General features: G+C 41.4%; 3 protein-coding genes across 7 annotated transcripts in view; 1 reads left to right on the forward strand and 2 right to left on the reverse strand.

Annotated features, from left to right (window-relative positions):
* Positions 1 to 2,071, reverse strand: part of ZNF239 (zinc finger protein 239) — a 16,137-nt gene extending 14,066 nt beyond the window's left edge. Inside the window, 2 exon segments of the mRNA XM_073793328.1 lie at positions 1,125 to 1,165; positions 2,056 to 2,071. The gene's annotated coding sequence lies outside the window, so the exon portion shown is untranslated.
* Positions 2,072 to 8,200: 6,129 nt separating this feature from the next.
* On the forward strand, positions 8,201 to 26,900 carry ZNF485 (zinc finger protein 485). Its single transcript, XM_073793748.1, is given in 11 exon segments — positions 8,201 to 8,350; positions 16,074 to 16,160; positions 18,362 to 18,488; positions 18,966 to 19,005; positions 19,007 to 19,056; positions 23,833 to 23,969; positions 23,971 to 24,165; positions 24,167 to 24,248; positions 24,251 to 24,504; positions 24,506 to 24,587; positions 24,590 to 26,900. Coding segments are annotated over 11 exon segments (1,545 nt in total). The 3' UTR covers positions 24,931 to 26,900.
* A 24,069-nt stretch (positions 26,901 to 50,969) lies between these two features.
* Positions 50,970 to 55,777, reverse strand: ZNF32 (zinc finger protein 32). 5 transcript variants are annotated; one of them, XM_019934453.3, is made up of 3 exons: positions 55,654 to 55,777; positions 53,155 to 53,294; positions 50,970 to 51,951 (listed from the first exon to the last, which is right to left on the reverse strand). In XM_019934453.3, the coding sequence occupies exons 2-3, from the start codon at positions 53,222 to 53,224 to the stop codon at positions 51,158 to 51,160; spliced, it is 864 nt and encodes a 287-aa protein (XP_019790012.1). In that variant the 5' UTR covers positions 53,225 to 53,294; positions 55,654 to 55,777; the 3' UTR covers positions 50,970 to 51,157. The 5 variants fall into 5 exon arrangements, with proteins under 5 accessions (XP_019790012.1, XP_019789873.1, XP_073649432.1 ...); XM_019934314.3 differs by lacking the exon at positions 55,654 to 55,777 and adding an exon at positions 54,658 to 55,634; XM_073793331.1 differs by lacking the exon at positions 55,654 to 55,777 and adding an exon at positions 54,579 to 55,634 and having other exon boundaries at positions 53,155 to 53,290.
* Positions 55,778 to 144,179: the final 88,402 nt, after the last annotated feature.

Genomic DNA, 144,179 nt, shown 5'->3' on the forward strand with positions numbered 1-144,179 from the left:
TTCTCAATTATTTTCAAGGCACAGAGATGTCATGCTTTCAGTACCTTGAAGCAGCTTACTGTCCTCTAAACAAACCAATTTTTATAAGAGCTCATGCTGTTTTCCTATGGATGTGAGGATTGTTTTTGCCAAGCCTGTAGAGAAGTATTTCACAATAAATGCAATAAATCTTTGGATGTACAAAAGGTCAAAGGGATAAAAAAGTGAAATTCTCCTTTTAGTATGTCTAGGGGAATGGTGCCTAGGAACCTTTAATTCTTAAAAGAACACCACAGATAATTCTGATGCACAGCCTGGTTGAGGAGCATTTCTGGGAGTGATATGGTAATTACGGTGTTGTTATGTAACAAATTTTCTCATGTCTGTAACTCATTCAGGTTTAATAAATGATTATTGGTAATGTGCATACCTTTTTTCATATACATCACCTGCTCATGAAGAAAAGCACCGTAGTTTTTTTTTTTTTTTTTATCGGTACGCGAGCCTCTCACTGTTGTGGCCTCTCCCGTTGCGGAGCACAGGCTCCGGACGCACAGGATCCGCGGCATGTGGGATCTTCCTGGACCAGGGCACGAACCCGTGTCCCCTGCATTGGCAGGCGGACTCTCAACCACTGCGCCACCAGGGAAGCCCAGCACTGTAGTTTATAATTCTATTTGTTTTCCTGAGACCACTTGGCACTGGACTGAGCATGTAACAGCTTTGAATGACTTTCAATGTGCGTGAAATGCCTGGCAGGAAAAGACATGCTTTGAGAGACAGGACCAGACAAAGATGCTGTGTGGAGTCTTTCAATAAAAGAGCATAGCCCAGTGCTCTGGGGAGTGGGCCAAATTCATGGAAGTAGAGTGGTACACTGAAAACTGAGGTGGAATTTAAAGTCAGCAGATTATCTGTGCAGACTCTAGTGACATCATTTGATAGATATATGCTCTTAGTATCTTAATGTTCCTACACCCATATTTATAAAATAATGTATGTCTCACGCTGAAGTCGGACAATAAATAAAAAAACCACACAACCAAGACAGGACCTGACACCAGATACGCACTCAATTAATGCTGATGTCCTTCCCAAGAAAGAAAGGTTATTTACATTCTCAGAAAAGAGAAACCCCAACTCACCTGGAACTTGGTCATTTCCTCCTCTCAAGAAGGATAGATTCCTGGAAAAGTAGAGTTAGAGAAAGCGAAAAAACCATGAAAATCAAGTCCACCTTGCAGGACATAGACTAAGCAGTCCAGCAAGACTGTAGGAAAAAAGTTAATCAGCTCCTGCTACCTTCACACACCCTCTCCTGGGGTGCCTTTCCTGTCTTTCCAAGCTGCACCTCCCTCGCATCTCTCCACTAGGCTTGGGACCAAACAGGCCAAGCCTCCCCCGCAAACCCATGAGGGTAAGAAACTCCCACTGGCCCCAGCAGCTCTAAGATGTGCCCGTTTCCCCAGGCTTTGCGATTTTTGCCCTAACGCTCTAGTTAGAACAGTAGGAGCTCTCCGGTAGGATGTGTGTGTCGCCTCTCGGCAGAGATTTCGGCTGCCCGAGACGCCTGAAGGCCTGACTCGTTTCTGGGGTGCGGGGGCTCTGACGCAATCTCTTTTCAGCGAGGACAGGCCTGTGGGGACGGAAACTTCGGTCTCTCACAGGAGCCCCTCTCGGTCCCCTAACGTCCACCGAAATCCTCCTTCGAATAAGGCCAGTCACCGGCGCGGAAAAGGCCGGTGCGGCCAACTGCGAGGCTCCCAGGCCGGCCTAGGCCGGAGCTCAGGCAGGCGAGAGGAGGGCCTCTCGGAGCCGCGGCCGGCTTAGCGCTAGGGGCCGCCTGGTCTCAGGTGACCGCGGCCAGAACCGGCGAACGCAGCGGCTGCCGCGGCGAGCGGACACACGTGCGGCCCGTGCTCGCACCTCCGCCAAGATGCGCGCCCTCCCCCGGCCGCCCGCCAGGTTTCCGGGCCCCTTTGGCCCAGCGCCTCCCCCGCGGCACTCCCACAACTCGACAGCCAGACGCTTCTCTGCAGGCCGCGCGGATTGCGCGAGCGGCCATACCGCCCTCACCTCCCACGTGGAATCCGACACCTGGAAGCACAGGATTCGCTATACGGCCCCGCTCCGTCGCCTACAGCCCCGAACTACAAGTCCCAGAAAGCAGCGGGTGGGCCGCGCCCACTTCCGGCGTTGACCCTGAGGCTTCGCGAGGCGCTGAGCCGAAGAGTAGGGTTCCGTCCAACGCCGAGTGCTTTTCTCAGTTTGTGAGGCCTGCGACTAGGTCCTTCAGGTTGTTCTCCTGGTTTTTATTGCAAACGCGTAAGAATTATATTAGAAATGCCCATTAAAATGTTTTTCGTTTTGGTAAAGTGCTCCTGGGGGAAAAGAACGTAAATATCACGCGTAATTTCGCATTACCTTAAAAAATATTTTGGAGTGAGTGTCCCCTTCTCACCTCTGAAGTTCATTTGGCAAACATTATTTGAGGTCCTGCTATGTTCCAAGAACTGTTCAAGACACTTAAACAAAAAAAAAAATCACTGTGGATGTTAAATTCTAGTGGCATTTCCCACTAGAGCAATACGTAATTATGATAAAAGGTATAGTGTGTTATAAGGTTATGTGTTATGGAAAAAGTGGAGTTGGGTCAGGGCATTGAGGGTGATGGTGCTGGGGTGTGTAGGTTGGGATATGCTTTGCAATTTTATTTTTATTTCTTTTTGGCTGTGTTGGGTCTTCGTTGCTGACCGCGGGCTTTCTGTAGTTGCAGTGAGCAGGGGCTACTCTTTATTGTGGTGCGTGCGCTTCTCATTGTGGTGGCTTCTCTTGTTGCAGAACACGGGCTCTAGGCACGCGAGCTTCAGTAGTTGTGGCACGCAGGCTCAGTAGTTGTGGCTCGCTGGCTCTAGAGCGCGGGCTCAGCAGTTGTGGCGCATGGGCTAGTTGCTCCACAGCATGTGGGATCTTCCTGGACCAGGGCTCGAACCCGTGTTCCCTGCATTGGCAGGTGTATTCTTAACCATTGCGCCACGAGGGAAGTCGTTGCCTTGCAGTTTTAAACAGGGGATATTGAAACAAAGACTGAGGAGATGAGGGAATCAGTCCTGTGACACTCAGCAGTCAGAACTGTTTCTTAAACATACACAGACATAACTGTTTATACAAACAGATACACTTTTTAAACAAAAACGGGGTCATGCTGTGTATATACAGGCCTGCAGTTTGCTTTTTAAATTTTGATAGTACTGTGTATCACTGATTTACATAGAAACCTTGCTCACCGAGACCCTTTTAGTTGCTAATGCCTTTAAGGGAGTGGCACCAAAATTCTCCCCAGTGGCTTTTCCATTCACCCTTCACTGAGTAACACAGGGCCACTAGGTCTTTCCAGAATACTTTCCCTGCAGATTTATCCTGGGGGTGAAAGAGCTGTTACCTAGACCTCTCCTCTGTATCTTTCCCCTTCTTGGTGTATTAGTTTCCAACTGCTACTGTAATAAATTACCACAAACTTAGTGACATACAACAAACACAAATTTATTCCCTTACAGTTCTGGAGATCAGAAGTCTGAAATCAGTTTCATTGGGCTAAAGTCAAGATGTGGGCACCGCTGGTTCCTTTTTGAGGCTCTAGAGGAGGATCTGTTTCCTTGCCTTTTCCAAGGTACGTTCACAACCTGTATTCCTTGGCTTGTGGCCTCTTCCTCCATCTTCAAAGCCCATGACTCCAATCTCTGCTTCCCTCATCACATTACCTTTTCTGGCACTGACTTTTCCTGTGTCCCTCTATTAAGGACTAATGCAATTACATCAGGCCCACCTGGTTAATCCAAGATAATCTCTCAACATCATGACCTTTATTTTAATCACATTTGCAAAGTTCCTTTTGCCCTATAAGGTAATATTCACAGTTTCTGGGGATTGGGACATGGACATTTTTGGGGGGCCTAAGACATATCTCTGAGGCTCCTCTGCCTTTTGTCTGGGGAATGCAAACTGTCTCGCCAGGACCTACTGCTTCTCTATCCATTGATTCTATCACTCTTGCTCTGACTCTCACCCCTTCATGTTCTCGCTTCCCACCTCACCCAGTTTAGAGGTAGTGGCCTATCGTTATGATCAGTCTCTTGACCCTAACTTACTTGGTTTTATTCTCCTGATCACACACCAAATCTAGTTGAATCCAACTCCCTGCCTGTTCCACACCTGTACCTGTGTAGCAGGTGTGGCCTGAGAAAAACACATGGCTCTGATGATTGGTCTCACTTTCAATTTATGACTGCTAAGGTCAAGTGGGCCCTTAATGCTGCCCAACTATCCTATTACATTTTCTTAGTCCATCCATTCTCCTAAATGACTATCTCACAGTTTCTCCTGTTTCTTCAAGCCTCCAGCAACTCCTTCCATCTTGCTCATAGCTGATGACTTTTGCTTTCTATGATAAAAGAGAGCTTTCATACCTTTACATAAGCGCATCTGCCCACCTCTCTGCATTGGAGTCTGTATGCTCTACTTTCTATTCTGAATGAACAGCCCCAGTTTCTATTTAAGAAAACTCTCCATTTGTGCCCTGAATCTTATCCCCTTCTCACACATCAGGGCATTCCTATCTCTCTTCTCTATTATCAATTTTCATTCTATAAAACCCTGGGAGGTCTTCGTTTGGGGCCTACATCTTCTACATGTTAAGGTCTTGGGATCTGGTGGCACACTAGTCAGGGAGCACCTGAGTCTTTAGGTCTTATCTGGGGAGCCCTTGGGAGACACACAGAAAGAAAGGTGGAGGCACTTCCATTTCCTCCTGGATGACCTGCTCTGGGCTCATGGCCCAAAGTTCATCCTTGCCTATGAACAGTACTGTGGAGTAGGGTTCTTCCTCACTATTCTTAAAATGAAGTCACAGAGGATGAGAGAGAGAGGCAGTGACTTGCCTGAGATCCTGCTTCTGGTAAATGGCAGAGCCAGGATCCAAACTCAGCACCTTGGGTATTGAACTGGGGTCACTTTCACTATAGCACATCTGTCTCTTCATCTTTTCAAGGTAATCACAATTGGAACAGGTCAGGTTAGAGATGAGGAAAGGAGTTTCTGTTGGCCCCCTTGGGCCCTGCCTCCCAGTCCAGCCTACTAGGGATCACTCTGACACAGAAATGTACCTGACCAAGCTGGTTGGTGGCAGATTCAATTCTGGCCATAGTGGACTTCTAGGAAAGCTGGAGAAACCATAGTTGGAACTGGAAAAAGGAGTCCAGGGCTCCTATGTAGATTTGAGCCCTTTCCGCAACCAGGCTGGCTTCTGACTGGAGCAGGGGCACACAGCTCCCTCCTTCCAGATCTCTGTGAGTTCTAAGAATGTCTCCAGCTCTATTACACATACTGTTGCCAAAATGTCCTCAAAAGCCATGGAAATGGAGAGGGTGATAAGCAGGGTCTCATCCAGCTGTCTTCACTTTTCAGACTGAGGATTGAGGCCCAGAGAAAAGAAGAGAATTGTTCAGGTGCACCCAGGCAAGCAGGAGGGGAGGGAGGAGGGAAGTTAATCTTGCCCAGTAATGAAGGGCTCTTGGTGCTACCCTGCTAGGGGTTCAGGAAAGATGGCCTCAGGGCTGTAGAAACTCATCATTATAGTTCACATGCTGCTAGGAGCAACTCAGCATCATTCCTGCACTTACTCATTCAAAACCACTCAGTGAGTATATTCTTTCTACCTTGTCACATGAAATGATGTTTCTCTGCAGGGCTCCACTAGCACTGGGGATGAGGAGGGTTTCAGTGGTTTTCAGTGTTATGAATCCTCTCTTCTCCCCCATCCTCTTTCTCCCTTATTGTGTGCTGTTGCTGCGCTTCTCACCTTTATTTACACTCCACATGTTGACTTTCTGAAAGATGTTGGGTATAGCCAACTAAGGACTCTAATGAGTAGATAACAACTTAAAGGTTGTCCCCTCAATCCAAGGTTAAATGTATCGTAGGATATCCCTAAAGATCTAGAAATCTTTAAACCAAAAAATTGTGGCTTTTTAGATGTTGTATTAGGATAATAGAGATGTTTTAAAACAAAGATCTGTATGGAGTGAAGAGGGTTGGGTTGCCAGATTGAGCAAATGAAAATACAGTATGCCCAGCTAAATTTGAATTTCAGATAAACAATGAATAGTTTTTAAGAAAATATGTGTCCCCTGCAATGTTTTTCTGAAATTCAGATGTTACTGGGCATGCTACATTTTATCTGGCAACCCTAGAGGAGGGGTATGCTTCCAAGAACTCCTTGAAAGACTCTAAGTGGGTAATTGATCTCTTGTAGGCTAACCCAAAAGATGTGCTAAGCCCTGCCTTCAACTCAGTCACCTGCCTCAGAGAAAGAGGCTCTGCAGCTAGCTGCCCAAAACCTTTCAACAGGGAGAGTCCTAACCAGCCCCTTCTGGCTCATCCTGTCCTCTGTCCTCTGTCTTTCCATCATCTTCAGTGAAAACTTCCACCTTCTCCATTTCAGAAGCCAAAGCAGAGCAGCTAAAGGCAGGGGCTGTGGATGAGACAGTCTGGGTTTAAATACAGGTTCTGCCAACAGAAAACTGCACCCTTGTGAACAAATGTATCAGTCACTAAGCCCTGAATCCCTCCTCCATAAAATGAGGCTTACGATACTTTCCCCTTTGAGGCTTACGATACTCTCCCCTTTCAGGCTGTGGTGAGGACTGCATAAAATAATGTGTGAATGGTGCTTATCACCGTGCTGGGCAGTATAAGTTAGCCGTACCATTCTCATTATTGACGTTCGGGTGGCAGCGGTCATTAGGGGCATGCCCTTGGAGACCGAGGCACCATGGAGGATGTTTTGCACCTGCTCCAGGTGTGTCTGCCCTTGCTGTCTGCGGCGTCCCTCTCCTTGAATCTCTGACTTTTCATTTCCGTTATCCCGGTTAATTCTCACAACAGCCCTGGGAAGTAAGCAAGCAGAGATTATTAACTGTTTTGCATGTGAGCAAACTGAGACTACATTTTTTAGCCTCTCTAAACCTTCCTCATCCGCTAAAACAAACAAACAAAAACAACAACAACAAAAAATGGGGAGTAGGGAAAGATCCTTATGGCAGCAGAGTTTTTTAAAATCTTATTTTATTGAAGTATAGTTAATTTACAAAGTTTTGTTAATTTCTGCTGTACAGCAAAGTGATTCAGTTATACATATGTAAACATATATATATACATTCTTTTTCATATTCTTTTCTATTATGGTTTATCACAGGATACTGAATATAGTTCCCTGTGCTATACAGTAGGACCTTGTTGTTTTTCCATTCTATATATAATAGTTTGCATCTGCTAATCCCAAACTCCCAATCCATCCCTCCTCCACCCTGCATCCCCCTTGGCAAACACGAATCTGTTCTCTATGTCTGTGAGTCTGTTTTTGCTTTGTAGATATGTTCATGTGTGTTATATTTTAGATTCCACATGTAAGTGATATCATATGGTATTTGTCTTTCTGACTTACTTCACCTAGTAGGATAATCTCTGGGTTCATCCATGTTGCTGGCAGCAGAGTTTTTGAATCTCCTCAAGTCACTCATAAAAATGGGCTGAGTCACCAGTATAGCAGAGGAACATCCCACTGGACAATATCTTTAACAAAACCAGAGTCAGGGTCTCCCCTCAAATTCCAGAATGGGTCAGGTCAAACCACCACTAGGTTTCAGCAGCTGTGCTGAGATAGTGAGGGTCGTGGAACCCAGAACCTCAAAACTGCCAACAGATAGCCTAGCTTCCCATTCTGAGTGGAATCATCAGCAAGAAGCTGAGAACACTGTTGAAACATGGCTAAGGTTCCACAAGCTCCTCCACAAGCTCCGGTTTGTGGACGAATCCACAAAACTGCAGGAAACTGAAGAAACCAGGGCTCTCTGGAGAAATGGCTGTTTCATGGCAAAGCATAGCTTTATCCTGAGACAACTTGTCTTTCAGAGAGTGAGGAAGTGTGAAAGATGACTACTATCATGTCATAAGGACCCAGGGCCAACCTGAAATGCTCCCCTATCTGATTCAAACAAACCAGGTAGAAAAATGTGTCAGGCACTTAGGGAGATTTGAATATGGGCTGGATATTAGATATTAAAGAATTTGTGGGGAAAATGACCAACCAAATGAGAATAAACAAAGGCTGTTTATTCAGAGCTTGCTAATGGCAAGGGAGCTAATGGCAAGGGAGTCAGCCACCATGATTTGCATTTTGGCAGAGACTCGAAGGCAGGCAGCTGAGTCGGAAGGCTTTAGAATGGAAAAGAGGGAAATGGCTTCAGGTACACCCTGTTCGCAGGTTGTTGGCGAAAGGAAACTAGAGGGGGCTGACTTCAAGAGGGCATCTTATGTGATTGGTTGGGGAGTATATTTGGTTTTCTCTGGTTGGTCCTAAGTTGGAAGTGGGTACAAAAATTAGGGATACTCACAGTTATTAATCAAGACCAGACATTTTGGGGGGTGATTGATAGTTTGGCTTCCTAGACTGATTGTGCTAGAGATGGTGACCTGACTTCTTACAAGTCTGACTTACAGCAGGCTGATTTCGTGGGCTACTTACTGTAGGTAATGGGTTGGTTTTCTGGGCTGGTTGCTGCAGATTGTTTTTTTTTTTTTTTTCTTCTGGTACGCGGGCCTCTCACTGTTGTGGCCTCTCCCGTTGCGGAGCACAGGCTCCGGATGCACAGGCTCAGCGGCCATGGCTCACAGGCCCAGCCGCTCCGCGGCATGTGGGATGCTCCCGGACCGGGGCACGAACCCGTGTCCCCTGCATCGGCAGGCAGACTCTCAACCACTGCGCCACCAGGGAAGCCCTGCAGATTGTTTTTTATGTGGTCTTGCTGTTGTCCATTTGCATATTCAGTCTCTCAAAGTATTTATTTTTTTACAGTGTGACAATGGTACAATGTAAAAAATAAAATAAAATGCCCTGAGTCAGGTATATACCTCATTAAATAAGCCAGAAAACCAGGACTTCACCAGCGGTCCAGTGGTTAAGACTCTGCACTTCCACTGCAGGGGGGGTGCGGCTTCGATCCCTAGTTGGGGAACTAAGATCCCATGTGCTGCGTGGCATGTCCAAAAAAAAAAAAAAAAAATCCAGAATACCAAAAGGGAGGGGAGATTGATAGATAAAAGAAAATGGGCACGGGACTTCCCTGGTGGCTCAGTGGTTAAGAATCTGCCTGCCAATGCAGGGGAACGGGTTCGATCCCTGGTCTGGGAAGATCCCACATGCTGCGGAGCAGCTAAGCCCGTGTGCCACAACTACTGAGCCTGCACTCTAGAGCCTGTGAGCCACAACTACTGAGCCCGCATGCCACAACTACTGAAGCCCATGCGCCTAGAGCCGTGTTCTGCAACAAGAGAAGCCGCCGCAATAAGAAGCCCGCACACCACAACAAAGAGTAGCCCCCGCTAGCTGCAACTAGAGAAAGCCCGTGTGCAGCAACAAAGACCCAAAGCAGCCAAAAATAAAATAAATAAAATTTTAAAAAAAGAAAAAAAAAAATGGGCATAATCTTGATATTTGTTGAATCTGGGTTATGGATACCTAGAAGCTTGTTGTATTATTCTATGTTGTGTATATTTTGAAATTTATTTAATTTTTAAATTAAAAAAAGATTTTAAACTTTTTAAAATTAATTTCTATTGGAGTATGGTTGCTTTACAATGTTGTGTTAGCCTCCACTGCACAACGAAATGAATCAGCCATACACATACAGAAATCCCCTCCCTTTTGGACTTGCCTCCCATTTAGGTCACCACAGTGCATTAGGTAGAGTTCCCTGTGCTATATAGTATGTTCCCATCAGTTGTCTATTTTATACATAGTATCAATAATGTATATGTGTCAATCCCAGTCTCCCAATTCCTCCTGCCCCACCCCTTTCCCCTTGGTATCCATACATTTGTTCTCTATGTCTGTGTCTCTATTTCTGCTTTGCAGATAAGATCATCTATACCATTTTTCTAGAGTCCAGTATATGCGTTATTATACGATATTTGCTTTTCTCTTTCTGACTTCACTCTGTATGATACTCTCTAGGTCCATCCATGTCTTTACAAATGACCCAATTTCATTCCTTTTTATGGCTGAGTAATATTCCATTGTATATATGTACCACATCTTTATCCATTCCTCTGTTGACGGACATTTAGGTTGCTTACATGTCCTGGCTGTTATAAATAGTGTTGCTATGCATATTGGGGTGCATGTGGTTTTTTGAATTATGGTTTTCTCTGGGTATATGCCCAGTAGTGGGATTGTTGGGTTATATGGTAGTTGTATTTTTAGTTTTTTAAGGAACATCCATACTGTTTCCCATAGTGGCTGTATCAATTTACATTCTCACCAACAGTGCAGGAGGGTTCCCTTTTCTCTGCACCCTCTCCAGCATTTATTGTTTGTAGATTTTTTTTTAAAATATAAATTTATTTATTTATTTTTGGCTGCATTGGGTCTTTGTTGCTGTGCGCAGGCTTTCTCTAGTTGTGGCGAGCAGGGGCTACGCTTCATTGCGGTGTGTGGGCTTCTCATTGCGGCGGCTTCTCTTGTTGCGGAGCACAGGCTCTAGCCGCACGGGCTTCAGTAGCTGTGGCTCAAAGGCTCTAGAGCACCGGCTCAGTAGTTGTGGCGCATGGGCTTAGTTGCTCTGTGGCATGTGGGATCTTACTGGACCAGGGCTCGAACCCGGGTCTCCTGCATTGGCAGGCGGATTCTTAACCACTGCGCCATCAGGGAAGCCCCTGTTTGTAGATTTTTTGATGATGGCCAGCCATTCTGACCGGTGTGAGGTGATACCTCATTATAGTTTTGATTTGCATTTCTCTAATGATTAGTGATGTTGAACATCTTTTCATGTGTTTGTTGGCCATCTGTATGTCTTCTTTGGAGAAATGTCTGTTTAGGTCTTCTGCCCAGTTTTTGATTGGGTTGTTTGTTTTTTTGATATTGAGCTGCATGAGCTGCTTGTATATTTTGGAGATTGATCCTTTGTCAGTTGTTTCGCTTGCAAATATTCTCTCCCATTCTGAGGGTTGTCTTTTTGTCTTGTTTATGGTTTCCTTTGCTGTGCAAAAGCTTTTAAGTTTCATTAGGTCCCATTTGTTTATTTCTGTTTTTATTTTCATTACTCTAAGAGGTGGGTCAAAAAGATGTTGCTGTGATTTATGTCAAAGAGTGTTCTGCCTATGGTTTCCTCTAAGAGTTTTATAGTGTCTGGCCTTACATTTAGGTCTTTAATCCATTTTGAGTTTATTTTTGTGTAAGGTGTTAGGGAGTGTTCTAATTTTGTCCTTTTACATGTAGCTGTCCAGTTTTCCCAGAATACCAAAAGGGAGGGGAGATTGATAGATAAAAGAAAATGGGCAGGATCTTGATATTTATTGAATCTAGGTTATGGATACCTAGTGGCTCGTATTATTCTATGTTGTGTATAATTTGAAATTTCTCTAACAAAAAGTTTTTGCTATTGAGGATAGTAATAGTACCTACCTCATAGGGTTGCTTTGAGGATTAAAAGAGATAATTCAAATAGAAGGTTTATCACAGGACTTTGCATAGGTTGAGTCATATCTTGCAGGAGATCTTTGCTGAGTACTTTTCTGGCATTTCTCATTATTATGTGAGGTAGTATGTGGGATTAAACTATACAGGCTGTCTTGGAAACTGATTTTTTCACTCAACAATATTTTGTCAGCACATTTATGTAACATATGTCTATATCTATGTTGATATTTTTTTAGAGTTTTTTTTTTTTTTTTTTTTTTTTGCGGTACGCAGGCCTCTCACTGTTGTGGCCTCTCCCACCGCGGAGCACAGGCTCCAGACGCGCAGGCTCAGCGGCCATGGCTCACAGGCCTAGCCGCTCCACGGCACGTGGGATCCTCCCGGACCGGGGCACGAACCCGCGTCCCCTGCATCGGCAGGCGGACTCTCAACCACTGCGCCACCAGGGAAGCCCTATGTTGATATTTTTAATGGTTGCCTAGTATTTTGTCATATGGATTTACTATAATATATTTAACCACTCCTTATTAATAGTAAGAGTGTTGAACTTTATCTGAGCCCTTTGCTTCTAGAAAACAGCACAGGTTAAGAAATCCCCACAACTTTTGTTTAGGAGACTGTATAGTGTGACATAAGATAATGATGGCATTTCAATTTAGTGGAGGAACAAAAAGACTTTTCAATGAATGGTGCTGAAAAGTTATCTATCCATTTGAGACAAACTTAGATACTATCTCATAAGATGTGAACTGTAAAGAATACATTACACAGTATTAAAGGCAAAACATTAAGGAACAAAACACAAAACTAAATTTTATGAGTTGAATTGTGTTCCCACCCGCCTTCATACGTTGACGTTCTAACCCCCAGTACTCCAAAATGTGACCTTATTTGAAATCGGGTTGTTGCAGATGTAATCAAGTTAAGATGAGGTTGTTAGGTTGGGCTCTAATCCAATATAACTAGTTGTCCTTATAAGAGGAAGTACCACATAAAGACAGAGACACACAGGGAGAATATAAGCCAAGGATTGATGGCAACCGCCAGAACCTAGGAAGAGTCAAGGAAGGATTCTACCCAAAGTCTGAGGAGGAACCAACCCTGCTGACACGTTGGTTTTGTACTTCTGGCCTCCAAAAGTGTGACAAAATTAATTTCTATTGTTTAAGTTTGTGGCACTTTGTTACAGCAGCCCTAGGAAACTAATATAATTACTATCTAATTTTACAACATTTCATTACTCCCAAAAGAAGCTCCATACCCAGCAATAGTATCTCTCCATTCCTCCTTTCCTCCATCTGCTAGCAACCATTTATCTATTTTTGTCTCTATGGAATTTGACATTTTGGACATTTCAGATAAGTCGAATCATACAGTATGTTATATTTTGTGACTGTCTTCTTTCACTTAGGATTATATTTTCAAAGTTCATTGATTATGTAGCATGTATCGGTACTTCATTAACTTTATTGCCAAATATTATTCCATTGTTTGGATATACCATATTTTGTTTATCCATTCACCGGTTGTTGTACATTTGTGTTATTTCCAGTTTTAGCTCTAATGAATAACACTGCTATGTACACTTATATACAAATTTTTGTGTGGATGTATATTTTCATTGTTCTTTGTTAGGTATCTAGGAATGGAATCACGGAGTGATATGGTAACTCCATATTTATCATTTTGAGGAACTGCCAGGCATTTTCCAAAGTGACTGCACTATTTTATGATCCTACTAACAACCAATGAGGATTCTGAATTCTCCACATTCTGATGGCTTCTTATTTCAGTTGAAATAAGAGCCAGTGTCTTTATAGTGGACTGAAAGGACCAACCTTGTATTAAGCAGAGTTCTCTAGAGAAATAGAACCAGTAGTGTGTGTATTTAATTAATTAATTGGCTCCTGTGGTTATGGAGACTTAGAAGTCCAATGATATGATGTCTGCAAGCTGGAGAACTAGGAAAGCCAGTGGTGTAGTTCAGTCTGTATCTGATGGCCTGAGAATTAGGGGAGCCAATGGCATAACTCCCAGTTGGAGGTCGAAGGCCTGAGAAGGGAGGAATGATATGCTGACGTAAGTCCCAGCATCTGAAGGTCTGAGGGCAGGAGAAGATGGATGTCTTAGCTCAAGTGGAGAGACCAAATTTGAAGGTCTGAGGGCAGGAGAAGATAGATGTCTTAGCTCAAGTGGGGAGACCAATCTCCCTTCCTCTGCTTTTTAAATTCTATTCAGACTCTCAGTAGATTGGATGTTGCCCACCCACATTGAGGAGAGCAGTCTGCTTTACTCAGTTCACCATTCATATATTAATCTCTTCTGGAAACACCCTCACAGGTGGGCCCAGAAATAATATTTTATAAGCTATCTGGGCATCCCTTAGCTCAGTCAAGGTGACACATGAAATTAGTCATCACAAACATGATCTGGTTTTTTCTTATGTCTTTAGTATTCCAACCTCATTGACCTGTTTCTGTTCCTCAAATAAACCAAGCACGCTCTCTGTAGTGGCTTTGCATCTACTGTTTCCTCTGCCTGGACCAGACTTCCCACAGATACACTCCTTCTTGTTACCTTACTTCCTTCGGACTCTGCTTGTATGATCTCTTATCAAAGAGGGCAGTTCATACAGCTCTGTATTGAATAAGAATCCTCCTCCCATCTCCTTACCTTGCTTTTGTTTAATCTCTCTCTTCCTGCCCCCTATTTGAATGTAAGGTCTTTGAGGGGAGGAACATTATTTTTTCACTGTGTTAAAGAGAAATTATTCTGACACTTGTTGAAACCTGCAAAGAGGACTTTATTCAAGCCTACTGCAGTAGGGAGAGAGCTTGAACTTACCCCCAGTACAACAGGGACAAGTGGGGATTTATAGCCAACTGGCAGGGTGAGGGAGTAAATGGAAAATTACTAAGAAATTGGTTAGGTATCAAGGGGAGGTAGAAAGGAACTTGATTAGATACCAAGGGTGGGAGAATTCTTGATGAACTGGCTTCGCAGGATTCTTTACTAAAATTGGATTCAGCAGGCCAAAGACAAGGTCTAGAGGAGAAGAGGATTCACAGGATCCTGACTAAAGTTTGGTGAAGGAGGGAGTCCTGACAACTGCTTTATCCTTAGCATCTAGAAAAGTGAGTGGCACATACTGGGGCATTGGTTAATCATTGTTAGGTTGGTGAATAAATGCTCCATTCAGAGGAATTTTCTTTTAAATGAAAAGTCCTAATTGAATGAAAGATATATTTTTCCTTCCTAAGCTGTCAAACTGCTGGATTTTATAAGTAGAATTTTTTTTTTTTTTTTTTTTTTTTTGGTGGTACGCGGGCCTCTCACTGTTGTGGCCTCTCCCGTTGCGGAGCACAGGCTCCGGATGCACAGGCTCAGCGGCCATGGCTCACGGGCCCAGCCGCTCTGCGGCATATGTGATATTCCCGGACCGGGGCAAGAACCCGTGTTCGCTGCATCGGCAGGTGGACGCTCAACCACTGCGCCACCAGGGAAGCCCATAAGTAGAATTTTTTAATAATACATTTGTTAAAACGGATTCAATCTTGTTCCATCTTCTGTGTCAGTTAATGGTGAGAAACTAATTTTTAATGTTCTGGGTGCTATACTTTTCTAACATGCTTTTTCTTTGTTTGATATTAAAACTGGATTACTTGGAAACAAACAAATGAACAAACCATAAATAGCTCCTCCAAAGTAACCTAAAACATGTTTTTCAGATCCAAACCAGTTTCTAGCAGTGGGTGCAAATCTTGGCTGAATATTAAAATCGTTTGGGAGCTCTGGGTGTGGTCCGATGCCAGGACCACACCCAGAGCATTAACGCAAAATCTGTGGAGTTGGGACCAAGGCGCAATTAATTTTTCAGTCTCTCCAGGTGATGCCAACGTGCGCAAATAGGATGAAGAATCTAAGACGCCGGACTGTATCCAAGACTACATTTCCCAGAGGCCTCCGCGGCCACTTCCGTTTCCGGCCCTGCCCGCTTCCGTTTGAGTAGAGCGCGGCACCGGCGTGCTCGGCGTGCACCTGTGTCTCTTCTGTGAGGAGAACAGTGAGGGTGGTCACGGCTCCTCAGCGTGCGCAGCTTTCTGGCCCAACCCTCCCAGCTAGGTCGTAAACGGCTGCCGCCGGACTGGGGCACAAAGACCTGGTGAGCTCCTCCTTTCCCCGAGGGGCAAGTTGAGGAAAGAGCGGGCTAGGAGGGGCGGGCAGATGTGAGCGGGGCCCCAACCGCAGGAGCCGTGCTGTCCCAGAAGGTTTAAAGGCTTGCGCTGAGACCCAGGGATTGAGTCTCCGACGAGACTTTCCACATGTGTTGGCGAAGGTGCCTGACAGACTCACTGTCAGAGCTTGGCCTGGAGCTTGCTGCAAGGCCGGACTCCAGGCAGGCGTTCCTTGCCCTTTCTTCCTGCGCTTAGCCACCTTCACCTCTCGACCTTTGTGGGGAGTAGGGAGGGTGGCGGACTGTTCTCGTTCAGTGTGCAGAGAGCGAGTTCTAGCTAGTACCGAACATGGAGGGACTTCCTCATATTTCCTTTCTTCTTCCCAGGTTGGCGTAGTCAAGATTCTTTGTCCTTGCCTGGGAGAACAGTTCAGGGGACAGACGGCCCCAAGACTACCAAGAACCCAGATCCAGGTAAGTTTGATTTTTCCTTTTCCTGAGAAATCTCTGTTGTTTCAAAATGAAGTTGGGTTTATGCCTCTTGCTTGGAAAATGCTCTGACCAGTGTATGGACCAAGCTGCCTGAGCCAATCCTGGAGTGGTGTAGCTCTACAGAGACGGGACCCCTCTCCCCACTGTCATCCCTTCATGTCCTTCTCTGTACCCATTACAGAGTCATTCACCAAGTAGATTGTTGGTACCCATGCTTTCTAGAGTGCTAGAAAGTGAAACATACTTTGTAATAAGGTACAGCTGTTACCTCAAAGACATTGCTAACTCAGAGATAATGGATAAACAGACACGTAGCATAAAAAGACGTAACAGGCTTTACGTTAATCATGAATGATACACATGACACAGCCATGGTAGTGCTCTCTTGACCTTCAGGGGTCAGAGGAGTCTTTAGGGTGGGGTGGTGGTAGTGGTGGTGATCTTTATGGTTCTTACTGAAGAATAAATGAAATTTGCATATTTGGAGAGTTTGGGGTGACTAGGGGAAGGCGCCGCAACATGAGTGAAGCCGTTACATCTGAACCATGAATGAGCTAGCCCCAGAGAAAGTTGGAAACGTTCAGTGTCTAGAATGCCAGGTTGGAATTTGCCTTAATCCTGGAGAAAACTGGGTTTTGAAGGACTTTGAGAAGTTGACAGGAGGTAATGAACATTTTGAAGGAAGTAGTAAATAGTTGAGTATTTATTATGCAAACTAAGAGTAACAAAAATTTTTAAAAATTAAGGATTACGCATCTTCCTATCACCCTAGCGAATCAAATTATTTCATTTGAAACACCTTTGCATGTGTATTTTTTTAGACTTACCCATTTTTTCCTTTTAATATGCCATAGCTATTTCTTCTAGTTTGCTCCATAGTTTCATTACCACTTTTTATAGCTCCTTTTTAATATTGTGTACTCAACCAGCCTGTGACCTTGAGCAAGTTTTTTCAACTCTCTGAGCCTTAGTATTCTTAGCTGTAAAATAGATATACTTTATGTAAGGCCACCTGGCCCGAGGCAGGGGAACGAAATCAGACTCACAGGTTGCATCAGACTGAAACTTTCCGGACCACCCAGTTCCAGGAACTGACCTGGGAACTTTCCACCCGGCCCAGCCTTCCCCCCTTTCGAGGGGCGGGACTAACGGTGCACGATGCCGGAAGAGACCACCAAATAAGGAATAACCTGCGCCCTCCCAGATTCACAACACCCCTTTCCCTTCTTCCCCTATAAATTCTGCCCAAACCCTCTCCCAGGCGCGACTTCTCTGGCCCCTTTCTCTCGGACCAGTGAACCTCACCCGGGAGCGTTCCCAAATAAAGCTTGCTTAAGCTCTCCTCCGTTTCTTGGTGCCGTTCCTTACACTTTGTACATTTCTGGTGGAAATACAGAGAGATGTTGTATGTCTTAGGGCTCAGCACTGTGCCTGGTACATATTAGGTTGTTATTGCTATGAATGGCAATTAACAAATACATATTTATCGCTGTAAATTCTAGGATAAAGCCGGTATCATTTTGCATGTCTTTCAGTGTTTCTATTCATTTGTTGAATGACACATCCTTGAACATGCCCATGTGTCAGGCAGTGTTTTAGGCTGGGGAGACAGCAGTGACCCAAGTGGTCCCTGCCCTCCTGGAGCTCTCATTATAGAGTGTACTGACCATAAATCTAAACCTCTCCTGCCTGGCAGTGAGAAACCCTGTGAAAAAAAAAAAAATAAAGTGGGTCATGGGATAGCAAGTAGTAGAAGATGGGAGAAGATTAAAGAAGAACTTTCTGACGAAGTGACATTTAAGCAATTTCACTTCATCCCTACTAAGTGAGGGATGAGCAAATACCAGGCCTGGTGGAACGACCATGATAGGCGTATTGGAAGAACATGAGGAGGGCAGTGTGATTGAAGTATGAGGGGTCACGAAGCACTTCACTTTGCAGCTCTTATCTTTTAATATTTCGTTCCTCTGAAGCAAGTCTGCTTTCCGAGGATGTCATATACGTTCCTCGCTGGTCCTTTCGTTAACTATGTCCCACTTTTCTCCTCATAAACAATCTGAACTATCAGAAGCTGACTTTGAATGTCTTGCCTTCCTTCTCCAGTGAGGCCTTCCTGGCTCCCTACCTCAGGGGCAGGGGAGTCAACGGTTCCTGGGTGAACGGAATTGGGTTTGATTTTGCAGGGATCACTGACATTTGGGGATGTGGCTGTGGCCTTTACCCAGATTGAAGGGAGACACCCGGATGCTGCTCAGCGGGCCCTGTACAGGGATGTGATACTGGAGAACTATGGGAATCTGGTGTTTGTGGGTAAGGATTTTTTTCTCTTTAACTCAAAATTGGTCTGCTGGGCAACTGTGCATTTTCACAGGGTTAATGATTTGGGGGTATTTAAACTCTTAAAACAGGAGGTTTTTGTTTGTTTGTTTGTTTTTACCGTGGGCTTAGAGGCTGGAGTTCATGCTCCTTTCACTCAGAAAGGTCAGAGCCGTACAGAGTTTAAAATGGGCAGCTTTGTGTGCAGTCTAGCCCAGTTCTCTAAATTTTGCATGTCACCATTCATCTGCCACCAACAATAGGAGTTTCCTGTCCTCAAAGAGGCCTGGTTTTCTAACTGACTTCCACTCCTTCATTTCTATGACTGTGATTTGGATGTCCTTGATACCACCCTCTAGGCCTTCCTGACATATCCATGCTCTGTGTAGACCCCCAAGTTGAGACTGAGATTTGGGATAACTCCTTGTGCTCATAACCACAGTCATGTTCCTTTTCTTTCTCTGTGAACAGGGCTTCTCTCTTTCAAACCCAAGCTAATAACCCAGTTGGATGGAAGAGCCATGGATGGAAGTATAAGGGGTTCCATCAGGTACTTATACAGGTGAGTGAGTCCAGAGCTCAGCACACAGAACAGTGAGGAGGGAGTTCTTGGTCAGAAGGCTCATCTTAGAGAGTCCACATCCATGCAGAAGGGCTGTGGCAGTTGACACTAGTTGCCTCTTTTTAACGTCATCCTCTTGTCAAATGACTTGCCATTTTTCTCATTCTTTCTACTCCTGCTCCTTTCACAAGGGCCTCCGGCCTCTGACTTCACACCCTGAAATCAGTCTCTTTATGTGTTGTTTCCCTCCCCATTTTCAGGCACTTGTCAGGCTACACTTTGTTTCTACCTTCTGTCCATTCTCAGTGTCTTCCAAATTCTCCTATGGTTAGCTAGACGAATGGCTATTTAACCCTTTCTAGTTTTAATATCCATATCCCTGATCATACAGTGGGGCAGTGGCAGATTCCAGTTATAAGCATGTTTTCCTATCAGGTGATTACTATTTTTGGCAAAGAAACTGATAGGGAAGCACTTTCTTCCCTTTCCCTCTGGTCTTCTTTTATTTCTTTTCTCTGTTATCATTTGCTCTTGGTTCTCATTTTTTTCTGTGTATACTTTGCATAAATTTATGTATGTCACTTTCTCCATGTCATCGTTCAGTTCTGAATCTTTAAACATTGATATTTCTGTCACCTAAAATGTGTATCCTTCTTTTAAAACGTGAATTGTCATTTTTCCTGTATCATCTTCAGGGAAACTTTTATAATTGTGTTTCATGGAAAATAACAGTGATGCATAATCTTGCTTAAACTGTTTTTTTTCCCTTTAGACCTCTAAACTATTCTTTTTTAAAATTGAAATATAATAGACATATAACATTATATTAGTTTCAGTTGTACAATGTAATGATTTAATATTTGTATATATTGGGAAATGATCACTATAATATGTCTAGTTAACATCTGTCACCATACATAGTTACAAAAATTATTTTTCTTGTGATGAGAAGTTGTAAGGTTTACTGTCTTAGCAACTTACAGATATGCACTACAGTGTTATTAACTAGAGTTGCCATGCTGTACATTACATTGCCATGACTTGTGTGTCATGGCACACAAGTGTGTGTGTGTGTGTGTGTTTTAATGCTTTTCAGTAATTCCATTTGTTTTTACTATGTTGAACATTTCCCCCCTAAATGCTTGTGTAGATTCTTTATAGAGTAACTCAGTCTTCCTTATTCTTTAATCTTTCTGTTTAAATTTTGGTATTGGGTTGGGATAGATATATGTTATTATACAAGGAAGTATTTAATCCATGTCTTTTATTAAGAAATATTCTTTTAAATTCAGCATAGATATTGAATTTTATCAAATGCCTTTTCAACATATATGGAGATGACATCTGTCTTTTCCCTTTTGGTTGTTAATATGGTACATTTTATTCTTAATTATCTTAATGACTTGGCATTCTTAGTAGAACCCCACTTGGTCGTGGCATATTACATTATTCTTTTAACATGTCAGTAGATGATACTCTTTGCTAATGTTTTATTTAAGTTTTTGCATTGATACTTACAAGAAATTTGTTTATATTTTTCTTTTTCATTGGGCCATTTTCATTGAGTTTTGATTTAAATTTTGTAATAATTTTTGTGAAAATTTTTGATCCTTCCTATTTTCATTCTTTGTTATAATTTAATTCACATGATAACTGGTTCCCTGAAGGTTTGGGTGTTTATTTTTGTTTTGTTTTGTTTTTCTTGTTTTTTTTTTAAACTTGTTTTTTGTGGTAGGGAGCAGGGGAGAGGAGTTGGGGGGTAATTCTTTAGCAGTATTCTCTCTTATATAGTAACTTGGCCAACTAGATTTTTGCTGTCTCTTGAAACAGTTTTGGTAATTTACATTTTCCTAAAAAATATCCAGTAATTAAAGTTCTCAAATTTATCTGCATAGTATTGAACAAAGTAGACTTTTATGATTCTACATATATCCTTTACATTTATGGTTACTTTTATCCTATATATTCATGGTTACTTTCTTATGATTTACATTATTTATTTGTTTTTTTTTCCATTTCCCCCCCTTCATTAGCTTGTTTTACTTTTTATAGACTCTTAGATGTATTTACTAGTGTTACTGTTTTCTGTTTTTTAATCTTTAACTCCTTTTTCTTTTTTTTCCCTTAGGTTTATTTACTTTTTCTAACCTTTTATAGTTGATTAATTAATTAATTCATTGAATTTTCTTCTTATTTATGTAATATTTAAAGCTGTAAACTTCTGTTTGTTCAGTGTTTTGGTTGTATTGTAGTTTTTATTGTCATAATTTTTTAGATATTTTGCAATTTGCATTTTGATTTCTCTGATCAAAATATTAAGAGAGTCATAAGCTAACCTTCCTTTTTCTTTCTTGAAACGTTTTTAAAATTTAACACATATATAGAAGAGTAGATTTTATATATATATATGGTCTAAATTGGTATTTTTGAAATGAATATTCATGTAACCTGCACTCAGCTCAAGAAAGAGAACACTAAATCATACCTGATCCCTTCCAATCATTAGCCACACTCTCCTTCTCCCCCTGAACTAACACTATTTATTTTGGCCTGTTTGTTTAACTTTATATGAATGGAACTGTATATTTTTTTGATGTGGCTTTTTATGCATAACATTTTGTGAGATTCATTAATTTTCATGCATTGTCCTTCCTGTGGATCATTAGAATGCATGTTTAAACATAATTGCTAGGCCCCACCCTGAGCACGTTTTATTCATTAGGTCTGAAATGTGGACTGAAAATCTCTACAAGTTCTTAGGTGATGCTGATGCTGTTGTTACTGATCTGGAGACCAGGCTTTTAAAACTACTGCAATAGAGTATTTCATTATCTCATATTTTGGATGGATATTTGGGATGTTTCTAGCTTTTGAGAATTACAAATGGTATGAACGTTTCATATATGTTATTGCTTGGTTCATATGTGGATACATTTCTTTTGGGGTGGGATTTCTAGTTTATAGCATATGCATATATTCAACTTTAGTACATAATGCCAAATAGTTTTTCAAAGTTTTGTACCTATTTATATTTCCATCATCAGTGTGTGAGAGTACTCACTGTTCCATATCCTTGTCAACACTTAATATTGTCAGTCCTTTGAAGTTAATTGTTCTTTGGGTGTATCGTGTATCTCATAGTGTCTTTCTTTTTTTTTAGAATTTTATTTTACTTTTATTTATTTATTTATTTATTTATGGCTGTGTTGGGTCTTTGTTGCTGCACACGGGCTTTCTCTAGTTGTGGAGAGTGGGGGCTACTCTTTGTTGCGGTGCGTGGGCTTCTCATTGTGGTGGCTTCTCTTGTTGCAGAGCATGGGCTCTAGGCGCGCAGGCTTTAGTAGTTGTGGCTCGCAGGCTTAGTAGTTGTGGTGCACGGGCTTAGTTGCTTCACAGCATGTGGGATCTTCCCAGACCCGGGCTTGAACTTGTGTCCCCTGCATTGACAGGCAGATTCTTAACCAATGTGCTACCAGGGAAGTCCCTCATTTTGTCTTAATATCCATATCCCTGATATCTAATGAGGTGGAGGACATTTCAAATGTTTATTGGCCATTATATGTCATCTTTTATGGAGTGTCTATTAAAAAAAACCTCTTTGTTGATTATATATGTTGTATATGTTGTATATATGTTGTATATGTTGTATATATGTATATGTTGTATATGTTATATATATGCTTTTCACTAACAGTGGCCTTTTGATGAATAGGGGTTTTAATTTTAATGAGCTCTATTTTATTAATCTTTTCCTTTCTTGTCATTGTGTTTTGTGTGCTGTTTAATAAATCTTTCCTTTCCTCAAGTTTATAAAGATACTCTTCTGTGTTAACTTTTAGAAGCTTTATTGATTGTCTTTTACATTTAGATTTGCCATCCTGTTAGAATTGATTTTTGTGCATGGTATGAGATAGGGTTCATGTTTACTCCTCCCTCCCCCCAATATGCCAGTGTAGTCTCCTTTTCACTGCTGCTCTGCAAAGTTACCTTTGTCACAGAACATGAATCCATAAGAGTGCCTTTCTCTTCATATGACTGATTTGCTTCCACTTACCTTTACAATCAGAATCTTGAAATTTTCTCTAGCTTAATCATTACACATTAAATACATATCCCATCAAAGGCCATTTGAAGGATCTGGGCTGTTTATTACCAGACTTCACCTCCAATTTTGCATTTAAAAAATAAGTCTTAGCTCTAGTATCTGATGAATGGAATTTCTCTTCAGGCTAATAAATATAAATGTATATAAAAATAAAAATATATGTGTATGTGTGTGTGTGTATATCTTTATCTCTGAGCCATTAAATGTTGGTTCTCTGCTAAATTCTCACAGAGGAATGTTATTCTCAAATTCTTGGAGATGTACAGTGTTATATTACAATGTTCTCAAATGTACCTCCCTATAGGAGTCTGTCCTAGTAATCCTGGCTTGCTTTGTGATACTTGGTTTTCTCCCCAAAGTTGTGTTTATCCTCAAATTTTTATCTTTTTTTCTTTTCTGGTGTTGCCTGTGTTACCTTCCTAACTTACCAACTTATTAGATGCTCCTTGCATTCTTTAAACACAATATTTATAACTTCTGTTTCCTTAGATCCTATTTACTTCTCCCATCTTTAGTCTTGCCATCTTTTCTTAGCAAGAATCACAAGTGGGATGAATTAATTTTACATAACCTTTAGTTGTATAGAATAGAATGTTATTCTTATTCATGTGCAGCTCTCATTTTCAGTATTTCAACATAGAGAACATTTGAATTAAAAAAATTTTTTTCAGTTCAGGAGTACATATTTGAAACAAAGATGTCAGCCCTGCAGCAAAATACTTCTGAGAGATCTGATTTGGGAGAACAAACAAAAAGTGTCATGATGGAAAGAGGCCTGGATTGGGAAGGCAGAAGTTGCATAGAGAAGACACTATAAATGCAAGGAATGTGGGAAAGTCTTCAAATATAATTCCTCCTTTATTAGCCACCAGAGAAATCGTACTGCTGAGAAACCCCATAAATGTAAAGAATGTGGGATAGCCTTTATGAGCAGCTCATCCCTTTTAAATCATCATAAAATTTACATAGGCAAGAAATGTTTCAGATGTGTTAAATGTGGAAAATTTTCTCAAGAAGCAGTCAACATTTGTTAATCGTCAGAAAATTCATTCTAGAGAGAAACTCCATAAATGCAATGAATGTGGAAAATTTTCAGAAATAATTCTGTTCTTTTAAGTCACCAGAGACTTCATACTGGTTAGAAACCCTACAAATGTAATGACTGTGGGAAAGCCTTTGCTCAGAATTCAGGCCTTGCTCATTATGTGAAAATACATAGTGGAGAGAAGCCATTTAAATGTAATGAATGTGGGAAAACTTTCAGGGATAACTCAGCTGTCTTGTAACATCAGAGAATACATACTGGTGAGAAACAGTATCAGTGTAATGAATGTGGAAAATGCTTTATTTAGGAAAAGCTCAAGTCATGTTAGTCATCAAAGAATGCATACAGGAGAGAAACCTTATCTCTGTAGTAAATGTGGAAAATCAGGTATAGCTCATCCTTTGCTGGACATCAGAAAACTCATAGTGGAAATAAACCCCATCAATAAACCCCATTACATCAATGTAATGACCGTGGGAAAGCCTTTAGCAAGAGCTCAGCCCTTACTGAACATCAGAGAATTCTTACTGGAGAAAAGCCCTATTGCTGTAAGAAATGTGGGAAATCCTTCAGGCATAGCTCTGGCCTTGCTGAACATCAGCAAATCCATACAGGAGAAAAACCTTATGAATGTAATGAATGTGGGAAGGCTTTTCCTTAGAATTCAAGCCTCAAACAACATAAGAAAATTCATAACAAAGAAAGAGCCATCAAATGTAGTTAGTTTGGTAAATCATGCAGAGATAGTTTATTCCTTTTTGACCATCAAGGAGGAGACATTCAATAAATTATACACTTAATGAATATATTCTGTGACCCTCTATCCTGGAAAACTTCTCACTTGTGAGGATGTTCATTGTAGTATGGTTTGTACTAGCGAAATATTTGAAGAACTTAAATGCAGCAAGAACCTAAATGCTACTATGTAGCAAGTGAAAAGAATGAGGTAGAGCTCTATATACAACCATAGCTATATCTCCATGATACCTTGATAAGGTAAAAAAGCAAATTGCAAAGAATTAATATTGTAAAAATGGCCATACTACCCAAAGCAATCTACAGATTTAATGTGATCTCTATCAGATTACCCATGACATTTTTCACAGAGCTAGAACAGATAATCCTAAAATTTACAGGGAACCACAAAAGACCCAGAATTGTGAAAGCAATCCTGAGAAAAAAGAACAAAGCTAGAGGCCTAACTCTCCCAGACTTCAGACATTACTACAAAGCTACAGTAATCAAAACAGCATTGTATTGGCACAAAAACAGACACGTAGCTCAATGGAACAGAATAGAGAGCCCAGAAATAAACCCAAACACCTATGGGCAATTAATCTTCGACAAAGGAGGTGAGAATATACAATGGAGAAAAGATAGTCTCTTCAGCAAGTGGTGTTGGGAAAGCTGGACAGCTGCATGTAATAAATCAATGAAGTTAGAACATGCCCTCACACCGTACACAAAAATAAATTCAAAATGGCTTAAAGACTTAAATGTAAGGCACCATATAACTCCTAGAAGAGAGCATAGGCAAAACATTCTCTGACATAAAGTCATAGCAGTGTTTTCTTAGGTCAGTCTCCCGAGGAAAAAGAAATAAAAGCAAAAACAAACAAATGGGACCTAATCAAACTTTGCATAGCAAAGGAAACCATAAACGAAACAAAAAGACAACCTGTGGACCAGGAGAAAATATTTGCAAACAATGTGACTGAGAAGGGCTTAATTTCCATAATATACAAATGGCTCATACAGCTCAATTAAAAAGAATAAAAATGAAATCCCAATCAAAAAATGGGCAGAAAACCTAAATAGACATTTCTCCAGAGAAGATGTTCAGATGGCCAATAGGCACATGAAAAGATGCTCAGGATTGCTAATTATTAGAGAAATGCAAATCAAAACTGCAATGAGGTATCTCCTCACACCGGTCAGAGTGGCCATGATCAAGAAGTCTACAATAAATGCTAGAGAGGGTGTGGAGAAAAGGGAACCCTCCTACACTGTTGGTGGGAAGGTAAATTGATACAGTCACTATGGAGAGCAGTATGGAGGCTCCTTAAAAACTAAAAACAGATACCATATGATCCAGCAGTCCCTAATTTAAAAAGATACATGCACCCTAATGTTCATTGCAGCATTATTTACAATAGCCAAGACATGGAAGCCACTTGTGTCCACTGACAGATGAATGGATAAAGAAGAGGTGGTATATAGATACACATATATATGATGGAATATTACCCAGCCATAAAAAAGAATGAAATAATGCCATTTACAGCAACATGGATGGACCTAGAGATTATCATATTTAGTGAAGTAAGAGAAAGACAAATATATGATATCACTTATTTGTGGAATCTAAAAGAATGATACAAATGAACTTATTTACAAAGCAGAAACAGACTCACAGGCATAGGAAACAAACCTATGGTTACCAAAGGGGATAGCTGAGGTGGGGATGGGGGGGAAATAAATTGGGAATTTGGGATTAGCAGGTACACACTACTATATATAAAATAGATAAAACAACAAGGATCTACTGTACAGCACAGTGAACTGTATTCAATATCTTGTAATAACTTATAATGGAAAAGAATCTGAAGAAGAATATGTATTTATATGATGACTGAATCACATTGTTGTACACCTGAAACTAACAATGTTGTAAATAAACTTTAAAAAAAGCAAGTTGCTTTTATATATTATGGTCTTATTTATATTTTAAAAAATGAAGCTATTTTTTGTTAATATATACATGTGTGCACATGCGTGCGCTCACGTGCTCACACACACACACACACACACACATATATATATATATAGAAAGAGATCGGGAAAAATAAAGGCCAAAACAGTTGTTATCTTTGAGAAGACTGTGATATTGATTTGATGAAGTGAAATTTTGACTTTGGCTGTGTTTTTTGAAATATTTAATCAAGCATACATTCATGTATCTTCTATCATTTAACATAGTTGTCTTTCTAAATCAGAAACTTCAGAATCCATAAAAAACACATAAGTATTAAAAAAATTTGTATGACCAGTGGCTTCACAGTGTTAAAATACAAAGAACCAGACTTGGAGACAATATTACCACCATTGTATGTAACAAATAATACTTAGAATATCTAAAGAGTTCTTAAAAATCCATAAGAAAAATATAAAAACCTCAGGGGAGAAGTTGTGTGGAGTATGATTGTACAGTTGTCAAAAACAACCCCCAAATGGTCAAATTTAAAAAGAGATGACTGGCTTTAGAGAGATGTGAATTAAAATGATCACATTTTTTTTTTGCCTATTGGGCAAAAATTAATAAGATATTTGGTGCTTCTTTAAAAAAATTTTTTTTTGGCTGTGTTGGGTCTTTGTTGTAGCATGTGGGATCTTTCATTGTGGCGTGTGGGTGTCTCTCTAGTTGTGGAGTGCAGGTTTTCTCTCTCTAGTTGTGGTCCACGGGCTCCAGAGTGCATGGGCTCTATAATTTGCATCACATGGGCTCTCTAGAGGCATGGCCTCAGTAACCCCATGGCATGTGGACTTAGTTTCCCAGCCAGGCATTGAACCCTCATTGGAAGGCAGATTCTCCACCAGGGAAGTCCCTTTGGTGCTTTTGAAGGTGCAAGAAAATAGGCACACTTAACATGTTGAAAGAATTCTGAATTAACAGTGTGATGGTGAGAAGCATAAATTTTACTATATCCACCAAGTTTTAAAAAGCTTTTACTTTTTGACCTAACATTTCTATTTCTAAAATTGTATAAATAGTAAAATGGTCTTTAGATAATTATAGTAATGAAAAGTTGAAGTCACTGAAGTGTCTTATCACCAGGGCAATGTTTGAAATACAGCCTATACATTCTTTGGGCTGTCATGCAGTCATTTAATTAATCAATTAACATTTAATGAGTTAAACTTTATGAACCGACAGGGAAAGACGTTTAAGACATTAAGTGGGGGAAAGAAAGCCAAATCGTTCAATAATGGTACCCCTTTTATATTGTTTACACATTACTTGGATCTTTTACAATAAAAATATATCACTGGTAGTTTAAAATATAAAATAAAGCAATATTATAGAGGAATAGAAAAGAACGGAACTAAACATTCAACTCAAGAACCTAGAAAAGGGCCAAAATAAATCGGAAGAAGCACAGTTGGGCATATGTGCATTATTGTTAGTGTGAAAACTGGTTAATCTTTGGATACCAGTTTCACAATATGAATGAAAGTCTACTAAATATATATTCTCATTGACCCAGAAAAACCACTCTCAAACTATTTAAGGAAATAATTAGATTAACTTAAAGAGATTGTATTGCTCATCATAGCATTGTTTGTAATAAAATCCTGGAAAGAGATGGAAAAAACAGCCAAGTAGGGAAATGTTTATAGGATTTTCATAGCCTGGTATCCTAGTTACTATTGATGCATAATAACCCCAAACTTAGTTATCATTTTGTTAGGCCCATAGATTTTGTGGATCAAGAACTCAGAAAGGTCGTTTCCCAGCGGTCCAGTGATTAAGACTCTGCCTTCCAATGTACGATTTTATCCCTGGTTGGGGAATTAAGATCCCACATTCTGCATGGTGTGTGTGTGTATGTGTGCAGGGGAAAGAATTCAGAAAGAGTATAGCAGGAACAACTTTATAACTCTATGATTGTGTCTCTGCTGGGAATTGACAGTTGGTGGAATAATCTGAAGCAGCCACAGCACAGTAGCCTGAAGTGGCTATTGAGCAGCTGAAAAGAGGCTAGTCTGAATTGAGAAGTGCTGTAACTGTAAAACATATATCAGATTTCAAAGACTTAGTATGACAAAGAGAAACTAATATCTCAATTTTTAAATGATTGATTACATGTCAAATTTATTCATATAAATATATATATTTATATATATTTTGGATATGTTGGGTTAAATATATTTACATTACTTAAATTGATTTTAATGTGGCTGCTAGAAAATTTAAAGTTACACCTGTGACCCATTTGGGGTTCACATAATATTTTTAATTGGTTGATAGTGATATCAAGACGTTTTCACAAATTTGGTGGTAGATGCTATTGGCTGGGATCTCAGCTAAGGCTGTTTGCAGGAATGCCTACACATGGTCTTTTCATGTGGCTGCTTGAGCTTCCTCACGGCATGGTGGCCAAGATTCCAAGAGAGTATTCCAAGGGAATCAGGCAGAGAACCAATATTATCTGTTGTGAACTAACCTTGAAATAACTGTTACTTCCTCTGTAGTCAAACTGACCCAAATTCAAAGGGGGAGGGAACACAAACCACACTTCGTCATGGGAGGAGTGTTAGAATCACATTGCAAGAAGAGCACGTTAGAAGAGAGACATTGTGCCCATATTGGAAAATACAGTTAACCACTGGAATATGATACAGCCAGTAAAAAAGATGGAGTAGATATGTTGAGTGAAAAAAAGTAGATTACAGAATAGTATCTAAAAGCTGTGTGACAGCAATTAGGAACATAAGCTTTGAAGTCAGGGTGCAAAATGTAGCTCACTTCTGTTTACTTTGTAAGACCATTTCAAGTTATGTAGCCTATCAAAGTATCTACCTTGTGTAGGTAAAACAAAAGAAAACAAAACACCTTTCTTGGCTTAGCTTAAAGGAGAAACTTTTAAAATGCTTAACTGAATGCCAGGTTCATAGTAAGCCTAAGGTAAATGTTAGCTGGTACCATGTTAGGGATAATTATTGTCTTTTTTTGTTTTTTTGGTGTGTGTGTGTGTGTGTATATATATATTTATATAAATATAAATATACATACATATATTCACACATACATATATGTATGTATAACGTGTGTGCATATGAATATGTAAAATGTATCTGACTGAGTTGGTTAAAAGTTTCAGAAGAGCATGCTCTACCATTACCTACATCATGTACACAGTTCAGTGGAAGCAAGTGGTCAAGCACCATGAACATAGCCTGGGTACTGGCTTGTCTTCTTGAGGTAACCTAATTTAGCATATGAAAAATAATAAAATCTTACAAAATGGTAATAGTAATTATTGGATTTTTAAAATCTGGATTTTTCAAAGGTTTTTCTATTTTAAAAGTGTGGCATTTATCCAAATTAAGACAAGACAGGACAATAAAATAAAACTGACCAATATTTCTCATGAGCATAGAAGCAAACTATTCTCAAATATTAGCAAATCAAATCCAGAGGAATATAGAAAGAACAATACACTGTGACCAAGTGGGGTTTATCTGAAGAATTTAAGGCTGGTTCCAGATTTGAAAATCAGACAATGTAATCTACATTAAAGAAGATTAAAGGTTGAAGAAGAAGAAACACGTGATCACACCAATTGATGCAGAAAAAGCACTTGACAATATAACATCCAGTCATAACAAAAGTTTTCAGAAAACTCGGAAGAGAAGGGAACTGTCTCAAGGTAATAAAGGGCAACTACAAACTCCCTAGAGTTGGCATCATACTTAATGGTGAAAGAATTAATTCTTTCCTTCTAAGATTGAAACAAGGTAAGGATGTCTGCTCTCACCACAGGTAATCAACATAGTACTGGCAGTTTTAACCAGTCCAAAAAAGCAAGAAAAGGAAATTGGAAAGGAAGGAATGTAACTGTCCCTATTTGCAGGTGATATGATTGAATATGTAGAAAATCCTAAGGAATCTACAAAAACAAAAGAAAAAACCAAAATAATTGCTAGAAATTAATAAGTGAGTTTAACAAGGTTATAGGATACAAAGTCAACACACAAAGATCATCTCAGTTTCTGTATACTAGCAATATGTAGTTGAAAGCTGAACTTAAAATACAATATACAACAGCTTTAAAAAATTCTTAAGTATAGGGAGGGGATATCTGTACGTGTATGGCTGATTCATTTTGTTGTGTAGTTCAGGCTAACCCGACATTGTAAAGCAACCATACTCCAATAAAAATTAATAAAAAATTCTTAAGTATAAATCTAAAAAAGATGTACAGGGTCTGTACACTGAGAACTACAAAATGCTGATGAAAGAAATGAAAGAAGACCTAAATAAATGGTCGTGGATGGGAACAGTCAACATACTCAAGATGTCAGTCTTCAGAAACTGTCTTCAAACTGTCAAGATGTCTTCAGAAACTGATCTATAGGTTTAACAAAATACAAAAAAAAAAAAGTTCTAGCAGGCTTGTTTTGTAGATGTAGATAAGTTGATCCTAAAATTTACATGAAAGGGCAAAGTAACTAAGAATAGTTAAAACAGTTTTCAAAAAAAAAAGAACAAGAAGAAGAAACTTGGAGTACTTACATTATACAACTTAAGAGTTACTCTAAAGATGCAGTAATTAAGACTGTGTGGTGAAGACACAGAAACAGAGATCAGTGGAACAGAGAACCTAGAAATAGATCCACACAAATACAGCCGATTTCTTTCTTTCTTTTTCTTTTTTTTTTTTGCGGTACACGGGCCTCTCACTGTTGTGGCCTCTCCCGTTGCGGAGCACAGGCTCCGGACGCGCAGGCTCAGCAGCCATGGCTCACGGGCCCAGCCGCTCCGTGGCATGTGGGATCTTCCCGAACCGGAGCACGAACCCGTGTCCCCTGCATCGGCAGGCGGACTCTCAACCACTGTGCCACCAGGGAAGCCCCGATTAATTTCTTTTTTACAAAGGTGCGAAAGCAATTCATTACAGAAAGCATAGCCCTTTCAATAATAGATATTGGAGCCGTTGGACATTTCATTAAAAAAAAAATCCTTGACCTAAACCTCACATCTTAAACATAAATTAGAAAGGATTATGGATCTGAATGTAAAGCACAAAACTATAAAACTTCTGGAAGTATAGGAGAAAATCTTCATGATTTTGGGTTAGGTAAAGACTTCTTAGACATGACACCAAAAGCACAATCCATGCAAGAAAAATTTTATAAATTGCACTTCATCCAAGTTAACAACTTTTGCTCTAGACAAGAAAAATGAAAAGACAACCTACAGATGGGAGAAGATCACATATCTGCTAAAGGTCTTATATGCAGAATATAAAATGAATTTTAAAGCTGAAGAAAACAAAGTAATTCCCTGGGGGTCCAGTGGTTAGGACCCTGTGCTTTCACTGCCAAACAGCACAGGTTCAATTCCTGGTCGAGGAACCTTAAGATCCTGCAAGCTGCGTGGCATGGCCAAAAAAAAAAAAAAAAAACCCAAACCGAAACCAAAACAGAAACCCCCCCAAACAAACAAAAAACCCCAAACTGAACAAAACAAAATGAAACCCAAGCAACCCAATTTAAAAATGGGTAAAAGATGTTCATACAGAGGAGCTTTTACCAAAGAGAATATAAAGATAGTAAGCATGTACATGAAAAGTTGTTCAATGTTATTAGCCATTAGGGAAATGGAAATTAAAATAACGAAAGCGCTACACAATTAGTAGAACAACCAAAATAAAAAATATGCTAATGATACCAGGTGCTGATGAGAATACAGAGAAACCGCAACTCTCTTATGGTGCTGATAGGAATGCAGGATGATATGGTCACTCTGGAAAATGATTTGTCAATTAGTCAGAAAGAGAAAAACAGATATTGTATATTAACACATATATGTGGAATCTGAAAAATTTGGTATAGACAATCTTATTTACAAAGCAGAAATAGAGACACAGACGTAGAGAACGTAGGTCTGGATACCAAGGGGGATAAAAGGGGGTGGAATGAATGGGGAGATTGGGATTGACATATATACACTATTGATACTATGTATAAAATAGATAACTAATGAGAACCTACTGTATAGCATAGGGAACTCTAGTCAGTGCTCTGTGGTGACCTAAATGAGAAGGAAGTCCAAAAAAGAGGGCATGTATGTATACGTATAGCTGATTGACTTTGCTGTACAGTATAAACTAACACAATATTGTAAGGAAACTATACTCCAATAAAAATGTAACATATAAAAATTTTTCTTATAAAGTTAAGCATGGCAACCCCAGTCCTATGTATCTGCCTTAGAAAAAAGAAATTTATACTTACATAAAAACCTGTGCAACAGTATTAGCAGCTTTACTTATAGTAGTAAAAAAACTGGAAACAATCCAGATGTCCTTCAACAGGTGAATTATAAACTGGTAAATCCATGCAATATGAAAGTACATTAAAAAGGAAGAAACTAGGGGACTTCCCTGCTGGTGTGGTGCTTGAGACTCCCCACTCCCAATGCAGGGGGCCTGGGTTTGATCCCTGGTCAGGGAACTAGATCCCACATGCATGCTGCAACTAAGAGTTTGCATGCCACAACTAATACCTGGCACAACCAAATAAATATTAGAAAATAAATAAAAAGGAAGGAACTGTTGATCCACACAGCAGCTTGGGAGAATCTCGAAGGCATTATATTGGATGAAAGAAGCCACTGTGGAAAGGTTATATACTGCATGATTCCATTTATATGACATTCTCAAAAAAGCAAACTATAGGAATGAAGAACAGATCAGCAGTTTCTAGGGATTATTGGTGGAGAGATAAGGTGACTGTCATGGGAGTTCAGTGGAAATGTCCTGATTAGAAATATAATCTTGAGATACCTCATTATAGAGTTGAGATATAGATATATATATATATATATGTATGTATTTTTTTTTGCACATGGCTTGCCATGGTTGCAGATCCTGAATTACAATTCTTTTTTTCTAATAAATAAGGTTTTTCTATATTTTTTTATACAGCAGGTTCTTATTAGTCATCAATTTTATCCACATCGGTGTATACATGTCAATCCCAATCGTCCAATTCATCACACCACCACCCACACCCCCCCGCGGCTTTCCCCCCTTGGTGTCCATACATTTGTTCTCTACATCTGGGTCTCAATTTCTGCCCTGCAGACTTGTTCATCTGTACCATTTTTCTAGGTTCCACATATATGCGTTAATATACGATATTTGTTTTTCTCTTTCTGACTTACTTCACTCTCTATGACAGTCTCTAGATTCATCCACGTCTCAACAAATGACCCAATTTTGTTCCTTTTTATAGCTGAGTAATATTCCATTGTATATATGTACCACATCTTCTTTATCCATTCGTCTGTCTGTCGACAGGCCTTTAGGTTGCTTCCATGACCTGGCTACTATAAATAGTGCTGCAGTGAACATTGGGGTACATGTGTCTTTTTGAATTGTAGTTTTCTCTGGGTATATGCCCAGTAATGGGATTGCTGGATCATATGGTAATTCTATTTTTAGTTTTTTAAGGAACCTCCATACTGTTCTCCATAGTGGCTGTATCAGTTTACATTCCCACCAACAGTGCAAGAGGGTTCACTTTTCTCCACACCCTCTCCAACATTTGTTTGTAGAGTTTCTGATGAAGCCCATTCTAACTGGTGTGAGGTGATACCTCATTGTAGTTTTGACTTGCATTTCTCTAATAATTAGTGATGTTGAGCATCTTTTCATGTGTTTGTTGGCCATCTGTGTGTCTTCTTTGGAGAAATGTCTATTTAAGTCTTCCACCCATTTTTTGATTGTGTTGTTTGTTTTTTTTGATATTGAGCTGCATGAGCTGCTTGTATATTTTGGAGATTAATCCTGTGTGCATTGCTTTGTTTGCAAATATTTTCTCCCATTCTGACGGTTGTTTTTTTGTCTTGTTTATGGTTTCCTTTGCTGTGCAAAAGCTTTTAAGTTTCATTAGGTCCCATTTATTTTTATTTCCATTACCCTAGGAGGTGGGTCAAAAAAGATGTTGCTGTGATTTCTGTCAAAGAGCTTTCTTTCTATGTTTTCCTCTAAGAGTTTTATAGTATCTGGTCTTACATTTACGTCTTTAATTCATTTTGAGTTCATTTTTGTGTATGGTGTTAGGGAGTGTTCTAATTTCATTCTTTTACATGTAGTTGTCCAATTTTCCCAGCACCACTTATTGAAGAGACTGCCTTTTCTCCATTGATCATAGGTGCGTGGGCTTATCTCTGGGCTTTCTATCCTGTACCATTGATCTATATTTCTTTTTTTGTATCAGTACCATACTGTCTTGATTGCTGTAGCTTTGTGGTATAGTCTGAAGTTGGGGAGGCTGGTTCCTCCAGCTCCATTTTTCTTTCTCAAGATTGCTTTGGCTGTTCGGGGTCTTTTGTGTTTCCATACAAATTGTAAAATTTTTTGTTCTAATTTTGTGAAAAATGCCATTGGTAATTTGATAGGGACTGCATTGAATCTGTAGATTGCTTTGGGTAGTATAGTCATTTTCACAGTATTGACTATTCCATTCCAAGAACATGGTATATCTCTAAATCTGTTTGTGTCATCTTTGATTTCTTTCATCAGTGTTGTATAGTTTTCTGTGTACAGGTCTTTTGCCTCCTTAGGCAGATTTATTCATAGGTATTTTATTCTTTTTGTTGCAATGGATAATGGGACTGTTTCCTTAATTTCTGTTTCTGATCTATTGTTGTTAGTGTGTAGGAACGGAAGAGATTTCTTTTCTTTAATATTTATTTATTTATTTTTGGCTGTGTCGGGTCTTAGTTGCAGTGTGCAGGCTCTTTATTGTGGCACACGGGCTCTTTGTTGCAGTGTGCAGGCTTCTTTCTTGTGGTGCACAGGCTCCAGAGCACATGGGTTCAGTAATTTACAGCACACGGGCTCTCTAATTGAGGCACTCTGGCTCAGTAGTTGCAGCGTGCAGGCTTAGGTGCCCTGTGGCATGTGGGATCTTAGTTCCCCAACCAGGGATTGAACCCATGTCCCCTGCATTGGATGGTGGATTCTTAACCGCTGGACTCCCCAGGGAGGTCCCAGTGCAAGAGATTTCTGGGTATTAATTTTGTACCCTGCAACTTTACCAACTTCATTGATTAGCTCTAGTAGTTTTTTGGTGTCATCTTTAGTATTTTCTATGTATAGTGTCATGTCATCTGCAAACAGTGACAGTTTTACTTCTTTTCCAATTTGTATTCTTTTTATTTCTTTTTCTTCTCTGATTGCCATGGCTAGGACTTCCAAAACTACGTTGAATAATAGTGGCAAGAGTGGACATCCTTGTCTTGTTCCTGATCTTAGTGGAAATGCTTTAACTTTTTCACTGAGAATTGAGAATGATGTTTGCTGTGGGTTTGTCATATATGGCCTTTATTATGTTGAGGTAGGTTCCCTTTATGCCCCCTTTCTGGAGAGTTTTTATCATAAATGGGTGTTGAAGTTTGTCAAAAGCTTTTTCTGCATCTATTGAGATGATCATATGGTTTTTATTTTTTATATTTATTTTTTTTAATATTTTATTTTTTATTTGGCTGCTTGGGGTTTTAGTTGGGGCATATGGGATTTAGTTCCCTGACCAGGGATCAAACCTGGGCCCCCTGCATTGGGAGTGTGGAGTCTTAACCACTGGACCACCAGGGAAGTCCCGATTTTTAGTTTTTAATTTGTTAATATGGTATATCACATTGATTGATTAGCGTATATTGAAGAACCCTTGTATCCCTGGGATCAATCCCACATGATCATGGTGTATGATCCGTGTGTTGGATTCTGTTTGCTAGTATTTTGTTGAGGATTTTTGAGTCTATGTTCATCAGTGATAATGGTCAGAAATTTTCTTTTTTTGGTGATATCTTTGTCTGGTTTTGGTATCAGGGTGATGGTGGCCTCATAGAACGAGTTTGGGAGTGTTCCACCATCTGAAATTTTTTGGAAGCGTTTGAGAAGGATGGGTGTTAGCTCTTCTCTAGATGTTTGATAGAATTTGCCTCTGGGGCTTCCCTGGTGGTGCAATGGTTAAGAGTCTGCCTGCCAATGCAGGGAAAATGGGTTCGAGCCCTGGTCTGGGAAGATCTCACATTCCGCGGATCAGCTAAGCCCATGCGCCACAACTACTAACCCTGTGCTCTAGAGTGAGCTACAACTACTGATCCCGTGTGCCACAACTACTGAAGCCCGCGTGCCTAGAGCCTGTGCTCCGTAACAAGAGAAGCCACCACAGTGAGAAGCCCGCACGCCGCAATGAAGAGTAGCCCCTGCTTGCCTCAACTAGAGAAAGCCTGCACACAGCAACGAAGACTCAATGCAGCCCCAAAAAATGAATGAATAAAATAAATTTTAAAAAAAAGAATTCACCTCTGAAGCCATCTGGTCCTGGACTTTTGTTTGTTGGAAGAATTTTAATTTCAGTTTCAATTTCATTACTTGTGAGTGGACTGCTTATATTTTCTATTTCTTCCTGGTTCAGTCTTGGACGGTTGTACCTTTGCAAGAATTTGTCCATTTCTTCCACGTTGTGCATTTTATTGGCATATAGTTGCTTGTAGTAGCCTCTTATGATGCTTTGTATTTCTGTGGTGTCAGTTGTAATTTCTCCTTTTTCATTTCTAATTTTACCGATTTCAGTTCTCTCCCTTTTTTTTCTTGATGAGTCTGGCTAAAGGTTTATCAATTTTGTTTATCTTCTCAAAGAACCAACTTTTAGTTTTATTGATCTTTGCTGTTGTTTTCTTCGTTTGTAGTTCATTTATTTCTGCTCTGATCTTTATGATTTCTTTCCTTCTACTAACTTTGGGGTTTCTTTGTTCTTTCTCTAGTTGCTTTAGGTGTAAGGTTAGATTTTTTATTTGAGATTTTTTTTGTTTCTTGAGGTGAGATTGAATTGCCCTAAACTTCCCTCTTAGAACTGCTTTTGCTGTGTCCCATAGGTTTTGGGTCATCGTGTTTTCATTGTCATTTGTTTCTACGTATTTTTTATTTCCTCTGATTTCTTCAGTGATCTCTTGGTTATTTAGCACAGCACTGTTTAGCCTCCATGTGTTTGTGTTTTTACAGGTTTTTTTTTTCCTGTAATTGATTTCAAATCTCAAAGCATTGTGGTCGGAAAAGATGGTTGATATGATTTCACTTTTCTTAAATTTTCCAGTGCTTGATTTGTGACCCAAAATGTGATCTATCTTGGAGATAGTTCTGTGTGCACTTGAGAAGAAAGTGTATTCTGCCACTTTCAGGTGGAATGTCCTATTAATATCAATTAAGTCTATGTGGCCTATTGTCTCATTTAAAGCTTGTATTTCCTTATTTATTTTCTGTCTTGATGATCTGTCCATTGGTGTAAGTGGGGTGTTAATCCCTCCCCCACTATTATTGTGTTACTGTTGATTTCCCCTTTTATGCCTGCTAGCGTTTGCCTTATATATTGAGGTACTCCTATGTTGGGTGCCTGAGTATTTATAATAGTTATATCTTCTTTTTTGGATTGATCCCTTGATCATTATGTAGTGTCCTTGTCTCCTGTAACATTCTTTATTTTAAAGTCTATTTTATCTGATATGAGTATTGCTACTCCAGCTTTCTTTTGATTTCCATTTGTATGGAATATCTTTTTCCATCTCCTCACTTTCAGTCTGTATGTGTCCCTAAGTCTGAAGTGGGTCTCTTGTAGACAGCATATATATGGGTCTTGTTTTTGTATCCATTCAGCCAGTCTGTGTCTTTTGCCTGGAGCATTTAATCTATTTATGTTCAAGGAGATTATCGATATGTATGTTCCTGTTACCATTTTCATAATTGTTTTAGGTTTGTTTTTTTGGGTCTTTTTCTTCTCTTGTGTTTCCTGCCTAGAGAAGTTCCTTTAGCATTTGTTGTAAGGCTGAGTTGGTGGTGCTGAATTCTCTTAGCTTTTGCTTGTCTGTATTTCTTCGTCAAGTCTGAATGAGATCCTTACTGGATAGAGTAATCTTGGTTGTAGGTTTTTCCCTTTCATCACTTTAAATATATCCTGCACTCCCTTCTGTCCTGCAGAGTTTCTGCTTAAAGATCAGCTGTTAAACTTATGGGGATTCCCTTGTATCTTATTTGTCACTTTTTCCTTGCTGCTTTTAATATTTTTCCTTTGAATTTAAATTTGTTAGTTTGATTAATATGTGTCTTGGTGTGTTTCTCCTAGGGTTTATCCTGTATGGGACTCCGCGATTCCTGGACTTGGGTGGCTGTTTCCTTTCCCATGATAGGGAAGTTTTTGACTATAATCTCTTCAAATATTTTTTCAGGTCCTTTCTCTTTCTTTTCTTTTGTGACCCCTATAATTTGAACGTTTGTAAGTTTAGTGTTGTCCCAGAGGTCTCTGGGACTGTCCTCAATTCTTTTCATTCTTTTTTCTTAATTCTGCTCCTCGGCAGTTATTTCCACCATTCTGTCTTCCAGCTCACTTATTCGTTCTTCTGCCTCAGTTAGTCTGGTATTGATTACTTCTAGAGTATTTTTCATTCAGTTTTTGTGTTGTTCATTAGTGTTTGTTCTTTAGTTCTTCTAGGTCTTTCTCAAACATTTCTTGTATTTTCTCCCTCCGTGCCTCCATTTTATTTCTGAGATTTTGGATCATCTTTACTATCATTACTCTGAATTCGTTTTCAGGTAGGTTGCCTATTTCTTCTTCATTTCTTTGGCCTTATAGGTTTTTACCTTGTGCCTTCATCTGTAACATTTTTTTGTCATCTTAGTTTTTTTTTTTAATGGATGGGTCTGTGTTCCTGTCTTAGAGGTTGTTTGGCCTGAGGCATCCAGCACCGGAGTTTGCAGGCAGTTAGGTAAACCTGGGTCTTGGTGCTGAGATGAGGACCCCTGGGAGACCTCACTCCGATTAATATTCCCTGGGGTCTGAGATTCTCTGTTAGCCCAGCGGTTTGGACGCAACACTTCCACCACAGGAGCTCAGACTTGACCCCTGGCCTGGGAGCCAAGATCCTGCAAGCCACATGGTGTGGAAAAAAAAGGGAGGGAACAAACAAAAAGGAGCAGAATAATAACAAAGAATAAAAAGTAAAGTTAGAAATACAAAATATTTATGAGAAAAAGTAAAAATATAAATGAAATAACAAGGTAAAACTGAACCACAACAGCAAAAAAAAATGAAAGGCAGAAGAGGCCTTGGCTGTGGGGGGCGGAGCTTAGGCAGGGTGGGTAGGGCCTAGGCTTGGTGCTGCCAGAAGGTGCTGGGAAATGCTGGCCCGTTCCAGATCCTCCTATCCCCCGAGGGTCTCTCTTCATTCCCGCTGATCTTTTCACCATGGGTGGGCCCCTCCCTAGCGTGGGAATGCCTCCTCTCCCCCAGCCGCCCCTCAAGGGCACCCATCCTGTCTGGCCTCCATTTCCTCTTCCCCCTTCCTCCCCCCACGTCCTAGTTGATCACTTGGGGGTTCCTCCTGTCCCTTTATGTGTCTAAGGGCCCCCACCAGCGCCTGGTAGGTGCCCTAGTTGTGTAGAAACATTTTGATTGATCATTATGATAAGTTTAATTATCATCTGTAGGTATACAAGTTTATACAATATTATTGACTATATTCCCTGTGCTGTACATTACATTCCCATGGCTTATTTATTTTATAACTGGAAGTTTGTACCCCTCAATCCCCTTCATCTATTTTGCTCACTCCCCAATTTCCTCCCCTCTGGCAACCACAAGTTTTTTTTTTTGTTTGTTTCTGTTTTGTTTTGTTTGTTCATTTATTTTGTGTTTTAGATGCCATATATACGTGAAATCATTTGGTAATTTTTTTTTCTATCTGACTTGTTTTATTTAGCATAATACTCTTTAGGTTCATCCATGTTGTCACAAATGTCAAGTTGTGTTTCTTTTTTATGGCTGAATAATATTCCATTGTGTATATGTGTGTGTGTATCACATCTTCTTTATCCATCCACTTTATCCGTCCATCTATTAATGGACACTTAAGTTGTTTCCATATTTTGGCTATTTTAAATACTGCTGCAATGAACATAGGAATGCATATATCTTTTCAAGTAAGTGTTTTTGTTTTTCTTGGTTAAATATCCAGAAGTGGAGTTACCTGGTTGTACGGTAATTCTATTTATATTTTCTTCACACTTTGGCATCTTTTAGTACCCAGTTCTTACTCATATTTACCTGATTTTCTCGAGAAAAAATATATTTCTCTTAGGTAATATTTGTTTATAACACTGTATATTTCATGTATACAACATTACATTTCCACACCTGTATACATTGCAGCATGCTCACCACCAAAAATTTAGTTTCCATCTGTCATCATCAAGTTGCCCCTCCCTTACCCATTTAGCCCTCTCCTCCCATTCCTTCCCCTCTGATAACCACTACTTTGTTCTTGGCATCTATATGTTTGTTTTTGTTTGGTTTGGTTTGTTCGTTTTGTTTGTTTGTTCATTTTCTACATTCCATAATATGAGTGAAATTATACAGTGTTTGTCTTACTCCATCTGGCTTATTTCACCTAGCATAATACTCTCAAGGTCCATCCATGTTGCAAATCGCAAGATTTCATCTTTTTTTAAATGACTGAATAGTATTCCATTGTTTATATATACCACATCTTCATCCATTCATCTGTTGATGGAACTTAGGTTTTTACCATATCTTGGCTATTGTAATATAATGCTGTGATGAACATAGGGGTGCATATATCTTTTTGAATTAGTGTTTTCATATTCTTTGGATGAATAAACAAATGTGGAATAGCTGGATCATATGGTAGTTCCATTCTTATTTTTTTGAGGAATCTCCATACTGTTTTCCATAGTGGTTGCACCAATTTACATTCCCACCAAACAATGTATGTATGAGGGTTCCCTTTTCTCCACATGCTTGCCAACACTTGTTATTTCCTGCCTTTTTGATAATAGCCATTCTAAGAGGCATGAAGTGATATCTCATTGTGGTTTTGATTTGCATTTCCCTGATGATTAGTGATGTTGAACACCTTTTCATGTTCCAGCTGGCCATCTTTATGTCTTCTGGAAAAATGTGTATTCAGATCCTTTGCCCATTTTTATTGTTTTTTTTTTGTTTTTTTTTTGTTTATTTTGCTGTGCACGGGCCTCTCACTGTTGTGGCCTCTCCTGTTGCAGAGCACAGGATCCGGACGTGCAGGCTCAGCGGCCATGGCTCACAGGCCTAGCTGCTCCGCGGCATGTGGGATCTTCCCAGACTGGGTCATGAACCCGCGTCCCCTGCATCGGCAGGGGGACTCTTAACCACTGTGCCACCAGGGAAGCCCCCTTTGCCCATTTTTAAGTTGGATTTTTTTTTTTTTTGCTGTTGAGTTTTAAGAGTTCTTTTATTTATTTATTTATTTTTAAGAGTTCTTTATATATTTTGGATGTTAACCCCTTATCAGATAAATAGTTTGAAAATATTTTTTCCTGTTCAGTAGGTTGACTTTTCACTTTGTTGATGGGTTCCTTTGCTCTGCAGAAACTTTTTATTTTGATGTAGTCCCACTTGTTTATTTTTGCTTTCGTTGCCTTTGTTTTTGGTGTCAGATCCAAAAAAATCATCCCCAGGACCAATGTCAGGAGCTTACCACCTATGTTTTCTTCTAGGAATTTTATAATTTCAGGTCTTAAGTTCAATTCTTTCATCTATTTTGAATTAAATTTTTGTGAGTGGTATAATCTAGTGGTCCAGTTTTATTGTTTTGCATGTGGTTGTCCAGTTTGCCAGCAGCATTTATTGAATAGACTTTCTTATCCCCATTGTATGTTATTCCTGGCTCCTTTGTCATAAATTAGTTGACCACATGTGTGGATTTATTTCTGGATTCTCTATTCTGTTCCATTGATTGATGTGTCTGTTTTTATTGTATAGTATTTTTTATCTATATCATTGATTACTATAGCTTTAAAATATAGTTTGAAATCAGAGAATGTGGTGCCTCTAGCTTTGGTGTTCTTCTCAAGATTGCTTTGGCCAATTGGGGTCTTTTGTGGTTCAATATAGATTTTAGGATTGTTTGTACTATTTTTGTGAAAAATGCCATTGGAATTTTGATAGGGATTGCATTGAATCTGTACATTGCTTGGGGTAACATGGCTCTTTTAACAATATTAATTCTTCCAATCTATGAGCATGATGTATTTTTTTATTTATTTGTGTTGTCTTCAGTTTCATTCATCAAAGTGTTATAGTTTTCATGGTATAGTTTTTTCACCTCCTTGGTTAAATTTATTCCTGGGTATTTTGTTTTATGCAATTGTAAATGGGTATTTTCTTAATTTTTCTGATAGTTTATTATTAGTGTACAGAAGTGCAACAGAGTTTTTGTATATTGATTTTGTATCTTGCAACTTTACTGAATTTTTAAAGTAATTCTAACGTGTTTTTTGGTGGAGTATTTAGGGTTTTCTACATATAATATTATGTCATCTGTAAGTAGTTACAGTTTTCTTCCTTCCTTTCACATTTAGATGCCTATTATTTATTTTTCTTGCCTAATTTCTCTGGCTAGGACTTCCAAGATGTTAAATAAAGGTGGTGAGAGTGAGCACCCTTGTCTTGTTCTTGATTTTAGAGGAAAAGCTTTCAGTTCTTCACCATTGAGTATGATGTTAACTGTGGACGTTCATATATGGTCTTTATTATGCTGAACTCTGTTCCCTCTATACCCACTTCGTAGAGTTTTTATCATAAAAGGATGTTGAATTTTGTCAAATGCTTTTTCTGCATCTATTGAGATGATCCTATAATTTTTATGTTTTATTTGTCATATGATTAATGATGTTCATTTCACTCGGTAGATGTTGTTTAATCAAGACATATTTGTGAATTTTCCAGTTTTATTTTTGTAACTAATTTTTTTGTTTGTTTTTGTTTCATACCATTGTGATTGGAAAAGATGCTTGACATTTCTTTTACAATTTATTAGGACTTGTTCTGTGGTCTAACATGTGATCTGTCCTGGAGAGTGTTTCATGTGCGTTTGAGAAGAATGTGTATTTCGCTGCTGTTGGATGGCATGTTCTATATATGTCTGTTAAGTTCATTTGGTCTAATGTGTCATTAAAGGCTGATGCTTCCTTATTGATTTTCTGTCTGGATGACCTATCCATTGATGATGGTGGGATATTAAAACCTCCTACTTTTATTGTACTGCTGTTTCTTTCTCCTTTTAGATCAGTTAATATTTGCTACATATTTTAGGTGCTCCTATGTTGGGTACATAAATATTTACAGATGTTATATTGTCTTCTGAATTGATCCCTTTACCACTATGTAATGCCCTCCTTTGTCTCTTATTACAGTCAAGTCTGTTTTGTGTTATATAATATAGCTACCTCGGCTTTCTTTTGGTTTCTATTTGCATGGAATATCTTTTTCTATCCTTTGATCTTCAGTGTGATGTGAGTTTCTTGTTGGCAGTATATCATAGGTCTTTTTTAAAAAATATCCATTGAGTCACTCTATGTCTTTTCATTGGCAAATTTAGTCCATTTACGTTTAAAGTAATTAATGATAAGTATGTACTTACTGCCATTTTGTTAATTATTTTCCGGCTGTTTTGTAATTTTTTTTTCTTCTTCTCTTGCTCTCTTCCTTTGTGATTTGATTATTTTCTTTAGTGGTATGTTTAGATTCCTTTCATTTATCTTTTGTGTACTACTATACGTTTTTGTTTTGTGGTTACCATGAGGCTTATATATAACAACTTTTATTTATAACAGTCTATTCTAAGTTGATAACAATTTGTGTTTGAATGCATTCTAAAGCTCTGCATTTTTACTCTCCCCAGTCCCATTTTGTTTTTGATATCATATTTAAATTTTTAAATCTTGTATATTTCTTAACTAATTGTTGTAGTTATAGTTATTTTTGCTACTTTTGTCTTTTAACCTTTATACTAGCTTTCTAAGTGATTAATGGACAGCATTTGATTATTCTACATTTTACTATATATTTACCTTTATCATTGAGATTTATACTTTCATATGTTTTCCTGTACTAATTTAGCACCCTTTCTTTTTAGCTTAAAGAAGTCCCTTTAACATTTCTTGTAAGGCCAGTTTAGTGGTTATGCACTCCTTTAGCTTTTGCTTGTCTGGAAAACTCTATCTCTCCTCAGTTCTGAAAGACAACATTGCAAATTAGGGTATCCTTAGTTGGCAGTTTCTTTTCCAGACTTTAAATATATTATGCCATTCCCTTCTGCCTTCAAAGTCTCTGCTGAAAAATCTGCTCATAGTATTATGGGAGTTCCTTTGTATGTACCAAGTCATTTTGTTCTTGCTGCTTTTAAGATTCTCTCCTTGTTTTTAACTTTTTTTTTTTTTTTTGTGGTACACGGGCCTCTCACTGTTGTGGCCTCTCCCGTTGTGGAGCACAGGCTCCGGATGCGCAGGCTTAGTGGCCATGGCTCATGGGCCCAGCCGCTCTGCGGCATGTGGGATCTTCCCAGACCGGGGCACGAATCTGTGTCCCCTGAATCGGCAGGTGGACTCAACCACTGCGCCACCAGGGAAGCCTCTGTCTTTAACTTTTGACATTTAAATTTTAATGTATCTTTGTGTGTGTCTCTTTTGGTGCATCTTATTTGGAACTCTCTGGACTTCCTGAATATGGATATCTGTTCCTTCCTTAGGTTAGGAATGTGTTCAGCCATTGTATCTTCAAATAAGTTTTCTGCTCCTTTCTTTCTCTCTTCTTCTTCAAGGACTCCTACAGTATGAATGTTGGTTCACTTGATGTTGTCTCATAAGTCCCTTAAGCTATCTTCCCTTTTATTCATTCTTTTTTCTTTTCCTGCTCTGATTGGGTGAGTGCATTGTCCTGTCTTCAAGTTCACTGATCCTTTCTTCTGCTTCACTTAGTCTGCTGTTGAACCCCTCTAGTGTATTTTTTAGTTCAATTACTGTATTCTTTAGCTCTGTAACTTCTATTTGATACTTTCTTATATATTTTTTTACCTCTCTGTTGAAATTGTCACTGTGTTTATCCGTTCTTCTTTCAAGTTCAGTGAACATCTTTATATCCTTAAGATCATTATTTTGATCTCTTAATTAGGTAAATCCCTTGTCTCCATTTCATTAAGGACTTTTTCTGAAGTTTTATCTTTTTTTTTCATTTGGAACATATTCCTCTCTTTCTTCATTTTCCTTGAGTGTCTGTGTTACTTTCTATGTATTAGATAAAACAGCTATCTCTCCCAGTCTTGAAGGTCTTGTGTAGTAGGTGCATTTTATTGTTCAACCCTGCCTTAGCTATTGGTTTTTTCTCCAACTTTTGTGATTCTCTAAGCAGACTTTACTTTCAGTGGCTCTCAGTAGTAGAGGATGTGACATTACCTGTCAGTATTCCAAAGGAGAGGATCTCAGTTAGCTCCTACATGCAAGCTGATTAGAAGTTAGACTCTCAGACAGCAGCCTTTAAAGTATACAACTATATACAGTCTTTTGGGACTGCCTGCCCATTATAGCCAGGCAATTTAGAGTTGTCCCCTTTGCAACAGTCTCAAAAGTTGGAGTGCTAGATGAATGTACAAGTTCCTTTCTGGGAGATACAGCAACCTATAGCAGGGCAGAGGTAGAGCACAAAAATGGCATCCTTTGGCCTTCATCCTTGGATGTGTGCCAAACAGAAACCTGCACCTCAGGCTGAAGCTCAAGCATATCAGCCTCTTTCACAGAAAGACTGGGGTGTGTTTTTTAGTCTGCTTTCTGTGCAGTGCTTTGGGGATGGTAGCTGGCCAATAATTGTCTCTCCATTTGTTACAGTCACCTGGGACCCATGAACAAAGCCCTGCTGGCCACCAGAGCAAGGTGATCAAGGAATGTCCCCTGGGTAGCACCCACATAAATTTGGGGTATCAGACACATGTACAAGCTCCTCTCCAGTAGACACTGGCACTGTGGATTATGGCAGAGGGAGAGCATAAAAATAGCGCCTGACCTCTGAGGTCTCTGGAGAGGATTAAAGTTTGCTCTTACATGTGTGTTTAGATGGAAGTTTGCTACTTAGGCCATAGCTATGAAGATAAGCTAATATGCCTCTTTCACAGAAAGACTGGCTACCTTGGTCTATTGCCTTTTGTGCTCTGGGGGTGGTAGCTGCTTAAGAACTCTTTCTCCTTTGGTTGGAGACCCGTGGGACCCTGAAGTGCAAGCCCCATTTGTCACCAGAACCAGGCAAACCATGGGCCTCAGCTGGAAGAATTAGTGTTCCAGAGGAGGGTATACGTTCCTTTTCAGGAGTTACCGGTGAGCTGGAGCATGGCAGAGGGAGAGCACGAAGATGGCACCTGCCAGCTTCCATCCCTGAGAGCACCCCAGTAGGCTCCTATATGTGTATTAAGTTAGATGCCTGCTCCTTAGGCTGACACTTTAACATAAGCAAATATGCCTCTTTCACATAAAATCTGGGCACCTCTCAGTTGGCTGCTTCTGTGCTGGACCCTGGTGTGAATCTGTCTGAGCATGTGAGCCATTTAAGAGCCATTTCTCATTTTTTTTTTAAATTTCTAATTTCTTTATAGCCTCGTGGGTCTCATGAATGCAAGCCCTGTTGGTTTCAAAGCTAGACGTTTTAGGGGGTATGTCTCTCAGGTGCAGGTCTTAAATGTTGGGGTGCCTGATGTGGGGTTCAAGCCCTTCACTCCTCAGGGAGAAGCTCCGGGTTTTGAGTTCACTCCCAATTGCGGGTTGCCTTGCTGTCAGTGGGTTTATGGTGGGATTGTGTCTCAGCCTCTTCTACCTGCTTCAGTATGGTTTTTTTTGTTTTTGTTTTTGTTTCATTTGCCCAGTGTGTAGGAGTTGCTCAGCTAGTTTTTAGGTTGCCCCCCACCCCCCGAGGAAATTGTTCTGTATGTAGATGTAGATTCTGTGTGTCCATGGGAGGAAGTGAGTTCAGAATCTTCCTACTTTGCCATCTGGAACCAGAACTCTCTTGTTATTATATTAATATAAGCAACCAACAGTCTTAAAGAAATTTAATAATATACATATAGAAAATAGGAATTATATTTTTAAAGATACTTTATATTTTCTGATCTATTTGCTCTTTATTTACAGATTCTTTTCTGCAGAACCAGGATTCTAAGATACACACACACATGCACACACACACACACACACACATTTCTCATAGTCCAGGACTGATGGAGACCCACATCTACTTTATTTTGTAACTTGGATTTGCATGTGGCTTAACTAATCTATACTTTGCCTCCTATTTTGTCAAAGGGAATGTTTATTTTTATACCTTAAGCTTTCTTGTGAACCATAAATCCTAATTTCCTGTTTTTATTCAGAGTTTATATCAAGTTGCTCCCCAGATTTTTCATTTTTTTGAAAATAGCTTATCCTTAAAATGTATATATATTTTAACTAATACTGTTGTATAGCAAGCAGCCTGAAAATTTAGTAGTATAAAGTCATAACCTTTAACTTTTCTCATGATTTTGTGTGTTAGGAATTTGGGAAGGCAGTTCTAACTTGTGGGTTTCTCATAGTTTTCATCAGATGTCATCTGGGGCTATAGTTATCTGAAGGTTCTACTGGGCTATGCATCTACAATGGTTCACTCATATGGCTGAGAGTTGATGCTATCTGTTGGGAGCTCAGGTGAAGCTGTCAACTGGAGCACTTATATGCTGTTTGTCCAGCAGAGTGGCCTTGAGATAGTTGGATTTTTTACTTGGCAGCTGGTTTTCTCCAGGGCAAGTGTTCTGAGAATCATGCAGAAACTTTTCAGACTTTTAAAGTGTTTTTTAGACCTATTCTTGGAAGTCATGTAGCATCACTTCTACCATGTTTCATTGTTTGAAGCAGACACAAGCCTACCCAGATTCAAGGGGAAGTGACATAGAACACATGATGAGTGTCGGAAGAACTTGTGGGCAATATTTTAAAACTACCTCATTGTTCTTTAAACTTTGCATATACTATACTTTATATATAAAATGTACTTTACATATAACAAGCATAGATTTTAAGTGTTGAGTTCAATCAGTTTTGACAGTTGTATAGACCCATGCATCTACCACCTGAAGAAAGGAAGAGAACATTTTTTTCTCTCTGTAAAGTTTCCGTGTGCTTCTTTCAAGTCAGTTCCCTCCCCTCTCTTCCATAGAGGCAAGCACTGTTAGATGTCATTTACCGCAGATTAGTTTTTCCTGTTCTGTGAAGTTATATAAATGGAATTATGTACTATACTTGTGTGTGTGTGTGTGTGTGTTTGGGTTCTTTCACTCAACACAAATCTTTGAAATTCATCCAGGTTATTATTATTATTTTTTTTTTGTGGTACGTGGGCCTCTCACTGTTGTGGCCTCTCCCGTTACGGAGCACAGGCTCTGGACGCGCAGGCTCAGCAGCCATGGCTCACAGGCCCAGCCGCTCTGCGGCGTGTGGGATCTTCCCGGACCGGGGCACGAACCCGTGTCCTCTGCATTGGCAGGCGAACTCTCAACCACTGCGCCACCAGGGAAGCCCCATCCAGGTTATTGCATGTATCAGTTGTTATTTTTTATTGCTGAGTTGTATTTTATTATATGACTCTACCACAGTTTATTACCTTGCCTGTTATTGGACATTTGGGTTATTTCCAGTTTATGACTATTATAAATGAGGGTGATATGAACATTCTGGTATGTATCTTCAAATATTAACAGGGTAGGGCTTCCCTGGTGGTGCAGTGGTTAAGAATCCACCTGCCAATGCAGGGGACATGGGTTCAATCCCTGGTCCGGGAAGATCCCACATGCTGTGGAGCAACTAAGCCCGTGTGCCACAACTACTGAGCCTGCGCTCTAGAGCCCACAAACCACAACTACTGAGCTCACATGCCTAGAGCCCTTGCTCTGCAACAAGAGAAGCCACCACAATGAGAAGTCCACATATCGCAACGAGTACCCCCGCTTGCTGCAACTAGAGGAAGCCCGTGTGCAGCACTGAAGACCCAACTCAGCCAAAAATAAAGAACTAATAAATAAATTTATAAAAAAATTATCAGGGTATCTTTAGGAGTATTATTGTATTATTATTCAAACTCATAGTGTTTCTATGCCTAAAGATCTTCGATAAAATTTACCTCTCTCTCAAGATTTTCTGTTAAGCTTCTTGGATTAAGGAGCCTACAGCCTATAGGATCTACTAGAGGGAGCCTATAGTCTATAGGAACCTACAGCTTATAGGGTAAAGAAAGAATGGAATGGTATCTTATCAAGAAAACCACTCCATCTACATCATTCATCATTTTAATTACATAAAAGCTCAGAATGAAAATTTAGAGATGGCTGAAGTTAAAAAAATTGGAAATTCCCCCTCAAAACCAACTTCTCGTCTCCACTATTCCTCAAATCTCATCCACTAGAGGTAAAAAACTATTACTTTCCAAATTTCTTCTGTGTGTGCATGCATGTATCTGTGTAGGAGGAAGAGGATTGTGTTGTTGGAGGACTGGAACTTCATTATTGACTACAAATTTGAGCTCAGTAATGAGGACACTTATGCCCTTACTAGGTGACTCTAACTCTTGAGATATTGCTGCTGTTGCCAAAAGGGAGTGAGAGTCATTGTGTCAACTGTTGTAGATAGTTGTCTGCTCTTTGGCTATAGGCAAGTTATCTCTATCCCAGTTAGGAGTGGAAGACTGAAGTAAACCACAGTGCAGGCTCGGAAGGGATCCCATTTTTGTAAGGAAAGGCTAGGGCCTCTGCTATGAACATGGGTGATTTGTTAGAATATGCTGTTGAGACTACCATTCAGATAATATTCAATATGAGGATTATTAGATTTGCCTCATGAATTCTGCCCAGTGGTCTTGAATGCAAAACAAGATTAATTTGAATATGTAGAGAAGAAAATAATCTTGGGATTGGTAAGAGGCTGACTTTTTAAAACAGGCTGATGGTGTCAATTGTAAATTTAAAATCTGTATATGCTACATAAATCTCCAATTGTGTACTAGATTAATGGTGGTACCTTGGGAAATTAGGTCAAAATAAGTGGACAAATTATGAATCATACATGATAACGATAATAAACAAGACATTTATTTTTGATATTCATTTGGGGGAAGGGAGAAAAGTCAGTTTGCTCTACCCAATGATGGTCTTTCTGAAGGAGTCTCCATTCATTCTGTAAAATTGAATAGGTTGTTTAACCTCAGGGGATTTTATGCTGTTAATTCATAAAGAGAACTTCCTTTGATGAGAGTGGTTATAGGGTGAGCCTTTGTGAGCAGCTTCGCTGGTGCACAGCCAGACTCCCTCTCTGAGTGAAGCTTTTCCCACACTGGCCACACAGATAGGGTGTCTCTCCTGTGTGGATTTTGCCATGCAGGATACAATTCCCTCTGGTGTGGAAACTCTTCCTGCATTGTGCGCAGGCATAGGGTTTCAGGCCTGTGTGGACTCTGATATGAACAATTAAGCTTCCTTTCTGACTGAAGGCTTTTCCACACTGATCACATCTATAGGGCTTCTCACCACTATGAACTCTTCTGTGAACAGCGAGGTTACTTTGATTCCTGAAGCTTCTCTGACAAATAGCACACTCATAGGGTTTCTGTCCAGTGTGGAGTCTTTCGTGAACGGCCAGACTACCTCGTTGACTAAAGCTTTTCCCACACTCCTTGCACTGATAAGGCTTCTCTCCTGTGTGTATTCGTTGATGTGTAACAAGATTGCCTTTGGCCCTAAAGCTTTTTCCACAGTGGGTACACTCAAAGGGCTTCTGACCAGTGTGGATTCTCTCATGTAACGTTAGACTACCCTTTTGCCTGAAGGATTTTCCACATTCCTGGCACTCATAGACTCTCTGTCTCACTCCAGGTGAATCTTCCTGTAGTGTCTTAGAATCTGGGGATTTTTGTTCCAGCTTCTCTCTTCTGAAAGAATTCTGGAAATCCCAGCTTGAGGATCCTGTGGCCTCAGAGTGATCATATTTGTGGTGGGCTTCTGTCATCACATCTGGTAAAATGAGAGGGAAGTCATGTAAGAGGCACCAATATGCTGAGTGAGAAGAACAGGGAAAAAAGAAACAATGCTTTGAGTGCTTATAATGTGCCAGATATTATACTATAAACTTTGCATAGATAATTTAATCCTGAAAACAATCTATTGCTACAGTTAAGAAAGTGAAAGTATAGGGAGGTTGTCAAAGATTGTGCAGCTAGGTAGGCATAGACTTGGGATTCAGGCATGCTCCATAGCAGTGTACTGCCTCTAAATTTAGTTTAATTTAGCCTCCCAAATAGTATTGTGTATAGACATGGTTGTTTCCATTTTAAAGATAAGAAAACAGGCTCAGAAAAATTAAGAAAACTATATACGATCAAATTAGTGCCATACCCAAGTTCTGACACCAAAACAGGTGTGGATCCAGGTTGTGTAGGGCCTAAAGTTTTAAAATTTTGGATGGATTTCACTAAGAAACAGTATAAAAGTAGGGACAAGGCCTTGAAGAGACCAATGTAAGGGAAAGATCCTGAACCTTGTTTCATTAGTTTCATAAGAAATCCACTTCTGCTCTAGTCTGCTCTCCTAACAGTGGAGTAAGCTCCATGATATCAGAATATATGTAGCAGAATCCTTGGTACTTTACATCTATTAATTCTAATCCCTGCACCCTGCAAGACAGAGCTTATTGTCCCATTTTACAAATGAAGAGGCTGGAGCACAAGAAAGTTAAATAACTTGTCTGATAACACAGATCAAGTCAGGGCTATCACAGAATCTGATCCAAGGAATTTTTCCCTTTAAAATCCATGCTATTTCAATCTGCTAAGCTATGGTGGAACTGAAGTCTATTTTGGTTTGGAAGTTATTCTCAACACTTCCTATGCAGATATTGACAGTACTCTCCAGTATTGCCCTGCATATGAGGCTTCTACTGCACTTTAAATATGGGTCCATTCATCACTAATAATAGTTTTCTTGGAGTCATCCTAGGGAGATTTCAACTTGTTATTCAATGATTGTGCTGAGATTTAAAACTGCTCATTCATTCTCTCAGAGACTACCTCCATATCAAGGCTGTTGTGCTCTGTTTCTACTATTTCTAACTCCAGTTTGTAGGCTTTCCCTGTAATCCCTAGAAACGGTGAGCTCCACCAAAGGAACATCTTCTCTGCATCCTCAGCCTGTTAACTAGTGCTGAGAACAGGGACACTGATTATTATGAGTTGAGGGCATCCCAGCAATCAACTGACTCACTGAAAAATGCTACATTCTGGGCATATCTTCCATGACAGTCCAGCAGAGTAGCTGTTGGAAATCCAAACATGTCCACTCCTGCTGTATGACCTTAATCACCACCTCTTCATATGATTCTTCCATGGGCTGTTCTTGAGTACCTGGGGAGGGAAAAACAAACAAACAAAAACAAAACAGAACAATAAAAACAAACAGGAAAGGACAGGAGAATTGATAAGTGAGGAGAATAAAGTCAACAGGAGCTCCAGTTTGGGGTATGAATGAATGGAGGAAATCTTGATTGCCTAATGTAATGTCAGTCACCTACAATGTAACTGCAAAATGAGCCAAAAGGTACCATGACCACTTATAAATGAGTCCAGGAGGAAGCAGGAGGTGGGAAAGCAGAGAAGACATAAAGCAAACAAGTATCTCTTCTTGCCAGTGCCAAGATAATGGTCCATCCTATTTGTACCTTAGCTTAGCCTTAGCATGTGATTGGAATCGTCCACTTCCTTCCCCTGCCTAACAGCCTGCTATTCTATCCTCCAAGCCTCCAAAGGAATTCAGAATATAAAAAAAAATTCAGCCATCATGATTGATTCTATGATTGAAATGGCTCCAGCTCTCCTCTCCAGTCCCCTCTAGGTTATTAGGACAGAACAAGAGATTTCATATTTCCTTTTGGCACTTCTTAGGAGGCTCCAGATGCTTCAAGGTATGAGAATACCAGTTCTGAGGAACTATAAATACTTGCCAATTCTTGGAGAAAAAAAGACCTACTTCAGACTCCAAAACCAAGCCCAAGGCACACCGATTAGGGTAAGTAACTTGCCCCTATTTCCAGAGCCAGTAAGGAGTCAAGGTGAGGCAAAGGCTCAAATCCAAGACTTTTTGGATCCAAAGCCTATGTCCAGACAATTCTCTACTTTCTCGTCACTAAAAAGCTGGTGAGAATTCTTATAAAATGAAATAGAATGGAACAGAGCTTGACCAGACCTTACTATTCTTCCAGATCCTAGGAATCCTCGTGTTCCACATTATCCTTTTGTATTTTGGGGGGGGATATTCTTCTTATTTCAGGACCCTAATTACTGAATACTTACACTTTATTTATGCAGTGGTCCAATGTATAATCTTTGTTTCCCTCTACTATGTCCCATGAAAATGCTGGCCTCCTGATTTAATGAAATAGCAGTGTGATACTACAATTCTTTGTTAACCCAAACACCTGGTCTTCTTGACAACTGCCCTTTCTGCTGCATGTTTTGATGACTGGAGAGGCATTTAAACTCTTTATTTGGAGGACTCAGCTCCAATTTGCAGTACAAGACACAGAGCGATGCCCTATCAGAGTGTCAGGACACTACAACACCGTTCACTTGGAAGTGGAAGGTGTTACTGCTCAACCACACATCCATCAAGAGTCAGTGGAAAGTATATAGGTACCTGCTACCTGAGGTTGGACTCTGTCTCTGGTTAGTCCAGCAAATAGTTTGGTCAGAACGTGTGGGCAGCACTTACAGCTGTGCCTCTCCACATGTTGTGAGATATTCAACAGGAAACAGCTCAGCTGTGTCTCAGGAACCTCCTTGATTAATAAAGGGAAGTTGTCGTATTTTTCTCCCTAGATTCCACAAATCTGAGGAATCAATTTCCTGAAGATTTTGGATAAAGTCACTTTATAGTAGAAAATATTGCTTCTATCAGAAAGGCCATTATATCCTGTGGAAAGAGCTCAGAATTAGGCCATGAGAGACTTGGATTACCCTTCTCTCCCCTTAAATGACACTGGGCAAGTAACCAAACAGCCCTGACCCTATTTCCTCACTTACTAAATAGTCTGATAACACTGTGTTATCAAGTAGCTCTTGGGAGAATAAAAGAACCAAATGTGAAGGGCCTCTGACATGACCTACAGGTTTAAGGCCTAAAGTTGAGAGTCCACAGCAGAGGACTAGGATTGTTGCTTTCTTGAGGGATAGTTTAAGGATTAGGAGATTCTGGGGAGGGGTGATTATTTTCTCTGCACACCTGAATCCACTTTGTCCTTTCCTATTCTCCACCCAACGAAGTTTGTCCTTTCTCCCTTTCACCCACCTCAGAGAGACTGCACTTTCTCCTGTGCGTCTTCTGAAACCCTCCCCGCGGGCCCCGGGGCACACCTGCCTGTGGTCTCCCCCTCCCGCGTCTCGGGGTGCAGGGCCTTGCTCCACACCCGGCCGTGCTGTGCGGCGGAGGGACCCCTGCTTCTACCGACAGGCTCTCCCTTCCCGCCTCAGGTCTGCCCCCACCCCCAAACCCCCGGGCCGGCCCTGCGCGCTGGGCCTCAGCACCCCTTTCTCTAGTCCAGCTGGACCTTTTCCTAAGGGCCGCAGACCTCTCCCCACGCAGCTGGCTGCCCTGGGGAGTCCAAGCTGGCCAGGCCTACTCAAGGCCCCAGGGGGCTCAGGGACCGCGGCCTGCAGGCGGGGCCCAGCCTCGCTCGGGCGTACGGACCCGGCCGGCGGCCTCACTCACCGCAGCGGCGCGCGCCCGCAGACAGACAAAGGCCGACAACAAGCCCTCAGCAGCGCCGGCGCGAGCGGTCCGGACTACAACTCCCAGGAGGCTCCGCGCGAGCCTGAGCGGGGGCGGGCCGCACCTCGGCGGCCCCGGCTTCCCCGAGTACTGTGGGAAACGTAGTTCGGCGATGCGACCGGCCGCTCGGGCTCTGCGGGTCTTGGTGCGCGCTGGGCGCTCAGGTCCCTCCTGTTTGGCCCCGAGCCAGAGATGCCGACTTGTTCGCGGATGTAGAGCGGGGGCCGAGAGCACCAAACGGCCCCTCAGATTAGCCAGGCGTGGGATGGCAGGTTGGTGAAGCCGTCCGCTGAGCCAGGACAGGGGGAACCCAGGGTTCTGAAGCAAAGTGTTGGGAAGAAATGAGTTGATAAAGCCTCGGGTGTTTAGGGGTTTTGCGTTGAGCCGCTGCATGAGCAGAGACTAAATGTGTAATTAGAGTTCTGAGACAAGGAGCAAATATTTGAAGTGAAGTCTGTGGGGAAAGAGGACTTGGAACATCACAGGAAAATTTCGAGAGCCTGGAGAGGAGAGCTATGCCCTACCGATCCCATCAGTAAGAATTTGCACCCTAAATAATGGGTAAGAGATCAGGTTTGGAATTGTCCTGAATTTGCTTGTTGGCTCCATCACAACAGTCTGGAGCCAACAAGCAAATTGACTAGCTACAGGATTCTGGACAGGCTTCTTACCTGGTGGAGAGCCCAGGATAGGCGCAGGTGACAGCTACAGGGGCCAGGTGAAGGCTTCTTGAAAGGGCCAGGGTCCAGGCCAGGCCACCCCGCTATCCTATTGCTTCAGAGCAAAGGCAGGTATGTGAGTGAACCCAGAAAAAAATCGTTCTGTATGTACTCCATGAATTATGGAGAGAAAACAGTATTTTCTAGGGTAATAAATTAGATTTTTTTCTTAACTGACTGTGTGTCTGAAGCATTGAGAAATTGTAAGCCCTGAAAATCGGTGTTCAGGGGGCAAGAGCTGTTTTTCATGGGGCTTCTCTGAAGAGCCACAAGTCAAATCCCTGGCCCTGTTGTATGATACTGGGAGGGGACAAAGGTTGATTTTGAACATCCATGAGTTAAAGGCTGTCTAAATGCCTCAAGCCACCTTCAAATGCATTTTTATAGGATCCTGGCCTCTGAGAGGGAATTGGTCAGGGAAGACTGGCATTAAAGTTCCTGGGGGCTTTAGGCTTTTTGGGCTTCCTTCCTCCCACTTGGAATCACCTTTGTTTTCCTTCATCCTGGAGCTCTCCTCAGTGTACTTCTCTCCAGGCTCCCTGCTCCAGAGCTCCCACTCAGAGACTAGTCTATCCTGTTGAATGAGGAGTTTCACAAGGAATGTTTCCACTTGCTATGTCCTTGTCCTCTACACCAAAGCCACCTGTTAAACAAAACAAAACATTTAATTTCACACAGTGTACAAAGTGTAAGTTATAAGTTGATTCCTAAGTGTCTGTTATTACTATTACTAACAACACATCGGTACTTAAGTTTGTTGAACCTTTATGTCCTGAGCCCATTTTAAATGTCAGGTACTGTGCTGGGTTTTGGGGACACAAATGTCAACAAGATACACTCTCTTCTTCTAGAAAGGGAGCTGACAGTCTAGTTGAGAAGGCAAAATGAACGCTCTTCCTCAAAACCAGGGCCAACAGCTGTCTTACAGAGAAGTCCCTGAGTGTGCAGGGGAAACTGCCCTGAGGGCCCCACTCCATAAAGGCCCCTCAGCACAAATGCAAGGCTCCCTGTGGTACTTCCTTCATTATTTGTTCCAGAGTCGGAAAGAGAAAGGGGTAGGGCATTAAGGGACGGGCACAGTCACTGCTCTTTCTTTCCTTTTACAGCAGCCACAGACAATTTTCATAGCCCAGGTGGCACCAAGCAAGGGCCAGTCCTTGCACCTGATTGGGAGGTGCTGTATGAGTATCTCTGCTCCCTTCTCTCGCAAGGCTGTGTCAGTAAGGCTGAGTGTGTCACCCCAGGGCCCGAAGTCATTTCCCCTGCTGATAAACAACACCATGCGCCTAGAAGTCCTATCAGTTCTGTTGGGGTCAGGATCAGCTGTGGTTGTTAGGACGTTTCAGCTCCCATTGTGAAAGTAGAAGACAAAGTTTTGGTGGGAGAAGGTAACTGTAAAGGGGGAATGTTGTCACCTTTTTCAACAAATCTTAAGCTGTCTCAGGAAAGTGGACACATTGAATAGAAAGTGGAGGAGAAAGCGGTTAGTAATGGAGTTGATGAGACCCAGATGAGACCCACCCACTCCTCCCTTGACAGACACTTAGCAGTCTTTACCCAGATCCTACGTGGGGCCCAGTCCTCAACCACTGCTTGCATCTTAACACACACTCAGCAGGAAGGAGGGGAGCTGGGCAAGGGTGTCAGGAATGTCAATTTGAAAAATTGCCAAAGAACTAATACTTTACTTCACATGCATTTCAGAACATCACAGAAGGATAGATAATTCAATAACTTGTTATGACAAAAGGCAAACCATTTGGCGAAAAAATAAAGGTAAATGTTTATCTAACTCCTATGCCAAGATAGCCTCCAGGTGGATTACATGTGAAAGGTAAAACCCAGATCCATAAAAGACCCAGAAGAACGTATGGTTTAATAATTTTATAATTTTGGCCTAGGAAAGGTTTTCCTAACCATGGTAATAACAAAGGCAGAAACAATAAAGAATAAGATTGCTGGATTTGATTGCATTAAAATCCAATACTTCTGTGTCAAAAACACCTTTAACTGAAGTTAACACATGACAAGCTAGGAAAATATTAATAATTGTCATATTTAAATAGATCATACAAATCAATAAGAGAAAGAAAATATTTCAATGGAAATTTGGCAAAGGATAGCAAATCACACACACAAAAAGTAGAATTAAAGAAAAGTACTTAGACTTACTAATTTTTTAAAAGTGCTAATTGAAACAAAGAAAATTTTTCCCTAGCTAGTGAATGGCAAAATATTGCAATGGGGACAAAATATTGCAATGGGGAAATGGATGTTTTCATCCATGTGTAAATTGAGACAGTCGTTCTGATTAGACATTTGCTAATATGTTTCAAAAAGTCCTAAAAATATACATTTGACTTCCACAGTTTTTTTCCTCAGGAAAAGAAAAAATGAGGTAACTGAATCCTAAATGTGGAATGAAAGCTGCAGAATTCTGCAGTAAATTCTAAAGTGAATTACTGACTTGGAAAGGACTCTTGGTTCCTTTGAAGGGAGGGGCTGCCCCAGAAGCTTGCATGAGATGGCATGATCCTCAAGGGCTTCATTTTCTGCCATAATCTCAACAGAGTCTTTGGATCTAGAGTGGTAGAATGAGGATCTGCCCTCCTGGAAGAGTTTATCAGAATAATTTCCATTATGCCTCAAGTCTGTGTTTACTCCCCCCATGAGAAATGCAAGCCCCTTTAGTCATCTCTTAAGAACTGTGTTTTATGAACCCCCATCCCATCCCACTATTCTGTACATTCACTGAACTAACCAGTCTTCCCATACCTCAAAACCATTGTACTATGTCCAGCATGGAGACCAGTGCTTGGGAGAAAGCTGGCTTTCTTTCAGGCCCCTCCTGCTCAGTGGCCATGCTCGAGTAGCTGGACCTACCAGAAAGAAAGGAGTCTGTGGTTTAGTGCAATCCTCTGGAAAGGTTGTTGATCCCTCGGCTAGAGCCTGCAAGTGTCTCTTGACTTGCCAGCTATTTCTCAGGGCTGGAAGTCATCTTGGCCTCTCCTTGGACAAGCCAGTCCTGTTCTCTGCAGCTATTTCTGTCTCTTTGCACAATTATGTCTTGTGTTTGATCTCACTATTCTTACCTGATTTATAAATTCAGGATACTAGTAATTTGGGCTTAATAATGCCTAGTGTATGCGTCTTAGCTTTTGTAACCTCAAAATTCCCTCAACTATTCAGATATAAATTATTTATCCTTAAGGGATCTATTTATGCAGGCTTCAGCTGTTTTTAAATTCTTGCCATTTATTTCTACCATGTAACTAGCTGTGCCTTTCTTCATTTAGCATCTTGAGGGAGTTGCTTATAAACCAGAAGATGGGAAGGAAAGTTTGGGGGGTGGGGACAAATGCCCTACACTTGGTATATATTTTCTTCTATTTCCAGGACTATGGGCCCGGCCATCATTTCCTGCTGAGCTTCTCATGCCCAGAACTGATTATTCTGTTTGATATCATTTAATGGGGCTGCCTTAAGGTCCCTTTAGGATATATGTAGGGGCTGCTTGGCCCAGAAAGAGGAGGTGCCTTTTGTTGTGTGGGTGAGTGTTGTCCTTTCATAATGACCTTCTGAGGAAATGTCATAGGGGAGCACAGCCCATTTTGTAGCAAGGCCTCGCATTTTGTAAGAAGTCCCAAGCATGAATGTGACTGCAGGTGGGAGCTAGAAGTTGTTCCTGCTCAGGTTATTTGTTGGATGTTACTTACTACCACACCCAAGTTCTGAGCTGTGGTCTTTTGAGCCAGGGTTCTTCATCTGGGCCCCATGGATGGGCTCCATGTGGGTCTGTGAACATGCAAAATGGCAAAAGTGGACTTGGAGGCTTTTTAGGGCAGATAGTACATACTTTTCATTAAAGAGTTGGTCAACCTCCAAAAAGATTAAAATGATTGTTTGAGAGAATCCTTGAATAAGCAGAGATAGATCATTTTAAACCTTTTTCTTCTAACTTTTTATTTTGAAATAATTTTAGACTTACAGAAAAGCTGCAAAAACTAGACAGAGTTTTCACATTCATCTTTCACTAAGCTTTCCCAATACTAACAGCTCACAGAATTATAATATGATAGTCAAAACCAGGAAATTAACACTAGTATAATATGCAGTGGTACAACTTAACAGTAAGTGACTGACCTTATTTAAATTTCATCAGTTTTCCCCCTACTGTTCATTTTCTGTTCCTGAATCCGGTCCAGGATCCCACATTACACATAGATGTTGTGTCTCCTTTAATTCCTCCTATTTGTGACATTTCCTTATTTTAGAGAAAAAAATAAAATCTGTTGGTAATGATAATATTAAAATGCAAGATAAATGTAGGGACGTACAAACTGTCTGCCTCACTGTCTTTTTTCCTTCTTATTCATTTTCCTTTCCAAGCAAAACTTAAAAATTAGCTTTATTTTTATTTGGTATAACTGAAGTAAAAAAAAAAGGAGTAATGATTTTTATTTTAAAGTATGTAAAAAATACAGTTGATGGTTGTAAAAGGCTTTAAAAGTTTCAAAAGTGTTTTGGATTAGTCAGACACATTTTTTGAAATATAAAATACACAATTGTAGTAATCATACAACTGATTTTACTGTGTAGTAAACAATTTACCCTTGCCCAAAAGAGGTCTGACATTTGTCTTTGGTTTCTGGGAGGTGACCTCTCGGCCCTTGGAATATCATGCTTGATAGGGGTATCTTCATCCAGGGCTTTGGGTCATACTGGATAGTCTAAAAATGTGATTTAGGGTGCAGGCTGCCACATTAGGTAGTCTTAGGTTGGGATGTGGACACTCCAGGGAGTAGCAGTGTGATGTAGGGTGGGAGCTTTGGATCATGTGGTATCTACTAGTCGACCTCCAGAGGTGATGGAGACTGGAGACTAAGTCCAGCTACATGCGTGATTAATCATGTCTATGTGATGGAGCCCAGTAAACACTCTGGACACCAAGGCTCTAAGGGAGCTTCCCTGGCTGGCAGTACTCTGTGCATATGATCACACATTAATATTTGGCAAGCATTGCTGACCTGACTCCATGGCGAGAAGACAGCCAGAAGCTCCATGTTTGGTGCTTTCCCCCAACTCTGCCCTGTGAGCTTCTTCCTGTGGCTGATTTTAGTCTCTATCCTTTCCCTGTAAAAAAACCATAACCCTGAGCACAACAGCTTTCAGTGAGTTCTGTGAGTCTTTCTAGCAAGTTATCAAAGCTGAAGGTGGTTTGGGGAGACCCCCAAACTTGAAATTGATGTCAGAAGTGAGGGTGGTTTTGTTGACTATTCCCCCAGCTTTGCAATTGGCCTAATTTGCAATGACTTTAAAAGTTGAATCTGAACCCCACGAGTCTTTGCACTTGAAGATAAAAATCATTCTTCTCAGGGCTTCTCTGGTGGTGCAGTGGTTAAGAATCCTCCTGCTAATGCAGGGGATGCGGGTTCGAGCCCTGGTCCGGGAGGATCCCACATGCTGCAGAGCAGCTGGGCTGGTGCGCCACAACTACTGAGCCTGTGCTCCGGGGCCCGCGAGCCACAACTACTGAGGCCTGTGCGCCTAGAGCCCGTGCTCTGCAATGAGAAGCCTGCACACCGCAATGAGGAGTGGCTCCCGCTCGCCGCAACTAGAGAAGGCCTGCGTGCAGCAACGAAGACCCAATGCAGCCAAAAATTAAAAAAAAAAAAAATTCTTCTGCCAAGACAAGAGATTATTACCAGTAAAGTGTCCTTTTATATTTAGCAGATACATTTCAACTAAAGTTTCCTTCCTTATATTTCAGTGTGCTTCATTTATGAGAATACAACAGAATAGAACTGGTCAGTTTCAGACCTGAAGTTATCTCACTTTTAATGAGGTTTTATAACAAATATTAGAGTTCTTCTAAATACAGTGGAGATTAAACCCAGCATAGAACCACTATCTTGAAAGCCTCTGATCATGACCTGTGGCAGACTTTTATTGGAGGCCACACATGTATCTGTCTAGACTATGGAACTTTAAAAAATGTCTTGTGTGTTTTACCACTATCTAAGTTCCTCAGGACTGAAGAACAGCTTTGTAGACTTGTTTTCTTTTAGAAATTTCCATCTTAGTGCTACGTACATTTATATAATTCCAGTGGAGGGGATGGTGGCACATAGTTTGGCAACAAGAGTATCTTTTCAAATATTCAAATCTAATAGAATTGAGTTGAGCGTGTCTTTTCATTATGGGAACCAGGTACCTCAAAGTGCAGAGTATTTTTCAGGCACTCAAGTTTACCTTGATGGTTATGAAGTTTCTGAAGACAGAAGTCCCAGTGTTTACTTAAAAAGAGAAAAGATAAATTATAGGGTGAATGCTGAACTGATGCTTCACATTTTCAAAGACTGCTGTTTTCAGAGCACTATGAAAATGGACTTTAACTGAGGAGATGGTTTATGTTATGGCATTTTGGAACATATTTGTCATTTTAAAAATTTAAATATATGCAAATATGTCAGTGGGAACATACTAACACATCACTTTTTGTGCTTTTGCCCTTTTTATTTCTGAAATCCTTCCAACTGTTTAAAAGTTCCAAGTTTTAAAAAATACTGTAGTCTTAGCATTTCAAATGTTGGTAAACTTTTATTTATGAGTTTCCCAGTATTTGAGTTTGAACCTGCCAGTTTATTAACTAGAATGCTTTAAAAATAAAATGTGTTGCACTAGGAGTTGAAATGAGTTGTTTTTAACCCATAAAACAAGCTGCTGGGCACTATTTTTCTGTGGTTTTCTGAATAACATTTTTAGAACTGTCCTCAGTGATAAAATTTTAAAATATTTAATTGGAAAATATTTTCCATTTAAAAGTACTTGCTGATAAATTAGTGACACAATATTTTTCTGTAATCTTTCTACAACTAAAGGAGAAGTTGCTATAATTTTGGGACCTTGTTCGTATTCACATGTGGTTCTCATGGCAGAAGCTCCAAAGATGCCTGTGAAGCAGCACTGTGATTCAGTCTCTCTCAAATACATTCACTTGGCAGAGCCCCTGATGCTCTTTGTGGGACTTTATAAAATAAACGTTATTTAGCAGATGCTATTGGTGCCCCTCTCATCTCTCCTGAGTTCACCTTAAGCTTCAGTGGACAATGTTTCCATGTGTGGAGGGCTCTCACCTCAAAAACTTGAGTTCCTTGCCTGAGGACTTTCTTTGGCCACAGGAATTTGCCTGGCCTTCTGAGTGTCTGCAGGCCTCAAGGGGATTAATGCTTTCGGGAGCCACCTCAACCAGTGACGACTAGGAATTCATGGAGAGATAGCTCATCTTGCCCCCTTCTCAGCAGGACAGTTCTGAAGTGTGTTCCATGTTCTCTCAGAGGGCCCCAGTGGGCTTGCACCCCACTTGCCCACAGTGGTAACCGACCCTTTCATGCACACTGGATTGATTTTTTCCTTCTGTCTCTGGTTCATTTTCCTACTGCCTGATTGTGCTTCCCAAATGACTTGCCCTCAAATCTTTGTCTCAGGGTGTACTTTCTGGGGAACCCAACAGAAAACAGCAAAGCAATCTGTCTTATTGGGAGGTAAAAAGCTCTTCAAAACTACTTGAAGGAATGTGGGATTAAAAGAAATCAGTAACCCCCAATAGGAGAGAGGATATATTACTAACAAATCTGATGGACCAAGAGAAATGGATGCAACACCACACACACACACACACACACACACACACACACACACACACACGGAGACAAGACAGTATCATTTTAAATCAGCATTTATGATCACAGATTGAATAGTAAAAGAATAGGAAGGGATGGGAAAGTGGGCTGAGAGAAGCCCCAAATCATTAAAGTCTTAGCACTTCCGTAAAGAGCAAATAAAGTTTGGTGTGTTTATTGCTAGTTTTAGATGTGTTTAAAATGAGGCCAATACTGTTTTAGGATGACAACCATAGCATCAAAACTGGGTTGTCTTCCTGCTTAACCGTAGTAAAAGATGGAAGCAGATGGGAATACATTCACTCATCTAAAGACAAACAGACAAGGAAGAATAAAAAGTTGGGCTTGGATTGCCAGAGTCTACAGTATGTGTCCTCTGAGGGCGAAGAATTCCCTCTCCCCTCCCATGTTCTGTCAAACACTTGCCCTCCTAGCTTTACTCCTAACTATTTACTGGCTCTAACTCCTCCACTCTTCCCTCTCCATCATTCCACAATATGTGAGCTTTTTTTCTTCTTCTGGATTTCCAGGATAGCTTCCTAAATGTTGATTTGTCTAAAAAATACAAGTCATTGTGCATTTTAGGTACCTGATAAATACTAAGTCATAGTGAATACACAGAAGTGCCCAAGAATGGACTTGGGAACAGTTCCAAGTCTGATGCTCTTAGGAATAGATGTGTTTGTGCAGACATTTATGTTTATTACATAAAATTTAATCCTAACAACAATCTGATGTAGCAGGAGGCATTGCCATTCCCTCCACCTTAGAGAGGTGTCTATCTCGTGCCCAGTGTCTCACAACTATTAAGTGGGCAATCTGGGATTCTGCCCAGGTCTGACTCCAAGCACCCTTATTTCTTCCAACTCACTGGGCTGTCTTCATGGGATGTGCATTGACTGCACCTGGAACAAAGTAACCTGGAAAGGCTTTATCAAATATGAACAGAGGCACTGACATTAATAGTAATATTAAAAAGCATTTTTTTGGTCAACAACAAGTGACTATATATATATGCAGCATTTAACAAAAATTACAATCAATATTAAATACACTCTTTTAAAAACTTTATGAATTTTGTTATAGTTGACATAACATTTAGAGTTAAGGAATATTTAACAAACTATGCTCTTTAGAAACTTGAATTTACCATTATCAGTTTATATTAAGTCAAAAGGTAGGTATAGATTACAAAACAATAAAATAGAATTAATTGATAGAGCCTAGAGCCTTTCCAGAATTTGCAATCTTTACAAAGTATTATAATTCATTATGATATGAAGGGAATCAATACATTATAACAAATGAAGGCTTACAGGCAATAACCCCTTTCCCAATTTAGCAAAACTACTAACAATGAATGTTTCTATAGTTATCACAAAATTGTGCCACTTAAAACTTGCTCAATTCTTTCTTAAATAATAATTGGCTAAAGTGGGAAACTAAAGAATATAGCAAAAGAAAATTCACAGAAAGTGTTTTATCATCATAACGAAAAAAAGAAAACATTCAATTTATATTTCTTGGAAAGGGTGACTCAGAGACATATAAGACAAAAATACTATTAATAAAAGGAGAAATAAATTAGAAAACACAAAAGCTGAAAATTATAAACCTCAAGAAACACAACTCACTAAAAAATCTGATCAAGAAAAACAGATCAATATGTACAAGCAATACTATAATTAAGAAAGCATTTGGCAAATAAATAAATAAATTAACAAAAGAAAGAGTGTGGCAAAGATATACTTTATTTTGTAAAATTATAAGCAAATATTATGATGAATTGTAACTCAAGTACTTTTGGAAAATTTAATAGATATTTTGGTGTCTTTGGTTTCACTTATGACCACCAGAGGGCACAGTAACTTTAAAATTTCTTTTTCCTTCCCTTTTCTTTCCTGGGAAGTCCTGGATGAGTTCTGGGCTGTTTATTTTAGCAGCAGCCCTGGAGTGGGGGGGTGGTTGGTGGTGGTGGGGGTGGGCTGGAGGAGGAGCCAGCCTGCTTGAAGCTTAAGTGTTAGTTTCAGAAGGGATCAAAGAGATTCGGGTTTGCCCACCTTGTTTTGGAGGGAACATCAAAATGAAGATCCTAGGGCCCTGGTGGGAAAAGAAAAAGACATGGAATTTATAGCATGAATTGGTAAATTCATATAGTTTCCAGGAAAAAAATAATGGATTTCTGAACAGGCAGAAAATGCTAGCTCAGGTTGCTGTTAAAGTCCACTCCAGGAGCACTGGAGGGACTTTGCCTTTCTTCTTTGTGTTGAAAGTGCTTTGGTAACTCAGAAGGGCAGAATTAACTGGCCCCTAACTTGTCCATGCCCCAAGAGGGCAAGCAATCCTTCCAGAATAGCAGCGCTAAATTAGAGAAGACGTTTGTCAAAGTTCCTTTCCAGCCCAAAGATGTTATTAAATAACTTCCAAGGGCCATCTTTGGCCCCATGGTGGAAAGTGTACAAATATAAAAATCACACACCTGGCACAAACCCATCCTTCTGCGACTTTGGGGAGATCACTTTAAATGACTCAAATAATGACAACGATCTTGCCTATGCCATGGAGCTGCAAAGGTTAATTCTGGTAGTAATGTTTCACTTTTTGAAAACATAAGACTGTCTGTGTGTGTAAGGGTTTCATGTTACCCAGTGGTCCTAGAACTAGTTTCTCTCCCTTAGACCTCCCACAGCGCTGTCAGTATGCAGTTTATGATCCTCGCACCCTTCTATGCTGTGTTAGCAATAGTTATATACACGTCTCCTCTTGACTACGAGAGCAAGATCTTGACCCAGTGCATCTGTGAACCCTCCTTGTTACTGAGCAGTGTCATACATGTAGCAGATTCTCAAAGAATATTTAGTAAGGGAATACATGAATATTTGTTCAGTAATCCCAATGCCTCCCATCTTCATTCTAACCCCCAGAGTAGCCAAAGCATACAGATTGGAAAAAAAGTGGTGAAACTGTCATTAGTCACTGTCATGGTTTTGTATGTAGAAAATCCTATGGAATATAAAAATAAAACCACTAGAAAATACTTGAATTTTGTATGGTCACAGGACACAGTCAATAAATAATTAATTGTATTCATACATAATGGCAATGAAGAATTAGAAAATGAAATAAAAGTACTTTCCGTAATAGTGTCAAAAACATCAAATATCTAGGAAGAAATTTAACAAAATACAAACAAGATCTCTATGCTAAAAGCTGCAAAATATTGCTGAGAAAAATTAAGGCAGACCTAAATAAGTGGAGAGGTATATGATGTTTATGGATTATAAGATTTATTTAAGGTGGCATTTCTCCTGAAATGGATTTATAGACTCATTGGAAGTCCCAGCAAGACATTTTTAGACATACACAGCTGATTCTAAAATTTACAGAGAATGGCAAAGAATCTAGAATAGCTAAAACAATCTTTAAAAAGAGGAACAAAGTTAGAGAACTTACCTAACCTGATTTCAAGAATTATTATAAACTAAGTAATAAGGACAGTGCTTATTGGCACAAGAATAGGCAAACCAGTGGGACAGAATAGAGAGTCAAGAAATAGACTCACACAAACAGTCAACTGGTTTTCTACAAAGGTACCAAACCAACCCAATTGGAAAAGAAGGTCTAACAAGTAGCATTCAAACACTGACTAATCATACTGAAAAAAAAAGAAACTCAACCCCTATCTTACTACATACACAAAAATTAAGATGAATCATAGCCCTAAAAATAAAAACTAGGACCATAAAGCCTCTAGAAGATTACATAGGAGATTATTTTTGTGATTTTGGAGTAGGCAGAGTTTTCTTAGGTAGGACACAAAAACCACTAATCATTAAAAACTAATAAATTAGCCTTCATAAAATATTTCTATTAAAATGGGCAAAGCACTTGAATAGACATTTCTCCGAAGATGGTATACAGATGGCCAATAAGCACGTAAAAGATACGCACATCACTAATCATTAGGGAAATTAAAATCAAAACCACATTGAGATATTAATTCACATCCAATAGGATGGCCGTTATATATATATTTATCTCAAGTGTTTTGGTGAGGATGTGGAGAAACTGGAACCCTTGTGCACTGTTGGTGGGAATGTAAAATGGCACTGCCACTGTGGAAACAGTATGGCAGCTCCTCAAAAAATTAAATATAGCAGTTCCACCTCTGGGTATATACCCAAAAGAATCAAAGCATGGACTTGAACAGACATTTGAATATCAATGTTTATAGCAGCATTATTCACAATTGCCAAAAGGAGAAACAACCCAAATGTCCATCCATGGATGAATGGATAAACAAAATGTTTATATACCTTCAATGGAATATTATTCAGCCTTAAACAGGAAGGAGTTCTAATACATGCTGCAACATAGATAAAAACCTTGAAGACATTATGCTAAGTGAAATAGCCAGTCAGAAGGATAAATATTGTATGATTCCACTTACGTGAGGTACCTGGAGTAGTCAAATTCATAGAGACAGAAATTTGAATGGTGGTTGCCAGTAGCTGCAGGGAGGGGAGATTGGGAAGTTATTGTTCAATGGGTACAGAGTTTCGGTTTGGGATGATGAAACAATTCGGATAGTGCTGATGGTTGCACAACAATGTGAATGTATTTCATGCCACTGAGCTGTATATTTAAAAATGGTTAAAATGGTAAATTTTATATTATGTATATTTTACTGCAATAACAAAAAAGAGTAACAAAAATTTTTTTTCGTTACCACTGTGTACAGATTTGCCATCACAGAAGTTGTGAAGGCAAAGGCAAGCCACAACTTCTGCGATGCACCTAAAGGACATGGCAGAGGCTAATGCTTTTCTTTTCTTTTTTTTTAAAAATAAATTTATTTATTTATTTATTTTTTGGCTGCGTTGGGTCTTTGTTGCTGCACTTGGGCTTTTTCTAGTTGCAGCAAGCAGGGGCTACTCTTTGTTGTGGTGCATGGGCTTCTCATTGCAATGGCTTCTTTTGTTGTAGAGCACGGGCTCTAGGCGTGAGGTCTTCAGTAGTTGTGGCACGCGAGCTCAGTAGTTGTGGCTTGCAGGCTCTAGAGCGCAGGCTCAGTAGTTCTGGCACATAGGCTTAGTTGCTCCGCGGCATGTGGAATCTTCCTGGCAGGAGGATTCTTAACCACTGCGCCACCAGGGAAGTCCCTGCTTTTCTTAAATGGCACACCCCCAGCTTGTTCCAAAGTTCCTCAGAGGTGCCTGCAAATAAACACAGTCATCTAACACTTTCTGGGTGCTTGCTCTGTGTGTGGACCCTCTTCCAAGTGCTATATGAGTGTCGATTTGTGTACCCTCTCCACAGCTTTAGGAGGGAGGTAACCGTTATTACCCTCCTGAGAGAGGGGGTTAGTCAGGGGAGCCATGGTGATGAGCTTATCTATGGCCCCAAAGGCAGGAAGTGGAACCACCAGCCCCCATGGTCCAGGCCCAGGTTCATACCTCTGACCACTGTCCCCTGTACATCCCCTTTCAGGCTCTGCCAGTTCTCAGGCTCTCATTTCAGGTATTTGCTGTCCTCTTCTCACGCACAGCCCTTTCCACAGCAGACAGAATTCAGTCCTGTTTTGAGGAAGTGATCACATTAGGTCTGAGCCCCTAGCACTTCTGTGCCACTGCTGCCAAAGCAGCCCTCATGGGGCCACCTGACACTTCTTGTGGAAGCAGATAGACGGTCAAGCACTCTAGCCTGCTTGTCTCCTTGGGAGACTTGTTCTTTGATATATCCTCTCTTGTTTCCAAATGTTCTTTCTTTTTTAAAGAAAAGATGTTTTGGGTTAAGAACAATACAACTTGTAATATAAGAATATAGAAAAATAAAAAGAGGAAGAATTTGTTACTAATTCTATCAGAAAATCACCGTGAACATTTCTGGGGTTTTTTGGATGCATTTTAAAGGCACAAAGTTGTCATAATAGTAAATAAAAATTGTCCCCGCAGTTAAATGGATATTATTAATTGTAACATAACCATTCCCACACTGTTGGACATATAGGATGTTTCAAATTTGAAATTTAATGTTGTGTGGTGTTCTAAAGGGTTTTTTTTTCCTGATTAGGATAATTTTACACTATTCTCTTTTATTGGGCCGCTTCAGCTGCTGCTCCTCCCCTCTGGAGGTCCTTCAGAGGTACTCCTGACCATTTAGAGATTTTGGAACCCCTTGGTAAGCTGGTCGCAAAGACTTCCTGGGGCTCAGAAGTCACATCAGACCCCCTCCTCTGCCATGGAAGGCTCTTCTGCTCAGATGCCAGTGGATGGTAGAGGGGACAGCCACAGGAGACCCCAGCAGTAGACCACGTGTCGCCACATAGGGACACACGTCACCTCCTTGAGCAGCCTCTTGGCTCGGATTTGGGGCCCACAGTTTGCGGGTTGGTCTGCCCTCTGGGCATCTCATGGTCTGCAGGCCCTGTGGAGGTCCTAGGGGAGCTCGCTGCGCCCAAGTCAGCGTCTGTCACGCAGTGGTTTACAAGAATTAAGAACAATGTGACTTGCAAGGTCGCCTAGCGAGTGTTTTATGAAGACAGATATGTTAGCAGTGGAAGCGCGGACGCCAGGCAGGCTCTGAGCGCTCGCTGACCGCTGCAGGAGGGTCCGCGTCGGACCGAGGCGCGTCGCTGCTGGAAGCTTCCAGCAGGGGGCAGTGCGGGCACGCTCTTTCCTGACTGCACCAGGCTTTACGCTGCAAAATCGTTGAAAAGTTTGGAAGGCTTGCTCTTTGTTTATAATCTGAAGTTTACTAACTTCCACTCCAAACGGGATCATTCCATCCTGAAGGAATCCTTTTAAAATGCAACAGCGTATGTTACAATCAAGTGGAACCGATGGAGCTTGCTTTCTCACCTTGCTTTGGACTTTCATCACACTGGTGTGACAACCCGACCGCAGGTGGGGTCGGGCGGTGGGGAGCGGCAGGGGAGGTGGATTCCACCTGATGCAGACCGTAGGTGGAGACTGAGGGTGTTGGTTAAACAGACTCGCAGATTGAGGGAAATGCCTTTGTAGTGGTTCAGAGCTCCCAGTTAGATTTGGGTAGGAAAGAAATGTAACAATATTTTCCATAATTCCAGTCTAATTTCTTTCCATTTTATGCCTGATAGAGATAAGTCAACCACTTCTTGGTTAATTCTGCTGAGTTAGTGATGGCTCAGCCATTTTAGGTTTAAAACTGGCTGGCTCTCCCTTACCTCACCCTTGGGTTGATTCTAGGTAGGGAGAACAGGGCTGGATACCACTGCATACCTGGTAGCATGGGGCGGCTGGCCCCTTCTAAGGCCTTATTCTTTCCTGGGCCTCTGCTGACCTCTGCCTGTTCCCAGTGTATGTTTCATGTCCTCTGGGGCCTTCTGCAGAAGGACCAGGGAGGGCTCCAGGAGTGGCATCTGTGATCCCTGGGCTCCCTGGGACAGAGATCTGCTGAGATAGTAGCAGAATCTCTAGGCAGGGCCTCACTGGAGACTGTCCAATTGGTTTCCTTTGATGCAGTTTCCCACATTCCAGTTTCAAGACTGAGTAGATCCAACTGGGTTATTTAACTTCCAGGTCCCACTTGGGCTGTTGGGAACTTAGGGATGTCCTGCCATGCCTTTCAGTTGGGAGACAGGTGGGGGTGTTATGGGTCCTCTATTGCTTAGGTGCACCCAGACCCACTACTCCCTGAGACACAGGCCTTTCTAAGAGGCTCGCTGCTGTGTGTTCCAGGCTGTTGCCTGGTCTCAATTCTAGATCAGACTCAGACTTCAAGGTAGAGTCCACTCTTTGTCCATCCCCCAACCCTCATGTACTCAGCCTGAGGTGGGAGGGGGAGGGAGCATGGCCTTGGTGCTGAGCCTAAGCCCCATGCTTCCTCTCCCAACAGTTCCTTCCTCTACCCAGCTTGGAGGGTGCACACACACTCACACACACAGACAGACACACAGAGACACACATACAGAGACACACTGACACATGCATTAGATGATATATGTTGGCTTCTCACTTCACATGTATTGGTATATTGTGAATGAGGATGGTAGTGGTGGTGGATGACAAACCTCTGTATTTTTCTATTTCATCACCTTTCAAGTCTTTGGTCTCACACCTGGATGGTACTTTTTGAAATGAGAAAGTAAAGATGTATCTTCTTTATTGTCTGATTCCACAGTGACTCCCTTTCCCCAAAGCATCGGGTGAGTCTGTGTCTACCTGTCTGGGGAAGAGAAAGGGCCTCGGGCCAGAAGGAACACTGCAGAGAAGAGAGGTGGCAGGCCAGCATCATCGTCCATATCTGTATTCCACCCTCTGTGCCTCATGGGGTGTTGTCAGGTCAAGACCCCAAGACCTGACCACTTCCTGAGTGGAGGGGCTTTCTCTTAAAGGGAATGGGTCTTTGTTGTCAATCATTCTGAGAAATAGTGGACCCTAGGGTGGGACATGGGACTTGGGATGTGTTAGGGGTCTCTGAGCATATTCAGTAAATAAACACCCAAATATCTGAGTTCTGAACAAATTGAGAAATATTGCATAAAAGTGTCAGATGGAGGCCTTACTAATGCTGGTAGGTGGTCACCTCTGGCCATGCCATGCTTGTCTCCAGTGAGGTAAGCAGTTAGTCAGTCAGGGGCTTCCTGGACAGATCTGGGGCCTGTTCCTAAATTATCCTCTGTTACACTTCCCTTAGCTCACCCCCAGGTCTTCAGGAAATCCCCACTAAAAGCTACAGTCTGAGCTCCGATTGTGGTGGGGCGTGGGGTGGAGAGGATTCTGTGCCTGTGGCTTCGGTGAGCAGCACCGGGCACAGCGCCCACTCCCTGAGGAGCGCCGTGCCTGCACGGAGGACAGGGGCAGCTGTGCCTTGTGGACCCGCTCGTGGGACTCCTGTGGGAAGGATGGGAGCGTGGCGAAGGGAAGGGGAGGAGGGCCTGAGAGTCCTGCTCTGGAGCCTTCTGAGCTAGCTGTAGAAAGTGCTGGTGGGTGAGCCCGGGGGGCTCCTGCCTTCCTAATTTGGGTCAGAATGGATTCAAACATTGGCCTGTGTTTTCTGTGCCAGAGGTGTTATGCCAGGTGCCCTTCTGTGCTTGAAGAAGGTAGTCTCCACAGCATGCTTTCCCAGAGATACCTCTTGTTCCTGGCTAGAAGTTTAGTCATGAGATGAGGCGATGGAAACTGGTTTTTAAAGCTGATCGAGGGCCTTGTCAGTTCATGGGGGACACAGGGTTGGGTTAGCCATAGTACTCAGCCCTTCCCATGCAGCATTCCCCTCCGGGGGTCCTAGAGTGTGCTGAGGAGCCCCCCCCGACCCCCACACTGCACTCTCCACGCCCACCTTGCGCCCACAAAGGACCCATTGTCTCTACACAAGCGTCCTGGTGCCGAACTGCCCCTGTGCAGCTGTCATAACACTGGAATCCGCTGGCTCTTCCTTGGACAGTTTCGTAACCAGATCTGGGTCTGATGTTTGCACTTCATGCTCGACCCCCACTCCTAGCCTGACAAGGGACTCTTTGCATCCCAGGTCCCCTGAGTTCCAGCTGACGTGCACCTTAGGCTTCCCAAGCCTTTGCTGTGCCCACACCTGTTTTGCTGTGGGAACTCATGAACTTGATTCTCAACCTGGCTGGGAGTGCTGGAAATGTCGAGAGACTTGGGGGCAGGGAGAAACAGATCACCCCCTGTTTCTTTTTTCCCTGCTTCCCTAGAGTAAATAGCAAAGGTTTTGGTTTTAAATTGGAGATGGTGAACCTTACAGTCATTGCAAATATCCCATGATCTCATTCTCTGACCCTTTTCCTTTTTCATTTTGACACCTGGGGATTTGTTGCTAAGTCCTGAAAGCCTGGAGCCGTGTTATCGACTATCTTCTAGTGTTTCATGGTTTTCCTATTATACTTTACATGAGTAGAACCAGCCCTTTTTCTTTCACCTCCTGTTCTCACTGCAGCCTTTTGGTCCGGGGATTGCACATTCTAATTGTAATGCTGTGCAAAAGGTGTTCATTTCACTGTCAACACAACCTCTATGGCGTAGCAACATCTTGTAGTGTTCTCATCAAAGGAACAGAGAAACCGAGGCAGGAGACCAGTTGTTGGCCCAAGGTCATAGTGGAAAAGCTGAGCCTCACTCAAGTTCTGGCTCGCAGCTCTGAGTCCTTTCATAATTAATAGAACCACAGTGCTGTGTGGACTGACTGCAGCTTAGAAGGGCTGTCATGCCACATGCTCGAGTGGGCAGGTGCTGATGACCTCTTCCCCTCTCTGTCTCTCCAGGGTCTCTTGAGGCAAGTTGGTGGGACTCCCATTTACCTGAGAAAGGCTTTCTGTTTGTAGAACACCTACAAACAGCATAGGTGAATCCTTCAGAGACTGGTTGAGAACAGAGATGAGATCTCCTCCTTCCCTCCTTCCTTCCGCCTCCCCTCCCCCAAATTCTAGGAAGTTGTGGAAGAGAGATCTTTTTGTTGTTTGTGTGCCATCTCTGGGACTCCTGTGAGTTAGTTGCTTCCCCTTCTATATTTCCCAAACCCAGGGCCACTGCTTAAATTGAGCAAATGATCATTTCAGAACTTCAAGTGCGCACTATTCTAATTCATAGTCTGGGTGGATCTGTTTATCATTATAACAGTTTTCCAGCAGATGGCAGGGAAGTGTCATGAAGAGCAGGTGCCTTGTTGTCACTTGTGTGGCATCTCTGAGTTAACAGCAGACCTGCCCTTGGCACATCTGACTGAGCTGGTGCCACTGCAGAGAGATGGCCACACTGAGCATGACCTCAGACCTTGGTGTCCAGCTGGGCTGCATCTGAGGGAGCAGGGTGCAGGGGCCTCCCTTCCACTGCAGCCAGCTGGGGCACTGGGCAGTGAGGCCTGGCACTCAGGACTGTCCTGGTGGCCATGAGGGCTCTTCTAAGACACATGATTTAGTCCAGAGGTCCTCAAACTATGGCTGGTGGGCCAGTCCAGCCACTGTCTGTGTTTGTTTGGCCAGAAAGGCAGGAATGGTTTTTATATTTATAAATAGGGACTTCCATTTATAAAGCACTGGTGGCGCAGTGGTTAAGAATCCGCCTGCCAATGCAGGGGACATGGGTTCGAGCCCTGGTCTGGGAAGATCCCACATGCCGCGGAACAACTAAGCCTGCATGCCACAACTACTGAGCCCGTGTGCCACAACTACTGAAGCCCATGTGCCTAGAGCCCATGGTCCGCAACAGGAGAAGCCACCGCAATGAGAATCCCGTGCACCGCAATGAAGAGTAGCCCCTGCTCGCCACAACTAGAGAAAGCCTGCGTACGGCAACAAAGACCCAATGCAGCCAAAAATAAATAAAATAAAAAAAATTATTAAAAAAAATATATATTTATAAGTGGTTGGAAAAAAATCAAAAGAAAATAATATTTTGAGACATACGAAAGCTATACAAAATTCAAATTTCAGTGTCCACAAATGAAACTTTGTTGGGACACAGCCATGCTCATTTGCTTACATATTGACTCTAGCTGCTTCTGACCTACAACAACAGAGCTGAGAAGTTGTGACAGATGCCACAAAGCCTAAAATATTTACTCTCTGGCCCTTTACAGAAAAGTGTTGCCAACCCCTGGATTAGTCCTTTGGGACTTGCATTGGCTCCAAACTATCACGATATTTTGGGGTATGCATACCTAAGCAGAGGGTGAGCTAGGGCCAGGATGAAGTGGAAGACCCAGGGGCTACTGATGGCACAGTGAGTTCTTGAGAACCCTGGGAGTTGGTGGTTATGGATGCCTATTCTAGGCCATAGCACCCTATCCAGAGGGTGCAGTGCTTTGGGGAAAAGTGATCTTCTCTCAGCCCCAGGCCTCGCCCCAGTCACTGGAGCCCTAGTTGCAAAGATGCGTCTTTGCTTCAGTATCCCTGTCTGTCCATGCATGAGCTATGACCCCTGGACCTAGCAGAAGGCTTCCAGCCTTTCAAACTCCTTTGGTGACAATTTGAGCATCTATTGATATCCTAACCCTGCTTAAACTCCCAGCTGATTTCCACCAATGTGTAAGGGAAATCTTTCGTGACCTTCTGGATAATGGGGTGGTGTTGGATGTAGACAAAGGTAAAAAAAAACTAAACTTGCAGCCCCTGGGTTCCCTGTAGAAACATCTTCAACAGATCAATGTAGCGAAAGTAATTTCCACAGCCCAGTGGTTGACTTCCTGGGCCACGTTCTGTTCAAAAAAGATGTGCTTATAATATGTGATCAAATATCTGCCATCTGTCAGGAAGTCTGGCTCTTTTCACTTTAAAAAGATGTCCAGATTTCAGTTTTGCAAGGTGAAGAGAGTTTGGGAATGGATGGTGGTGATAGTTGCACAACAGTATTTTATTTGAATGTTTTTAATACCACTGAACTGTACACTTAAAAAGGTTAAGATGGTAAATTTTATGGTATGTGTATTTTACCACAATAAAAAAGATGCAAACCAAAAGTCCAGAATCCAACCACTTACCTCCTTCTCTGCTGTCACTTAGTCCAAGACACTGACTGCTACTTCATTCCTAAGGATTATTCTGAGACCTTCTAAAGATTCCCCTCCTTCACCCTTGCTGTATTGTAGCCTACTCTCAATGGAGCAGCTAGAATGATGCTTTTAAAATGTCAGAGTACTCAAGGCCCTCTTCTGTTCAAAGTCCTGCAATGCCTCTCAGCTCACTGAGAGCAGAGGCTAAAATTCGTCCAGTTGTCCTCAGGTCCCTTCACAGTCTGACACCCGTATCTCTCTGACCTTCTATCCCTCCCTCATTCCAATCTGTCCTCCATGGCCTCCTTGTTATTCCTCTGGGGCACCAGGCACATATCTATCGAGAACATTCACACTGCAGGGTAACTCTGGCTGGAATATTCCTTCCCAGATGTTCTCCTTCAAACTTTTGCTCAGATGTTATTTTCTCATTGAGGTCTAGCTTGACTCTCCTTAATACTCAACTTATCTCCCCACTCCCTTTGTGCTGCTCTGTTTCTTACATTATAGTACTTACTTATCCCATCGGGCACAGTGTATGATTTGCATATTTGTTATCTACTGCTTATTCTTCCTGGGATGTAAACTGCATGAGCTTAGGCATGTTTTGTGCATTGGCTTAGAATAATATCTGGCGCACATTGCAGGTGCTCAACACATATTTTTTGACCGATATAATAAACGAATCCTTAAGAAGCAAGCCTTCCCAAGTACTGAAGCTTGTGTTTGAACTATAGGTACCTCCTCCACTAACAAATTATCTGAAAAATGTTGGATATTGTCTTAATGGGGCTCCTGGTCAGGATCCATGAGGCAGCTTCTTTAAGTGAGGTAGATACGCTTATTCTCCTTGTTAAATAGAAGAGGAAACCAAGGCAGCCATAGGTGTTGAACCCTGGGTGTTGGCTTGAGAGTCTATGTTTTTAACACTATACATACTACCTTTCCTGTAGTGCACTGGAATTTGAACTTGTCTTCTCTCCAGACAAGGTCACTTCTTGCCTCTGCCCTATTTGGCTTTTTTTCTTAGTTGAACCCTTCCTGTATCCCCACTTTTCTGGGAGGGAGCACAGAGAATTTTCTACTTTACAAGTGGGGAAACTGAGGCCTGGCTGTTTTCTGTAACGTGATTCTAATCACAGCGTTAGTAGGTAGCAGAACTGACCCTGGAACCTAGGAATTCCATACTCCACAGCTGAATGCACGTGCTGTGCTGCCTTGTGTTCTGCTCCTTGTTCTTGTCAATAAATTGGGTAAAGATATGGAGTGGATGCCAGTTAGATCAAGAATAGTAGAAATTGGTGTGGAGGGTGGGATGTGAGTGGGGAAAGCTCACTGGAAGATGACTGGGATCAAGAAAGGATTCAGAATTGTGGGGAATGGTGGAAGGAGCAGAGTGGTTTTAGTCTTGAGAGAATTCAGGGTGAGGGTAGGGGCATATGAAAACTCTTGATATTTGGGTGTCTATGTGGAGGTCTTAAGAGGTGGCATGGAATCTGGAGAGATGCCATTTTAGGCTGGGCAAAAGTCTCTGAACTTGAGTTTTCCTATCAGTGCAACGAGGGCCCATTAAGACCCACTTTTCAGAGTTGTGTTGGAAAGTCATTATGAAAGGCACCCAGCAGAACTCCTTACACCCCGTGAATGCCTTCTACCATGAATGTGGTGGTGAGGAAATAGTGATAAAGACGACAATCTACAAGTCTGGAAAACCACTTTGGCAACATAATTGGGATGGTTTCAAGGGCTTAGGTTAGAGGACGTGACATGTACCATCATTCCAGTCTTAGCTGTTTTATTTCATTAAAGCCAATTTAGTTTTTGTATAGCACAGGGAACTATACTCTATGTTTTGTAATAACTGATAACGGAAGGAATCTGAAAAAGAATACATATGTATATAAGACGTTATGGAAAAACCCGAACGAACTTTTTGGCCAACCCAATATAACTGAATCACTGTGCTCCACACCTGAAACTAACATGACATTGTAAAGCAACTATGCTTCAATTAAAAAAAAAAAAGAGATTAAAAAACCCCAATTTTGTTTAGCATGACAACCACGACAGCTGCAATATTTTGGACAATTTCATTTAATGTGAAACATAGAATGGAAGTAATGCTATTTTCTAAATGACAGAGGATATAGTTAGGATAATTGGAACAGAAATATTTGTTGTGCATTTAGATGGTTATTTTAATTATAATATACTCACCTTGTGTGTATATTCTGTGGCTTACATATAATCAGTAAATATTCTATCATTTGTTCTTCTTCAGAAACATGAGGAAAAAATGAACAAAAAACAACCACGACATTACAGCATGAGAGGGTCAGGGAATTTTAGAAATGGAAAGGATGTTAGAAGTGGGGTTATGGTGAAATTCAACATCTAGAGGAAGGATTTAGCAGTCTCACCGGAGGCCCTTTCTGGCGGTGTGCAGCAGTCTCCTGTCTTGCTAAAGTGTCACATTTGGCATACACTCCTGGAAAACTAGCAAAGTTTTCAGTCTTTTTCAATTAAATTCCATGATGGTGTCCCTCTTGCCATCCGATGTTAATTTGCCTCTCATTGCTGCACCTTCAGTGGTTTCCTATTTCCTTCAGGATAGACTCCAAAGAAATTCACAATCTGGCACCAATATACCTAAGGCTGTTACTTCCCTTCATGTGTCCTCTGTCCCAGTGTTGGCCTCAGATTTCTGAGCTCAAATTTCTGAGACGGGGCACAGTGTGCTGGGGCTCCGGAGCCAAGGGGCCAGATGTATCAATGGAGGCATTGCCTTATCTTATGTGCTCTGGGGTTCTACTCTTTCTTCTTTTCACACTTCAGTGCAGTGGAGGTGGTGATGAGCAGGGAGGGAAAGTCAATGTTACCAAACAACTGTGAGCCTCTGTGAATCCAGCCAAGATTAGAGAAGCTTGCATGTAGCAGGAATTCAGTAACCATCAAATTCCACACTGGATGATGTTTTGTAATGTAGGAGATGCCTCATGTATGCTGGTCTATTTGATCTTCACACGAGAACCCCTTCTGTAGGTAAAACAAGTCCTTCCATGTCACCTGCCTGCCAGTCCAAACATGCTTGCCTCCACTGTCCCTCAACACTGTCCCCCTTCCTTGGGGTTCAGGCTGGCACAACGTGCTCTTAAGGTGATTCTTTTCACTACCTCCGTTTGTATTTTGTCACAAGGAGGCTATTGACTTAAATCAGAGGAAAGAAACACAAAACAATTCATTTCAGAGTCAGATAGGTCTAGACTAGCACTGTCCAGTAGAAATTTAATGTGAGCTACATATACAATTAAAAATTTCTAGTAGTTAAAATTAATTAAAAAATATGTTTTTGGGGCTTCCCTGGTGGTGCAGTGGTTATGAATCCTCCTGCCAATGCAGGGGACATGGGTTCGAGCCCTGGTCTGGGAAGATCCCACATGCTGTGGAACAACTAAGCCCATGCGCCACAGCTACTGAGCCTGCGCTCTAGAGCCTGTGAGCCACAACTACTGAGCCCACCTACCACAACTACTGAAGCCTGTGTGCCTAAGCCACCGCAATGAGAAGCCCATGCACTGCAACGAAGAGTAGCCCCCGCTCGCTGCAACTAGAGAAAACCTGCACATAACAACAAAGATCCTATGCAGCCAAAAAAAAATAAATAAAATAAATTTACTAAAAAAATAAAAAATAATGTTTTGTTTATTAACCCAATATATACAAAATATTATTTCAACACATAACATTAAAAATGATCAGAAATATTTTATTTTCTTTTTTCTGTTCCAAGTCTTAGAAAGCTGGTGTGTCTTTTATACTCTGAGCACATGTCAATTCAGACTTACTCCATTTCTGGTGCTCAGCAGCTGCTTGTAGCTAGTGGCTGCTGTATTGACACAGCAGGTCTGCAGAGTCTATGGCTGAACGATGTTAGTCATAGAGTCACATGGATCTGAGTGTGAATCCTGACTCTGCCACTGATAGGCTGTCCAGACTTAGAAAACCTCCTTCACTTTTATGAGCCTCAGTTTTCTCACCTATAAAATGGTGATATTAGTTATTACCTCATGGGGCTGTCATGAAGATAAAAATGAGTTAATACATGTTCTGGCACAGAGTAAACATTAAATAAGTGTTAATTGCTGATATTATTCTAGCTAGATTTTAAATTTGAGTGTTTATATGCAAGACAGCGATGTTACATTTTCTTGCATCAGTTTCATTCTGTAATATCTGTGGGTGATGAAGACAAGTTAACTTGCTTTGAGGGCTTTAGCTGGTGGCCATTCTTAAAGCACACATTCGTGAAGTTGGTTTTAAAATTTTGTTTCTTTTGAACATTTTATTATGAAAATGTTCAAACAGAAATGTTGAAAGAATTATACAGTGAACACCTGTATATAAACCATCTAGAGTCTACAATGAACATTTTGCTGTATTTGCTTTATTAAAACTTATCCATCTTTCTACTGTCCATCTATAAATCCATCTCGTTTAACTTCTTTTGCATTTTTATAATTATCGGGGCCATTGTTCATATTGCAAAAGTTAAAAAACCTATTAAGATGCATTAATCATGAGTGTTTTTGCACATCTTTCAGCAAATTGCCAGAATAGTGACAACAAATATGTAAGAAGTCAAATAGTTTGAATAATATAATTAATATTATTGATGTACTATAATATTTAATAAACAAGGTATATGCATGTTCTTTTCCAGTGCCACGTTCTTTATCAGCACATTTTGTTGTTGATAAAATGTCGCTATTCAAAGGTTTCATATGGTCCAATTTATTTTTCCTCTTGTTTCCCTTACCTAAGGAGACATATCCAAAAAAAAATTACTAAGACCAGTGTCACAGAGTGTACTACCTATGTTTTCTTCTAGAAGTTTTATGTTTTCAGATCTTACATTTGAGTCTTTAATTCATTTTGAGTTTATTTTTGTAGATGGTGTGAGAAAGTAGTCTACTTCAGTTTTGTCTGCATGTGGCTGGCCAGTTTTCCCAACACCATTTATTGAAGAGGCTGCCTTTTCCCCATTGTATATTCTTGCTCCTGTGTCATAGATTAATTGACCATATAAGTATGGGTTCATTTCTGGGTATTGTGTATCCCTTAATTATTATGTAGATGATCTTACTACTTTGTCTTTTAACCTTTCTACTATTAAGGTTACCCTATGTTTGCCTTTACCAATAAAATTTGTTCTTTTGTAATTTTTATATTTTTAGTTGTGGCCTTCTCTTTTCCACGTAGAGAAGTCCCTTTAACATTTCTTGTTAAGCTGCTTTAGTGGTGTTGAGCTCTTTTAGTTTTTTTCTTGTCTGTAAAACTCTTTCTCCTTCAAATCTGAATGAAACCCTTGCTGGGTAGAGTATCCTTGGTTGTAGGTTGTTTCTTTCATCACTTTGCATGTATTGTGGCACTCCCTTCTGGCCTGCAACGTTTCTGTTGAAAAGTCAGGGGACAGTTTTATGGGAATTCCTGGGTATGTAACTAGTTGCTTTTCTCTTGCTACTTTGAAGCTTCTCTCTTTATCTTTAATTTTTGCCATTTTAATTATAATGTGTCTTGGTGAGGACCCCTTTGGGTTCACCTTGTTTGGGACTCTCTGTGTTTCCTGGACCTGGAGGTCTGTTCTCTTTCCCAGGTTTTGGGATTTTTTAGCTATTATTTCTTCAGATAAGTTCTCTGCCTCTTTCTCTATCTCTTCTCCTTCTGGGACCCCTATAATGTGAATATTAGTATGCTTGATGTTGTCCTAGAGGTCTCTTAAATGATCTTCACTTTCTAAAATTCCTTTTTCTTTTTTCTGTGCTGTTTGAGTGATTTCCACTACTCTGTTTTCCAGTTTGCTGATCTCTGTATCGTCTAACCTACTTAATACCTTCTTGTGCATTTTTGATTTCAGTTATTGTATTCATTAGCTGTCTTTGGTTCTTCTTTCTCTTTTCTTTTCTTTCTTTTCTTTTTTTTAATTGAAGTATAGTTGATTTACAATGTTGTGCCAATCTTTGCTGTACAGCAGAGTGAATCAGTTATACACATAGAGACGTTCTTTTTTATATTCTTTTCCATTATGGTTTATCACAGGATATTGAGTATAGTTCCCTGTGCTGTACATTAGGACCTTGTTGTTTATCCATTGTAAATATAATAGTTTGCATCTTCCAACCCCAAACTCTGAGTCCATCCTTCTTCCCTCCCCTCTTCCCCCTTGGCAACCACAAGTCTGTCCTCTATGTCTATGAATCTGTTTCTGTTTTGTAAATAAGTTCACTTGTGCCATATTTTATTATTTTTTAATAAATTTATTTATTTATTTTTGGCTGCATTGGGTCTTCATTGCTGCACGCGGGCTTTCACTAGCTGCGGTGAGCAGGGTCTACTCTTTGTTGCGGTGTGTGGGCTTCTCATTGCGGTGGCTTCTCTTGTGGAACATGGGCTCTAGGTGCGTGGGCTTCAGTAGTTGTTGTGCCATATTTTAGATTCCACATAAAGTGATATCATATACTATTTGTCTTTCTGACTTACTTCACTTAGTATGCTGATCTCTAGTTGCATCCATGTTGCAGCAAATGGCATTATTTCATTCTTTTTTATGGCTGAGTAGTATTCCATTGTATATATGTATCTTCCTTCTATTTTCTAACTCTTTGTTAAACTTCTCTCTGTGTTCATCCACTCTTCCCCCAAGTTTGTTGGGCATCTTTATGATCATTACCTTGAACTCTTTTTGGGTAGATTTCTTATCTCCACTTCCCATAGTTCTTCTTCTGAGATTTTATCTTGTTCTTTCCTTTGGAGCATATTCCTCTGTTGCCTCATTTTGCCTAAGTCTCTGGGTTTATTACTGTATATTAGGTGGGTTGGTTATGTTTCCTGATCTTGGAGAAGTGGCCTTATTTAGGAGACGTCTTATGGGGCTCAGCAGCATACTCCAGTCTGGTCACCAGAGCCGTATTCTCTAGCAGTTCCCCCGTGTGGGCTGTGTGGTCCCTTCTGTTATGGTGGGGCCAACTACTGTTGGTGTACTGGTAGGTGGGGCTGGCCCTGGCTCGATTGCTTGCCAGGCCTTGTCTCGTGTGGTGGCTGCTGGCCCACTGATGGACAGGGCTAGGTCCCAGGGTGGCTTGCTGCAGGGCCAGGGGGATCCTGGGGCTGGTGCTGGTCCACTGGTGGGAGGGTCCTTGTCCCAGGGTGGTTGGCTGTGGGACTTGGGGAGCCCCAGGCTAGTGCTGGCCCGCTGGTGAATGGGACCAGCTCTTGGGGTGGCTAGCTGCTGGCTCTAGGGTCCCAGGGCTGGTGCTGGCCCACTGGTAGAAGGGGCCAGGTTCCTGAGAGGCTGGCTCCTTGGCCTGGGGATTCTGGGACTGGTGCTGGCCCTCTGGTGCTAATAGGCTAGACAGAAGACTCCAAAATGGCCCTTGTCAACACCAGTATCCTTGTGGTAGAATAGGTTCCCCCAAATGGCTGCCAACATGTATCCACTGGGGGTGTCCCGGTTGTCTCCTGCCTCTCCGAGAGGCTCTTCAAGATGAGCAAGTGGATCTGACCCAGGCACCTTTTAAATTACTGCCTCTGCACTGGGATTTGGTGTGTGAGATTTTTGTGTGTGCCCTTTGGGAGCAAAGTCTCTGTTTCCTATAGCCCTCTGGCTCTCTCATATACAAGCCCTGCGGGTCTTCAGATCCAGACATTCTGGGGGCTTGTATTGCTGGTGCAGGAGCCCCAGGCTTGGGGAACTTGACCTGAGGATAAGACTCTTTGCTACTTGGGGAGAACCTATGGAATTGTGATTATCTCCCATATGTGGGTCACCCACCCCGGGGTATGATTCTTGACTATACCACATATCTGCCCCCTTTACTCTTCTAGTTGTAGTTCCTTTTTTATATCTTTAATTGTGGAAAATCTTTTCTGCTAGTCTTCAGATTGTTCTCATAAATAGTAGCTCTGTAAACAGTTGTGATTTTGGTGTGCTTGTAGGAGGTGAACTCAGGGTTTTTCTACTCTGCCATCCTGGCCACATCTCTAAACAACTCTTAATATAGAGAATATCAATTAGAAAGTACAGAGTATTTAAAAGTGAAGACTACCAACAGCATGACATGTTGTGTCTAAATGTAACTCAGAAGAGCGTTCCTGCCTTTATTTTTATTTTTTATGTATGTATGTGTGTATTTATTTATTTTGGCCATGCTACACAGCATGTGGGATCTCAGTTCCCTGACCAGGGATTGAACCCATGCCCCCTGCAGTGGAAGTGTAGAGTTCTAACCACTGGACTGCCAGGGAAGTCCCCCTGCCTTTAAATGTATTTATTAGACAAGAAAAAATAAGGCAAAAAGTCAAGGAGGTAAAAGAATAAAGTAAAATAAAATAAAATAAAAAACAAATTTAACAAAATACAGTAGTAGGAAGGACTCATTAAATGACAAAAATGCACAAATTAATGAAGATTGAGAAATGAAAGAAAAAAAGATGATTCTTTGAAAATACCAAAATAGGCCAACCTCTTGACAGTAGTCAAGAGAAAAAGAGAAAACCAATAATATTAGCACTGAAGAATGAGAAACTCAGTGTGATTCATGAAAGGTAAAGTATTTTAATATTTATTGATTTATTTATTTGGCTGCTCCAGGTCTTAGTTGCGGCACGTGGGATCTTGTTCCCTGACTAGGGATTGAACCCGGGCCCCCTGCATTGGGAGGACAGTCTTAACCACTGGACCACCAGGGAAGTCCCAAGTTAAGGTAGAAGAAATCCATGGGAATTCCCTGGTGTTTTAGTGGTTAGGACTGTGTGCTTCTGCTGCAAGCTGCACGGCATGGCCAAAAAAATAAAAAAATAAAAAAAATAAAAAGAAGAAATCCTTTATAAAAGCTTTTAAACAATCTAGATGGAAAGAACAAATTCTGGGAAACTAAATTTCTAAATTTGATTCAAGAAGGGTCCAAAAATTCCCCCCAAATAATGGAGGAAATTGAAAAAGTGGTCCAAAATATACTGCTAAAATAGTCACTATCTTTCAAGGGATGGATAATTTCTGTAGTTAAATCTGTTCCAGAATACAGAAAACAAAATGAAACAGTCCTCATCTTTTTCTAAACAGTGAACATAATCCTGATCCTACATTAGACTAAAGAACAGCATTAAAAGGAAAATGTATAGGTTAATCTAACTCATAAACAAAGATGCAAAATCTCAGTTGAAATGTTAACGAATCAAACAATGTTTTTTTTTTTTTTATAATGTGGACCATTTTTAAAGTCTTTATTGAATTTGTTACAGTATTGCTTTCATTCTGTGTTTTGGTTTTTTGGCTACAAGGCATGTGAGATCTTAGCTCCCTAACCAGGGATTGAACCCACATCTGCATTGGAAGGCAAAGTCTTTAACCACTGGACTGCCAAGGAAGTCCCCAAACAATGTTCTTAAGGAAAGAATAGTGCATTCTGACTGAAGGCATGCAAGGATAGCTCAACAACAAAAAAATCTGTTAACATTATTCACCCTTTTACTAAGGTGGAAACAAAGTAACCTTGTGATCTCCTGGATGGATGCCAGAAAACACAATCTTGAGAAGCTGTAAAACTCTTCTCTGAGGGCCACTGAGTGCAGTGATTGAAAAGGTAAATAGATGCCACTAAACAGATGTGACAATGACCCTTCATTGTTCCCAAGAGAGTAGTAAATGCTTTTGGTTTAAATTAATGTTTTCTCTAAGCCCTGATTGTCTGAGTGATTCTGCCTGTTATTTAAGAAATACGTCACTCTATCTTCAGCTCTTTATTTATATCTTGCAGATATTTATATTGTTTTCGTGAATTTTAAATAAAAAGGTGCAGGGGGGCTTCCCTGGTGGCGCAGTGGTTGAGAGTCCGCCTGCCGATGCAGGGGACACGGGTTCGTGCCCTGGTCCGGGAGGATCCCACATGCCGCGGAGCGGCTGGGCCCGTGAGCCATGGCCGCTGAGCCAGCATGTCCGGAGCCTGTGCTCCGCAACGAGAGAGACCACGACAGTGAGAGGCCCACATAACGCAAAAAAAAAAAAAAAAAAAGGTGCAGGGGCCATAGCTATTATCACTGCAGGCTAGAAGTGGAGTTAGAGGTTCCTGAGAATCCAGGAGGTACATGCTTCTGTGCTGATAGCACACAACATCCAGGCAAAGTTAGGAGACCTCTCGTTCCAAGTGAAAGAATGTGAGCAGAGCCCCAAACTGTACAACGCATGCGGTCAAGCTTTGACCTTTCTCATTATGTGGAGTCACTGAAGGATTCATACAAATGGTGTTTTAATCATAGCATAAGTTATTAATTTAAACCAGACAAATTGCCCTTGGGGATTCTTCATTCTGTGTAGGCGTTTTTATAAACTTCCATGATTTTTCACCTAATTCTCCCTTGTTTACTTTTGTTGAGACGTTGGCAATGTTTTATAATTTAGACTTTTTCACCTTTGGAAATAAACCAGGCTTGGAAAAAAAATGTTTTGTCAGAATTTTGGATGAACTGAGAAAACTGTGTAATTTATGAAATCAGGACTTCTAATTTGAGGAAGTACAAAGGATGGAGTGCAGCCCGGGCCTGGGTCAGCACTGGGCCGCCTGACCCCATATCAGTCTCAGGCAGAGCAAGTCCATGGCCTTCTGGGCCGTATCTCCATTTTGAGCCCAATGGAACAATCAAACTGGATTTTCATGGTACCCAGCACAGAAACACTGGACTAAAAGGGATCACATGAGAAGCCAGTTAATCTCTGTGGGTATTTAAATAGATCAGCAAATGGTTTCTGACAGAATAGCTCACTGACCATCCTCTGGGCAAAATTTGTCCCCTTGGATGTGGTGAATGTGCCTCAAAGAATCAGCGGATGTGTGTAATGGACACAGTTAATTAGCTATCCATTGTTTGCATCCTGAAAAACCCACTCAGGGAGACAGCAGACCCAGTGGTTAACTATTTGGCATTTATTACTGCCCACGTTATCTCTTGAATTTTCCCCTTTTCTGTTTTCTACCATTTGGGATGAAGCTGAGGACCCATTCCAGTTCTTGCTGTGGATTGACACTAGCTCTCGCTTGGCCACGCTCTCTGGGGCAGGAGACCAGAAGTGTTTGTTGGAATAGCGCGCCCTCCTTAAGGCGAGAATGAAGAAGCCTGTAGTTTTAGTTTTTACAAGCAACCAGACTGCAGTCATGAGGAGGAGATGGAGCTAACTCTGTGGCAGAAAGATAGAAACTTAGAACTTCATGGCATCAGAGTCCCTGGGTCAACCAGTTCCAGAGCTGTCTTAACTCTTGGACCTCCAGTTATGTGTTTTAATTGTTTTTGAGCCAAGTTGAGGTGAGCTTTCTCTTACATGCATGTTAAAGCTCCCAAGTAACACAGAGTAAGAATTATTCTCTGTAATTTTCTGAGTGTAAGACTTCTTCTACTTCCCTTTTGATGCTCCCTCACTTATAACTTTAAAGTTATAAATCTTGCAAACTAACCATTTTTTCTTTTGAATTGTTTCTTTTTTAATAGTGTTTTTAAGCCCCAGATCATTAGTGACTATTCGCTAACATTTACTGTGCGTATACTCATTGTTGGACACTCTCATAAACATTTTATGTGTACAGCATTTCATACTTATGAATTTACAAGGAATAAGTTTGGCTTTTACCTATAACATAGTCCCCAAAGGGGGTAAATATTTCAATTATTCCTAGTGTGGATAGACTTAAACTCTATGTATGTATTTAATAACAGCACTTACTATATAAGCTTTCATTCAGTTGGCTCCATAACGTTTTGAGGCTAAGACTGTCATTTCCACATTTTAAATAGGACTAAAGTAGGGAGAGATGCCCAAGGTCGCGCTGTTAGTGACAGGGCTGGACCCAGGTGCATTCAGCTCTATCCCAGGGTCTGTGTACTTCATTGCCTCCCTGTGTAGATTTTACTGGATACTACTGAGCTATTGCTGTGTGTCTCTCCAGGAGATGTCATAGGCAGGCTGAGCAGAGAGGTGAGTTTTATCATGAAGATTTAGAATTGAAAACATGACTAATTGTTAGCTCCTCTAAAGTACTATTCTGAAATAGATGGCAAAAAGTAACGTGAATGCTTCTGAACCAAGGACTGATTATATACATTATTTTGATCCTTTTCATCTTCATTTTTATGTATTTGATCTGTTAAAAATGTATATTAAAATTGATACATTAAAACCTCCCAGAAAAAAATTGACAAACTGGGACTTCCCTGGCAGTCCAGTGGTTAAGACTCTGGTTTCCAATGCAGCGGGCATGGGTTCCATCCCTGGTCGGGGAGCTAAGATCCCACATGCTGTGCTGCACAGCCAAAAAAAAAAAAAAAAAGAAAAGAAAAAGGTAAAACCTCTCAGGACACTGGTTTGTTCTATTGTATTCTTATGATTCCTGTAGGAGTTATTTTACCTGTTGGCTTATGATGTTATCTGGGCCTGGAACCACAGTGAGGGTTAAATGTTCTTCTTGACTGTGCCTCCCATCATCACAATATGACCCTCTTGGTGCCTTTTCCTGTCTCCCCATTCCCCCCACCCCCCTGAATGCTACATTGTGTGTATTGGGTAAACAAAAAAACCTATAGGAGATTCTTAATTATACCTTTGGTAACAAACAAATCTCCCCTAAGATGATGTGGGGACCAAGAACAAAGGGCATAACTTAGTTTCTTTAAAAGATTGTTTATTCCTCACTTATTCTTTATTTGCCAGTAACAAACGAGCAAACACATATATAAAAATGAAGACACGAGGCCAGGGAAAAGGCTCAGCCTATCACCTCACAGATGCAGTGGTAATGTGAGTGCTTTGGGGAGCTCCCAGGGAGGGAAGGTAGCAAGGGTGGCCCTTGGGGAAACCGAAGGTGGAGTGGTCCGTTTTTGGTGGCTGGTGGGAGATGTACATTTTCTCATCTGGGTGTAGTCACGGCATGATGTCCAAGAGTCTGGGCCACCAGGCTGAGTGGGTCAGGGAAATGGCATGTGGCTTCCTGCGTGTTTGTGGAGCCTCCTGGCATGTTCTGCACCGGACACGTTCTCCCTGTTGCCATGTTTCCCTGCCGCTATGTTCTCCTCCCGGCCCCCCTGGTCCCCACTAACATTATGCATTGCTTCCCCATCTCTTCTCTGCACCTCTTCAACCCACAATTTGTTCTAATATTTAGCAAATGCTCTTTCACATCAATGAATTTATCCTGCTTACATATACATGTTGACTTGTAGAACTACCTATCTACTTTACAATTTGAATTTACCATAAGCACTATTTTTCAGCCTACTCCCGATCCACAGGGGAAATACAAGCAAAGTGTGGTGGATAGAAATGGAGGTGAAACGAGTTGAGGATTTCCCAAAAAACCACTCTTGTCCACAGTTTCATATTAATACCATAGATTTGCTTTCCTTTGCATTTGTCCCTCCTCTGACTTATAGATTTTCTGAGGCTTCATTTTAGGAAGCTCTTTTACAGTTGGACTTAATTTTTTTTTTGCAAGGGAATTCATGACTGTGGTTCAAAATGATTTTTCCTGGTACATCAAATATGATCTTTTTAGTTGCTGTTTTTGTTTAAAGTCATGGTAACTTAGTTGCATTACTGTTGGGAATAATCATTTCACAGAACGTTTAAAAATATTGAACCAAATCTGTTTGACATAGCACTTTACAGCACCAGGATTAAATCCTCTTTGACAAATGTTTTAATTGCAGAAAAATGAAACTTGGGGAGGGTTGTGGAGGAGTTTCGGCTGGTGTCCCTGTGTTGGCTGTTAGCGCTCACATGGTGGTGAGGAGCTCTGGTAAGCAGGAGGTTACTGGCAGCCAGAGCTGCCGACTTGGCGTGTGACTTCTGCAGGTTCCTGAATCTTTCTGTGCCTCTGCCTCTATGCCTGTCGGCCATGGCAGGACATAGCTGACTCAGGTCAGCATGACTAGAGTGAGCCCTTGGTGACAGGGCAGAGAGCATGAGACAGGATTGCATCCCTTCCCCAGCACACACGTTCCTTGCACAACTGATCAGTCTCCTTTTCAGAATTCCTTCAGTGTTCATGTTTTAAGTCCAGAGCAAGTTAATCGTTACTTGACTCAAAGTTATTTTATTTTATTTTATTAAAAAATTAACATACAGTAAATGTGACTTTTTTTTGGCAGTGTACAGTTCTATGAGTTTTACTACATGTATACATTCACCACAATCAGGATGCAGAATTGTTCATCACTCCAGAAACTCCCTGGTACTGGTCCTTTTCAGGCACACTATCCCTTCACCCTCGCTCCTGGTACCCATGAACTGTCCTCTGTCACTATAAATTTTATCATTTTGAGAATGTCATATAAATGGATTCGCAGAGTACATAAACTTTGAGACTGGCTTTGTTTACTCAGTGTATTACCTTTGAGATTCATCCAAGTTGTTGTATGTATCAGTAATGTGTGTCTTTTATTGCTAAGTAGTATTCCATCCTATGGGTGTACTGCAGTTTGTTTATCCATTCAACCACTGAAGGACATTGGATTATTTCCAGTTGTTAGTGACCATTAATAGAACTGATCTAAACATTCATGTATAGGTCAAGTTGTCTTTAAGAAGCTTTTTTTTTTTGTGGTACGCGGGCCTCTCACTGTTGTGACCTCTCCTGTTGGGGAGCACAGGCTCCGGACGCGCAGGCTCAGCGGCCATGGCTCACGGGCCCAGCCGCTCCGTGGCATGTGGGGTCTTCCCGGACCAGGGCACGAACCCGCATCCCCTGCATCGGCAGGCGGACTCTCAACCACTGCGCCACCAGGGAGGCCCCTAAGATAGTTCTTTTAAAGAGTTTCCTTTCTGTGTATTATTGCTTCCTGTGGAGATTTTAAAAGATAGCTGTAAATTCTTTGACATTCTTCTCATTGAGAGATGGTGACTCTGTCCCTTTTCCTTGAATCTGAGTGGGCTGCTATGAACAGTAATATATGACAGAAGTGATGCTATGTGACTCTGAGATAGGTCACAAAAGGCCATGCATTCTGCCTTATTTACCAGAATACCCACTCTGGAATCCTCAGGCACCATTTGGGAAGTCCAGTTACTGTGAGACAGCTATGCTGGAGAGGGCATGTGTAGGAGCTCTGGCTGAGAGTCCCAGCTGAGCTTTTCCCGCATCTCTTCCAAGTTGCTAGATGTGTGAGTGAAACCAGCTTGGTCCTGTCAAGAGTCACCTGCCACCTGAATACCACCAAGTGACCTCTGCTATTCCATGTAGAACAGAAAAATCACCCAGCCAAACTGCCAGATTTCTGAGCCAAGAAACTGTGGGATATAATAAAGTGGTTTTTGTTTTTACCCACTGAGTTTTGATTTGTTTGGTCCACAGATGTGGGTAACTGGAGCACTACACAATGAGTATTTAAGCTTCATAGGAACAAGGATTGTATCTCTTGACAAACCTAAAACTTTGGATGCAGTGGCGCTCAATAAGCATCATTTTTATTTTTTGAAACTCTGATTTCCACACCATGCTTGGCAAGGCCCCTTATAAATGTCGTGTGATGGTGATGATGAGGAAGTGGAATTATCTTGATAATTACCTTGGTGGTAAGAAAATTATCCAGTAGCTATCAAATGCCATTAGTAATCAAATGCCATGAGTCCATAAGTAAGTTGCTCATGGACTCACCAACTGCAGAATCTGGAAAGGGAGTTAAAAGACCATCTGTTTTACCCCAGCATCAGACAGGTGGGCAGTGAGGCCCCAGTGGGGAAGCTCCAGTGAGAGAAAGAACTTGGAGGCTGATGTCTGATTTCTGGCTCCAAGTAATCAAGCAAGGCCTCTGTTCACTAATGTGGATGGGCCACAAAGAACCACTGGGTGGCTCTATGAGCCAGCAGTGCATAAGGAGGGGTCTAGCCAGGTAATCAAAGGACCCCGACCCAAATAGTTAATGTAGAAAACAGAAGCGCCTCTACACAATTCTTGTCTGTGGTCTCAGAAGGTGTTTAGGAGCTATTGCTTTGATTAAGCACAAGTGTAGGCAATTATGAAAAAGAAACAGTAGGAGAACAAGGATGTGTTCTTGGAAATAAAAAAATCCACAATGGGGCAAATTAAAACAAAACTCACTAGAAGTAATGAGTGACAAATGGACTCTAAAATCTGAGGCAGAGAAAGTAACACTGGAGCGATCCTTATAGATAGAGCAAAAATAAAAAGCAATGGAAATTATAGGAAAGAAGATATAAAGAAAGAGAAAAAGTAAAGAGAGTCATGATTTATTCATGCATTTGTTGAACAAATATCTGTTGAGGCCCTCCTAGGGGTCTCAGCATTGGGCATCAAGCAGTGAATAAAACAGGGAAAAGTCCTGGCTTGCTTGGAGCTTATGTTCAGTGAGGGGTGGGGGAATGAAAATAAACAAATAAACAAGTTAAAATGTATCAGATGAGAGAAAGTGATCAGTGCCCTGGAAACACACACCGAGCAGAGAAGACTGAAAGGAGTGGGGGCAAGGAGGGGGCAGGGAGCTGACAGCCTTAAACAAAGTGGTCAGGAAAAGCTGGCTGTGAAGGTTGCCTGAGTAGAGGTCTGAAGGGGTGAGGGATCGAGCCAGGAGGAGTCGTGGGGGAGCACATTCCAAGCCAAGGGGACAGCCTGTGAAGGCCTCCTGAGACAGGAGCTGGACACCTAGTGTGGGTGGAGCTGGGATGATTCCTGGCGGAGGAGGCCGCGGGCTGGTTGGCGGTGGTGCAGGTGGTGAGAGACTTAAGGCTGTGCTAAGTATTTGGGTCATTTTAAGGGTTTTGAGAGGGAAAGGCATCGAGGGATTTTAAACAAAGGAGTGACATGATTTCATTTAAGCTTTAAAAAGATTATTCAGGTGGTGATGTTGTGATTAGATTTGGGGAGGGGCACCTATTGCAAGGGCAGAAGCGGAGAGAAGAGGGAAGAGGCTCGTGTAATGATTCAGGGAGGGAGGGTGGCAGTTTGCAGTGGTGGTTTGCACTGGCCTGATAGTGATGGAGGTGATGAGAAGTGGCTACATTCTGGATTTACTTTAAAGGCAGGTACAACAAGGACAAGGTTTGCTGACAGATCGATTTGGAATGGAGGAGAAGAGGGTCATCAAAGGTAGATGAGATTTGGGCTAAGCAACTGAAAGAAGTTGATTTTCACTGAGGAAAAGAAGATCCAGGGGGCACTGGGTTTTTTTTGGGGGGCAGGAATCAGAAATTTGCTTTTTAAAAATTGAATTATAACAGATATAATATTATATTAGTGTCAGGTGTACAATAGTGATTTAATATTTTTATACATTATGAAGTGATCACCATGACAAGTTTAGTTGCCGTCTGTCCCCATACAGAGTTATTACAATATTATTGACTGTACTCCTCTGCTGTACATTACATCCCTGTGACTTATTTATTTTATAGCTGGAGGTTTGTACCTCTTAATCCCTTTTACCTATTTTGCACCCTCCCCCTGTCCCCTCTGGCAACCACCAGTTTGTTCTTTGTATCTATGAGTCCGTTTCTGTTTTGTTTGTTCATTTGTTTTGTTTTTTAGATTCCACGTATAAGTGAAATTATATGGTATTTGTCTTTCTCTGTTTGATTTATTTCACTTAGCATGGTACACTCCAGGTCCATCCATGTTGTCACAAATGGTAAGATTTCATTCTTTTTTTAATGGCTGAATAATATTGCAGGAGATTGCTTTTTGATTTTCCAGTTTAAGATCCAACATTTGAGAGGAGCTGTCTGGTAGAGTATTGGAAACGTGAGAATGGAGTTGAGGGGAGAAGCTCAACGTGAGAGGAATATACTTTGTGAATCATTAGTTTATAGGTGGCATTTAAACTGTAAGAGTGGATGAGATTCCTCAGGAGTGAGTGTAGACAGAAATAGCGTGTAGTCAGAGATCAAGAACTGAAGCTGGGCTCGACTCTGCCAATGGATAGCTGTGTTGGAGACACACAGCACAGGAGGCTGAGAGGGAGTGCCCAGTGGGGTAGGGAGAAACCCAGAGGGCCTGAAGAAAAGTGTGGAAGAGGGTAGGGTAATTACCTGTATCAAGTACAGCTAAGTCTAGTAAGATGAGGATGGAAAAGTGACATCACTACTGACGTCATCAAAGTGGTTTTGGTCAAATGGTGGGGTAAAATGTAAATGTGGCACAATGTCAAAAGAGAGGAATTGGAATTGTGCAGAGTTGGGGAATGGGGGTAGCTGGAAGAAGATGGGAGGTCATCAGGGGTTTCTTTTTTATTTTCTATTTTTATTTTTAATTGCGGTAAAATACACGTAACATAAAATTTACCATCTTAACCATTTTAAGTGTACAGTTCACTGGTATTAAGTACATTCACATTGTTGTGCAACCATTACCACCATCCATCTCCAGAACTCTTTTCATCTTCCCAAACTGAAACTCTGTCCCCATTACACAGTTACCCCCTATTCCTCCCTCCCCACAGCCTCTGGCAACCACCATGTTTGTGTCCCGCCAAAAATTCATATGTTGAAACCTAATCGCCAATGTGATGGTATATGGAGGTGGAACTTTTGGGAGGTGTTTAGGTCATGAGGGTACAGCTCTCATGATTGGAATTAATGCCCTTATAAAATAGACCCTAGAGAACTCCCTTGCCCCTTCTGCCATGTGGGAGCACAGTGGGAAGAAGGCAGTCTGTGAAGCAGAAATTGAGCTCTCACCAGACACCAAATTAACCAGCATCTTAATCTTGGACTTCCTAGCCTCCAGAACTGTGAGAAATAAGTTTCTGTTGTTTATAAACCACCCAGTCTGTGGTATTTTTGTTGTAGCAGCCTGAATGGACTAAGACATTTAGGTACCTCATATTAGTGAAATCATACCATATTTGTCCTTTTGTGTTTGGCTTATTTCACTTAGCATAATGTCGTCAAGATGCATCCATGTTATAACATATATTGGAAATTACTTCCCTTTTAAGGCTGAATAATATTCCATCATATGTATATGCCACATTTTGTTTTTCCATTCGTTTATTCATTTATCTGTAGATGGACATTTGGGTTATTTCTACCTTTTGGCTATTTCAAATAATGCTGCTATGAACATGGGTGTAAAAATATCTGTTCGAGTCCCTGATTTTAATTCTTATGGGTATATATGCAGAAGTGGAATTGCTGGATCATATGGTAATTTTATGTTCAATATTTTGAGGAACCAGCATATTATTTTCCACAGTGGCAGTTGCATGATTTTTTGAAAGTGGCATATTTTCAACACATTTTTAAGGTAATATTTTGGACCAGATGGTTATTAAGACTATGGTGAAGAGATGAAAGACTCTGGGAAGATGGTCAAACGGTGGCATTCTTTTTCATTCTTGCTTTTGTCTGTCCCAGGTCTATGCCTCTGAGGTCAGCTTGGCATCCATCTGGAAGCCAGGAAGAGGCCCAGACCCAGCACTTGGGTGCCTGGCATGCCCTTTCCGATAGTGTCCACTTACTTTTTTCCCACATAGGTCTCCTTCACTCTCTTAATAGCTCTCCCACTAAGTTGAATGTTTCTTGCTTTGCATTGGGGCGGTGGGGGGTTCTTAGGAGGACACAGAAGAAATGGCTAGAGACTGGCAGCTCAGTAAGAAGGAAGGGTCAAGATCAGCTAGAATTATGGAGGCATTGAGCCCCTGAAGGTCCTGGGCCCTGTTTTACAGATAAAGGAACAAATATTGCTGCAAGGAGAAGAATGTGGAAGAAGATGTTTCCATGAAAATAGTCCTCAAGGATGTGCTTACCAGTCCTGGAGGAGAAAAAGAGCATCGGTATTCCTGAGTTCCCTGGAACCCGGGGCCCCTCGTGGGCACTGCGTGGGCACTGAGTGCTGCCTGTGCATGTGGACATTTCACAGTTTCCTCTCTGCATCTTAGATGACCCGATAGCTTTGTTTTCCTCTGTCTACGGAGGCTAACTGGGAAGCTTGTCTATTTAGCATTTATCTACTGTGTTGAAAGAGAGGTGGGGATACAAGATTAGGAAACCTTTAAACAAAGATTTAAGGAGAGCTATCTCAGCATAATTCAAAACTGAACACTTGGACATCTGGCAATATAAGTCTTGCCAATTCCCATTACAACACAGATTGCAACATGCCTCTCTTCTCGTAAATGTTTTTTCAGGGTCACTCCAGTCCTATCTGATCCCTCTCCCCTTGACCTGCCAATAGACAACTATGAATCAGTAGAGTCGTCTGCTTTCTCCTTCTTGCTCACCTGCAGCCAAGGGCTGGTCGAGGATGTGGGAGGGCGCCTAGACCCCGTGCTCTGCAACAAGGGCAGCCACTGCAATGAGAAGCCTGTGCACCACAATGAAGAGTAGCCCCTGCTCAACGCAACTAGAGAAAGCCTGTGTGCAGCAATGAAGACCCACCGCAACCAAAAATAAATAAATGAAGAAAATTGATTCTTTAAAAAAAAAATAGACAAAGGCACTCTCTCTGGACTTTCACCTGTGATATTAACATATATCATAATGTTATCTGTCAAGGTTTAAATGGAAGCGCTGTTTCTGATGAGCTTCTGGAACCATCAGTGATACGTTTGCCTGACCAGGCTGAATAAATGATGCTCATGTACTGAAGTTCAATTCTTTCTGCTGGGGGTGAATCCCATGTGGCCAAAGGCCCCGTCTGGCAGTGTGAATGGTGCACAGTGAATGGTGAAGCTGAGATCTGGGCACCATTCTGGGTTAGAAAAGCAGGTCCCTGACCACTTAGAGTACATGATATCAACTCTGGGGCCCCTTGTCAAGGTGTATCAAGGGCAGGTTTTAATCTTGGGCCTTTCCTGGATCTCCCCTGCTGTGTACATTCCCAGGCCAGCCTTCCTCCTCACCCGGTCCCCTCTCCTAACCTCAATCTGCTCCAGCCTCCGTGCTCCTGAGACCTCCTCCACTTCTCTCCAGCACTCTTTCATCCTGTGGGATTCTTCCTGGGACTGAAGGGTCAATGCAAGTGATGGCCTTGGAACAGTCAGCCCTCGGGTGACAAGCAGAGAGTCTGGGAGGAGGGGTGCATGCATGGCTGACTCTGACCTGGGACGACACTCCTGGGCCCCCCAGAATTGCACTTTTTTCCTTTCTTCTCTCATCAGCTCCCCTTACAGCCCCTCAGGGACACACTATGCGTTTCACCCTTGGTGCTCATGGCTCCTTATAAGTGATTTTAAACAGTAAACAAACACTGACAGGAGGATTCTTGTAAAGAAATGGCATAATAAAGACCCTGACTATGGTCCCATTGAATTGCCTCGTTCTTCAACGGAAATAATTTGATCAAAATATGAGAACACGGTTACTGCTAAATGACAGTGGGGTTCCAGGGAAACCAGCGTGTCAGTAAGTGTGTGTATGAAGAACTGCCATGATTAAAATCCAAGCAGGAAGCAAGAGAAGATTAGCAAAGAGTTTGCGGTAAGGAAAGGCATGGTCCTACAAAGAAGAGCCATCCAGTCTGCTGTTTGAAAAAAGTCAAACTAGAGTAGATTTTGGTTCTCCAAACCAACATGCATATACTAGAGTAGCTCACTAGAGTAGCTCATTCTTCTTCACTTTGGATTTAATGTTTTTTCTTTTCTGGGTTTAATGGTTCTTTAGCTGAGAATATGAAGGCAATAAAGGAGAACTGCAGGCCCCCATTCTTCTCTGCTGATAGAACTTTCCCACCGGGATAGGGGACGGTTCTTTTTCTCTTTAGAATGATTTCTTGGGGCTACCTGGGCTCTTTCTCTGTCTTTTTATTTCTGTAGGTGACATAGTCTTGGCAGAGTGTTTGACCCCTCCTTGCACTCAATCATCAAGTGTCTTCTGAGAGAAAACTCCATCCTGTCCATTGGCCTTGCCTTTGCAGCTCGATGGCTACAATCATACCTTGGGTGTTCCCTATCTCACTCAGTCTACTTTGCATATCGCCACAAGAACATCATCAGAGAGTGTCACTCGTACTTCACTGACTTTCCTTTGCTTATGAAATAGCATTCAGACTTCCAGGTGTGGAGTTCAAGGACCCACCACCATCTGGTCACAAACTACACTTCAGTCCCTGCCTCTGAGGATGCTCTTGTTTTTCCGCCCCACCGTATGGAGTCCTCCCATCTTTGAGTCCCACCTCAAAACTCACTTCCTCTATAAAACATCTCTGCCCTCCTCAGAAGGGCCTGTTCTAAAATTATTTATGGGTGTGCTTTAGCTCTTGCAGCAGTGGGAAGCCTCAACAGCAGGTTCTGCTGCATCTTATTATTTTTTTGTATTTTTTAATTAATTTATTTTTTATTGAAGTAGAGTTGATTTACAATGTTGTGTTATTTTCAGGGCTACAGCACAGTGATTAAGGTCCTTGTTGGCTATATATATATATATATATAGTAATGTGTATATGTTAAGCCTAACCTCTTAATTTATCCCTTCTCCCGTATCCCCTTTGGTAGCCATAAGTTTGTTTTCTATGTCTGTGAGTCTCTTTCTGTTTTGTAAATGAGTTCATTTGTATCTTTTATTTTTTTTAGGTTCCACATATAAGCAATATTATATGATATTTGTCTTTCTCTGTCTTACTTCACTTAGTATGATAATCTCTAGGCCCATCCATGTTGCTGCAAATGGCATTATTTTATTCTTTTTTATGGCTGAATAATATTACATTGTGTAAATATATTGCATCTTATTCTTTGTTATGTTTTGTGTTTTTTAACATCTTTATTGGAGTATAATTGCTTTACAATGGTGTGTTAGTTTCTGCTTTATAACAAAGTGAATCAGCTATACATATACATCTATCCCCATATCTCTTCCCTCTTGCCTCTCCCTCCCTCCCACCCTCTCTATCCCACCTCTCTAGGTGGTCACAAAGCACCGAGCTGATCTCCCTGTGCTATGGGGCTGCTTCGCACTAGCTATCGATTTTACATTTGGTAGTGTATATATGTCCATGCCACTCTCTCATTTTGTCCCAGCTTACCCTTCCCACTGCCTGTGTCCTCAAGTCCATTCTCTAGTAGGTCTGCGTTTTTATTTTCCCATCCTGCCCCTAGGTTCTTCATAACCTTTTTTTTTAGATTCCATATATACGTGTTACATACGGTATACGGTTTTTCTCTTTCTGACTTACTTCACTCTGTATGACAGACTCTAGGTCCATCCACCTCACTACGAATAACTCAATTTCGTTTCTTTTTATGGCCGAGTAATATTCCATTGTATATATGTGCCACATCTTCTTTATCCATTCATCTGTTGATGGACACTTAGGTTGCTTCCATGTCCTGGCTATTGTAAATAGAGCTGTAATGAACATTGTGGTACATGACTCTTTTTTCTTTTTTTTTTGTGGTACGCGGGCCTCTCACTGTTGTGGCCTCTCCCGTTGCGGAGCACAGGCTCTGGACGCGTAGGCTCAGTGGCCATGGCTCAGGGGCCCAGACACTCCGCGGCCTGTGGGATCCTCCTGGACTGGGGCGTGAACCCGTGTCCCCTGCATTGGCAGGCGGACTCTCAAACACTGCGCCACCAGGGAAGCCCACATGACTCTTTTTGAATTATGGTTTTCTCAGGGTATATGCCCAGTAGTGGGATTGCTGGGTCATGTGGTAGTTCTATTTTTAGTTTTTTTAGGAACCTCCATATTGTTCTCCATAGTGGCTCTATCAGTTTACATTCCCACCAACAGTGCAAGAGGGTTCCCTTTTCTCCACACCCTCTCCAGCATTTATTATTTGTAGATTTTTTGATGATGGCCATTCTGACTGGTGTGAGGTGATACCTCATTGTAGTTTTGATTTGCATTTCTCTAATGATTAATGATGTTGAGCATTCTTTCATGTGTTTGTTGGCAATCTGTATATCTTCTTTGGACAAATGTCTATTTAGGTCTTCTGCCCATTTTTGGATTGGGTTGTTTGTTTGTTTGATATTGAGCTGCATGAGCTGCTTGTAAATTTTGGATATTAATCCTTTGTCAGTTGCTTCATTTGCAAATATTTTCTCTGATTCTGAGGGCTGTCTTTTTGTCTTGTTTATGGTTTCCTTTGCTGTGCAAAAGCTTTTAAGTTTCATTAGGTCCCATTTGTTTATTTTTGGTTTTATTTCCATTTCTGTAGCAGGTGGGTCAAAAAGGATCTTGCTGTGATTTATATCATAGAGTGTTCTGCCTATGTTTTCCTCTAAGAGTTTGATACTGTCTGGCCTTACATTTAGGTCTTTAATCCATTTTGAGTTTACTTTTGTGTATGGTGTTAGGGACTGTTTTAATTTCATTCTTTTACATGTAGATGTCCAGTTTTCCCAGCACCGCTTATTGAAGACGCTGTCTTTTCTCCATTGTATATTCTTGCCTCCTTTATTAAAAATAAGGTGACCATATGTGTGTGGGTTTATCTCTGGGCTTTCTATCCTGTTCCATTGATCTACATTTCTTTTTTTGTGCCAGTACCGAACTGTCTTGATTACTGTAGCTTTGTAGTATAGTCTGAAGTAAGGGATTCTGATTCCACCAGCTCCGTTTTTTTCCCTCAAGACTGCTTTGGCTGTTCGGGGTCTTTTGTGTCTCCATACAATTTTTAAGATGTTTTGTTCTAGTTCTGTGAAAAATGCCATTGGTAATTTAATAGGGATTGCACTGAATCTCTAGATTGCTTTGGGTAGTATAGTCATTTTCACAATATTGATTCTTCCAATCCAAGAACATGGTATATCTCTCTATCTGTTGTTATCATCTTTAATTTCTTTCATCAGTGTCTTATAGTTTTCTGCATACAGGTCTTTTGTCTCCCTAGGTGGGTTTATTCCTAGGTATTTTATTCTTTTTGTTGCAGTGGTAAATGGGAGTGTTTCCTTAATTTCTCTTTCAAATTTTTCATCATTAGTATATAGGAATGCATGAGATTTCTGTGCATTAATTTTGTATCCTGCAACTTTACCAAATTCATTGATTAGCTCTAGTAGTTTTCTGGTGGTGTCTTTAGTATTGTCTACGTATAGTATCATGTCATCTGCAAACAGTGACAGCTTTACTTTTTCTTTTCTAATTTGTAATCCTTTTATTTCTTTTTCTTCTCTGATTGCCGTGGCTAGGACTTCCAAAACTATGTTGAATAATAGTGGTGAGAGTGAACATCCTTGTCTTGTTACTGATCTTAGAGGAAATGTTTTCAGTTTTTCACCATTGAGAATGATGTTTACTGTGTGTTTGTTGTATATGGCCTTTATTATGTTGAGGTAGGTTCCCTCCATGCCCACTTTCTGGAGAGTTTTTATCATAAATGGGTGTTGAACTTTGTCAGAAGCTTTTTCTGCATCTATTGAGATGATCATATGGTTGTTCTTCCTCAATTTGTTAATATGGTGTATCACACTGATTGATTTGCGTATATTGAAGAATCCGTGCACCCGTGGGATAAATCACATTTGATCACATGGTGTGTGATCCTTTTAATGTGTTGCTGGATTCTGTTTGCTAGTATTTTGTTGAGGATTTTTGCATCTATATTCATCAGTGATATTGGTCTGTAATTTTCTTTTTTTGTAGTATCTTTGTCTGGTTTTGGTATCAGGGTGATGGTGGCCTCATAGAATGAGTTTGGGAGTGTTCCTTCCTGCACAATTTTTTGGAAGAGTTTGGGAAGGATAGGTGTTAGCGTTTCTCTAAATGTTTGATAGAATTCACCTGTGAAGGCATCTGGTCCTGGACTTTGTTTGTTGGAAGATTTTTAATCACAGTTTCAATTTCATTACTTGTGATTGGTCTGTTTATATTTTCTATTTTTTCCTGGTTCAGTATTGGAAGGTTATACCTTTATAAGAATTTGTCCATTTTTTCCAAGTTGTTCATTTTATTGGCATAGAGTTGCTTGTAGTAGTCTCTTAGGATGCTTTGTATTTCTGCGGTGTCTGTTGTAACTTCTCCTTTTTCATTTCTACTTTAATTGATTTGAGTCCTCTCCCTCTTTTTCTTTATGAGTCTGACTAATGGTTTATCAATTTTCTTTATCTTCTCAAAGAACCAGCTTTTAGTTTTATTGATCTTTGCTATTGTTTTCTTTGTTACTATTTCATTTATTTCTGCTCTGATCTTTATGATTTCTTTCCTTCTGCTAACTTTGGGTTTTGTTTCTTCTTCTTTCTCTAGTTCCTTTAGGTGTAAGGTTAGATTGTTTGAGATGTTTCTTGTTTCTTGAGGTAGGCTTGTATAGCTGTAAACTTCCGTCTTAGAACTGCTTTTGCTGCATCCCATACGTTTTGGATCATTGTGTTTTCACTGTCATTTGTCTCTAGGTATTTTTTGATTTCCTCTTTGATTTCTTTAATGATCTCTTGATTATTTAGTGACGTATTGTTTAGCCTCCATGTGTTTGTGTTTTTTACATTTTTTCCCCCTGTAATTCATTTTTAATCTCACAGCATTGTGGTCAGAAAAGATGCTTGATATGATTTCAATTTTCTTAAATTTACTGAGGCTTGATTTGTGACCCAAGATGTGATCTCTCCTGGAGAATGTTCTGTGCACACTTGAGAAGAAAGTGTAATCTGCTTCTGTTGGATGGAATGTCCTATAAATATCAATTAAATTTATCTGGTCTATTGTGTCATTTGAAGCTCCTGTTTCCTTATTTATTTTCGTTTTGGATGATCTGTCCATTGGTGTAAGTGAGTTGTTAAAATCCCCCACTATTATTGTGTTACTGTCGATTTCCTCTTTTAAAGCTGTTAGCAGTTACCTTATGTATTGAGGTGCTCCTATATTGGGTGCATAAACATTTATAATTGTTATATCTTCTTCCTCGATTGATCCCTTGATCATCATGTAGTGTCCTTCCTTGTCTCTTGTAACATTCTTTATTTTAAAGTCTATTTTATCTGATATGAGTATTGCTACTCCAGCTTTCTTTCGATTTCCATTTGCATGGAATATCTTTTTCCATCCCCTCACTTTCAGCCTGTATGTGTCCCTAGGTCTGAAGTGGATTTATTATAGCCAGCATATATATGGGTCTTGTTTTTGTATCTATTCAGCAAGCCTGTGTCTTTTGGTTGGAGCATTTAATCCATTCACGTTTAAGGTAATTATCGAAATGTATGTTCCTATGACCATTTTCTTAATTGTTTTGGGTTTGTTTTTGTAGGTCCTTTTTTTCTCTTGTGTTTCCCACTTAGAGAAGTTCCTTTAGCATTTGTTGTAGAGCTGGTTTGGTGGTGCCGAATTCTCTTAGCGTTTGCTTGTCTGTAAAGCTTTTGATTTCTCCATCGAATCTGAATGACATCCTTGCCCGGTAGAGTAATCTTGGTTGTCGGTTCTTCCCTTTCATCACTTTAAATATATCATGCCACTCCCTTCTGGCTTGTAGAGTTTCTGCTGAGTAATCCCCTTTTAACCTTATGGGAGCTCCCTTGTTTGTTATTTGTCATTTTTCCCTTGCTGCTTTCAATAATTTTTCTTTGTCTTTTTTTTTGCCAATTTGATTATTATGTGTTGTGGCGTGTTTCTCCTTGGGTTTATCCTGTATGGGACTCTCTGCGCTTCCTGGACTTGGGTGGCTATTTCCTTTCTCATGTTAGGGAAGTTTTCAACTATAATCTCTTCAAATATTTTCTCTGGTCCTTTCTCTCTCTCTTCTCCTTCTGGGACCCCTGTAATACGAATGTTGTTGCGTTTAATGTTGTTCCAGAGGTCTCTTAGGCTGTCTTCATTTCTTTTCATTCTTTTTTCTTTATCCTGTTCTGCAGCAGTGAATCCCACCATTCTTTCTTCCAGGTCACTTATCCATTCTTCTGCCTCAGTTATTCTGCTATTGATTCCTTCTAGTGTAGTTTTCATTTCAGTTATTGTATTGTTGATCTCTGTTTCTTTGTTCTTTAATTCTTCTAGGTCTTTGTTAAACATTTCTTGCATCTTCTCGATCTTTGCCTCATTCTTTTTCTGAGGTCCTGGATCATCTTCACTGTCATTATTTTGAATTATATTTCTGGAATGTTGCCTATCTCCACTTCATTTAGTTGTTTTTCTGGGGTTTTATGTTGTTCCTTCATCTGGTACATAGCCCTCTGCCTTTTCATCATGTCTATCTTTCTGTGAATGTGGTTTTTGTTTCACAGGTTGCAGGATTGTAGTTCTTCCTTCTGCTCTCTGCCCTCTCTCTATTACTATTTTCTTAATTATTTTGGGTTTGTTATTGTAGGTCTTTTCGTTCTCTTGTGTTTCTTCCCTAAAGAATTTCCTTTATCATTTGTTGTAAAACTGGTTTGGTGTGGTGCTTAATTCTCTTAGCTTTTGCTTGTCTGTAAAGTTTTTAATTTCTCTCTTGAATCTGAATGAGATCCTTGCTGGGTAGAGTAATCTCAGTTGTAAGTTTTTGTCTTTCATCACTTTAAATATGTCCTGCCACTTCCTTCTTGCTTGCAGAGTTTGTGATGAAAGATAAGATGTTAACCTTATGGGGATTCCCTTGTATGTTATGTGTTGTTTTTCCCTTGCTGCTTTTAATATTTTTTCTTTGTATTTAATTTTTGATAGTTTGATTAATATGTGTCTTGGCATGTTTCTCCTTGGATTTATCCTGTATGGGACTCTCTGTGCTGCCTGGACTTGATTAACTATTTCCTTTCCCATATTAGGGAAGTTTTCAAGTATAATGTCTTCACATATTTTCTGAGTCCCTTTCTTTTTCTCCTCTTCTTCTCAGACCTCTATAATTTGAATGTTTGTGCATTTAATGTTGTCCCAGAGGTGTCTGAGACTGTCCTCAGTTCTTTTCATTCTTTTTTCTTTATCTGCTCTGCAGTAGTTATTTCCACTATTTTATCTTCCAGGTCACTTATCTATTCTTCTGCCTCAGTTATTCTGCTATTGATTTCTTCTAGAGATTTTTTAATTTCATTTTTTGTGTTGTTCATCATTGTTTGTTTGCTCTTTAGTTCTTCTACGTCCTTGTTAAACGTTTCTTGTATTTTCTCCATTCTATTTCCAAGATTTTGGATATCTTTACTCTCATTACTCTGAATTCTTTTTCAGGTAGACTGCCTATTTCCTGTTCATTTGTTTGGTCTGGTGGGTTTTTACCTTGCTTCTTCATCTGCTGTGTGTTTCTCAGCCTTCTCATGTTGCTTCACTTACTGTGTTTTGGGTCTCCTTTTCGCAGGCTGCAGGTTCATAGTTTTCGTTGTCTTTGGTGTCTGCCTCCAGGGGCATGGTTGGTTCATTGGGTAGTGTAGGGTTCCTGATGGAGGGGACTAGTGTCTGTGTTCTGGTGGATGAGGCTGGATCTTGTCTTTCTGGTGGGCAGGTCCGTTTCTGGTGGTGTGTTTTGGGGTGTCTGTGACCTTATTATGATTTTAGGCAGCCTTTCTGCTAGTGGGGGGTTGTGTTCCTGTCTTGCTAGTTGTTTGGCATGGGGTGTCCAGCACTGTAGCTTGCTGGTCGTTGAGTGGAGGTGGGTCTTGGCGTTGAGATGGAGATCTCTGGCAGATTTTCGCGGTTTGATATTACGTGGAGCTGGGAGGTCTCTGGTGGACAAATGTCCTGAACTCGACTCTCCCACCTCAGAGGCACAGGCCTGACACCCAGCCGGAGCACCAAGACCCTGTCATACACACAGCTCAGAATAAAGGGAAGAAAGAAAGAAAGAAAGAGAGAGAGAGAGAGGGAGGGAGGGAGGGAGGGAGAGAGAGGGACGGAGGGAGGGAGGGAGGAAGGAAGGAAGGAAGGGAGAAAGAAAGAAAGAGCAAGGAAAAAAGGAAATAAAACAAAATAAAGTTATTAAAATAAATAAAAAATAAGTATTAAAAATTAAAAGAAAATTAAAAAGAAAGAACAGAGCAACCAAACCAAAAAACAAATCCACAAATGATAACAAGTGCTAAAAACTATACCAAAACAAAACAGGGCTTCCCTGGTGGCGCCGTGGTTGAGAGTCCCCCTGGCAATGCAGGGGACGCGGGTTCGTGCCCCGGTCCGGGAGGATCCCGCATGCCGCGGAGCGGCTGGGCCCGTGAGCCATGGCCGCTGAGCCTGCGCATCCGGAGCCTGTGCTCCACAGCGGGAGAGGCCACAACAGTGAGAGGCCTGCGTACCGCCAAAAAAAAAAAAAAAAACAAAAACAAAACACAACAAACAAACCGGACAGACAGAATCCTAGGACAAATTGTGAAAGCAGTGCTGTACAGACAAAATCACTCACAGAAGCATATACATACACACTCACAAAAAAAGAAAAAGGAAAAAGAAATGTATATCGTTGCTCCCAAAGTCCACCTCCTCAATTTGGGATGATTTCTTGTCTATTCAGGTATTCCACAGATGCAGGGTACATCAAGTTGATTGTGGAGATTTAATCCGCTGCTCCTGAGGCTGCTGGGAGAAATTTCCCACTCTCTTGTTTATTTGCACAGCTCCTGGGCTTTCAGCCTTGGATTTAGACCCGCCTCTGTGTTTAGGTCGCCTGAGGGCGTCAGTTCTTCGCTCAGACAGGACGGGGTTAAAGTCGCATCTGATTCGGGGGCTCTGGGTCACCCAGGCCATGGGGTGGGAGGGGTACGGAATGCCGAGTGAGCCTGCGGCGGCAGAGGTCGGCATGACGTTGCAACATCCCGAGGCGCACCGTGTGTTCTCCGGGGAAGTTGTCCGTGGATCACGGGACCCTGGCAGTGGCGGGCTGCACAGGCTCCCAGGAGGGGAGGTGTGGATAGTGACCTGTGCTTGCACACAGGCTTCTTGGTGGCTGCAGTAGCAGCCTTAGCGTTTCAGGCCCATCTCTGGGGTCCGCGCTGATAGCCGTGGCTCTTGCCCGTCTGTGGAGCTCATTTAGGCGGCGCTCTGAATCCCCTCTCCTCCCCACGCACCGCGAAACAAAGAGGTAAGAAAAAGTCTCTTGTCTCTTCTGCAGCTCCAGACTTTTTCCCCGGACTCCCTCCTGGCTAGTTGTGGCGCACTAGCTCCCTTCAGGCTGTGTTCACGCAGCCAACCCCAGTCCTCTCCCTGGGATCTGGCCTCCGAAGCCCGAGCCTCAGCTCCCAGCCCCCGCCCACCCTGGCGGATGAGCAGACAAGCCTCTTGGGCTCGTGAGTGCTGGTCGGCACCGATCCTCTGTGCGGGAATCTCCCCGCTTTGCCCTCCGCACCCCTGTTGCTGCGCTCTCCTCCGTGGTTTCGAAGCTTTCCCCCTCCGCCACCCGCAGTCTCCGCCCGCGAAGGTGCTTCTAGTATGTGGAAACCATTCCTCCTTCACAGCTCCCTCCCACTGGTGCAGGTCCCATCCCTATTCTTTTGTCTCTGTTTATTCTTTTTTCTTTTGCCCTACCCAGGGACGTGGGGAGTTTCTTGCCTTTTGGGAGGTCGGAGGTCTTCTGCCAGTGTTCCACATGTAGATGTATTTCTGATGTATTTGTGAGGAGGAAGGTGATCTCCACGTCTTACTCTTACGCCATCTTGAACGCCCCCCTCATCTTATTAATTTTTAATTTCCCCATGGCATCTAGCACAGGGCCGTGTGTGCGTGCGTGCGTGTACATGGGTATGTGTGTGTGTATGTAGGCATTGATTCTCTAGGCTTAGTCTTTAAAGTGTTGAAGAAAGTCAATTCTAACTCATCCGGTTATTCCAGATAAATTGGAAGGCTCTCAACACGCTTTTCTACAATGCAGCAAATATTTCCAAAAGAAAAATAATATCATTCACACTTGGGCTTTCCATTTATAAGAGAGGGAGAATTTCCTATAAAGTTTAATGACAGTTGATTTCAGGAAAGGAACCTATTGTATTGGTAAAATTACATTAAGCCGAGAACGTTTTGTTTTGATTTATTTTGAATTTAAACATCTAGAAATAAAGATGTACAGAAGCTTCACGTTCAGTCTACATTGTGGGGTGGACATAGCCCATGATTTCACTGATCTATTATTGTTTAGTTAAAAAACACACCTTTTAGAATGTGAATCTTATTATGTGTTATATTCTAAAGCAGAAGACGAGAAGTGCCCCCAGTGGGCCAAGCAGGAGGCTCTGCCTTGCCTGCCTGTGTTTTCCCCAGTGGTCACCTCCACCCGTCTCTGCGGGCTCAGTGGCCGCAGTGTGACCCGGCTGCAGGAGGCCCTTGCTGATGTGACTGTCCAGCCTCTGAGGAGACTGGCTGTCACTATTTGGGAGAGGTGTGTCATATTTTATTTCAGGGCTCCCAGGGGCCATCCCCACTTTGAGCATCTGCCCTTTTACCTTCCTCACATTGGTTTCTCCTGTCAAAAGAATTTCTCCAATGCCTGAAAATCCTGAATTCACCTCGAGTGCACATGGCTGCTGCTCTCTGAGAGGTTTTCATGTCCATGTGAAATGTGATAATAAGATTTGAGTTTAATGGAGTGGGTTTTCTAGAAGTGACTTTATCTGTGTTGATCAGCTCTTAGCTCACGCTAGCTGCCCTCAGCAAAGTCAGCGCTCCGGCTCCCTCCTCCCGGGCCACCTCTCTGCTCCACTTTCCGTGCTGCCTTCCCCTCTCTCTGCAGTGGGGAAGGGAGAGCATGGCCGCAGATGACCAGGCTCCTGTCATCCATGTTAGCAAATCTGGAGGAGAGAGAGAGTGTCCCTTTCCCAGGTCCCAACACAAAGCCATAGGGCAGGACTCCAATTGGCTAGGCTGCGGCCCCGAGCTCACTGGGACACCGATCCCTGCACCCGGAGGAGCAGAAACTGCTCATGTGTCCCCAGTGGCCCATCCTCAAGGAATGCAGGTGTCCTTAACAGGAAGAGAGTAGGGCTGTGGGGCAAAGGAAGACAAATGCACACCCTGCCAGCTACATCCTACAAAGTGTATTTCTTTCTCAGAGTCATGATATTCAACTTTTTAAAAGAACATTTTGTAACATTATTGACTTTAAAATGGGGGGCATTGAAGGTTACTAAACAATGTCTCATTTCTCCACCTCAATAGGACTGGGCCACCACAGGCTCACTCAGGGGATCTGAATGATGGGTGCTTTTCAGGGAAGGGATCAGGGTGTACCCCTCCATGGGGACCCTGAGATACTGTTGTGCACCCTTTGAACCCAAGCATTCTTCAGAGCAGGGTGGGAAAGGAGAGGGGGAGATCCACAAGGCTTCATTTTCCGTGGTACTCAACAAGCGAGACATTATTGTTTCACCATTTCAGGCCAGAGGATTATGTAAAAGACTCCCTCTGCCCAGAACCCTCTCCATGCAATTCTGCTGAGAATCTGACCCTCTCTCCTGCCCCACCCCCACGCCATTCACAGAGACCTGCAAGGCCTCAGCACCTGAGTTTAACACTGAAGTCAATTGAAAAGTGCCTTTGTATGTACTTCCAAGTATGTGTACATATGCTGCTTTTGTGTTGTGTCCATGTGTGAAAAAATGTGTGCTTTGTATGTCTTACATGTCAGGATGTGCTCTGCCTGTGTTTTTGTGGGTCTGCATTTGTGTGTGTGTGTCTCTGTGGTGCTTGTGCGTATATGAGAGCTGAATTAGTGTTTATGTTTAGACTGTGTTTGTGGTGTATTGAAGAGCTGGAGGAACAACATTCCTTTACTTACATTTACTAATTTTGTCCTTAATGTGCTTAGTTTATGAAGCCTCCAGCTGCCGTCTTTCCCTCTCCCCCCAGCCAAGCAGGAGGGAATTTGGTCCAGCTGTCATGCTGGAATGCATTCTGCTGTTCCTGAGCATGCTTCATTATTATTATTTTTAAAGCTTTTGGAAGGCTTTGTGAGAGAGGTGCTAGGAGTTCATTGCAGATTATTTTTAATAACAGAATTCTAGAGGGAAATGGAAAGCTGTGTTTTATTGGCAAGCTGTCTTCTCCATCTCTAAAGTAAACAAGGACTCTATTTTCTACATTATTTAACGTGTCATCCTTCCCTCCCCCTTTTTTTAACATCTTTATTGGAGTGTAATTGCTTTACAATGGTGTATTAGTTTCTGCTTTATAACAAAGTGAATCAGCTATACATATACATATATCCCCATATCTCCTCCCTCTTGTGTCTCCCTCCCTCCCACCCTCCCTATCCCACCCCTCTAGGTGGTCACAAAGCATGGAGCTGATCTCCCTGTGTTATGTGGCTGCTTCCCCCTAGCTATCTGTTTTACATTTGTTCCCTCCTCTTTTTAATCATCCTCCAACTGAACTCATGAGATCCAAACCGACAGGCATAGAGCCCTCTCTGTGAGCACGTGTGTATCAGGCCCTGCTTGGGAGAGGTTGCACCCAGCGGGACACAGATCGATTCTGCTGTGACTCAGGTCCTCCCTGGGTCACAGGTGGCCACCTCCCTGCTTAGAGAGGCCGGCCCCACAGAGCCGCTGGCCCCTGGCCTGCATTGGTGATGCGTAAAGCTTGGGAAGAATCAGCACATGGTGGGTAGAGGGCACCCTGTTATCTAGAGAAGCTTCTGCTAGGCTCCGGTGGCAGCACCAGCCACTTGTCATTTCAACTCAACTCAGTTTGACCCAAATAAACACACAGAGCACCTGCTTGGTCCCCAGCATTGTGCTAAGCCTGTGTATGTGTGTGCGTGTGTGTGTGTGTGTGTGTGTAAATGAATGAAAGCTGAGACCCCTGCTTTCCCTTGAATGGTATGTTGATGTAATTGGCCCAAAGCTCAACTCTTCAGGCTGCGATAAATACCCTGCCATGTCTATGAGCCCTGCTGCCCTCTGTAGCCATGGCCCTGTGTTTGTGACAGCTTTTCTGCTCTGCCATGCACATGGGCAGGGAGCCCTCACCACTGGTTTCTGTAGGTCCACACAGAGCAAGCCCCTTTTGATTTCTGCTGCCTTATAGCAAGGGCGTGGAGTCACTGGCTTGCATGCGTGCACCGGCCTTGCCCATCTTGCCTGCTCCTGCTTCTGCCCTCCTTCTCACATCCCTGCACAGCTGGCCTTCATGTCCACCCAGGACCATCCCTCCAACTTCAGACTCCCCAAGACACTCAGCTTTTTACCTTTCATGAGCTTAGTAAGAAGTTTTTTTGTGAATAGAGAGGAATTTTGAGTAGTGCCTTGTTCTGTCTAACTACGTATATAAAGCTGACAGCCAGGTAGGAGTTTGTTTTCAAACAAATTTTTGTAGAAGCTGTTACTCGGAAGAGGAAGAGCTTATTGTCAATCCTTTCAGGCAAATCTTCCCTCAAAATTTCCAGGATTCCAGGAACCACCGGTGAGGTGCTCAATACACCTGTTTCTCCAAGGCCTCTCTTTGTATCCTTCCCCATCCTCTTTGCTCCTCTTTCCTTCTTCTGTTTTCTCTGTTCATCATAAAAGTGTTACGCACATTCCTTGTGCCAGGACAAATTCATGAGGCCAGATCACACAGTTGGAGAGCTTGTAACTCACCCACGCTAGTAACCTTAAAATTGTTGAGTGTCTGGGTTCCAGGAACAGAGCAAGGTGCTGAGGCACTGTTGCTGCCTTTGAGGAGAGAGCGGTCTCCAAGGGAGGGTGACATGTCCACAGATGACTGTAAGAGAGTCTGGGGATGTGCCAGGGAACCAGTTTGCAGGGAGTTTCCCCTGGCGGAGGCTCAGGCACAGCTTCCTGGAGAAGATGGATTTTAAGCTGCCCTTGAAGGTTGGGTGGGATTTTGACAAAATCCTCAGGGAAAGAGAAGGGCAATGGTGGTGCATTGTGTGACCAAAGCGCAGGTTCAAGCAGTTCCAGTGCGGGTCATGCTTCAAGCTACCTGGACAGAAGGGACCAGCAGGAGGTAGATGAGGAAAATGGGCTGAGCCACATCCAGAAGGTCCTGAGGGCAAGAAGCAGGGGTTTGGACGTTGTCATTAAAATATCTTGAGCAGGCAGGGATGCAGGCTGAACTTTGTGCTAATGGAAGGAATAACACACCACTGTATTATTTTAAAATTATTATTATTATTATTATTATTATTTTTGGCTGTGCTACATGGCTTGTGGGATCTTAGTTGCCCCACCAGGGATAGAACCCATGCCCCCTGCAGTGAAAGTGCAGAGTCCTAACCACTGGACCACCAGGGAATTCCTATTTTTTTTTAATCATGTGCTCTGTGGCTAATTACCATTCTACTTATTTAACCAGGTTTTCCTTTGACAACTAAGTCACTTTCTAAATATCCTGAACTTAATGGAAATGACTTAACCCTTTAAGGTTAGCATAAAGTCTTAGAGAAAGAGAGAGAGGAAAAAAAGGGTGTCAACAAATTTGCTCACCATAAATAAGTTAACCATGGACACACCACTTTATATAGTAACTAGAAGGCAGTGAGGAGAAGGTCAGGAGCACACCACCAGCACATCGCTGCTAGTTTACAAAGCCTAGGATTATGCCCAGGTGTATATTCAGTTCAGTGACTTACTTAACTTTAAATTAAATATTTTTAGTAATATTAATATTAGAGACATTATCTAATCCTTTTTTGCCTCTACTAACAATTTTTTTGGGGGGGCTATATTTGTACTTTAAGCTTCTTTTCTCCCACTTTTGATAGGTGGGACAATTCTTTGGTTTTTAAAAAGTAAGATGAGCAGTTTTTTTCTTCTTTTAAAATATGAATTTGAACTTCTGTCTTGTAGCTTCTGCAACATCTGACACCGTAGGAAGTTACCGTTTATCTAATGTAGATGTACGTTGCTGACATGGGGTGTGCATGGAGGAGGGGAAGATGAAACACAGAATGTGTGTGTTTGCAGGTGAATCCACCTACCTCCCTGCCTGCCCACATCTTTAGCTTTCATCCACTTTTTGAGCTGGAGCCTTCCAGCTCTCCCCGAAGTCACTTTCGCTGCTTCAGGCATGATATATCACTTCCCTGTAATGTGTATGTGGACTGTGCTGTAGAATAACTAGTTGCAGTTGGAAATATCCCAGGAAGAATGATTCTTTCGTGAAAACGTGCAGAATCCCTCTGTCCTGACTGCTATAGAAGGTGGGACGAGGGCAGTGTTTGAGCTCTGACAGACACTGCCACCCGTGGGCTGGGGTCCTGGAGAGCTGGCTGCTTTCCACTGGTGGCAGGTTTGCTGGCACCTTTCCAGAGTAGATCCAGGGTGGGGCAGTATTTTTTGCCAAGGCCTCATCCTCCAGGGCAGAAGAGGGAGAGTGGTCCAGGCATGACTGTATATGCGTGTTGGGACAGGGAGGCTGGCAGCAGTTCTTGGCGTGGTAGGTGGTTCCGCAGCACTTTGATGGCATCCCTCGCTTTTCTACTCTTCCTCAGCTCTCATTGCTTTTTTCCCGTAATGACCTGGGCAAGGGGAATGGAGAGACTTCTTTCAACACTTCCCTGGCCTGATGCCCTCAACCCTTCTGAACTGAGAAAGGTAGGCATCTTCAGCAATCCTGAAGCAATCTCGAGGAGGAAGAAAGAGGAGCCTTGGGTAGAACTAGGACCAGTGTCTGGAACAACAGGCCTCCCGGAAGCAAGTCTTGTGGTCCCGCTAAGAATGGGAGCCTCAGGTCCTTGTATGCTGAGGAACTCGCGGGGACGGAGACTGAAGCATGGAAGTGTTGCGGAGGAGTCTTGGGGGCTTGGCCATGGGGTCTGAGTCTTTCATCCTAAGGCCCTGAGGTCTATCCAGCTTAATGGTGGCACTTCTGAGTTCAGATTTTATCTACATTTTCCCGGAAGGAAGACGCGAGGCCTCAGAATCCCTGATGGCCCAACATCAATCCCACCCGGAGCCCTGGGCCCCTGATTCCCACAGCTGACTCATCCGCGGCAACCTGCTTCATATGCTGGAGTCATCTCCTGCCTTCCACCCAGGCCATGTCTGTGCCTTCACACGGCTTTTGACCGCTCTTTCTCTCTTGGGACCTGTTATACATCCCAATGCCTGATCTAGATCCCAGCCTGATCTCAGATCAGCTTCTGGTCCCAAACATTTCAGCCCAAACTCTTTATTTATTTATTTTTAACATCTTTATTGGAATATAATTGCTTTACAATGTTGTGTTTGTTTCTGCTGTGTAGCAGAGTGAATCAACTATATGTAAATATCCCCATATCCTCTCCCTCTTGTGTCTCCTTCCCACCCTCCCTATCCCACCCCTCTAGGTGGTCACAAAGCACCCAGCTGATCTCTCTGTGCCCAAACTCTTAATTTGTTTGTACTTCCTGAGAACCTACCGTGTGCCAGCTTCTGGGCTCTGTGTTATGAGAGAGTCAAAGAGAATGAGACTAGCTATGACCTGAGGCTGGTTCAGCCCTGAGTAATCTCTCTTCCATCTTGTCCTTAAAATACACATGAGAGTACAGAAAATGACCAAAAGCAACACAAAAAACCTCACAGGAACACCGTCAACAATTGCTAGCCTTGGGAGGGATTTCCATTATCTTCAGCAACAATGAGACAGATTCAGAAGCACAATTGATGACATTTTCATTGTTAGTGGCTCAGTTGGCCAGAGGTGAGAAGAGGCCTTGGTGACCCCTTTCTCCCCAAGGTCTGAAGAAGTCCTTGAACCCAGTGGAGTATTGAATAGCACCCTGCCCCCTCTCCACCTCACTGCCCATTGCAATCTGGGGGAGATAAAGGGGAGGGCATGTCACAACAATCCTGAAAGGTGTGGTTTTCACAGGTACAGTGCTGCTGGCTGGGGCTGAGGGAGCAAGAGAGCCATTTCATCTTCTGTGCGTTGAACCTGGTAGAAGAAAATTAAGCCCCTCCGCATACTTACTAGGGCATAAGTATGTGGGAGAGCTTGACCATCCTCAGCCCACCAAGTGAGTGCCTGACACCAAGGTACTGCCATGTGGACGGGATGTGAACCAACTTTGCCTTCTAACTTTAGCTCTCCAGGGAACGAGGGGATCAGAGGATGGGCAAAAATGGTAAAATTGTGCTGCATGTCTTCTGTCAGCAAGGTCTTGTGGAAGATGAATATACAACAACCAAAAAAATCAAACCGCTAGAGAACCAATAAAAATGTTCTGAACTGAATACACTGACCACATTTGAAAAACACAACTTTAAAAAAATTATTTTTAGGAGGAAATAAAAAGTAATTTAAAGATCTATACTTCATGTTCTTAGTGAGTTATAAGAATATAAGAAATTATTAGAAGAGATCAGGCTGAGGACAGCAGAGCAGCCTGAGATATGAGCTCAGATGAAAAGGACAACAGTGCTTTTAGGAAAAGGCTTCCAAAAAGCATACAACAGTAGAGCTAAAATCTCTATCAGTGGCAGTAAAGGGAAGAACTGAACCAGCAGAAGAATGCTATAATGTTGAGGGCAAACTTAAGTTCCTTTTCTAGAATTCACTGAAAAAGGACAAAGAGATGAAACTAATAAGAAGTACAATAGTTACAGAGCCTAATAAAAGCACATCAACCTTTGAATTGTATGGCTATTGTGAGGAAGAAATATAAACAAGTCAGAAGAAGCAATAATCAAAGATACAATGTTTGAAAAATTTTCTGAGCTGGGAAAAAATATACTTCATTCATAGACAATACTCAGTAATGACATTTAAGGTAAACTTGCTCAAAAACAAACATAGATATACTCTATTAATTTAATCAGTGATTTAAAAATAGATATAAAAGCATTCAATCTGAGAGTACATGTTTCTCAGAAAGGAATAAAACACTAGTCAGGATAATGTTAGATTATTCATTAAAGCAGGAAATTAGAAGACAATGGAACATCTTCTAAGTTTTCAGAGAAATCATGTTTATTACCGTCAATTTGAATTTTATATGTTAATAAAACATTTTTATATGCAGGGGCTCTGAAAGTATGCTAAACCTTATACTGTTATAACTGTGAGAAGAATCAAATGGAAGAACTCTGGGATGGAGAGGTCAATTGATAAATGTCTGCATGTTGTCAATTTGGATGAAAAAGCCAGAAATCAGAATGAAGACTAAAGATACATAATAAACAAAAACTGTCACTTGGTCACAATGGCCTGGCTCTTTTTTTTTTTTTTAATAAAGGCTTTTAATTATTTTATTTTATTTTTTAAATTTATTTATTTATTTTTGGCTGCGTAGAGTCTTTGTTGCTGCACGTGGGCTTTCTCTAGTTGCCGTGAGCAGGGGCTACTCTTCATTGTGGTGCGCGGGCTTCTCACTGCAGGGGCTTCTTTTGTTGTGGAGCACGGGCTCTAGCTGTGCAGGCTTCAACAGTAGCGGCTCGCAAGCTCTAGAGCACAGGCTCAGTAGTTGCGGCGCACAGGCTTAGTGGGATCTTCCCGGCCCAGGGCTCAAACCCGTGTCCCTTGCATTGGCAGGCTGATTCTTAACCACTGTGCCACCAGGGAAGTTCTGGCCTGGCTCTTGAATTCCTGATGGATGCATGGAAACTGAGCAAGGTCTCTGAGCTGGCATGATTTAGAAGCCAGGGATGAAGACAGAGAGAATTCCTGCTTTTATGAGGCACATATTCTAAAGAATGCACTAGAAATTGATAAGCTGATTTTCAAATTGTGATGACGTCAGAAAGAAAATAACACAAGGTTATTAATGGGGAGGAATGGGTGAGTGGAAGGCTACTTGGTGAGGAATATTCAGGTTCTGTTTTGGATATGCTAACCTGGAAAACCCAACCACGCTGTTGGTTATGTCTGGAGCTTGGGGGAGAGATCTGAGCTACTAATATCACTTTGGGTGTCATTAGCTTGTGGATGATATCTTAAGCTGTGGGATTTGCAGAGGGCCTGGGCCTGAACCCTACATCAATCCAGTGTTTACAGAAGGGAGAGGAGGAGGGCCTGGCAAGGAGGCTGAGGAGGGGCAAGGAGTTTGGGAGAGAAATCAATAAAATTTTTTCAGTTGGAAATGTATTTGGCTACTAGTAACAAAGACCAAACTTAATAATGGCTGAAGTCAAATGGAAGGGTGTTTCCCCACTGCCATGTGAAAAGTTAGATGTGTGCCAGGGAAAACATGCTGGCTCCACAGATACTGGGGACACAGACGTCCTCTAAGTTTTGTCAACCTGAGCCTGCAACTTCATCTTCAGGAGTCTTTGATGGCTGCTGGAACTCCAGCCGTCACATCTGTATCCTCACACCTAGAAAGAGGAAAGACGAGAATAAGAGAGCCTCAGGCCACTTGTCAGGCTCCCTTCTAACCTGCTTTCCTAGAAGTTCTACTCACAACTTCAACTTATATCTCCTTGGCTACCCCTGTCTCAAGGCAGGCTTTCAGTTTTTCTGAATACAGTTCAGATACAAATACAATTTTTCTGACTCTTAATATCCTCATCTGCAAAAATAGGGAGTTCTCCATTTATTAGTGTTTCATTATGCATGAGTGCATTCATTTATTCATGAACCATATCAAGCATCAGGGCTGAACATACTGCTTAATGCACCTGGGCCTGGTGATGGGGGCTCTGTCCCTGTTCCTGATGACTGCTGAGCACTGACCATATGACGGGCTGGGTACAAAATGCTCCCTGTAGAGTAATACTCACCATTACTCCATGGGTTGCTTTTGTCCCCACGTGCTGTGTGAAGACAGCAGCGGCCCTGCAGGGGGTGAGCCCAGTGGTTATGTCACTCTGTGCAGTGACAGGAGGTGTGCAGCTCAGTGTCGTCCCCACCTGTGGGGCCTGTGAAGTGAGCCTGCCTTCTGGAGACCCTGCAGACTTGCTGACGACGGGACAGCTCCGTGCAGTGTGCAGGAAGTGTCAGAACAATGAATCCCTGCAGCCTGGAGGTCTGGGCACGCCCCCAGAGATTTCCCCTGTGTGTTCTGGAATGTTTAGTATGGTTGACCTTGCCGGTGATTTATGAAATACCTTAAAAATAGTTTTTACCTAGAGGTAAAATATGGCCCTGATTCTTGTGCATACAATAACCATTGTACTTGTTGATGACTTCAGCTATAGTTGTTTGAAATCAGTATTATATTCACCCAGAACACTTAATAAAATAGTTTCCCCAGCAAGCACCTAGCTTCTGAGAAGAATTTCCTCTGGTGATACAAGAAAACCATTCATATCTTACCCTTAAGAGGTGATGGATAAAATTATCCTGATTACGAAGAAATTATTTGTCCAGGAAAGAAAACTTGCTGTCTCTATTGTGTAGATATCCACGTTTTTCTGAGTCTGACCTCACTCAGCTCTGGCAGCAAGGATCACTGGCCCACCTGCTCCGGGACGCCCCCTGATGTGGCCAATGTGAGGATCCCCCTCCCCATGCTGCTCTCCACCCAAATCAGGCTTAATCTGGCTCTGGCCTTGAACTTAATATTCCTAACTCTTTTCCTCAACATATAGAAGGCCACCTGATTTATGGTGTTTGAATTTCTGTTTCTCATTAATTGGCATTTCCTTTTTATTTTTTTTTGCAGTACACGGGCCTCTCACTGTTGTGGCCTCTCCCGTTGCGGAGCACAGGCTCCAGACGTGCAGGCTCAGCAGCCATGGCTCACGGGCCCAGCCACTCCCTGGCATGTGGGATCCTCCCGGACCGGGGCATGAACCCGTGTCGCCTGCATCAGCAGGCAGACTCTCAACCACTGCGCCACCAGGGAGGCCCAATCGGCATTTCCTTTTAAGTCCCAGACGTCCTCAATTTTTGCATTGTCAGCAGACAGAAAGGTGGCAGCCTCTAATGCCAACTCTATTCTGCGTAATAGAGTGGGGTCAGGTGAGTTCCTTCTTGCCTGTTAGATGGACACTCTGAGAGACACTCCATGGGGAGATCCCCTTGTTCTCTGCAGAATCAGTCTCGAGACTCGGAAAGAGAAACTGCCCATGGTGTGGGAGGTCATGCGAGGCTGACACTCAAAGGCAAAGCTAAGTCAGGGGCCTCTTTGTTTCCACGGACTCGTTAGAAAGCATGGGCAATGGAGCCAGACAGAACTGGACTCTAGATTCTAACACTGCCAATCACTGGCCTGTGACCCAGGGTAGGTCACTTAACTTCTCCAGCTGTGTCTTCCTTCCTTCCTCCCTTCCTTCCTTCTTTCCTTCCTTTTTAAAAATAGACTTTCTCTTTTAGAGTAGTTTTAGGCTCACAGCACAATTGAGAAGGAAGTTCAGAGATTTCCCTTATATCCCATCTGCCCCACACATGCACAGCCTCTCTTACTATCAACATTCCCCACTAGAGCAGTACATTTATTGTCATTGATGAACCTACATTGACATATCCTTATCACCCAAGGTCCATAGTTTACATTAGGGTTCACTCTTGGTGTTGTACATTTTATGGGTTTGGACAAACGTCTAATGACGTATACCCATCATTATAGTATCATTCACAGTATTTTCACTGCCCTAAAAATCCTCTGTGCTCTATCTATCTGTCCCTCTCCCCTCACCTGGCAACCGCTGATCTATTTACTATCTCTGTAGTTTTGCCTATTCCAGAATGTTATGTAGTTGGAATCCTATAGTATATAGCCTTTTTAGATTGGTTTATTTCATTTAGTAATAGTCATTTAATGTTCCTCCATGTCTGGATAGCTCATTGCTGTTTAGCACTGAATAATATTCCATCATCTGGACGTACCATAGCTTGTTTATCCATTCACCCACCAAAGGGCGTCTTGGTTGCTTCCAGGTTTTGGCAGTTATAAACAAAGCTGTTACAAACATCTGTGTGTAGGTTTTCAAGTGTCCCTTTCTTCATCAGCAGCAACATGGGGATTTTGGAAGCATGAAGCTGGACAAGACACAGACAGCCCCTAGTACTCTGCTAGGTACCACATGTGCTCTGAGTCCCTGTTCTTGATTACTGCTATTATTGCTCCCTCTCCTGTGCTAATGACAAACAGACTGATGAAGACACTGTAGTCAGTCTTTAAGGTTTCATTTACTGGGATGGGAGGGAGAGGGAGTTTGACATAACATGACTTTCCAGAGAAAAAGAACAAAAAGTAACTGTGTTACTCAGGGAAAGAGAATGCTTCTCAGGAACTGAGCAATGTGTGCTTTCAAGGATTACAAGAGTATGGAAGGAAGGGGGACAGGCCACAGATAGATTTAATTCGTGGACCTAACAGAGGGGGCAAGGAGGTTATCCACTCCTGGGGCACCTGTGTACCATTGAGACTCTCATAGGTCTGAAGCACGAGTCCTGTAAGCTACAATCAAGGAAAAAATGACAGTCAAAAGAAACTTCACAGCATGGAAAAGGGGTGTGAGAGCTCCGAAGCTTAGGGCTGGGGTGGCCTTAAAGTGGCCTGCACAGCTGACAGCTTACAGCCTTCTGCCAGTGTGGACCCCTGTCTCTGCACATCTGTGGGGAGTGCAGTGTGGTGGAGAAGGCCTGGGCTTTCTAGTTAGGTAGATGTGAATGGGTTCCAGTCCTGGCTCTGCTGTGTGGCTTTGGGGAAGTTATATAACCTGTCTGATCCTCAGCTGAGAGATGGCATTATAATACCTCGTGTGGAGTTGTGGTAGGGGTCAAATGAAGTAATATTTATGAAGTACTTTGAGAAGTGTGTAGTCATGGTAGATAGTTGTTTTTATAGCATCTGGAAAGCAGAATTGGTCTGCACATTGCTCGTTGTAGGGAACCATTGTCTGAGGCAACCCAGTCCCACTGTTACAAATGTGTCCTTAGCCTAAGTTGAAATCAGTTCTCCTGTACACGTAGAACATGGGATGAGAACATGTCCAACTCCTGTTGTGTGAAATATTTTGAGATGTTTGACACTGATGACAGTTTCTTTCTCTAGCTCGACCATGCCTTCTCCTGGATAAAGTGTCCTCAGTGCCTCCAAGCATCCCTTTATGTCACTTATCAAGCCTGAGATCAAGATCTGGAATTTGACAGATGAAAGCACAGTTACTTATTCAAAGCAGCAATATGATAGTGGCAACTGTATCTCTCTTTTTTTTTTAAAAGAATCAATTTTATTTATTTATTTATTTTTGGTTGCATTGGGTCTTCGTTGCTGCATGCGGGCTGTCTCTAATTGCGGAGAGCGGGGGCTATTCTTCGTTGTGGTGCGTGGACTTCTCATTGTGATGGCTTCTCTTGTTGCGGAGCACGGGCTCTAGGTGCACGGGCTTCAGTAGTTGTGGCACGCGGGCTCAGTAGTTGTGGCTCACGGGCTCTAGAGCGCAGGCTCAGCAGTTGTGGCACAGGGACTTAGTTGCTCCACAGCATGTGGGATCTTCCTGGACCAGGGATCGAACCTGTGTTCCCTGCATTGGCAGGCAGATTCTTAACCACTGTGCCACCAGGGAAGCCCTATTGGCTAACTTTGTTTCATTGATACCCTCATCTATTCACCCTGAGAGACACAGAAAATATGGCAGATGGTGCTTAAGACCATTTTCAAAGCTAAAAATCCACATGTTCAAGTTGCCATGGAAGCTTGAGAATGCCTGGTGTACACAGAAGGCCTGACGGGTTCATTTGGGGAAATGGTTGTTGTCAAACAGGGTCAGGCCAGGTGAAGCTGGATCTTGAACAGGGCTTACAGGACTGAGACATATGGTGATAGGATGGAGAGTGGCATGGAAGGGATGGAGGGTGTGGGATTGGGATAAAACCTGTGAGTTGCCTTCCAGTGAGTGAAGAGTGGGTTAATGGCAGGGTGACACAAAGGTCAGATACCCAAGCAGCCCCCTTCTAAAGTATGTTGGCAAGGGGCCTCTATTGAGCAACCCAAGAACAAACAGACATATAAACAGCATCGCGAAAGGCCACACAGCAGTGTCTGAGCTGTTAGCAGATCCAGTCTGTTAACTAAACACATGGGGGGAAATGGGAAAGTCTCCTCTCCTCTACTAAAGGTTTAAAGCACAAGCAGACCCAAGGTCAATAAACTGATGCCATCAGGGTGGGAGCAGGAGGGGGAAATGGAGGAAAGAAGCGAAAGTGAAGCATGATTTAGTAATTCTGGAAAGAACAGTGCTGCACGTAACCAAGAAGTTATTTCAGTGGGAGGTGAAAAGAAAACAAAAATCTCAAAATCAGAGAGGGAGGCTGATAGGGGAAAATGAGAAAAGAAACAAAAGTGGAAGAATGATTTAATGAGTTCTGGGAAGAAAGCGTGTAACTGAATTGAGGGTCTGATCGATGGGATGGGTTTTAGAAAGAAAATGGAATCTTGCTTTCTGCCTATGGACGCTGCCGTGTAAGCATCGTTGACATCTCCCCCTCCCCAGCTGTCATGTCTAAGTCAGAGTCTCCCAAAGAGCCCGAACAGCTGAGGAAGCTCTTCATTGGAGGTTTGAGCTTTGAAACAACCGATGACAGTCTGAGGAGCCATTGTGAGCAGTGGGGAACGCTCACAGACTGTGTGGTAATGAGGGATCCAAACACCAAGCGCTCCAGAGGCTTCGGGGTTGTCACGTATGCCACTGTGGAGGAGGTGGATGCAGCCATGAAGGCAAGGCCACAGGAGGTGGGTGGAAGAATTGGGGAACCAAAGAGGGCCGTCTCAGGAGAAGACCAGGTCTCAAAGACCTGGTGAAAAAGATTTTTGTTGGTGGCATTAAAGGAGACACTGAAGAACATTGCCTAAGAGACTATTTTGAAAAGTATGGGAAAATTGAAGTGATTGAAATCATAACTGACCAAGGCAGTGGTAAAAAGAGAGGCTTTGCTTTAGTAAGCTTTGATGACCGTGACTCTGTAGACAAGACTGTCATTCAGAAAAACCACACTGTGAATGGCCACGACTGTGAAGTAAGGAAAGCCCTATCTCAGCAAGAGGTGGATAGTGCTTCATCCAGCCAAAGAGGTCAGAGTGGTTCTGGAAACTTTGGTGGTGGCCGTGGAGGAAACTTCAGTGGTCGAGCTGGCTTTGGTGGCAGCCGCGGTGGTGGTGGCTGTGGTGGCAGCGGGGATGGCTATGATGGATTCGGTAATGATGGGAGCAATTTTGGAGGTGGTGGAAGCTACAATAATTTTGTCAATTACAACAATCAGTCTTCAAATTTTGGACCCATGAAAGGAGGAAACTTTGGAGGCAGAAGTTCTGGCCCCTGTGGTGGTGGAGGCCAATACTTTGCCAAACCACGAAGCCAAGGTAGCTGTGGTGGTTCCAGCAGCAGCAGTAGCTATGGCAGTGACAGGAGGTTGTAATTACTGCCAGGAAACAAAGCTTAGCAGGAGAGGAGAGCCAGGGAAGTGACAGGGAAGCTCCAGGCTACCACAGATTTGTGAGCTCAGCCAAGCAGGGTGGTGGCAGGGCCTAGCTGCTACAAAGAAGACATGTTTTAGACAATACTCATGTGTATGGGCAAAAAACCCCTTGAGGACTGTATTTGTGACTAATTGTATAACAGGTTTAGTTTCTGTTCTGTGGAAAGTGTAAAGCATTTCAAAATAGATTTTTTTTGTTTTTTCTTAACATCTTTATTGGAATATAATTGCTTTACAATGGCGTGTTAGTTTCTGCTTTATAACAAAGTGAATCAGCTATACATATACATATCCAGCAAAGGGTTTTAATGTAGAGTTTTTTTTTGCACCCATGCTGTTGATTGCTAAATGTAGTAGTCTGATCATGACACTGAATAAATGTGTCTTTTTTAAAAATGTGCTGTGTAACGTTAGTCTACTCTGAAGCCATTTTGGTAAACTACCCCAACAGTGTGAAGTTAGAATTCCTTCAGGGTGATGCCAGTTTCCATTCAAAATTTATTTACAGCCTGCTTTGGTGGAGAAGCTATTGTCTTCAGAAACCTTGGTGTAGCTGAACTGACAGTTACTGTGTTGTGACCTGGAGTTCACCGTGAAAAGGGTGACCCAAGCAAAGTTATGGAGTTTTTTGGTTATTAATACGATTGTTGGCACATCCTATGCCATATATCTAAATTGAATTATGGTACCAGATAAAGTTATAGATGGGAATGAAGCTTGTGTATCATCCATTATCATGTGTAATCAATGAACTATTTAATACCCTCTTGGAAAAAAAAAAGAAAGAAAACAGAATCTTAAGGGAAGTTGGGAATGTCTGAAATGGTTCCTGGTTCATTCGTTTTCAATTAAAATTTTATGTGTAAAATTATGATCAGCCATTGCCAACGGGACGTGTAGCATCTCTGTTGATATTGTTTGCCGCTCCGTGGGCTTACAAGGATAATACAATTCAAAGTTGCCATTTACCCCCCAGGAGGAAAGCCTGGAAGTGATTAGGAAGAACCTTTCTTTGGTTGCTCCGAGTTGTAGCTAAGAGAGGGAAAAAAAGAACGAGGAAAATAGATGCGTGCTGCCTATGGGCTGGAATCCCAGCAGTTTTACTGGCGTGAGTTCAACTCTGCCCATAGAGGCAGAGCTCCATGGGGGAAGATGGAGTGGACGAGAGGTGATAGCTGACTGAGGAGGCAAAAAACAGTCAGGGAGAGGACCTGAGACCTGAGCGTGATGATTCTCAGCCATGGGGTTGAAACATGACAGCATGACTCTTACTTGTCATGGGAAGTTATCAGCTCCAAGATACCTACAATGGGGACAGCTTGTACAGAGATGTGAATGTCAGATCAAGCTTTTGAGTATTACACCAAGGGTAGGAAGCATTAGAGGCATTGTAGCCAAGAGAAGTCTCTATCAGGGTTGCCTTAAGAAAGATCACTGTGTGACTGCATGATCAAGGTTCTCCAGGGAAACAACCAACAGGATACATATATAAGGAGATTTCTTGTAGGAATTGGCTTATGTGGTTATGGAGGCCAAGAAGGGCCACGATCTGCCGTCTGCAAGCTGGAGATCTAGGAAAGCAGGTGGTGGGCTGGTAATTCAGCCCAAGGCTGAAGCCTGAGAACTGGGGAAGAGTGGGGAGCTTTCTGAGTCTGAAAGCTTGAGAACAAGGAGCATTGGAATCTGAGGGGAGAAGATGGTCATCTTAGCTCCAGCAGAGAGAGCAGAGTCTCCCTTCCTCTACATTTTTTTGTTCTATTTGGACCCTCAACAGATTGGACGTTGCCCACCTACACTGGGGAGGGTGATCTGCTTTGCTTATCAGTTCACCAGTTCAAATGCTAATCTCTTCTTGAAACAGTATCTCAGGCCCAGGAATAATATTTTATAAGCTATCTGGGCATCCTGTAGCCCAGTCTAGTTGACACATAAAATTAACCATTACAGCTACTCTGCCAATATTGTCCCCTCTCTCCTCCCCAGAGCCTAGGTCACAAGAGAGACCATTCTTATTTATGCCCATGCAGAGGGTGGGGGATGTCTGGAGGTACCGTTGAAGTGGGGAGGAAATGTGGTCATGGGTCTTGACTAAAGTGTTGAGAGGAGGGCAGAGGAGTGGAGAGATTCAAAAGGGTATCAGCTGATACAAAGCCACACATACCTTTACAAGTGACTAGGGTTATACTGAGGCCATTTAGCACCCTGCACAAGGGCAGTATGGATCTTCACTTCAGACCTTTGGTCTGGTGACTGAGTTCTCTGAGGCTAGGTTTGGGTAGGGATTAAAATTTTTTTTTTAAATTTAGAAATAATTTTAGACTTACAGAAAAACTGGGAAAATGCAGAGAATTCCCTTACACCCAGCTTTTTGGCATATAACTAGGAAGGACTTCAAAGAACTGAGAGACATCTCTATAGTGCAACTCCATTCTATTCTGCTTATTTAAGAGAACTGTTTTTCAAGACTTGGATTTATAAAAGCTGAAAAATAAGTAATGTTTATCTTTGTATGCATGAACTAATTTATACAAACATCCCATCCATCTCATTAAGCAACAAATTTACCATAAAATTTTGCTTTTCGTGTGCTTTAATTATCCAAATTTATAATATTCTTACGTTATTTTCATCAATTACATGCTATTAATAATTATAATAATTCACCTAAAATAAACATTATTAGCACCTATTAGAGCCTTATAATCAAAGGAAATATTTTAAAAATCTATATTTCATTTATATGCATATAAGTGGGAGTATGATAAAGTAATCAATAATAGTCTTTCAGCCATGAAAACACATTAGGAGAAAATTCAATGGTGGAAATGGGAAATAGAAACACAATTCTAGGAGAAAAAGGAATATGTAAATTTCTAGCTATTAAAGTGCTAGGTTCTTTTTTTTTTTTAACATCTTTACTGGAGTATAATTGCTTTACAATGGTGTGTTAGTTTCTGCTTTATAACAAAGTGAATCAGTTATACATATACATATATCCCCATATCTCTTCCCTCCCACCCCTCTAGGTGGTAACAAGGAGCTGAGCTGATCTCCCTGTGCTATGCGGCTGCTTCCCACTAGCTATCTATTTTACATTTGGTAGTGTATATATGTCCATGCCACTCTCTCACTTTGTCCCAGCTTACCCTTCCCCCTCCCCATGTCCTCAAGTCCATTCTCTAGTAGGTCTGCGTCTTTATTCCTGTCTTGCCCCTAGGTTCTTCATGACCTTTTAAAAATTTTTTTTTAGATTCCATATATATGTGTTAGCATACGGTATTTGTTTTTCCCTTTCTGACTTACTTCACTCTGTATGACAGACTTGAGGTCTATCCACCTCACTACAAATAACTCAATTTCGTTTCTTTTTATGTAAGCTGAGTAATATTCCATTGTACATCTTCTTTATCCGTTCATCTGTCAATGGACACTTAGGTTGCTTCCATGTCCTGGCTATTGTAAATAGAGCTGTAATGAACATTGTGGTACATGACTCTTTTTGAATTATGGTTTTCTCAGGGTATATGCCCAGTAGTGGGTTTGCTGGGTTGTATGGTAGTTCCATTTTTAGTTTTTTAAGGAACTTCCATACTGTTCTCCATAGTGGCTGTATCAATTTACATTCCCACCAACAGTGCAGGAGGGTTCCCTTTTCTCCACACCCTCTCCAGCATTTATTGTTTGTAGATTTTTTGATGATGGCCATTCTGACCGGTGTGAGGTGATATCTCATTGTAGTTTTGATTTGCATTTCTCTAGTGATTAATGATGTTGAGCATTCTTTCATGTGGTTGTTGGCAATCTGTATCTCTTCTTTGGAGAAATGTCTATTTAGGTTTTTTTTTTTTTAAATTATTTATTTATTTATGGCTGTGTTGGGTCTTCATTTCTGTGCGAGGGCTTTCTCCAGTTGTGGCAAGCGGGGGCCACTCTTCATCGCCGTGCGCGGGCCTCTCACTATCGCGGTCTCTCTTGTTGCGGAGCACAGGTTCCAGACGCGCAGGCTCAGTAGTTGTGGCTCACGGGCCTAGTTGCTCCGCGGCATGTGGGATCTTCCCGGACCAGGGCTCGAACCTGTGTTCTGTCATTCTGGCTTAAGGCTAAGGTAGAGTTGTCAAACTCCTGACTGAGTGTTGAAGTCATGCCCCCAAATGCACACAGAGACCTTTGACAAAGAGCGGGAGAATTACTCGTTCCAGCCATTTAAAGAAATCTATGTACAACCATTAGCCAACCATTAAGCTAACTGAACAGAGACTTCACATATGATAATGAATACAGACTTTACATTATTAGTTCAGGAAAGTCACTAAACAAACAACAGAAGCTGCAACAACAACAAACAGCAACAAAAACAAGTTCTAGGGAGTGGAGAGAATCTGATTTCCAGAGTAGCCACATTATATTATTTAAAATGTCCAGTTTTCAACATGCAAAGCAACAAAAAAATATGGTCCACATATAGGGGAAAAGAAGTCAACAGACAACTGTCCTTGAGGAAGTTCACACACTGTACTTACTAAATAGCATTTAAATCAACTATTTTAAATATGTTTGAGGAACTAAAGGAAACCACATCTAAAAACCTAAAGCAACGTATGAGAGTAATACTACCAAATAAAGAATATCAATAAAAGAATTATAGAAAAGAACCAAAAGAAATTTTAGGGTTGAAAATTACAGTAACTGAAATGAAAAAAATTACTAGAGAGGCTCAACAGCAGATTTGAGTTGGTTGAAGAAAGAATCAGTGAACTTAAAGATATGTCAACTGATGGGACTTCTCTGGTGGTGCAGTGGTTAAGAATCTGCCTGCCAATGCAGAGGACAGGGGTTCAGGCCCTGGTCTAGGAAGATCCCACATGCCGTGGAGCAACTAAGCCTGTGCACCACAACTGCTCAGCCTGTGCTCTAGAGCCGTGAGCCACAACTACTGAAACCCGCACACCTAGAGCCCTTGCTCTGCAACAAGAGAAGCCACCACAATGAGAACCCCGCACACCGCAACGAAGAGTAGCCCCTGCTCGCCACAACTAGAGAAAGCCTGCATGCAGCAACGAAAACCCAACGCAGCCCAAAATAAATAAATAAATTTAAAAAATTAAAAAAAAAGATATGTCAACTGAGAGTAGGGAATGGAAAGAAAAAAGAATGAAGAAAAATGAACAGAGCCTAAGAGACCTGTGGGATGCTGTCAAGCATACAAATATGCATAATGCAAGTCTCAGAGGAGAAGATAGAGAGGAAAGGACAGTAAGAATATTTGAAGAAATAATTGCTGAAAACTTTCCAAATTTGATGACAAATATTCATCTATATTTCCAAGAAATTCAGTGAACTCCAAGTATGACAAACTCAAAGAGATCCATACTTAGACAAATAATAATCAAACTGTCAAAAGCTGAAGACAAAGAGAGGATCTTGAAAGCAACAAGAGAAGTGACTCATCACATACAAGGGATCTTTGGTAAGATTAACAGATAATTTATTCATCAGAAATTGGGAACATATTTGTCAATTATACCACAATAAAGCTGAAAAAGAAGAGAAGTAGAGGACAGAAGGCAGTGGGTGGGAATATTCAAAATGCTGAAAGAAAATGTTTGTTAATTAAGAATTTTTTTTTTTTTTTTTTTGTGGTACACGGGCCTCTCACTGTTGTGGCCTCTCCCATTGCGGAGCACAGGCTCCAGACGTGCAGGCTCAGCGGCCATGGTTCACGGGCCCAGCCGCTCCGTGGCATGTGGGATCTTCCCGGACCGGGGCACGAACCCATGTCCCCTGCAACGGCAGGCGGACTCTTAACCACTGTGCCACCAGGGAAGCCCAATTAAGAATTTTATACACGGTGAAACTGTCCTTCAAAAATGAAGGTGAAATCAAGACCTTCCAGGTAAACAAAAAGTGAGAGATTCTGTCACTAATAGACCTGCACTACTAGAAATACCACAGGGATTCTTTCAGGCTGAACAGGAAGAACACAAGCCAGTAGTTCAGATCCACATGAAGAAATAGAGTACTACATAGATAAATATAAAATACAATTTGTTTTTGGTTTCCAGTTTTTTCCTTTCTGATTTAAAAGACAATAGCATAAAACAATTATTATATCACTGTGTCAATGGACACACAGAATTAAAGATGTAATAATTTGCATGACAGTACTAGCACAAAGAAGGGAGTGGAGACATGGAGCTGTGTAGAAGCAAAGTGTTTTGTTTTGTTTTAATCTCCACTTTTCCCCCACCCCTCAACCATGGTAATTACCATTCTAGTCTCTGTTTCTATGAGTTTGGCTTTTTTAGATTTCACATATAAGTGATATCAGGCAGTATTTGTCTTTCTTTGACTTATTTCCCTTAGCATAATGTCCTCAAGGTCCATTGTGTTGTTGCAAACAGTGGATGTCCTTCTTTCTCATGGCTGAGTAATATTCCATTGTATATATTTACCACATCTTCGTTATCCATTCATCTGTTGATGGACACTTAGGTTGTTTCCATATCTTGGCTGCTGTGAAAAATGCTGCAATGAACAAGGGAGTGCTTATATCTCTTTGAGATTCTATTTTAATTTCTTTTGGGTACTCAGAAGAGGGATTGCTGGATCATATGGTAGTTCTATTTTTAATTTTTTGAGGAACCTCCATACTGTTTTCCATGGTGGCTGGACCAATTTATTTTCCACCAGTAGTGCACAAGGGCTCTCTTTTCTCCACATCCTTGCTGACATTTGTTATCACTCATCTTTTTGATGATAGCCATTCTAACGGGTGTGATGTGATACCTCACTGTGGTTTTGATTTGCATTTATCTGATAATTAGTGATGTTGAACATTTGTATGTCTTCTTTGGAAAAATGTCTGTTTAGTTCCTTGGCCCATTTTAAAACTAGATTGTTTTTGGCTATTGAGTTAAGTGAGTTCTTTAATTTTTTTTGGATATTAACTTCTTATCAGATACATGAGTTTCAAATACTTTTCCCATTTGGTAATTTGTTTTAATTTTATTGATGGTTTCCTTTTGCTGTGCAGAAGCTTTTTAATTTGATGCAGTCCCACTGGTTTATTTTGTTTTCTTGCTTTTGCTTTTGATGTCAAATCTAAAAAATCATTGCCATGACTGATGCCAAGGAGCTTTAGCCCCTTACTGTCTAGGAGGTTTAATGTTTTAGGTCTTAGGTTCAAGTCTTTAATCCATTTGCATTTATTTTTGTGAATGGTGTAAGATAGTTGTCCATTTTTTTCTTTTGCATGTGGCTGTCCAGTTTTCCCAACACCATTTACTGAAGAGACTATCCTTTCCACATTGTATATTCTTGGCTCCTTTTTAGTAAATTAATTGATCTTATATACATGGGTTTATTTCTGGGCTCTCTATTCTGTTCCATTGATCTATATGTCTGTTTTTGTGACAATAGCATACTTGTTTTAATTACTAAAGCTTTGCAATATAGTTTGAAATCAGGGAGCATGATGCCTCCAGCTTTGTTCTTTCTCAAGACTGTTTTGGCTATTCAGGGTCTTTTGTAGACTGTATGAATTTTGGGATTGTTTGTTCGATTTCTTTAAAAAATGCCATTGGAATTTTGATAGGGATTACATTGAATCTGTATATTGCTTTGGGCATCATGGACATTTTAACAATATTAATTATTCCAATCCATGTGCCTTGAACATCTTTTCATTTATTTGTGTCTGCTTGATTTATTTCATCAATGTCTTTATAGACTTCAGTGTATAGGTCTTTTACCTCCTTGGTTAAACTTACTCCTATGTGTTTTATTCTTTTTGATGCTATTGATAATGGGATTGTTTTCTTTTTTTCTTTCTTTTTTTTTTGTGGTACGCGGGCCTCTCACTGTTGTGGCCTCTCCCGTTGCGGAGCACAGGCTCCGGACGTGCAGGCTCAGCAGCCATTGCTCACGGGCCCAGCCGCTCCACGGCATGTGGGATCTTCCCAGACCGGGGCACGAACCCGCATCCCCTGCATCGGCAGGCGGACTCTCAACCACTGCGCCACCAGGGAAGCCCCCGATAATGGGATTGTTTTAATTTCTCTTTCTGAAAGAAGCAAAGGTTTTATATACTATTGACACTAAGTTGGTATTAGTCTGAACTAGATTGTTACGAGTAAGTATGTTAATTGTAACCCCCATGGCAGCCGCTAATGAAATAACTCAAAAATATATTAAGGAAACAACAAGGGAATTAAAATGGTACTTCAGAAAATGTCTGTTTACAAAAAGTAGCTGAGAGACAAACTTTGCATGTATGTAGAGGAAATAATTATGTAAGAGAGTCTGTCTTCTGTTTTGGATGTTTGGCTGCTGACAGCTTTTAAACCTCACCTCTCCTTATCACCCTCCTGCCCCACATCTGGGCAAGCTGCCAAGAAAGTCTGGGTACTTCTTTCTTTGGTACCAGTGAAAGGTTCAAAACACACCAATAACCAGAACTGAGGGCACATAGAAGCAAGTTTAAGGGAAGAAAAACATAGTGAGATAATTTTTGGAGATAGTCATGTTTCTTTGGTACATTTAGGTGAAGAAGTTTACCTGGCAGTTCAGTGTTTGGGTCTGGCATTTGGGAGAATGGTTTGGGAGTGTTTGGGAGTCATCAGTGTGTAGGTCATAAAGGAGACTGGAGCTGTGAATGCAGCCATCCAAAGGTAAGGACAGGGCATACGGAAAGAGTGAACAACCAGCTGCCAGTTTATGCTGATCCTTTTCCCTCCTGAGCACATTCCACCTAATTAACTCTCTGTCTTATGCACAGAGTTCCACCCAGGCATCCTATGGGAGAGCATGCTGCTGTCCCTGCCCACACTCTGTATTCCTCGGCGTTTACATCGTGGTGGTCATGATGCTGTTGCTGTGGTGTCTGTGATCCATGAGAGCTCTTCACCTATGAAACGCTGTTTATGCCCTGATCTCCCATACAGTTAATGGGGCTAATAAGTAGAACCTTCCATAATAGAACCTTTATGTTATTTATATACATGGAAAAGTGATCACATTTATGGGGTACTCAAAGACTAGTCTCTATCTCTAGAGCTGGCAAAGATCAAGAGCTCAAAAAAGATGTATGGGAAGGATAAATGAACTAGAAGCTAAAGGCAGTGTTCTTTTGACTTATCAGAAATTTGGGCATGGGACTTCCCTGGTAGTCTAGTGGGTAAGACTCCGTGCTCCCACTGCAGGGAGCCTGGGTTCCATCCCTGGTCAGGGAACTAGATCCCACATACATGCCTCAACTAAGAGTTCGCATGCTGCAACTAAGAAGGCTGCATGCTGCAACTAAAAGATCCTTGTTCTCATGCTGCAGTGAAGACCCCGTGCAGCCAAAATAAGTAAATAAAATAAATATTAAAAAAAAAAGAAATTTGGGCAAATCAACTTCACTTCTCTGTATTGTTTCCTCATCTGTAATAGGATAATCATAGTGCCTTTCTCAGCGGGTTCTTCTGAGAGTTAAATGAATATATATGTACATGCATGTGTCTGTATCATATATAGGTTCACATGTATGTACATATAATATGTCTGTATATACACATGTACATATATATTTACAGACACAGCACTTAGAGCAGGGTCTGACACATACAAATGATTTATAAATATTAGCTGTTATATGTTGAATTGTATTAAATAGTACATAACTACTCAGTTCCCTTTCAGCAAGACTGTGGCCTCTTTTGTGGCCTGTTTAGGCCAAAATGGAGACAGGGAGACAGACTGAAAGATACTTCTATTGGATTAAGATTGGAGCCTCCTGCCATCTGGTCTTCATTTGTTTTTATTAAGTCTAGAGCAATATAAACTCTTTGGCCTCTCGCTACCCCTCAGTGGAAAAAGCCCTGGGCTGGGAAAAGAAAATACTGTTAAGTATTTATCCACTTCTACTCATAAAATGGTAGCAAAATGACTGGTTTCCTTTACTCACAGTGTTATCATGAGGGTAGTGGATGCTGTTGTGTGCCATCCAGATGCCCCTTCAGGACCGAGGCACTACGTTTTTGGCAACTGAAAGTTCTTAGCCAAATCTCTCTCTGGGAATTGCCTTCTGCCTTTCCCAATGTTACCTACCTCCTGTGGGAAGCCTGCATCCAATGAGTGGTTGATGAGGAGAGGTATCAAGGTCCAGACCTCTGGTGTCAAGAGGGAAGAATAACAAAGGACCATTCCAGCTCCAAAGATCCCCATAGGATCAGCTGAGATCAACTTGCCATTCACATTGCAGTTCAACTTCTGCCCAGTCATGCTTCCTTCACCCTTACAGATGTGATTTCCAAGAGTAATCCTAAGAAACATTTTTCATGAAAGTCTCAGAGCTTTAGAGGCTATTTTTTTCTGATGACACTTGACATTTGGTATCAGAAATGGCCCTAGGAAATACCAGTTAAAATTAGATTTTGAAGATGGATCACCCATTGGCCTTCTGGCAATGAAGACCACATCACTGGGGGTAGATGGAGAACTGATAATGAAGATGCGGTACAACTGCTGACATTTTAAACAGTGGTGAACAGAGATGGGGCGCTGGTGGGAGCAAGCACATGGGCAGGTGCAGTATCTCAGGTGGTTAAGATTTTGGGGGTGTTGGGTAGTCATTATCAGGATTATAATCAGATGGCTGCTGTGGGGGCCGTTGACACCTTAGAGCAAAACAGTGAAAAACCGAGACTAATTAATCACCGATGTCAAGGGTGAAAGTCAGAGGGTCTCTTTGAAAGCATATAGAGAGTCTCTCCTCTCTTTAAGCCAAAATGCAGAAAAACCAAGGTGAAACAGAGCTCCAGAGAAAGTTCAGTTTACAACTTTGATGGGTCTGCTACATCTACTCTTGCTACATCAAGAGTAGAGCCTTGGGAGAGACCTTCAAGATGGTGGAGGAGTTTGGTGGGGCTAATGGCGGACTCTGGGAGGGCTCACGCCAAGGAGTACTTCCCAGAACTTCTGCTGCCAGTGTCCTTGTCCTCAGAGTGAGCCAAAGCCACCCCCGCCTCTGCAGGAGACCCTCCAACACTAGCAGCCATGTGGCTGACAGGGTCTTGGTGCTCCAGCCAGGTGTCAGGCCTGTGCCTCTGAGGTGGGAGAGCCGAGTTCAGGACATTGGACCACCAGATACCTCCTGGCTTCATGTAATATCAAATGGTGAAAGCTCTCCCAGAGATCTCCATCTCAATGCTAAGACCCAGCTCCACTCAACGACCAGCAAACTACAGTGTTGGACACCCTATACCAAACAACTAGCAAGACAGGAACACAACCCCACCCATTAGCAGACAGGCTGCCTCAAATCATAATAAGGTCATTGACACCCCAAAACACACCACTGGACGCAGTCCTGCCTACCAGAAAGATAAGATCCAGCCTCATCCACCAGAACACAGGTACTAGTCCCCTCCACCTGGAAGTCTACACAACCCACTGAACCAACCTTAGCCATGGGGGGCAGACAACCAGAACAATGGGAACTACGAACCTGCAAACTGAGAAAAGGAGACCCCAAACACAGTAAGTGAAGCAAAATGAGAAGACAGAGAAACACACAGCAGATGAAGGAACAAGGTAAAAACCCACCAGACCAAATAAATGAAGAGGAAATAGGCAGTTTACCTGAAAAAGAATTCATAGTAATGATAGTAAAGATGATCTAAAATCTTGGACATAGAATGGAGAAAATATAAGAAACGTTTAACAAGGACCTAGAAGAACTAAAGAGCAAACAAACAATGATGAACAACACAATAAATGAAATTAAAAGTTCTCCAGAAGGAATCAATAGCAGAATAACTGAGGCAGAACAGGTAGGTGACCTGGAACATAAATAGTGGAAGTAGCTACCGCAGAGCAGAATAAAGAACAAAGAATGAAAAGAATTGAGGACAGTCTCAGAGACTTCTGGTACAACATTAAACACACCAACATTCGAATTATAGGGGTCCCAGAAGAAGAAAAGAAAAAGAAAGGGACTGAGAAAATATTTGAAGAGATTATACTTGAAAACTTCCCTAATATGGTGAAGGAAATAGTCAGTCAAGTCCAGGAAGCACAGAAAGTCCCATACAGGATAAATCCAAGGAGAAACACACCAAGACACATATTAATCAAACTATCAAAAATTAAATACAAAGAAAAAATATTAAAAGCAGCAAGGGAAAAGCAACAAATAACATACAAGGGAATCCCCATAAGATTAACAGCTGATCTTTCAGCAGAAACTCTGCAAGCCAGAAGGGAGTGGCAGGACATATTTAAAGTGATGAAAGGGAAAAACCTACAACCAAGATTACTCTACCTGGCAAGGATCTCATTCAGATTTGATGGAGAAATTAAAAACTTTACAGACAAGCAAAAGCTAAGAGAATTCAGCACCACCAAACCAGCTTTACAACAAATGCTAAAGGAACTTCTCTGGGCAGGAAACACAAGAGAAGGAAAAGACCTACAATAAAAAACCCAAAACAATTAAGAAAATGGTAATAGGAACATACATATTGATAACTACCTTAATTATAAATGGATTAAATGCTTCAACCAAAAGACATAGACTGGCTGAATGGATACAAAAACGAGACCTGTATATATGCTGTCTACAAGAGACCCAGTACGGACCTAGGGAAACATACGGACTGAAAGTGAGGAGATGGAAAAAAATACTCCATGCAAATGGAAATCAAAAGAAAGCTGGAGTAGCAGTTCTCATATCAGACAAAATAGACTTCATTTGACTGTTACAAGAGAGAAAGAAGGATCAATCCAGGAAGAAGATATAACAATCGTAAATATTTATGCACCCAACATAGGAGCACCTCAATACGTAAGGCAAGTGCTAACGGCCATAAAAGGGGAAACCGACAGTAACACAGTCATAGTAGGGGAGTTTAACACCCACTTTCACCAATGGACAGATCATCCAAAATGATAATAAATAAGAAAACACAAGCTTTAAATGATACATTAAACAAGATGGACTTAATTGATATTTATAGAACTATCCATCGAAAAACAATAGAATACACCTTCTTCTCAAGTGCTCATAGAAAATTCTCCAGGAGAGATCATATCTTGGGTCACAAATCCAGCCTCGGTAAATTTAAGAAAGTTGAAATCATATCAAGTATCTTTTCTGACCACAATGCTATGAGACTAAATATCAATTACAGGAAATTCTGTAAAAAATACAAACACCTAGAGGCTAAACAATACACTACTAAATAACCAAGAGATCACTGAAGAAATCAAAGAGGAGATAAAAAATTACCTAGAAACAAATGACAATGAAAACACAACAACCCAAAACCTAAGGGATGCAGCAAAAGCAGTTCTAAGAGGGAAGTTTATAGCAATACAATCTTACCTCAAGAAACAAGAAATATCTGAAATAAACAACCTGACCTTACACCTAAAGCAATTAGAGAAAGAAGAACAAAAAACCCACAAAGTTAACAGAAGGAAAGAAATCATAAAGATCAGATCAGAAATAAATGAAAAACAAATGAAACAATAGCAAAGATCAATAAAACTAAAAGCTGGTTCTTTGAGAAGATAAACAAAATTGATAACCCATTAGCCAGACTCATCAAGAAAAAAAGAGAGAAGACTCAACTTAATAGAATTAGAAGTGAAAAAGGAGAAGTGACAACTGACACTGCAGAAATACAAAGGATAATGAGAGATTACTGCAAGCAACTATATGCCAATAAAATGGACAACCTGGAAGAAATGGACAAATTCTTAGAAAAGCACAACCTTCTGAGACTGAACCAGGAAGAAATAGAAAATATAAATAGACCAATCACAAGCACTGAACTGGAGACTGTGATTAAAAATCTTGCAACAAACAAAAGCCCAGGACCAGATGGCTTTACAGGCGAATTCTATCAAACATTTAGAGAAGAGCTAACACCTATCCTTCTCAAACTCCTCCAAAATATAGCAGAGGGAGGAACACTCCCAAACTCATTCTATGAGGCCACCATCACCCGGATATAAAAATCAGACAAAGATATCACAAAGAAAGAAAACTACAGGCCAATATCACTGATGAACATAGATGCAAAAATCCTCAACAAAATACTAGCAAACAGAATCCAACAGCACATTAAAAGGATCATACACCATGATCAAGTGGGATTTATCCCAGGAATGCAAAGATTCTTCAATATATGCAAATCAATCAATGTGATACACCATATTAACAAACTGAAGGATGTAAACCATATGATCATCTCAATAGATGCAGTAAAAGCTTTTGACAAAGTTCAACACCCATTTTTGATAAAAATCCTCCAGAAGGTAGGCCTAGAGGGAACTTACCTCAACATAATGAAGGCCATATATGACATACCCACAGCCAGCATCGTTCTCAATGGTGAAAAACTAAAACCGTTTCCATGAAGATCAGGAACAAGACAAGGGTGTCCACTCTCACCACTGTTATTCAACATAGTTTTGGAAGTTTTAGCCACAGCAATCAGAGAAGAAAAAGAAATAAAAGGAATACAAGTTGGAAAAGAAGAAGTAAAACTGTCACTGTTTGCAGATGACATGATACTATACATAGAGAATCCTAAAGATGCTACCAGAAAACTACTAGAGCTAATCAGTGAATTTGGTAAAGTTGCAGGATACAAAATTAATGCACAGATATCTCTTGCATTCCTATACAGCAATGAGAAAAAATCTGGAAGAGAAATTAAGGGAACACACCCATTTACCATTGAAACAAAAAGAATAAAATACCTAGGAATAAACCTACCTAAGGAGACAAAAGACCTGTATGTAGAAAACTATAAGACACTGATGAAAGAAATTAAAGATGATACAAACAGATGGAGAGATATACCATGTTCTTGGATTGGAAGAATCAACATTGTGAAAATGACTATACTACCCAAAGCAATCTACAATTACGGTGCAATTCATATAAAACTACCAATGGCATTTTTCACAGAAGTAGAACAAAAAATTTCACCATTTGTATGGAAACACAAAAGCCCCCGAATAGCCAAAGCAATCTTGAGAAAGAAAAACGGAGCTGGAGGAATCAGGCTCCTGGACTTCAGACTATACCACAAGGCTACAGTAAGGAAAACAGTATGGTACTGGCACAAAAACAGAAAGATAGATCAGTGGAACAGGATAGAAAGCCCAGAGATAAACCCACGCACATATGGTCACCTTATGTTTGATAAAGGATGCAAGAATATACAATGGAGAAAAGACAGCATCTTCAATAAGCAGTGCTGGGAAAACTGGACAGCTACATGTAAAAGAATGAAATTAGAACACTCCCTAACACCATACACAAAAATAAACTCAAAATGGATTAAAGACCTAAATGTAAGGCTAGACACTATCAAACTCTTAGAGGAAAACATAGGCAGAACACTCTATGACATAAATCACAGCAAGATCCTTTTTGACCCACCTCCTAGAGAAATGGAAATAAAAACAAAAATAAACAAATGGGACCTAATGAAACTTTAAAGCTTTTGCATAGCAAAGGAAACCATAAACAAGACGAAAGGACAACCCTCAGAGTGGGAGAAAATATCTGCCTTTGAAACAACTGACAAAGGATTAATCTCCAGAATTTATAAGCAGCACATGCAGCTCAATATCAAAAAAACAAACAAACCAATCCTAAAATGGGCAGAAGACCTAAAGAAACATTTCTCCAAAGAAGGTATACAGATTGCCAACAAACACATGTAAGGATGCTCAGCATCACTAATCATTAGAGAAATGCAAATCAAAACTACAATGCGGGGCTTCCCTGGTGGCACAGTGGTTGAGAGTCTGCCTGCCGATGCAGGGGATGCGGGTTCGTGCCCCCGTCCGGGAGTATCCCACATGCCGCGGAGGGGCTGCGACCGTGAGCCATGGCCACTGAGCCTGCGTGTCCGGAGCCTGTTGCTCCGCAGCGGGAGAGGCCACAATAGTGAGAGGCCTGCGTACCGCAAAAGCAGAAAAAAACAAACAAAACAAAAAAAAACTACAATGCGATATCATCTCACACCAGTCAGAATGGCCATCATCAAAAAATCTACAAACAGTAAATGCTGGGGAGGGTGTGGCGAAAAGGGAACCCTCCTGCACTGTTGGTGGGAATGTAAATTGATACAGCCACTATGGAGAACCGTATGGAGAGTCCTTAAAAAACTAAAAGCAGAACTACCATACAACCCAGCAATCCCACTATCGGGCATATACTGTGAGAAAACCATAATTTAAAAAGAGTCATGTACCAAAATGCTCATTGCAGCACTGTTTGCAATAGCCAGGACATGGAAGCAACCTAAGTGTCCATCGACAGATGAATGGATAAAAAAGATGTGGCACATATATACAATGGAGTATTACTCAGCCATAAAAAGAAACAAAATTGAGTTATTTTTAGTGAGGTGGATGGACCTTGAGTCTTTCATACAGAGTGAAGTAAGTCAGAAAGAGAATAACAAATACCATACGTTAACACATATATATGGACTCTAAGGAAAAAAATAATGGTTCTGAAGAACCTAGAGGCAGGACAGGAATAAAGATGCTGAAGCAGGGAATGGACTTGAGGGCATGTGGCGGGGGAAGGGTAAGTTGGGACGAAGTGAGAGAGTGGCATGAAACTATGTACACTACCAAACGTAAAATAGATAGCTAGTGGGAAGCAGCTGCATAGCACAGGGAGATCAGCTTGGTGCTTTGTGACCACCTAGAGGGGTGGGATAGGGAGTGTGGGAGGGAGACGCAAGAGGGAGGAGATATGGAGATATATGTATATGTATAGCTGATTCACTTTGTTATACAGCAGAAACTAACACACAATTGTAAAGCAATTATACTCCAATAAAGATGTTAAAAAAAAATGAAAGAGTAGAGCTTTGATTGGGATGGAATGAGTCACTGAGTCTGGAATAAGGTCACCTGTATTGATACAATCAAAAATCTTGAATTTCCTGCCTCTAAGCCTATAGAAATAGCTACTCTTCTCCATTAATAGCTAGTGTTCCGCCTGCTTGAATATAATATAGAGATTTATGCTTGCAAGAAATGTGCATCCCCTCAGTAGACATATCTACTTCTACTTCCCTTCCTAGTCACCAGACCAATAACTAGAGTTAAGTCACAATATGACCTGGCTAGAGACAGACTAACACTGCATGGAAGGAAGGAGACTGCAAACTCAAGTTCCATAGGACATAGCCAGCTTGTACCAGCAGGCAACAGTAGAATATATATGGGGCTGGTTCACGATGGAATACAAAGTTGGAAAAGCGAGAGTACTTTGATATGATAGCACTCATCCATGATAGAGGTTTGCACCCCTGGGAAGGACCCCAGGAGATGGTGCTAATACACTTCTAACTTGGACTTGGAAGCTTGAAAGAAGCTTTCCTACTTCACCAATTTCTTATCTTTACTGGATCATTCTCTTATCATACGAATATGCTGCTACTTTCTTTGAAAAACTCATCTTTTGAACCCACACTTCATGTTGTTACTGCCTAATTCCTTTGTTCTCCTGTGTAGAAAACTAAAAAAATTTGCCCATTTCGTCCTTCGACTCTTTAAAAAAATAAACTTTATTGGGGTATATTTTCATGCATTAAAATTCTCATACCAAGTGTACAGTTAGTTCTATGAGTTTTTACAAATGGATAAACTTGTGTAACCACTGCTTAAGTCAAGGATGTTTCCATCACCCAAGGAAGTTCCCTCTTTCCCTTTTGTAGTCAGTCTCTTCCACTCCAAGGAGCCATAGATCCAAGGAGCCTTAGATCCAAGGAGCCATAGATCTGACTTCTAGCATGATAAATTATTTTTGCCTGTTTTAGAACTTTATATAAATGGAATCATGCTGTGTACTCTTTTCTGTCTAGTTTCCTTTTGGAGATTCATCGAAAATATTGTTGTTGTATCAATAGTTTGTTCTTTTAGAGATATTGCTGAGTAGCATTCCATTATATGGATGTTCCTCAGTTTGTTGGTCCATTCTCTAATTAATGGATATTTGAGTTATTTCTAATTTCTAGCAAATGTGAATAAAGTTGCTGTAAACTTTCATGGACAAATCTTTGTATGCATGTACGTTTTCATTTTTCTTGAGTAAATATGTAGGAGTGGAATTTCTGGGTCTTGTGGTAGTTGTGTGTTTAACTTTTTAAGAAATTGTCAAATTGTTTTCCAAAGTGGTTGTGCTATTTCACATTCTTACCAGTAGTGTATGAGGGTTCCAGTTGTTGCAGATTCTTGCCAAAACTTAGTATCCGTTTGGTATCTTTTCAATTTAAAAAATAAAAAATTTAGCCATTTTAACTGCTCTGTAGTAGTGTTTCCTTGTAGTTTTAATTTGCATTTCTTTGAGGACTAAAAATAATGAGGATCTTTTCATTTGCTTATTAAACATTTGTATATCTTCTTTCATGAAGTATTGATTCAAATATTTTGCCCATTTAAAAAATTGGATTGTTTGTCTTATTATTATTGAGTTGGAAGAGTTCTTTCTATGTTATGGGATCAAGCTCTTTGTCAGATGTATGATTTGAGAATATTTTCTCTCAGTCTGTGGCTTAACTTTTCATTTTCTTAGTGGTGTCTTTTGAGGAACAGAAGGTTTTAATTTTGATGAAACCTAATTTATCAGTTTTTTCCTTTTATGGTTAATGCTTTTTGCCATCTAAAAAAACTTTGCCTACTCTTAGATCAGAAAGATTTTTCCCATTATCCCTACTACTCGTATTTTTGCTCTCACCATGCTACTGTAACTTCTCTCAAGTTCACCAGCAATAACAACAAATTCGCAGTTCTCTTATTACATGATCTGCCAGCAGCATCTGACACATCTTCCTGACATGGTGTCATCTTCTGGCTCTCCAGACACCACATTCTCATAACTCTTCCTCCTATTTCTCTGCCTACTTCTCAATATTTGTTATAAATCTCTCCTTTTCTCTTTACTCCCTTAACATTAGACAGCCCCGAGGCTCAGTCCTTGGTTCCCTTATTTGTCCATCTTTCCTATGGTTAAGCTACAAAACTTGGAGCCAAGCTTCACTCCCTTCTTTCTCTCATATCCTTTATCCATTCAGCCAGAAAACCCCTGGGCTCTATTTTCAAACTCTGCCCAGAGTTCAGTCCCTTCTCACCATTTCCTCTTGCTTGAGTCTGCATCATGTTTCCCTAAATCACTGCGGGAACTTCTTAAGGGTCTTCCTGCCTCCACTCTTGTCCCTCTGTAGCTACTGTCAATGCAGCAGCCAGAGTGACCCTTTAAATATAGTCATGTCATGTCACTACACACATCAAAACCCTGTAGTGGGTCCCCATTTTATGGGAGTAAAAACCATGGTCCTTATAAGGTCCAGTAAGATGCTCTACTGAGTCCCTATCCTGTCTCTGGCCTCATTTCTTTGCTCAACTCCACTCCAGCCATACTGGCCTCCATGCTGTTTCTTGAATATGCCAGGCACACTCCTACTGTGAGATATTAAAAAATTGAGATAGAATTCACACATCATAAAATTCACACTTTTAAAGTGTACAATTCAGTGGTTTTTAGTACATGCACAAGGTCATTCTGTCAGCTCCACTATCTAATTTCAGAACGTTTTCAACACCCCAGAGAGACATCTGTACCCATTGCCTCAGGACCTTTGCATTGGCTTTTCCCTCTGCCTTGATTGTCTTTCTTCCAGATAGTCGTGTCCTCCACTCCCTCACCGCCTCCAAATCTTTGCTCAAATGTCACTTTACACAGGGCATACCCTAACACGCTAGTTAAACTTGTAACTTCTCCCATGTTAAACATTTTTTCCATTGAACTAATCACTTTCTAACATACTGTGATACAGTGTTTATAATTTATTGCATGTGTGCCCCACCTGTTCTCTGGCAACAATGTAGATTTAATGAGTTCAGGGATATTTGTGCTGTTGACTGATTAAATCTAAGCAGCTAGAACAGTGTTTGGCATATGGAAGATGCTTTATTAAATATTTATTAAAGGAATGAATAAACCAATGAAATAATAAATGATTATAAACCACATTAATCCGTATAAGTGTAACCTGGCAGCAAGTGCCTCCCTTCGGGCTAGTCTTAACTGCTTTTTCTTTTTCTTTTTTTTTTTTAAATCACTAAGGCCCGAGTAGAAGAGGCAATGGAGATATTTACTTGAAATAGAAGTTCTTGGGGGAGATGGAGGAGGAAGAAGTTAGAGCAAAGGTTAAGCCATAACATTTCTTAAATATTCCCATTAAACAGTTCAACTCTTTTACTAAATTCTTCTCCCAGCTGACTCACTTCCCCTATTTTTTCCTTTTACCAAATCTCTCTCCTCCTCTTTGCTGGCTCTCTGTGTCCTGCCCTATACCACCTTTCATCTTGCCTACCCCATCCAACAAAATAAAGATTGAGAGTTCATTCCTTGACCAGGTCAGTAATAGAGAGAGGGGTGGTGAAGGTTCAGTTACGCTGGCATT

Source organism: Tursiops truncatus, chromosome 16 (assembly GCF_011762595.2).
Source record: "Tursiops truncatus isolate mTurTru1 chromosome 16, mTurTru1.mat.Y, whole genome shotgun sequence".
Classification (NCBI taxonomy): Eukaryota; Metazoa; Chordata; class Mammalia; order Artiodactyla; family Delphinidae; genus Tursiops; species Tursiops truncatus.

What these genes read in the sequence shown, in the direction of transcription:
- ZNF32 (XM_019934453.3), bottom strand. Translation starts at nt 53,224, where the DNA reads ATGTTTGGATTTCCAACAGCTACTCTGCTGGACTGTCATGGAAGATAT. An exon ending in CCAGAATGTAGCATTTTTCA is followed by an intron (nt 51,952 to 53,154) that starts GTGAGTCAGTTG and finishes CTTCTCACTCAG; the next exon opens with CATATTGGTGCCTCTTACAT.